Consider the following 144179-nt stretch of genomic DNA (forward strand, 5'->3'; position numbering starts at 1 on the left):
CCCGCTCGGACAAGACGCTAGCGGCAGGGCAGGCAAGAACCTCCAAGGCGTAGAGCGCCAGTTCGTGCCACATGTCCAGCTTTGAAACCCAGTAGTTGTAGGGAGCTGTGTGATCATTTAGGACGATGGTATGGTCAGCTACGTACTCCCTCACCATCTTTCTGTAAAGATCAGCCCTACTCTGCCGAGACTGGGGACAGGTGACAGTGTCTTGCTGGGGTGACATAAAGCTGGCAAAAGCCTTGTAAAGCGTACCCTTGCCAGTGCTGGACAAGCTGCCTGCTCGCCTACTCTCCCTCGCTACTTGTCCCGCAGAACTACGCACTCTGCCGCTAGCGCTGTCAGAAGGGAAATACTGTTTCAGCTTGTGCACCAGGGCCTGCTGGTATTCATGCATTCTCACACTCCTTTCCTCTCCAGGGATGAGAGTGGGAAGATTTTGCTTGTACCGTGGGTCCAGGAGAGTGAACACCCAGTAATCGGTGCTGGAATAAATTCTTTGAACGCGAGGGTCACGGGATAGGCAGCCTAGCATGAAATCTGCCATATGCGCCAGAGTACCAACGCGTAAGAATTCACTCCCCTCACTGGCCTGACTGTCCATTTCCTCCTCCTCCAACTCCTCCAACTCCTCTTCTTCTGCCCATACACGCTGAACAGTGAAGGACTCAACAATGGTCCCCTCTTGTGTCTCGCCAACATTCTCCTCCTCTTCCTCCTCATCCTCCTCCACCTCCACCTCCTCCGATATGCGCTGAGAAACAGACCTCAGGGTGCTTTGGCTATCAACAAGGGAATATTCTTCCCCCGTCTCTTGTGACGAGCGCAAAGCTTCCGACTTCATGCTGACCAGAGAGTTTTTCAACAGGCCAAGCAGCGGGATGGTGAGGCTGATGATGGCGGCATCGCCACTGACCATCTGTGTTGACTCCTCAAAGTTACTCAGCACCTGACAGATATCAGACATCCACGTCCACTCCTCATTGTAGACTTGAGGAAGCTGACTGACCTGACTACCAGTTCTGGTGGAAGTTGACATCTGGCAGTCTACAATCGCTCTGCGCTGCTGGTAAACTCTGGATAACATGGTCAGTGTTGAATTCCACCTCGTGGGCACGTCGCACAACAGTCGGTGAGCGGGCAGTTGGAGGCGGCGCTGCGCTGCCCTGAGAGTGACAGCATCTGGGCTGGACTTCCTGAAATGCGCACAGATGCGGCGCACCTTCGTGAGCAAATCAGACAGATTGGGGTATGTCTTGAGGAAACGCTGCACTATCAGATTTAACACATGGGCCAGGCATGGCACATGTGTCAGTCTGCCGAGTTGCAGAGCCGCCACCAGGTTACGGCCGTTGTCACACACAACCATTCCCGGCTTGAGGTTCAGCGGTGCCAGCCACAGATCAGTCTGCGCCGTGATGCCCTGTAATAGCTCTTGGGCGGTGTGCCTTTTGTCGCCTAGGCTCAGCAGTTTGAGCACCGCCTGCTGTCGCTTAGCGACGGCACTGCTGCTGTGCCTAGAGCTACCGACTGATGGCGCCGTGCCCACGGATGGTAGTTCGGAGGAGGAGGTGGAGGAGGGGTGGGAGGAGGAGGAGGCATAGTAGGCCTGAAACACCTGGACCGAGGTAGGCCCCGCAATCCTCGGCGTCGGCAGTATATGAGCAGCCCCAGGGTCAGACTCGGTCCCAGCCTCCACCAAGTTAACCCAATGTGCCGTCAGCGATATATAGTGGCCCTGCCCGGCAGCACTCGTCCACGTGTCCGTGGTCAGGTGGACCTTGTCAGAAACGGCGTTGGTCAGGGCACGGATGATGTTGTCTGACACGTGCTGGTGCAGGGCTGGGACGGCACATCGGGAAAAGTAGTGGCGGCTGGGGACCGAATACCGAGGGGCGGCCGCCGCCATGAGGTTGCGAAAGGCCTCGGTCTCTACTAGCCTATAGGGCAGCATCTCCAGGCTAAGCAATCTGGAGATGTGCACATTAAGGGCTTGGGCGTGCGGGTGGGTTGCACTATATTTGCGTTTCCGCTCCAGCGTCTGGGGTATGGAGAGCTGAACGCTGGTGGATGCTGTGGGGGATCGTGGAGGCGACGATGGGGTTTTTGTGGCAGGGTCCTGGGCAGGGGGCTGACTAGCAGCTGACACAGGGGAAGGAGCAGTGGTGTGCACGGCCGGAGGTGAACGGGCTTGTTGCCACTGAGTGGGATGCTTAGCATTCATATGCCTGCGCATACTGGTGGTAGTTAAGCTAGTAGTGGTGGAACCCCTGCTGAGCCTGGTTTGGCAAATGTTGCACACCACAGTCCGTCGGTCATCCGGTGTTTCCTTAAAGAACCTCCACACTTCTGAAGATCTAGCCCTCGCCGCAAGAGCCCTCACCACGGGAGCTTCACTAGTTGACAGTGGCGCTGATGCACCAGCTCTGGCCCTGCCTCTCCGTCTGGCCCCACCACTGCCTCTTCCAACCTGTTCAGGTCGAGGACTCTCCTCCGTCTCAGAAGCACTGTGTTCACCCGGCCTCTCAACCCAGCTTGGGTCTGTCACCTCATCATCCTCCGATCCCTCAGTCTGCTCCCCCCTCGGACTTCCTGCCCTGACAACAACTTCCCCACTGTCTGACAACCGTGTCTCCTCATCGTCGGACACCTCTTTACACACTTCCACTACGTCAAGAAGGTCATCATCACCCACAGACTGTGACTGGTGGAAAACCTGGGCATCGGAAAATTGCTCAGCAGCAACCGGACAAGTGGTTTGTGACTGTGGGAAGGGTCCAGAAAACAGTTCCTCAGAGTATGCCGGTTCAAATGCCAAATTTTCCTGGGAGGGGGCAGACTGGGGGGGAGGAGGCTGAGGTGCAGGAGCTGGAGGAGTGGCGATTTCGGTGACATGGGTGGACTGCGTGGAAGACTGACTGGTGGTGGACAAATTGCTCGAAGCATTGTCAGCAATCCACGACATCACCTGTTTGCACTGTTCTGGCCTCAACAGTGCTCTACCACGAGTCCCAGTAACTTCAGACATGAACCTAGGGAGTGTAGCTCTGCGGCGTTCCCCTGCTCCCTCATCAGCAGGTGGTGTCTCACCCCGCCCAGGACCACGGCCTCTGACCCCTGCAGTAGTTGGACGCCCACGTCCCCGCCCTCGTCCTCTACCCCTAGCCCTCGGGTTAAACATTTTTAAAATGAGAGTTATAACTTTATTTTTTTTTTTACTTTTTTTTGTTTTTTTTTGTGTTTTTTTTTTTTTTTTGTGTTTTTTGTTTTTTTTTGAGTTTTTAAAACCAAACAATGCTATCCTATTGCTATGGCTATTTTCTAGCCAAGTATCAAAGGAAGCACAGTACTATGCCAGATGAGATGACACTGAGTTATTGCCTAATAGAAATCCAACCCCTACTGAATTTTGCCACTTCGGCCTTTGCTATGGATATGTGCGCCACTAAGCGCAGAACACAGCGGTCGCAAGTCCCACTACAAATTGCTCAGAATTGGCAAGTACATGCACTGCAGAAACTACAGCCACCAGCAGATCAACCAGAAATCAAATATATAGAACGCTACTGTAGGCTTCAAGATCAAGAAGCTGTTTGTATTCTCCTATGGCTATTTTCTAGCCAAGTATCAAAGGAAGCACAGTACTATGCCGGATGAGATGACACTGAGTTATTGCCTAATAGAAATCCAACCCCTACTGAATTTTGCCACTTCAGCCTTTGCTATGGATATGTGCGCCACTAAGCGCAGAACACAGCGGTCGCAAGTCTCACTACAAATTGCTCAGAATTGGCAAGTACATGCACTGCAGAAACTACAGCCACCAGCAGATCAACCAGAAATCAAATATATAGAACGCTACTGTAGGCTTCAAGAAGCTGTTTGTATTCTCCTATGGCTATTTTCTAGCCAAGTATCAAAGGAAGCACAGTACTATGCCGGATGAGATGACACTGAGTTATTGCCTAATAGAAATCCAACCCCTACTGAATTTTGCCACTTCGGCCTTTGCTATGGATATGTGCGCCACTAAGCGCAGAACACAGCGGTCGCAAGTCCCACTACAAATTGCTCAGAATTGGCAAGTACATGCACTGCAGAAACTACAGCCACCAGCAGATCAACCAGAAATCAAATATATAGAACGCTACTGTAGGCTTCAAGAAGCTGTTTGTATTCTCCTATGGCTATTTTCTAGCCAAGTATCAAAGGAAGCACAGTACTATGCCAGATGAGATGACACTGAGTTATTGCCTAATAGAAATCCAACCCCTACTGAATTTTGCCACTTCGGCCTTTGCTATGGATATGTGCGCCACTAAGCGCAGAACACAGCGGTCGCAAGTCTCACTACAAATTGCTCAGAATTGGCAAGTACATGCACTGCAGAAACTACAGCCACCAGCAGATCAACCAGAAATCAAATATATAGAACGCTACTGTAGGCTTCAAGAAGCTGTTTGTATTCTCCTATGGCTATTTTCTAGCCAAGTATCAAAGGAAGCACAGTACTATGCCAGATGAGATGACACTGAGTTATTGCCTAATAGAAATCCAACCCCTACTGAATTTTGCCACTTCAGCCTTTGCTATGGATATGTGCGCCACTAAGCGCAGAACACAGCGGTCGCAAGTCTCACTACAAATTGCTCAGAATTGGCAAGTACATGCACTGCAGAAACTACAGCCACCAGCAGATCAACCAGAAATCAAATATATAGAACGCTACTGTAGGCTTCAAGAAGCTGTTTGTATTCTCCTATGGCTATTTTCTAGCCAAGTATCAAAGGAAGCACAGTACTATGCCAGATGAGATGACACTGAGTTATTGCCTAATAGAAATCCAACCCCTACTGAATTTTGCCACTTCAGCCTTTGCTATGGATATGTGCGCCACTAAGCGCAGAACACAGCGGTCGCAAGTCTCACTACAAATTGCTCAGAATTGGCAAGTACATGCACTGCAGAAACTACAGCCACCAGCAGATCAACCAGAAATCAAATATATAGAACGCTACTGTAGGCTTCAAGAAGCTGTTTGTATTCTCCTATGGCTATTTTCTAGCCAAGTATCAAAGGAAGCACAGTACTATGCCAGATGAGATGACACTGAGTTATTGCCTAATAGAAATCCAACCCCTACTGAATTTTGCCACTTCAGCCTTTGCTATGGATATGTGCGCCACTAAGCGCAGAACACAGCGGTCGCAAGTCTCACTACAAATTGCTCAGAATTGGCAAGTACATGCACTGCAGAAACTACAGCCACCAGCAGATCAACCAGAAATCAAATATATAGAACGCTACTGTAGGCTTCAAGAAGCTGTTTGTATTCTCCTATGGCTATTTTCTAGCCAAGTATCAAAGGAAGCACAGTACTATGCCAGATGAGATGACACTGAGTTATTGCCTAATAGAAATCCAACCCCTACTGAATTTTGCCACTTCAGCCTTTGCTATGGATATGTGCGCCACTAAGCGCAGAACACAGCGGTCGCAAGTCTCACTACAAATTGCTCAGAATTGGCAAGTACATGCACTGCAGAAACTACAGCCACCAGCAGATCAACCAGAAATCAAATATATAGAACGCTACTGTAGGCTTCAAGAAGCTGTTTGTATTCTCCTATGGCTATTTTCTAGCCAAGTATCAAAGGAAGCACAGTACTATGCCGGATGAGATGACACTGAGTTATTGCCTAATAGAAATCCAACCCCTACTGAATTTTCCCACTTCGGTCTTTGCTATGGATATGTGTGCCACTAAGAGCTAAACACAACGGTAGCAAGTCCCCCTGCTAATTCCTCACAAAATGGTAAAAGATGCAAATTAAAATAAAAAAAGTAGAACGTTATTGTAGCCCTAAGAAGGGCTGTTGGGTTCTTTGAGAATCACTCCTGCCTAACAGTAAGCTAATAGAACACCCTAACGCTTTCCCTGAGCAGCAGCAGCTCTCTCCCTAGCGGCATCCAGAGACAGAATGATCCGAGCAGCGCGGCCAGCGGCTAGTCTATCCCAGGGTCACCTGATCTGGCCAGCCAACCACTGCTATCGACGTGTAAGGGTACCACGTCATGCTGGGTGGAGTGCAGAGTCTCCTGGCTTGTGATTGGCTCTGTTTCTGGCCGCCAAAAAGCAAAACGGCGGGAGCTGCCATTTTCTCGAGCGGGCGAAGTATTCGTCCGAGTAACGAGCAGTTTCGAGTACCCTAATGCTCGACCGAGCATCAAGCTCGGACGAGCATGTTCGCTCATCTCTAGTTTTTAACCCTGCGAATCAATGTTAAGCCCACTACTCACCAAATTCTACATTTCAGCCACATTTCTTTTCACACTGGTTTAATGTAGGGGAGGCAGTGGCACGTAGACAATGCAAGCTACAAACTTAATGATATATCCAGGAAATATTTTAACCTCTTCCCGACCACACCACTTAAATATACAGCAGCTTTTACTGTGAAAGGATACCAAAAGAATTTTTCTTTATGTCGTTACAGTAGCCTAGCTCTCTTTAACCCTGGCATCTAGAAACACAATTGTGTCCAATTAAACAGGAGTATCACCACTCTAATATGACATATGGATTGTGTATGGATGCTTTACTGAACCGGAGATATTCCCTCTTAAATTTGTACTAAAAAAGTAGATTTTATGTACAGCTTTCTATTGCCGAACTTTAAGAGTGGATATCTCCGGTTCTGTTGAGCATCCGTACACAATCTATATATCATATTAAAGAAGAGACTTTTTTTGAAGTTTGAACTGTGCCCCCCCCCCCCCCCCCCCCTCCAGCGGGTAAGCTGAAGGCAGAATCTAGAAGGAGGTGCAGGAAACACTTTCACTTTTACTTTTCATTACATGCGCCATCTGCATCTGTAGCTGAACCTGGGGAAAGGTGATGAAATAATGCTGTACATATTTATAACATAGTTTGTTAAAAGTTACTACTTATTAAAAAACACTTTAATTGGAAAAATGACAAAAATGCTTATTTTTTCACATTTGTAGTCAATTATTGGCAAATTTTAAGTATGGAATTATTAAAAATATAGTATCAAGATAAAGTCTCACATGAAAATCTTTAAAAAAAGTAAAAAAGGAAAAATTTGTTATGATGTGTAATTTTTTTTACAAAGATATCGCCATTTAAAGTGCATATCAGAAAGTCAAAAATGTAGGATTTTGTAGGCCCAAAGCAACTGTTTAGGATGCTTGATTAAATTATCCCTTAACATGGGCAATGGGTATGACAACTTTCTATTCTAGGGATGCATTAGCTTATATGGTCTGGATGCCACATTGCCACACTATTGATCTTGAAGGGGTGGCACGTGTAACACAGTGCAATACTAAATATAACCCTCAAAGTTCCAAAGAAATAAAACTGATAACTGATACAGATCATATTACCAATTACATGTATCTTGCCCATTTTGTATTGAAAAAGGCACAAACCACAAACCATTTGCAGAAAAAGTTTTGCTGTGTGAAATGGACATAACAAACATATGTAAAGATACTGTATACAATGAAATTAATAAAATTTTGTACTCGTTACTGAAATCAAATAAACCAATGTGTCACGGCCGTACCCGTGATCCTCGGTATGGATCGCGGGACTAAATGTGGCGCATTGTCCCCGTCCCTCTGCCGGGACTCACCTCTTCTGGCTGCTGATGCTGCCTCAGTCCCGTCCAGGCCGCACGCCGGCTTCCCCGACTTGGCCATCCGCTCCCGCTCCTAGGGCACACGCGTGCCGGCTCGTCCTGCCTTAAAGGGCCAGCGTCCTCCGAATTGGTGCTGGTTTATCCAGCCTCGCCCTTATAATCTATTATCTCCCTTCACTCCCCGCCAGATCTTCAGCATTCTACAAGGAACTCCCAAGGTTTCTACACCTCGCTTCCCACAGCAGTTCCTGCTGAAGAAGAAAGCCCATAAGTGGTAGCTCCCGTGTTGGTGGAAATTCCCAGTCCCCTCCAAGCACTTGTCCGTTCCTGCCCGCCTGGGTCCTGTGCCAGCTGATGGCTTCTTGCCTGCTGTGAGTTCCAGCTCATCCTTCCAAGCCGCACTCCTGCTGTCATCCCAGGTTTGCACTGTGTCCTGCTACCCCCGTTCCCCTGACTGCCACCACGGGCCTAGTTGCACCTGTGGAACTACTTGATGGCACCCCACTGCAGCAAGACCATCCCGCTTTGCGGCGGGCTCTGGTGAAGACCAGGTGCCACTTAGACTCTGGTCCCGGGTGTTGGCTAGTACCCTCTGCCGGTGTTCCAGAGGGTCAACTGGTCCACGGACTCCTCCTTCCGGACTCTTCCCATAGAGACTTTAAGTTCCATTGTCTGTGGACCGTGACAGTAAGATCCGGCCATGGACCTTGCCAGGATCAGGGACTCAGGCAAGGATTCTAGTCAGTTGCTGGCTGATCTTTCTAGAGTGGTTGCCCAGCAGTCCAGGCAGCTCTTTTTTTGGGAAGAACAACTTGGCAAAGTTGCTTCCATGCTTCAATGTCTGCTTGACTCCCAGCAACTTCAAGGTGGGATTCCACATCTGCCTCACTTGGCTCCGGCTTTCCAGAAGCCGCTCAGGTCTCCGGCTTTCCCAGAAGCCACTTCAGAGTCTCTGGATTTCCCAGAAGCCACTCCAGAGTCTCTGGCTTTCCCAGAAGCCACTCCAGAGTCTCTGGCTTTCCCAGAAGCCACTCCAGAGTCTCCGGCTTTTACAGCAGCCACTCCAGAGTCTCTGGCTTTCCCAGTAGCCACTCCAGAGTCTCCAGCTTTCCCAGCAGCCACTCCAGAGTCTGCAGCTTTCCCAGCAGCCACTCCAGAGTCTCTGGCTTTCCCAGAAGCCACTCCAGAGTCTCTGGCTTTCCCAGAAGCCACTCCAGAGTCTCCGGCTTTCCCAGAAGCCACTCCAGAGTCTTCGGCTTTCCCAGGAGCCACTCCAGAGTCTCTGGCTTTCCCAGAAGCCACTTCAGAGTCTCCGGCTTTCCCAGAAGCCACTCCAGCCTATGGCTTTTCAGAGCTGCTCCAGCCTCCGTTCCAGAAGCCATTCCAGAACTTCTGACTTTCCCAGAAGCCACTCGAGTCTCCGGCTTTCCCAGAAGCCACTCCAGAGTCTCCGGCTTTCCCAGAAGCCACTCCAGAGTCTTCAGCTTTCCCAGAAGCCACTCCAGAGTCTCTGGCTTACCCAGAAGCCACTCCAGAATCTATGGCTTTCTCAGAAGCCACTCCAGATCCTCCGCAGCTTCCCAGTGCTGTTCCACTTATCCAAGAGCCACTCTAGCCTCCGCAGCTTCTCAAAGCTGTTCCAGCTTTCCTAGAGCCGCTCCTGCCTCCGCAGCTTCCCAGTGCTGCTCCGGCTTTCCAAGAGCCACTTCAGCCTCCGGCCGTACTGCTTGCAGTGGAGTCTAAGCAAGTTAGCAGAGTACGTCTCTCGGCCAAAGGACACTACAGACATCTTGAGGATATCCTCAGCTTGTTCCCCGCCAGGTCCAAGCACCTCATTGGGGTTTGTCCTGTTTCTGCTTTCCTCCTCAGGTGTCCTGTCACCAAGATGAATTGGATGAGGCAAAAGAAGAGGTTGAAGAAGAAGAGAGGCCCTAAATGGGGGGTACTGTCACGGGCTCACCCGCGATCCGCAGTACAGATCACGGGTACACCCGTGCTCTCCTATGTGACGCGGTGTCCCCGTCCCTCTGCTTGGACTCACCTTTCCTGGCTCCTGATGCTGCCTTGGTCTCGTCCAGGTCACACGCCAGCTTCCCCGATTTGTCCGTGCGCTCCCGCTCCTAGGAGGCAGGATGGCTCATTGTGCCTTAAAAGGCCAGTGTCCTCCGGATTGGTGCTGGCTAATCCAGCCTCGCCCTTATAATCCGGCACCTCCCTTCACTCCCCATCAGATCTTCAGCATTCTACAAGGAACTCCCAAGGTTTCCACACCTCGCTTCCCACAGCCCGTCAGCGTTTCCATACACTCCTGTTCCTTCAGCGTTTCCAGACCCCTCCATGTTCCCTGTGTTCCTCCAGCATTTCTAAACACCTCTGTGTTGCTTGTCTTCAGTGTTCCCATATGCTCCTGGTGGCTCCTGTGTTCCAGGGTTCCCAGTCACCTCCAAGTCACAAGCTCTCCTCCAAGGACTTGTCCGTTCCTGCCCGCCTGGGTCCTGTGCCAGCTACTGCCTGTTTGCCTCTGTGAGTTCCAGCTCATCCTTCCAAGCCGCACTCCTGCTGTCATCCCAGGTCCACACTGTGTCCTGCTTCCCTTTTTTTCCTTGGCTGCCACCGTGGGCCTAGTTGCACCCGTGAAACAACCTGGTGGTACCCTGCTGCAGCAAGGCCATCTCTGGTGAAGGCCAGGTGCCACTTAGACTCTGGTCCCGGGTGTCGGCTAGTACCCTCCACATCTCCGCCGGTGGTCCAGAAGGTCCACTGGTCCACAGACCCCTCCATCTGGACTCTTCCCATAGAGACTTTTGTTCCGTTGTCTGTGGACCATGACAAAATGGGGCCCGCTGCTGCATTTCTGTTGGGTTTTCCAACGTTTTTGGGGAGTGCGCAGGGGATTGCATTGCACATGATTGGATTGGGTCGCAATCACGCCGGCTTTCACGCTACACAAAATGAGGGCGGGCCGACGGACCATCCGACGGATTCAGACAATGCGTGGGATTTAAGAAATCAATTTGTCTTGCATCCAATGCACTCACATACACTGGGAGGAAGATGGTGAACTCTGGTGGACCTGATCGTGGGGAAGCGACACATGCAGGAAATTGGGCGCACGATCTTCATGAATCGCAGTAGATGGGCATTCCAGCTGACAACCCACCTCGGAGATCGCGCAGGAACCAGGTAAGTAAATGTGCCCCAATGTATCCAGCGCTTGTGCCCCTATGTATGATAATGTTTGCATCAGTCCGCCACAGGCGATACATCAAGAGGCTCCTGCTGCTTGATGTATCTGCTGGCCAGGCTGAGCAGCATTTATTTCTACGCCGGGTTATACCTCACATATAACACCTACCTATATACCTACAGCCCGCTCACTGCAGCTTGTGCAAAGGCGCGGTCCACTCTGCCGCCGGCCTCGTCCCCCCTTCTTGCCCCCTTAGGGTACAGCTGGTGTACAGCTGGTTTGCCAGTTTTCTGGCATAGGAGCCCTGTTCAATAATCCCCAAAATGTTGACTTTATATGTTACAGATTTGGGCCTTCCTATTTTCCTATCCTACCTCCTTGTCTGGTAAAGACAGAAGATACAGAAATAGTGTGTTGAAAAAAATACAATCCTGTAAGTGTATAATTGCTGTCTTTTTTTCCCCATAAAGCATGCAGTTTATGAAACTGCTATATACTAAGTGCATGTCTGCTAGACTGATAGAGAACATTCCTAGAAAAACAAAGCACTGCATAATTAAGCACAAATACCATCTCCATAATGCTGTACTAATGTTACAGTAAGGTGGTTTCAGAACGTCTTCTGCACATCTGTTTCAGAGAGGTTACCAGAACAGCCATAACAGAAGTACAAAGAAAAAATTGTGGCTAAAGTATTTCTTATTCAGAAAGACAAAAGCAAATACATGTTGCGTGCAACAAAGAAGTAACTGTATAAATGTCTTGGATTCAATGAAAACATTATGTGTGGTTTATATGTTGTCAATGGATTAGTTAAGATTGTGTGCTTTAGTTACAATGAACAGTACATACATGATACATGGATTATGAAAATATATTAAAAAAAAATCAAAGGAGCAGTTGCTTTTCCATATAAAGCTATTTTACTGAATAGGTGGGTTTAAATTGTTTTTGCTCTTGGGCCCAAAGAGATAGCGTTCGGAAGTTAGTGTGTTCCTAGCTAGTTCTCCTAGTTAGTGTTCAGAACCCTGATTCCTGATTGCTTCCCACACTGCAGGAAATCATACTGCTACAACTGGACCAGATTTATCCTGGTTTCAGGATAAAGTTCTATACAGCGCTTTAGAATATATTGACACTATAAAAGTAACTGGAAATGAATAGTAAAAGCAAAGGAGGTGACACAAGACCTAATATAATCGATGCAACAATATACAATTGTCTGCAGTATCTATAAGCATTCTGGTCTGAATCCAGCTATAAACGCTAAGAAATGTAAAATAGCTGAAAAAATAAGTGTGAACATTTTTGAATATCCCTATAGGTAGAGTGAAAGAGAGAACAATTTAAAAACAGCCATCCTTATGTGAGTAAAAGTGACTATAAGCCAAACCAAAACCATAGAATTACCTTCATAGTGACCGCCGGCATTACCAAACAAGATCAGAATCTCTTGTCAAAACAATTGGCAGAAAACAAAAATAAAGGATCCTGACCACTCAAGCTCCTCACATTCTTATAGGGGATGACTAAGTTAAAAAGTCATGGCTTTTTTTTAGAGAGAAACACCTGGCCATGTAGCTCAGACCCTTTAAGGTAAATTGAACTGAAATGCAATATAAATGTGAACTGTGGACAGGTGCAGTGCTGTTTTTGATCCCAAATTTTCCTTACTCGGACAACCCTTTCTACTTTTCTAGCCAACCACCCTATATCTGTTTACTTGCAGGTCACAATTCTACTTGTTCTATATGTGCTACTATGGAGATTTTTGTATTTAAACACCAAAACAGGTCAAACACCAAGCCCCGGAAGAAGCCTGAAGAGGCGAAACCTGGGTTGGGCAAGGTGTTTGGCATCTTTGATTTTAAGGATTTGATATACGCACTTTTTAAATGGGCTTTTTGTGAGTATATACAATAAATTGTTTGTATCCTTTATCCTGGCATTCTACACTATTTGTCCGTAATCTCTGATACAGGGACGATAGTGAACCTCGGACACGAGAGTGAGAAGGGGTGCACGCTTCGGTCTAGTAAGTGGAGACGGGGAGAAGACGCTGAACCCAGGAGACCTTTATTCCTAACCTGAAGAAAAAGGGTGGTGAGATTCCTCATGACCGAATGTGAATAGGAGCCTATTGTGGAGTAGAGCACTGACACTTTCTTGCTTGTTCTGACTTTTGGCTTTTGGGAGTGTGCCTAGTCAGTAGCTCCTCTGGATACACAAACTCTGTCTCAGGAACCAAAACGTTTCTTTTGAATAACTCTCCTGCGACTGCTCCTGCACACAGCACAAAAGTAGGTGATGAGATTCAATGTAAAAAGCCCTCTTGGGATTAAAGTGCATTACTGCAATGGATAAAAAGTACCAAAATAAAAATCCAAATTTAAGTGTTTTAATTTTTTTAGGTAGCTGATGAGCTTAATTTTGTAGCCTTATTATTATCTTTAGAATTGTGAAATGAAGTGCAATTTTTTGGCTACCAGATGAGTATGAGTATGTGCTTTTCACAGGTGCAAATAACGGATCAGTTGTCTGATTTTGTGACCTCTATGTCGTCAGTGTGTAATTAGTGTGTATGACAAGCTGCATGTGCCATTGATATGTCACCAGCTTGGAAAGTTGGAAATTGATGTCACTAGCTTGTTTCAACCCCTTAAAGGGTCACATAATAGTGTTAAAAATCAACTGATCTGAAAATACAGACTTAATTCAGATGACACCTTCATGTGATCAGTATTATTCACATTTCCACAGACTTCTATAGGAATAGGAGCTACTTCATATTTTATGTATCAGCAAAACAGAAGGCCTTGAGTATGAAACTATAGAATATAATACGTATGTCAGTTAGCTGTAGAAGAAACAACTGGAACTTCCGTACAACAACAGCCCTCTACATATAATCTTAATCTTAAGGCCAGGGCTATGAGTTTTTGTAGTTCTACCAACTGATATTATACATTTCACAAGCTTTATAGCCCCTAAAGTGCAAGCATGGATCGTTGTTGTCCTTCCATTTTTTATGTAATAATTTTTAATTTGACAAACACTCCTGGGCACGTGCATTTGGGCACTTCACAGTACATGTGCAATAAAGGATGGTGTAGTCCATGCAAGACACAGTTTTTTTCTAAATAAAAAAGTCCTATCTTGGTTTTTAAAATTGTAATGAATTTTTAATTTTCATTTCTTACTTAAAAAATAATAATGGAAGATATTATGAACCATCAAAAGTTAAAATCAATAGATATTTTAACTGATCTGTTACTCTACTGTTATTATAGTATATACAGGATTTCTACTGAGTGAATCAGAAAACATTCAGATTCGACTAGTTGCCTGAAGATCACCAGATCCATAGCAAGTTGACAAATCGAGGAAAAGAAGGACCTTAATACTCACAGTCCTTAAGGGAGGCCATAATCAAATGTACCTGAGGCAATATCCCAGATTGCTGCGGATGGACAGCTGAAGCAAGCAGAATGAAGGGAAGCAGGGTGGACCAGTAGCGTGGTATACAGGTGGAGTACTGCTGTGGACACAAATGTTGGCTAGCATGACAGATAAGACTTATGGTGGTTTCCAACAATACTCCTTTAGATTCACGTATGGTCAAATAATGACTAATATATTTTACTTATTTTCTAGATTCTAATCTGCTAAACTCCTATGGGATAGAAATGGTAGGAATACCAGGTATACCAACAATGAAGAAAGAGTCAATGGTGATATTACCTTGCATACATGCTTTATAAGTTTATGAATTTAAAGTGTCGTCTTACCAAGTCCTTTCTATTTCCTGGAGCTGTCATTAAGGTAATGCATCTTAAAGCACTGGTAGAGCAAAAAAAATTCACAGAGGTTTTAATTTCTTTTATCTCAGGTGATGCTGAAATGAATTCACTTTCTCAGTCATCTGTGCACCCAAGCATGTCGTCTGAGCTAGAGACAAGATGAGTTCCGGAGATATTCTATCTTAATCCACAGACTGATTCAGCTCAATAGTGTTCAGCTGTCACATTGTGCATTCAAGTGCTAGGTATCAATTAAACTGATCTAAGTTTTCTTGTAGGCACCTTTTTCTTTTTGCTAACCATGGAAAGAAAGAATGTTAAAAATATCCCCGAATTTTCTAAATCTTTTACTTGAATGTTTCCAAAGATGACAACATAATGGCAAAACATTATTTGTGTTTTGTTAGTACTAACTTTAATGGGTTATTCCAAACTTCATAGGGTATGTAATAAATACCTTATAGATGGATCCGACCTCTTGCACCTGCACCTACTTATGCTTATGTGACACCTAGGGTAAGAGTTATCCTTACAGAGAGTTTGCCTGTTAATTCCCCCTTGCAGGTGTGTGGAGATTAATAGCCATTGATGCTCCACTAGGGGATTCTGGAAAATACGTAAATAGGTTTTTCCAGATAGGAAAAGGAAAACTATACCTTTTTTGCTGCCTTGTAAGGAAGCCTCTTACCATCCAGCATGACTTTCCGGAAGCCTTATGACATGATGTGTTATTAAAGTCAAACCAGTATTTTCATTCCAGAATAGATTACAAACTGTAGACAGCACTGTTTTGATGTGGTTGTGTCTCTTCAGTACAGTGTAAGGAACTAGTTTAGTTGGTTGAGATGCTTTTGACTGGGGTCAGGGGGTAAGAATTCTCCTTATGTAGAGTGTGCCAATTTAGGCCATCTGGCATGTGGTGACATATAGCCATTTATGCTCCGCTAAGGGATTCTGGCAAATATGCAAATAAGGTTTCCTTGATGGAACAAGGAAAACCACGCCTCTTTTGCTACCTTGTAAGGTAGCCCCTTTACCATCAAGCATGACTTCTGAGAGGTTCCTGTCAGGTATCCATAACCCCCTTTAACCTGCAGGTGCCACAATGATGGACGCCCCTTGATGGTGGGCGAGCTGCTCTCTGTCGCTAAATCCTTTAGACCCAGCAGGTGGTGGAGGGCAGGATGCCGCCATCATTGATGGAAGACATGATAACGATCCTGTACAAATGGAAGGGAAACAGGTGTAACCATGCGGAAAGAAAAGATTCCCAATTGTATTCAGCACTGTTTTGATATTGGTTACATCTCTTCAGTATAGTGTAGGGTTTAGCTGAGTGAAAGGCTTTTGACTAGTTCTCCTTACGGAGAGTTTACCAATTAAGGTCACCTTGCAGGTGTGTAGAAACTTATTGTCTCCCATCTAGGAAAACTTATTTGTATTTGTGATACCTAAAAATTCCATGTTGATGAAAATACTGCTTTAGAAATTCACAAATCAATATGTAAATCTTTCTAGAAACCTTTTTAGAACCCAACTTTTGATGCTGCTTAGGCAATGGCACCTTTTGTCATATTCTTACCCTCATAAATGTGGTGCACTGTGTTTTAGACTGTTTATTGCACAAATTATAAACAGAATTATATAGTCAGATTGAGCTGGCAGGTATCTCACCTAGCTTAATTTACCCTTGCAAGCAGATTAACAGTTGGCACAGTCGAGCATAAATATATTTTGAATAAGGAGGGGGAAAGACACTACCAAACATCTCTAGTGGCAGACTAGAACACATAAGATCAGGCATGATAAAATCCAGCTGCTAGATCTTTCTATCTCTGACATCAACCCAGGTTGGAAAAGCAGGAGATCCTACTACATATTTGTTGATCGGGTGATCTACCCAAATTCAACAGTTTAGCCAACAATTAGTAATATAAAGAGTATAGGTGGACATGGGTTTAAAGGACACCTGTCACTTGTTTATTCCACCTGATTCTGAGCACAACACCTGTTACCCCTTAATAATCTTTCTAACCCATTTGTTGTATCAGGCAGCCATCTGCATTCAAAAAGAATCCAAAAGAAAAGCATTTGTCCCCTATCGTGGTGATTTGGGACACTAATTGTTTGTTGCCATTTAGCAAGTCCCTCTGTGCCCACTATTAAAATAAAAACCTTTATACTTACCTTGTTCTGTTGCTGTCAGTCACACAGTGAAGCTGGCGTACTACACCCTGGGTTTCACTTTGCATGCACCAGCTTCATTGAATTACTGTACTGCTCCTTCTTCATTGAATTACTGTGCAAGCGCTGGAAGCAGCAGATATAGTGGGCACAGAAGTACTTGCTATCGGGGCATTTGGGACACCAAACCACTGGTCCATAAAGATCTGTAGGTGGTTTGGTGTCCAAAATCTCCCTGACAGGTTCTTTTTAAGTAATATTTTGACAATGTCTGTTAATATTAGCACTCTATGGGGCAATAATTTATGTGCAGTACAGCAGTATTATTTGGATTTTTGGAAATCTATGGATTTTGTTTGAGTGAATAAAGTCATGCTTGTGCCAATAATGAAAGAAATCTTTATTCTCTGCCTGTTTAATAACTTTATATTTTTGCAGAAATTACAATACAAAAAACACGGCACATCTCTAGGGTTGAGTGAGCAAACTAATTTCTAGGAAAATAGAAAAGCTTCATTTGAAAATGATTCCTGAGATATGTGTAAACAAAGATAAACTTTTGCACCAGATCTCACTTACCTGCAGATGATTAATGTGCTTTGTTCGTGAGCTCCTCGACAATAACCTGCGTGTCACTGGAGAAGTTCAACTTCTTTCTAAATGTCATGCACAGGAAGAGAACTGATACCCCCAATAAAGTACCAAGAGGTCTCATCAAGTATTTACTCTACATAGCAAACACTAGTTTTGTTTACTCATGGCTGGAATACCATTGACTTCTAGCAGGTGTCCTCTTATAGTGTTGACACCTCTGTTTTCCAAAGCAAAACTCCATGCATTGGCTTTTCCTTCAATTTTTAAAGTTCACAATAGTCATTTAATATCAAACTAAACAAAACAGTTATTATTGTATATTTTATAATGAAGCTAATTGTAGTTATTAGACCTGTAGTTAAGAAGGGATTTTGGGCTGTTATAGTTCTTTATGTTATCCATATGATAACTGAGCTAGCCCTAAATCTTCTGAAACTAGCCCCCGCTTATATGTGATTTGCAAATCCCATTACATGAAAGGTTCCATTGAGTTATACCACTGCCCACTGCATTTTGTTGAGTTGTCTGTCACTTTTACAGGAAAAAACCTTTATGCATTTGACACTAGCAATTAAATAGTATTAAAATTGAAGATGGAATTGTGAGTTGAACCTAAGCTGAGAGCTATATGAACTTTCATCATTCAAAATTCTAGGGTTAATTTTTTATTGGTGAATAACCAATTATTATTTTTCTTATACAATTTTAGTTTGTTGATTTCATTTAGCTTCATTCTGTTTAGGATCTTTTCACATATTCAGCATGTTGTATCTTCCATCCATAAGGTTAGCCACAACACCATGCAGGATTCATAATGATGGGCTACATATGCCAATAGTATTCAGCAGACCCAAATTTTTGGCATTTGCTGGGGTTCCAATATGTCTCTGGTAATTGAAGAACATGTTATGTAAATGGAAGCCTTAAAATACATGGAACCTAAGAACAGTAATAGCTATGACTATTTTTTTGCAACAATATCTTCAGAATAAGCCTAAAATATGTGGTTGTTTTCCCTACTCCAGCATTGAAGAACGCTAGGAATCTCTTAGCTGCTTTAGTGCTACCATGTAGGTCAATACACACAACCAATACTTGGAGTAAATTAGATTGACACATTTAGATCCCCCCAAGAGATATGTAACATGGTGATGACGTTGGGCATTGTTAGGAAGTATACTGAACATATCTGGGCTGCCGCTTAGCAAATAACAGGGCAGAAAATCATTCAGTACATTGTGTGAAGGGTGCAAACAGATTTCACTGTGAATGTCATTCATTCTTCAAGACCCAAGAAATAAATTCTCCTAAATTATAAGATCTCTTCCCCATGCCTTAGCTTGTCATGTATCTGAGATCAGCCGATAGAAAAATGTATTCTGCATAGTACAGTCTGACACCACTTGTCATTGGAGATGTGGTAAATGGCAGTGGTGCGGAAACCACCAATCCCTTTCCACCCATTAAATACGATTTCTTGGCTGATATGTTCATGCATGATTATAGCTAGTTATGAACATAGCTTTCTGCACATTTCCAAGTGTGTGTTGTATGTTTAAGCATTGGATGCGCAAGTATTTTACACATAAAATGGCATTTTTTTTAGCATACTGCAACCGGATGCTACTAGATGAAGTACAGCTTTGTATTACAAAGTGCCATTAAAGTGTCCCAAATAGAATCCTCCAATGCCGACTGCTGAGATTGGTACAAGCAAAGATGACTTTACTCAACTGAATACAAAAGAAGTTCTGGATCATGGAGTAAAATTCTGAATTAATAAGACATTGATTGCAAAAGTTATGAGCAAACCCCACTATTCGGGTTAATGCTGAATAACTCGGTTTAGGGTCCCTTAACCCAAACTTCAGAAACTGAACAGCCTATTGACCAGTTTTTCCTATTGTGCGGTATCAGTTGCCTTCTGGCAGGGCCCGGCTGTGACAAACTGAGCATACAGTGTATTACACTGCATTAGGTAAAGAAGAGCATGAACAAGCGATCAGAGGATCGCTTGTTCAAGCCAATCTGTAAAAGTAAAAAAAAAAGTTAAAACACTTAACATAAACATTTATTAATAAAAATGATTAATTAAATAAAGTTAAAGTCCCCTAAACACAAACATTCCCTATACATATTTAATAAAGTAAAAAAAACACAAAATCATCAGAAAAAAACCTACATATTTGGTATTGCCGCGTCCGTAACATTCTGTACAATAAAGCAGTATCATTATTGGACCGTTTGGTGAGTGCCGTAAAAACAAACCATTTTTCATTAAGTCCGTTCACAAAGATTTTCTAAAAAGTGATCAAAAAAAGTTATGTATGCCAAAATGGTATCACTGAAAAGGACAACTCAATACGTAAAAAATAAGCCCCAAACCAGCTCTGTCAACCCAAAAATATTAGCGTTATATCTAAGTAAAGATGGCGATACGAAAATAAATGAGATTTTCTCTGTATTAGTTTTTCTTCAGTAAAATTGTAAAAATATATAAAAAACTATATAAATGAGGTATCACCGTAATCGTAGTGATCCATAGAATAAAGGTAATATGTTATTTTTATGGTACGGTGAATGGCCCCCAAAAAAATACAAGAAGAAAGGAAACCAAAATTTATGGCTTTGGCCTTGTGTGATGTTTGCATTTGTATCACAGCTCCACTGATGTAGAGTAAATGAGCTGTAGTACCAATGAAAATCAGTACAGGAGGTGTGGCACTGTTATTGACAGAGAGCAGCTAAATTTTTTTGATCTTCTACAATCTTCTATCTTTTGAAAAAAAAATATTATACAAAATATACGGTACAAAAATATTCATAGATACATAAATACATATACAATTTTTCACGAGATACCAATACAGCATGGATTGCAACAGATAATACCTTTAACCCCTTAACGCTCTGCGCCGTAGCTCTACGGCGCAGAGGTATAAGGGATGTATGAAGAGGGCTCACGGGCTGAGTCCTCTTCATACAGAGGTGGGGGTTTTTGCATATTGCACAAAACCCCCACCGCCAATAACCGCGGTCGGTGCTTGCACCGATCGCGGCTATTAACCCCTTCAACGCCGCCGGCAAAGTCGCCGTTTTCCGATCGCCACGCCCCCGAACGTCATCGGGGGGCGGCGATCGGTTGCCATGGTAGCCTCGTGTCTTCTTTTGATACGAGGCTATCTGGCAGCTGCAGATTCGTTACAATGAGCCAGTGGCTCATTGTAATGAATGTGCTGCAAAAATGCCATATATTGCAATACAGAAGTATTGCAGTATATGGTAGCAGCGATCTGACCATCTAGGGTTAATGTACCCTAGATGGTCTAAAAGATAGTGAAAAAAAAAATAAAAAAAAAAGTTTAAAAAATAAAAAAAATTAATAAAATATTAAAAGTTCAAATCACCCCCCTTTCCCTAGAACGGATATAAAACATAATAAACAGTAAAAATCACAGACATATTAGGTATCGCCGCGTCCCAAAATGCCCGATCTATCAAAATATAAAAACGGTTACAGACGGCGGTGACCTCCGAGGCGGGAAATGGCGCCCAAATGTCCGAAATGCGACTTTTACACCTTTTTACATAACATAAAAAATGAAATAAAAAATGATCAAAATGTCGCACAGACCTCAAAATGGTAGCAATGAAAACGTCGCCTCATTTCGCAAAAAATGACCCCTCACACATCTCTGTGCGCCAAAGTATGAAAAAGTTATTAGCGTCAGAAGATGGCAAAAAATTTTTTTTCTTTTTTGTACACATTCGTTTAATTTTTGAAAATGTATTAAAACACAATAAAACCTATATAAATTTGGTATCACCGCGATCGCACCGAACCAAAGAATAAAGTAGGTATATTATTTGGAGCGAAGAGTGAAAGTAGTAAAAACTGAGCCCACAAGAACGTGACGCACGTGCGGTTTTTTTCAATTTTTCCACATTTGGAATTTTTTTTTCAGCTTCGCAGTACACGGCATGTTAAAATAAATAACATTACGGGAAAGTAAAATTTGTTACGCACAAAATAAGTCCTCACACAGGTCTTTACACGGAAAAATGGAAAAGTTATGGATTTTTGAAGTTGGAGAGCGAGAAATGAGCCGGAAAACCCTCCGTCCTTAAGGGGTTAAACTCACTACCACCCACCCTCAACAAATAATTTCACAATTGCACTTGATAAACCTTAATAAATTAACGACCTTACCCAAAAAAAACAAACAAACAAACAAACAGAACCCTCTCCCTCCCCATGCCTCACCTACACCGATTCAGCTGGGTACCCCAACACCCTTTTCTCTTCTGGTGAGAAAAACAGCTCCAGCCATTTACACCATAGCTTGAAAAAGCCTACTTTTGATTTTAAGCCCATTCCACTATTTCCACAACCCTCAGCCAGAATTGTCTATTAGTTATTCGCTTCCAAAGAGCAGGTGAGGGCGGGTCCGATGAGGACCATTTTTTTATAATACAGAATCTAGCGAGAAACAATAATTTTTTTGCTACTTCCCCTTGTCCGGAGAATCAACTCCTTGCCAGATGCCCAACACACAAGCTTTAAAGTTCAAAGGTATTTGGATATCACAACATCACTTAATAACCCTAATAACTTCTTTCCAATAACTTTCAATAGATGGACAGAACCAGAGAGTATGCACATCATCAGCTTTCTCCCTACCGCATCTTTTACAACAAACCGTTTTTCCAGAAAATCTTGAGATGTTTTTTGGTGTATAATATGTTCTTTGGAGAATGGATAATTGGACCAGTCGATGTAAAGGAATTTTAAATATTTTACGAATATCTCTACAAGATTTTAACCACGCCTGGTCCTTCAATATCCCCACTTCCTCCGCCCATTTTTCTGCCACTCTATTAGTGTACCTGTGATGTCTTTGTATTACCAACATGTTATAAAGTTTTTTGTTGTTAATTTTGTCATTGATTGAGGCCCAGATTACATTTATCACAGGGGGTAATCTATCCCAATCCATTAATGCCTTATTAGAGGTGGACCACCAGTGAGCCAATTGTAAATACGAAAAATAACAGACCAATTCTTCTTGAATTGTAAGAAAGGACTTCATCCTACCACTCCTAATTATTTGGTGGAAATATATTACCCCCTTTGCAATCCATGGAGAAGCCAAACCCCCAGGAATCCCCAAGTTCTGGTTCCTCCATATAGGGGTAAATGAAAGTAGATCAATTTCCAGAGAGATTTTATCACTCTCCACACCTGAGACATAAGGGATAGAGTTGGAGGAGATTTCTTTCTATTTTGCCCATCCCATATGCCAGTCTCCAAAATTTCCAGTATATTGAGCTTCGTTGTACCTTCATCAGTCCGTAATGTCCTAGCACGTAAGTCCGCCAAAGGCAGAGATTCCCATACCAGAACATATTTTATTTGTGCGGTTAAAAAATAAACTTTCATATCTGGCAGACCATAACCTCCCTTTTCTAAGGGGAGCATCAGGATCTCCAGCTTAATACGGGGTTGTCTTCCCCTCCATACTAACTCCCTAAAAAGACTTTCAATTATCTTAAAAGTCCTCTGAGGGATCCATACAGGGGATGCAGCAAATATATACAGAATTTTTGGGATTAGCTGCATTTTAATCAGAGAGATTCTACCCAGCATATTAATAGGTAATTTTTTCCACCTTTTAATTTTCTTTCTGATGTGTCCTAATAATGGTGTAATGTTGAACTCGGTAAATCTAAGTATGTCCGCTGAGATTTTTATCCCCAGGTATTCTACAGAGCCGTCCAATCCCAAAATTTCTATATCCCTGGGCATGAAACCACATAATGGATCTACTAGAAGACAGGCAGATTTCTGCCAGTTTATCATTAGTCCAGACCGCTTCCCAAACTCGGAAAACACTGAAAAAACCCTTGAAATTATTTGAACCGCAAAAAAGCAGGATGTCATCTGCGTATAATGATATTTTTTCGTGAGTCTCACTATACCTAAAACCCAGTATATCCCTTGACTGATGAATCCTGCAAGCCAGTGGTTCTAAGGCAATAACGAACAACAGGGGAGATAATGGACAGCACTGTCTAGAGCAGTGATGGCGAACCTTTTAGGGACCGAGTGCCGAAACTACAAGCAAAAGCCACATATTTTTCACAACGGGCCAAATGCAACAGGTTTCAAATATATTGGCACCCAGAGGACACCAATACAGGAGAAAGAAGGTGAAATTTGTATTATTATTGTAGTTTTCCTCTAAAGTCCTCTTAACAGGATGAATCACAGGTCCAGAGAAGGGGCTACAATGATAATCAAGCTCAGTCCACACGTCCTTGATTTAGGTCTTGAGTCCTGAATGGAGACCTTTGTGCTGGGGTGATGGCCTGGGTGCCCAAAGAGAGGGCTCCGAGTGCCACCTCTGGCACCCGTGCCATAGGTTCGCCACCACTGGTCTAGAGCCTCTGCTCAATTTCACCTCCCTTGAGATCTCACCATTAACTAAAATCCTTCCAGAGGCTTCATTATATAATATTTTTACTAGCGCTATAAATTTATCGCTGAAACCCATAGCTTCTAGGGTTAGCCATACATAATCCCATTCTAGCGTATCAAATGCTTTGGATGCATCTAACATTAAAATGGTATGCTCCCCTGGGTTGGACGGGACCAACTGAAGATTCAAAAACAACCTCCTGAGATTGTCCATTGTTGAGCAGCTGGGCATAAATCCCATTTGATCCACATGGACCACACTCCTAATACATTTTTTAAGTCGCTCAGCCAAAATTTGCCAATACGAATATACTCCATTTATGACAAAATTTTAGAATAAAAAAAATGCTAATCCTAAATTAAATCGATTGTTGTACAAAACCAGAAAATCTACAATTAATAAAACCAGACTTTTCTGGATCTTCCATAACACTAAATTGTGAGCAGACAATTGTTTTCCTTGTGTCTCCATTTGGCTGCGGCACATACACCACATCCTGTTATATGTGTAGCAAAATTTACAATAAATTGTTGCTGTTCACTCTTGTGTAAAATCCTGGGGATTTACATTCCACGTTTTAATTCCTTATTAATGTATGTTTTTTCAGACATTATTTTCCTTGTCATTTGCAAACCTCAACATAAATCAACCAAGACATTTTTTAAATTCACTATGTATTCCCTTGTGATTGTAGAACTACTACATCCTTACATAAGTACAACTGTACTGCAATATATAAGGAAATTAAAAAAAAAAAAAAAAAAATATATATATATATATATATATATACATACACCGTATATACTCGAGTATAAGCCAACCCGAGTATAAGCCGAGACCCCTAATTTTACCACCAAAAACTCGGAAAAACTATTGACTCGAGTATAAGCTAAGGGTGGGAAATGCATTGGTCACAGCCCCCCCCCCAGTATATAGGCAGGAAGCCCCCAGTAGTATATAGTCAGCCAGCTCCCAGTAGTATAAAGCCTGCCAGCGCCTAGTAGCATACAGCCACCAGCCCCCTGTAATATACAGCTAGGCAGCCCCTAGCAGCATACAGCCAGCCAGCCCCCAGTAGTATACAGCCAGCCTGCCCCCATGTAGTATACAGCCAGCCTGCCCCCATGTAGTATACAGCCAACCTGCCCCCAGTAGTATACAGTCTGCCAGCCCCTAGTAGTATACAGCCTGCCAGCCCCCATGTAGTATACAGCCTGCCAGACCCCATGTAGTATGCAGCCAGCCAGCTCACAGTAGTATACAGCCTGCCAGCCCCCAGAAGTATACAGCCTGCAAGCCCTCAGAAGTATACAGCCTGCCAGCCCCCAGTAGTATACAGCCTGCCAGCCCCCCAGTAGTATACAGCCTGCAAGCCCCCAGTAGTATACAGCCTGCCAGCCCCCAGTAGTATACAGCCAGCCTACCCCCATGTAGTATACAGCCAGCCTGCCCCATGTAGTATACAGCCAACCTGCCCCCATGTAGTATACAGTCTTCCAGCCCCTAGTAGTATACAGCCTGCCAGCCCCCATTGTATACAGCCTGCCAGCCCCCATGTAGTATGCAGCCAGCAAGCTCCCAGTAGTATACAGCCTGCCAGCCCCCAGAAGTATACAGCCTGCAAGCCCCCAGTAGTATACAGCCTGCCAGCCCCCAGTAGTATACAGCCTGCCAGCTCCCAGTAGTATACAGCCTGCCAGCCCCCAGTAGTATACAGCCTGCAAGCCCCCAGTAGTATACAGCCAGCCAATCCCAAGTAGTATACAGCCAGCCTGCCCCCATGTAGTATACAGCCAGCCTGCCCCCATGTAGTATACAGCCAACCTGCCCCCAGTAGTTTACAGTCTGCCAGCCCCTAGTAGTATACAGCCTGCCAGCCCCCATGTAGTATACAGCCTGCAAGCCCTCAGTAGTGTACAGCCTGCCAGTCCCCAGTAGTATACAGCCTTCCAGCCCCTGGTAGTATACAGCCTGCCAGCCCCTAGTAGTATACAGCCAGCCCCTAGTAGTATACAGCCTGCCCCTAGTAGTATACAGCCGGCCCCCACAGCACTTAAAAAAATAAACTTGTATACTCACCCTCCGATGTCAGCGTGGCTCCCCGATGTCTGCGCGGCTCCCCAATGTCAGCGCGTCCTGTCTTCTTTCTTCTCCGCGGCTCCTCTTCTTTCTTCTTGCTTCTCTCATGAACGCGGCCATGTTTTCTTCTAACAGGCGCATTTATGACGCGGTCGCTGCTGATGTCATAGTCTGCACAGCCAGGAAGAAAACATGGCCACGTCCATGAGAGAAGCGAGAAGAAAGAAGAGGAGCCACGGGGAAGAAAGAAGACAGGACGCGCTGACATCAGGGACATCGGTGAGCTGCGCTGACATCGGGGAGCCACGCTGACATCGGAGGGTGAGTATATAAGTTTTTTTTTTTTTTAAGTGGGTACATTTTTTTTGTAATAGACTCGTGTATAAGCCGATGGCACGTTTCTCAGCACATGTTTTGTGCTGAAAAACTCGGCTTATACACGAGTATATACAGTAAACTGGTGAAACTGCTTAAAATGAAGGTTATTCTACTTCCTCAATAAGGTATGACAGAGAGAGAAGCTTAACTCTGTAATAAATATGTTTTATGGTTTGGAGCAGAATTTTGAAAAATTGGGAAAAATCTGTGTAAATCTTGTTAGGACAACTAAAGAAGACAATGAGAGTCGTGTTTACCCCTCTTACACACAGAGATTGATCTTCTCTGTAGAAACACTTATATAGAAAAACTGTCAAGCATTGTTGGAATAGATTGCCAAAAATTTAGAAAAATGTCCAAAAATAGGTAAATGCACCAATTTTAAGAAATTTTGAAGATAGAAAACATATGCGATTGCAATAATGCCCTATCCCCCCATTGTTTGACCTCATCAACCAATTTTAAGAGCATGGAGCTGTGCCCCTATTTTTGCCACAAGTCAATTTATCAAAAACAATATTCAGATTGGAGGAAATGATCACATTATGCCAGACTTAGATGTTATCCCTGCCCTGGGCTCAAAGTACACCTAATGTTTGGCCGTCAGCCAGATAATTCCACATCAAGCCCTGCCAGAATTGCAAAGTAAGTTATAGACTAGAACTGCTATGTAGGTTCTAGGCAAGAACTGCCTACAACAGGAGGAAGCTATAGCAAATGAGCCACCACAGCCCATTCTGCTGCCCTGCTCCTACTCCAAGGAGGAATGATAGTCACAAATCCTGACCATGTGCCAATTTCAACTTTATCTAAGGCTTGTATCCAGTGCAAGGCTTGATAAATCCCCCCCCCCCATGTGTAGAAATTGTGATCTTCATTTTATCCTTGTAAAGCAAGACAAAAGTCAAAAAGGTCAATTTTTGTTTCTTATTTTTCAATTTTAACAATTTAAAAAGAAGAGATGGAAAACCTAGAGTTGGGGATATGATATGACTACGCCTAAGCAGATTTTCCTCTGCTAAGCAGATTAGCCATCTCTCTTCCGAAAGTCTTACTAATAGTCCTAATTGGAGGCTGCAATAAAGTTAATATAATAATATAGATATTTAAAGAGTACATGCAAATTAACCCACTCAATATAAATACTTTATTGAAAACTAGGGTTACAAACGGTTACCTAAATGGTTCCTTTTCATAGCTGTCATGTTAAAAAATCAGTTTAGAAACTTATATGTAACTCACCTGTTGTGAGTCCAATGAGCCCTGCATATGCATGAGTTACTTGCATTGCCCTGCCTTCTTATTCCTGATTGACAGGTCCTACTGCTACAGAACATGCTGGTGTATGGAGCATTGAGAGAGAGCTCTGTTATATCTTTGGCCACTTCATGTCATGTGACCAGGGTGACATCATTTAAGGTTCTGCTAAATTTGCAGTCTACTCCATGTGTGTATCTGATCACATGAAATCACAGCAGCCTCCATGGAGACATGGGGAGGAGTAGATGTCCAAGGAGGCATGCTGTGATCATGCCATGAAACTGCCATGTGATTCTTATACATACATGGGGTAGACGTTGCAAACATAACTGGTTAGATAACCTTAGATGACATCCCCCTAGTCACTTGACATGTTGAGGAGAGGCATGGGACATGGGGTGATGTGTTGCTTAATATGAGCACCGCCACTTCAGATGGAAGTTTTTGTCACCACACTAGCAACCCGGTTACACTGATATATTTTCATATGGGCCAACTATAACGCTTCCTGAAGATTCAGAGTGCCTTTGGGATTTTTTTGCAGAAAAGACAGGTTTGTTATAATAATTTGCTTAAATTGTGGGAATTACGTTCCTGGAGTAGAGTATAGTACACAGGATTTTTTTTCCTATTGCACAATACACAGGCACAAATTAGTGTCCACTAACTTCCTCTGGATAAACACTTTAGAATTATAATTTAGCAGTTATAGAACAGTGCTATATGTAACCATGTAATATATGTTAAAGTATAAAAATATACTATGGGGGAGATTTATCAGAAGTCTCTGAGGCAAAACTGTTCGAGTTGCCCATGGAAATAAATCAGAACTTAGCTTTCAATTTAAAAACAGCTGTAAGAAAATGAAAGCTGAGCTCTTATTGGATGCCCACAGTTTCCCACACAGTGTTGATTGCTAAATACAACATGTAGTGAGAGGGACAGCATTCTGGTAAGGACGGAGGGGGGGGGGTAGACAAGGAGAGGACTTCCTGTCTTCTCAGGCTAATATTAGAAGAGTCACAGAGCTGTTAATCAAAAGAAGGAGGTGTAGTTCACTGGCATCCTGGAGAAAACATAACTCTTCTATTCAGAATATTACTCTTCTATACTCATTTGCATATCAAAACCAGCTGTAATAAACAGCTGTAACAGCTGTGCCTTACTGGCAGATACTTTTATGTGGGAGATGTTTAACCCTTTAGCAGCAGGTATTATCAGTGTTAGGGGTAAAATTCTGGTGACAGGTCTTCTTTAAAACTTTTACGTTTTTAGTGTAACAATTTTGTTGAAATCCACTGTCAACCGAGTAAAAATGATATCATGCATCTGCTTTATGTCAATCTTCTGAAGCTACCTTGTGATGATGGGAAAGGGCCCTTCCATGTAATATGTGATGAGTAATATACAGCTGTACTTATGTACAAGAGAGTTATTACTTTGTATTGGTAGGAGGACAGGAAAGTGTTAAAGAGGACCTGTCACCTCTAAAAAATGCACTAGTAGCTGCTTACGAAAGTAAGTAGCTCCTAGTGCTAGAACAGACGCCGCAGTATTACACTGCTTATCCTCCAATCGGAAACCTCCGATAATGCTAGCAGTGCCGCTCTGTACAATAGAAAATGCTAGACATTGCTGTAAGATGTCGGGCGTATTCATGAGGAGATTGGGCAGTCACCGCCAGCCTATTGAGTAGGAGGGCGGTCCGGCGGGGGGGGGGGAGCAGCGCCTTGGAACGCCCCCTTATTAATACGCCCGGCTGCTTAAAGCGTGGTCCACTGTTTTCTATTGTATAGTGCGGCAGTGTCTGCTAGCGTTATCGGAAACCTGCGGCTTCTGTTCTACCACTAGGAGCTGCTTATTTTAGTAAGCAGCTCCTAGTGTAGTTTTTAGAGGTTACAGGTCCACTTTAAGGACATTAAGGAACTTTAAGGAGTCCGGCAGAAGCAGAGATTGTAGCGGAGGGTTTTTTTTTTTGTTCTTGTTTTTATGTCAAATGTTCTTATAGAACTGAACACATTATTGTAGAGTTTATATAGAAGATTACACATTAACATTTTAGGGAAATTGTTATGTAAATGTACAATGTCTCTGTTATGTAATCAGTCCGTAACCAATCTGAAATCATTTATAAAGAACTTTAGGAATTTAGAATATTTGATTGTAAATTGTAGCCTTCTATGTTCTTAACACCCCCAGTCTATCATTGTCCAGGTTATAAATACAATACAGACATAAAGTCATAGAGCAGTAGACACAGTGGCACAAGCAGATAATTTTAAGACACAGTAGACTGTAAAATGTGACAAGTGACCTACATCTTTACTACAGTATAAATGTCAAAATTTCAATTCTCAACATGATCCTTCAACTAATAAACCACCACTGACCCTGGCTGTTAGTATCAAATATTTTACTCAGCCTGACACTACAGATTGTGCAAGAGTTTAAAAAAAGCTTAATTCTTCATTTTTTAAAAAATCTATTAGATTTTAGTCCAATATAGATGGAAAAATAAAACAAATTTCCCCTTAAACATAGCCTTTACATGGCCTATTGCAATATGATATGATAGATGGTGACAGGCTGAGCTCAATTATATTTAAAAGGGACCTCTTAGTAAAACTAACTCATACTAACTAGACATATCGATGAAATCTACTATTATAGAGTAGTTTAAGTATGCCTACATTGTTCCTCCCCATGCCGATAAAGTTTCACAGCCCATTCAAATTTGATTCACCATCTATGCAAATGACCCCATTTGATTCCCATCATTGTCTTTCCTCTGAACTGAGTACAGCATATTCATATCTTTTCTGCCCAACTGCACCTCCACCTCACCTCCCTCAGGAGTGAGTCAGATGGTGGCTGTGTGACTTGCTGTAGAGAATTTCTTAGGGAGGGGTGAGTCACGCACAGCCATCATCTCTGTGTTCTTGAGGGCGGACTAAATGATGTAGCAGAGCCAAGTCAACTTGGCAAAAGATAAAACAAACTTTTTCAATCAGAGAGCTGGAACATCAATATGCATAGATGGTGAGGCAACTTAACAGATGGACATTGGAAATGTATAAGCATGGGGAGGAACAATATGGGGATAGTTGTAGTGCTGTATAATAGCAGTTTTCAAAATAAATGTTTAGTTGATGTGGGCTAGTTTATCTGATAGGTTCCTTTAAGATCATGAGTTGTGCTGTATTCTTAATAAATATCTGAGTACATCCTACCAGGACTCCTTGGAGAGAGGAGAATACTGATTATCTGACACCCACACAGATATTTACATATAAAATTGTGTGGGAGAGAACTTGAGGACTCCAATTGTCTCCCATTTCTGTCCTGTTAAGTTTTCTTTGCATTTTACACAGAAAATCCCTTATTAAACCAATTAGCATACATACTTAGAGCTCAGCCTTACTTGAGTAATTCACTTTCATATTCATCCTTATGAAATGACCAGGAATTAAAGTATAGGCAAAAATGTTACTTTTTGGATTCATTTTATTTAAAAACATTGTTGTAAACATTAAGACATAGTTTGTTGTATCAACTACGGTATTTTTTGGACTATAAGGCGCACAAAAAATCCTTTGTTTTTCTCAGAAATAACTAAATATATAACTATAATATATAAATATATATATTTCCCCTGCAGCCTTACTATCCCAATGCCTAATAATGTTGATTTTCTTACTTTATTCCTGTCTGAAAAAATAAGTCTCCATACACCGGATTGTCTCTTCAAAGAGTAACAGCACCCAAACCCAAAAATTTTATCTACTGTGTTATCCAGCTATCCATAACCCAGCTCTATACTGATAAAGAGCCCAACTCTGACACCGTGGTCTACAAATGGGTCTCTGGTTTTGCATGTATGAGTTGACAGTACAGATGCTATACATGCTGATATTTCTTTACTTGGGAGAGGGATTACAGCACACAGTGCCGATAATTCTGAGCTGAAGGGAGTCCTTGTGCTGCCATGCAGATTCCATACATTCTCACCACCTTATAATGTGCATCATCTCTTGGAATAAACAAACAGTTTCGATGTTTATATAATTTTGCCTACAGATAAATGCATTGGGGACATTTATCATGGCAGAAAAATGCCTGGAAATTGAGAATTTTTCTCCTTTTCAACACTTTTTGGAAAAGTGGATGTGACAGGGAAGGGCACAGGTCGGGGAATGAACCAGCCTGCTATCTGCGCCAGGATACTTTCCGGACCTGGCATAGATTTCATACTTTATTAGGTAATGAATCAATAGACATCTATTAAAAGTTCTTGATATGTAAAGTAAATCCTTCTGTATTTTACATAATAAAATGGCTGTAGATGGAGGGTCCTATGATCTCTAACTGTCCATGAACAATCGCCCTGCCAGGATCTTAATCTTATATTCATAAATACTACCATAAGGTCCTGGCAGGGTGATTGATCAAACAACCCTCCATCTGTGGCCATTTTATGGACAGGAATGTCTGGTTGATGAGGTAAAAGACAGGAGGCTTCACTTTATATATCAAGAAAGCATGGGGTAAAGTAGCCAACCCTTTTAAGACTGGTACATTGGTATAATACCTTCCCCCCCATGAGTTCAGCTCTGATTGGAATCCTCCCATATCCTGCAAATCTGTATGATCGCAAATGTGTTTTATCTGTGTTTTTATTTAATTTTTGAACCGGCCTGTATTATGTTAAGTTCACATCACAACTGGCATTGTGTCTTTGGGAGGCTAATGCTTCTGTTTCCTAAGCTATGCACATTTCTAAGACTTCACATCTCACAGCTGCTCAAATAATCTTTACTAACAGCTGATGTGGCTATGCTTGCTTCTAATATTAGTCTATATGTTTACTGGCTACCACAGAGCTCATAAAACATGGCACCTTTTTGAAGTCCCAAGTGGATTCCAGACACTCAAGTATGTGAGTGCACTCCGCTATACAATCGTAGATTTTGTCTTAAACAACCGCAGTAAAAGACAGAAATCTGAATAGTTGCATGCTGCCTCATGAAATAGCCATTTTATTGCCTGCACAGTTCAGGGGAAGAAGGTCAGATGAGACGATAATTGTACTGTGGAGAATGAGGCAGATTTACACTAAGGATGAGTTCTTCTTTCTCAGCTGGAAGGAATGTTTGGCAAGTAACAACATGGCAGTCATTCCCTCAGGTGGCCTGTTCCCCTCTCGCTGCTGTTGACAGAGCAAAGCTGTTATCATTCTTTTGTGGTGTACAACATCAGGAAATCTTCCATTACTTTGAACTTCTTCACGAGGAGACATACAGATGGCTGCAGTAAGGTAGTACAGGTTACAGATGGGAAATAATTAGACTGATATGAAGACTTGTCATTTAGTTCCTACAACCGTGTTTTACCTATCTATGGTAAATTCTATAATATTCCTGAAAAGTGCAATGTAATATTGTGGGAAACAGCCAGACTGAATAAAACAAACATCAGTAGACCACTCCTTCTCGTACCCCAATGAGAACAGGCGGGAGAGGCAAACAATGGGATGTATATGTTTCACATTTTGGGATCATGATACAGCACTAAAATAATGGGGCAGCTTTACTAACCCAGTCCAGTCGCGATCCAGCGGCGGGTTCTCCGACGCTGATTCGGGTCCGGCCAGAATTCACTATTGCGCCGATATCCACTAGGTGTCGCTGCTGCGCCGAGGTCCACTGGAGTTCACCGGAGTCCACCTTCTATTTCTTGGTGCAGGTAAGCGCGTGTCAAGTGACTTTTTTTTTTTAAATACCACAATTTTTCCGAATCCATCGGGTTTTCCGACGGCCACGCCCCCGATTTCCGTCGCAAGCATGCCAGGGCCGAATCTTTAAAAAAATGGAAAGAAACTATTGTGTAGCAATTTGTGTAGACATTTCAAAACTGTATATATGTAAATTGCTGTTGAAAGATAAAATTTTACGACCATATCAGCAATTTGTTTTCTTTTACGTTTTTTCTAAATAAACAAACTTGAACATCTCTTGAAAGGCTGAGAATTACAACCTCACTTTCATGTTTTACAAAAAATGTCAGAAAGATATACAGTATATACCTTAGTTCCTTTGCTGGAAGCTATTCACCGCCCAGACTGTAATATGTCACATTTTAGTATTTAGACAAGTAAGGGTCAAAACATGCAATAAATAATCAACTGTTAGCAGCAAGTGCTTCAGATGGCATCAGTACGTAGTTTTTAACTTGTATAAAACAATATTTTTTATACGTATGCAAGTAAATAAAATAACCCCATGGGAGAACCCTAATACGCCTGACCATAATAGCCTCCTCCCAATGACATAAGTTGGGCTGAGGGGTGAGGGGGCTGTATAGTGCACAAGTTTTTTGTCAGACTTTGAACCTTTATTTTAGGTACAAACTGTTTCCACTGGTATTTAAGAAGTGAATGCGCAACATTTGTGCAACCGTTTTGTGGCATGGCGGAACTATGCTTCATGTAACACAAATTTCTGCACTGAAGGGGGCGTTTCTGTGCTCAGTCTGACCGTGCGCCAGATTTTACATGCAAAGTCTGACAAAAATGTGTTGCATACCCTATATTAAAAGTGCACCAAAAAAACTTGGTGCACTCTGTCGGAGCAAGGCAGGGGTTCCAGATTCCTGAAGAATGTGTGCCAGAAATCCTGAATCTGGTGCACCCTGCACTATACACAGGCTAACTGCACATAGCACAGACTGCACTGTTCTTAGTAAATGTGCCCCAATAAATCTATGGTGGGTGTGGAGTCTGCATATAATGAATCCATGCCGCCAAGTGAGTTTACTGCAAAGGGGCCCACTGAGGCTCTGTCGCTCAAGATCCTCCTGAAACGTGGAACCGGCCAACGGGCAGAGCTGTACAAGATCTGATTAGACCCAGCATCTCTGCCTAAACATCGCAGACCCACTGAACCAGATCTGGAGATCATGTGATCTGTTCTATATAGCTACCTCAGAGCTATACAGTGAAGAAAGGAGAATGCAGACCCATCAATAAACCGCTCTTGCCTTCTCCCGAGGGTCTCTGACTGTCTCTGACAACGGAAGACCCAGTTCTGTTTGTGTAATCAGCGCTGGAGAAACTGCAGCGACATCCAAAGAATTGCTGCATCACCCGCCATCAAAAGACAGTGGGGCTCATTTACTAAGGGTCCAAACGCCGCACTTTTGTCGGGTTTCCCGAATATTTCCGATTTGCGGCGAATTCCCCAGGGATTTTGGCGCACGTGATCTGATTGTGGCGCATCGGCTGGCTTTCACGCGACAGAAATCGAGGGGTGTGGCCGTCGGACAACCCAACGGATTCGGAAAAACCACAAAATTTAAAAAAGAATTTGTGTTGTAAAATCAGTACTTACATGCACCAGGAAGAAGGTGAACTCCGGCGGACCTTGGCGCAGCAGCGACACCTGATGGATATCTGGCGCACGGACCTTAGTGAATCCCGGCAGACCCGAATCAGCGTCGGACAATGCGCCGCAGGATCGCGACTGGGCTGGGTAGGTAAATATGCCCCAGTAAGCAATCAGGCGAGAGTTAAAATAATTTTTTGATCTTAGTATTCTATACTGATCCTGCATTGTAATATAGGGAGTTTGCCAGAAGATTAGACAATACAGGGCTGCAATTCTGCAAAGTGTTGTATTTCTATTATGTGTGCTTTTTTGTATTTTTAACATGAATCATCATTAAATGGATTCAATAACTATTATTACATTTAAGCTGGGTCCTATGGATTTTTCTCTTTTTGTTTTTTTTTACACTTGGGACCAGACCAAGTTTTTTCCCCATGAGCACAGCCACTTTTTCGAGCAGAGAACCCAACCCATGGGTGAGCTTTTTGTATTTTTGTGTTATTCGATATACTGGCGGTCCCCTACTTAAGAACACTCGACTTACATACGACCCCTAGTTACAAACGGACCTTTGGATATTGGTAATTTATTGTACTTTAGTCCTAGGCTACAATAAACAGCTATAACAGTTATCAAAGGTGTCTGTAATGAAGATTTAGTGTTAATATTGATTCTTATGACAATCCAACATTTTTAAAATCCAATTGTCACAGAGATCAAAAAAAGTTCTGGCTGGGATTACAATGATAAAATATACAGTTCCGACTTACATACAAACTCAACTTAAGAACAAACCTACAGACCCTACCTTGTATGTAACCCGGGGACTGCCTGTAAAGTGTCTGTGTATCATATTTATATCATTTCTAGAGCCAGAGAGACTCTTTGTATCAACTCTCTAAGTGGCAGAGAAAAAATAAGGGCAATATTACCTATTAGACTGTATGGTAACTTCTTATCCTGATGGAGCAGCTCTTAGTCACCTAATCTCTTGTGACATAAGTTGGTAGGTAGGGTGTCAGTGTTCTATGATATCAAGGGGTTTTTTTTAGATTACATTTTGTCCATTTATTCATTATGAACTAGAAATATGATGGTCTAGGAAGAAAATGATGACTGTTTTGTAATCGAGTTCTCCATATGCAGACTTTCAGTACATTTTCTATTACATTAGAGGCAAGATGGGATTGGTAATTGTACCTTGATAGGAGAATGTTAGGGGTGATATTCTTGTTGGTTTAGAGGGCTTAGTGAACAGAAAGTGGTTATCTAAGAGGAGGGGTTTAAGGAGGTTTTAGATGGTGGGGTCAAGATTACCTGATGACCGGAAGGAGGGGCATGTGTCCTGCGTTCAAAATGAGGGGTCAAAATATCAAAATTAATTTTCTTGTTACCTGTTCACTGTTCCTATTTTATGGGTACCTGCTTTAACACAGCCATGAAATGACTGATCTCAAAAGAATGCATCACCAATAGATTGTTTAATTCCAATGTATTGCTATTGGTATGGCATTTCTTATTACCAAAGATACCGTTCACAAATAAATAACAGCTGTTTCCTCACATTCTTTATGGAATAGGACTCCTGATGGAATATATTTACAATTGACAGATTGATGTTTTGTGGTCATATCTGTACATCAGCAGTTTGCTTACTTGATTTTCAGAGTCCTTGACCCATGTACCTGCATGTGGGCATGCCCATAACTCATGTAGAACAGATTATAAATGTGTATATACTTGTGTCAGACCACTGAGCATGTCAGTTTGCTTAGTTATCTCTGTAAAAATCCAACTGCTTTATAACCTGTAGTAAAACACCGACAACAGATACTGTCAATAGCTTTTTTTATCGTATATGCCTCCAACAGGCCTAGGCTTTCTACAACTCTTCAGGACTTACTTTTTGTAAGTTTCTTATGATCCAGGGAATTATTCTGACCGCCATATTAGGGTTCGGGAAGGAATTTTCCCCTGCTTTGGGCCAAATGGCATCCACCTTGTAGGGTTTTTGCCTTCTTTTGGATCAACACTGTATAATTTAATAAGTTGGATTTGATGGACTGATATCTTCTTCTAACCTTATTTACTATAAAAATGCTCATTGCTCAATGGGGTAAGTATTCGTAGCTCCAAATGTGAACTAACTTTAGCAATAAAAACTCCCTTTCTCAAGCTAGGATTGCCTTAGGGCTGTGGACCTGGCCCCCTACTTTAAAGTTAAAATTGACTGTGTTCTATAGAAAATAATTTAAAAAATCACTAGCTCCATGGAATCCTTCCCACTGGTGCCTTGCCTTGTTTACATTCTTCCATTGAGCCAGTCACAGAAGTAGAAGTGTCTAAGCACCTTTCCTCAGCTCACCCCACTCCACAGCTCACTGTACTGGTTACCCATCTCCTGAAATAATCACCCTCCTGCGCCTCTCTACCTCTCCTCTTTTGCACTACAATCTGCCAGCAATCTAGGATTAGTATCCTCTTTAATTTGAACCTCAAACTAATGTCTCAAGGACTTCTTCCAAGCCACACCCAATCCGTTCAACTAGTATGGGTACCTTACTATTAGTACACAGCACCGGTATGGGTGTATGGATGACACCGATCGTGGGTGATAACTGCTACCAGCAAAGCTGCCGGAGGTAATTTACATTGTGGCACCGCATTGGGTGCCATCATCTTGAATTTGGTTCCATGACATTAGTAGGGATAGGGATAGGGCTATGACAGCTTACACGACTCTAGGGCCTGTCATTCAGCCTTATCTGTAAGCAGCTTCCTGAGGCAGAAGATGCAGATCAGTAGCAAAACTGCCGTACAGGATTTACCCGAACATCACAAATAGGAAACCAGGAACATTTTAAATTTCTCACAGTCACTGGAGAAATGATCTGGGAGAAACATTTTTATCTTATGTTCACGAGGAGGAGGTTGGGCTGGAAGAGGTGCTGTAGCAGCTTCAGCTTGAAGTTGAAACAGAGCATGGACCTTAATTGTCTTTCTCAGAAACCAGGTTATTTAGACCCTCCATCCAGTTCACAGGATCTGGAATGGAGGCCACATTTATAGAACCAGAACCACATGTTATAGAACCAGAAAGGCTGGTGTGACGCATAATCAAAACTGTAAGAGCTGGAAGAAGAAGACCAATGTTTATTGGTGCATCCTCAGACATCACCTGATACCGGCACAGAATTTACAATATCTTAAAGTAAATCAAGTAAACATAATTTTTATCTTTGCCTGAATAGTAATGTATGATGATGACCACTTTAAGGTTCCTCTTGTACTTTGTATTTTAAAAAAAAAAGACAATCACAGGTAACGATAGAATGTACAAAATCCCATTGATGTCCCTTCCTAGCCCTTAATAAAGCGGCTTAAGGACTTCATCCCATCTTATGTGATCTGTGCAGCCACGCCATATGCATGAGCCATTGGCCTTTCAACACATTCAATCTGAAATGAAGTTTGTGACCCACTGTGCTGCCCTGACAGCAGAATAAAGCAATAAGCCCATCTTTTAAGTAGACTTATGCAGTGAGAGATCATGTATGAATTGGACTTTCTGAAATCTGACTGTCGTCTCATTCATCCTTTCATCCATATTCCCAGTAATTGCTCCATATTTCATCACTTCTAAACTTCCTAGTAATTTCTTTCTTTTTCCCACTGTCTCTGCTATTTTTTGGACAAGTTCTCCTCTCATTTTTCTTTCAGCAGACACTAACATTCATTAATATGAGTCTCACATTTACAGAGACTCATCTGGGAAGAATCTGAACATGGAACCAGGGAGTTTTATTAACACCCAGAAAAATATAGAATTTTATTACACATTTACAATCCTGTAATAAAAATTATATATTTTTGTCTAAACTAAAATACAAGTACTCTGACCGTGAAGTAATAAATATCCTGTTTCACTGAAAATAAGACAGTGTGGCACATTTACTTAGGCTTCCATGCGACACAAATTGGGGGGCATTCCATCGGATGATCCAACTGATTCGGACTGAGCGGAGAAACGTCACATTCATGATATTGGGCGCACGATCTTAGTGAAATGCGGCACAGTGCATTATAGTCGGACAATGCACTTTATTTGAACTTAATGGGACAGTGGTATTTCCTTATTATTTCTTTAACCCCTTAGTGCTCCACGCAGTAGCTGTACTGCGCTGGGTCCTGCGAATAGCGCTACCACTGATATCCCCGGGTAACATGCACAGTCGGAGTGGGCTCCGATCACGTGTGTTTAACCCGTTAAATGCCGTGCTCAGCGCATTTAACTTGCCTGTGGGGGGTCTGCTATGGCATCTGAAGGCAGTGCCATTAAGATTGTGTCTCTGATGTCATCTTAAAGGAACAGTGTCAGCCTATACATGTGCATAGGCTGACATTGCTAATACCATGCAATACATCAGTATTGCAGAGTATTATCATGAACAAGCAATCAGATGATTGCTTGTTCATGTCCCATGATGAAGCAAGTAAAATAGTAAAAAAAGAATGTTATTCAATAAAAAATAAGTTTATAATTCAATAAAAATGCCTATAAACCCCAAAACATCTAAAGAGACATATAACGCTCATAAAAGTCTAAATCATAATACAAACCCCACATATATAGTATCACCGCATCCGTAACAATCCGTAGAATTAAATTAAATAATTATTGAACTTGTAAGATGAACACTGTAAAAAAAACTTTAAAAACCCGCCAAAAATTATGATTTTTACCTAAACATATGTACTCCAGAATGATACTGTTGCAAAGTACAACTTGTCTCACAAAAAATCAAACCATCAACCAGCTCTGTAACCAAAAAAGTAAAAATGTTATGCCACTTGGAAGACGGCGATGCAAAAATGATAGATTTTCCCCCACATTAGGGTTTTATTTGGAAAATTTAGCAAAACATAAGAAAAAATATTCAAGTCTGGTATCCCTGTAATCGTATCGCCCCATAGAATAAAGATAACATGATTATTAGACTTTACGGTGAACACAAAAAAAAATCCAGTACAGAATTGATGCTTTTCTACTCGTGACCTCAAAAAAAGTTCCTAAATTTTGAACAATAGGGGATACCAACCCCAAAATGGTAACACTGGAAAAAGCATCTCCTCCCGCAAAAAAAATGCTGTCACATGGCCCAAATAACAAAAAAGCAAAAAATGTATAGCCTAGAAAATGGGCCAATGAGGAAACTAAAATCCTGGCAGCTGCAGCGCCCTCCTTCCCTTCTGCGCCTCGTCGTGCGCCATAAAACAAGTAATGGCCACATGTGGGGGGTCTTTGTACTCAGGAGAAATTATATAACAAATTGTATGGTGGGTTTTCTCTTTTTATCTTTTGGAAATATGTAAATTTTAGGGCTAAATGAACGTATAACCGACAAAATTTGTTTCTGATTTGAAAATGAGTTGATTATATAGGTGGTTTTAATGCTAAATATGTAAAATTTCATTCAAAACAGTATTTATCCCCAAAATAGTAAATTCTGAAAATACGGAAAATCTAAATCTATTTGTAAGCCACATGACATCAAAATAAATTATCCAGACATTTCAAAAATGATGAAGATGTAAAGTAGACATATGGGAAATGTTATTCAGCAATTTATTTAGGTGGTAAATCTATCTGATTCTGAATTTCGAAAATGGCATATTTTTTAAAAAATTCATCATTATTTCTTTTTTTTGAAACGCAAAACTTATCAGCCGACATTTACCACTAAAATGACGTACAACATGTGGGGAAAAAAGTCTCAGAATCGTTGAGATAAGTAACAGAGTTCAAAAGTTATAACCATATAAAGTGACGCATGTCAGAATCCAAAAAAGGGGACTGAGCCTTAAAGGGATATTCTCGTCTGGGCATTCACATTCAGTTTCACTAATTTTCCATCTATAAACATTTCTTCAATTGGATGTGATTAAAAAAAATGTTCCTGTGTGAAGATAATTTCTCATAAATGTAGTCATTCTGTCCCTTAGAAACCAGATAGCTTCCTTGGATACGACCACATCACACTCTGGCAGCGGTGGCCAGACATGCGCTATAGAGTCCTGCCTGACCTCCTGGATTCAGCAATCACTACCACAGGACGGCTGTGCGACATGTAGTAACTCCCAGACATTTCATGTACCAAAACCTTTTGTTTCTTTGTGCAATCCCTCCAGCAGAGGTGGCCGTATCCGAGGAAGCTATCTCGTTTCTAAGGGACAGAATGACTACATTTATGAGAAATTATCTTCACACAGGAACATTTTTTTTTAATAACATCCAATTGAAGAAATGTTTACATATATCAGATTTATCAAACTGAATGTGAGTGCCCAGACGAGAAAACCCCTTTAAGCAACAAAATGGCTGCGTCCTTAAGGGGTTAAGATTTTGCCTAGAAATGATCTAAAAACAAACACTAATTAATACCTGGACTAAGCATTTTCACTATGCCATAACTCCAAGACAAAAACATGTATTCCTGTATCCTCTAACAACCGTTACTGGGGTAATGAAAAGTAGTTCCTCAACTGTTATACACATGAAAGTGCACCCCGTAGGTCACAGAACCTAAACCTCTTGTTAAAAGTTAATTAGTAAGTTGTAACCCTTTGACATCTGTTTTAATGTTTATTATGTATAATGTCTCAACCTTTACATAAAAATGCCATTCAAGATATATGGAGGACAAAGAAAGTAATAAAGTAGCACAAAACAAAACTCAAAAACAATAGACTGAAAAGATCTAATATTAAATACACATACAGCATTAGGTGACTATAATAAATATAATCAATTAACTTACCTGAATAAGCCCCTCACACGAGATGGCTGTTGGCCAAATGTCCGCTAGGCTATGAGCTATAGCTACTGAATATCTTATACACATACAGAATTGTTTTCGCCAACATTGCTTGTGTAACTAATAGAAAGAACAGATACCTTTGGTCACATTTTATCTCCATAAAATTAAAAAAAAGGGAAGTTGAATTTCAACATCTAATTGTCCAACTTGTTCCCAGTGCAGGGAATCAGGAGGGCCCATGAACATTAACAGGTTGTCCAAACCCGACAAAATCAGAAAATTTGGCAAATTTTCATCATGTTTGATATTTAATAAAGAGTAAGTGTCATTGGAGTCATTGGCAGGCAAACTGCGTATTGAGGAGGAGACACAGCACTCAATGCAATGCACTTATTTGAAGAATAAAATTTAGAAAACTTTTAATACAGTGCTGGGTGACCCTTATTTTTTGAAAAGTATTGTGGATACCCTGGAGTCCATCCATAATGGCAGCATCTCTTCCTAAGGATGGGAGTAAGCTATAATTGTGTCTATTCTTTGGATCTACAACTCACTGATTGTGTATCCAGGTTTCATTAAGTGATCACGAGTAGACAAATGGGCGAAGAAAGCGAACCAAAACATAAAGTGGCCCATCACCCAGCCGCAAGCTGGCCTTCTATTGTCTGCTACGGGGCCCTGCATCTTCTAGTTATGCCCCTGTACTAAACAAAACCTGCATTCTCCATACTCAACCTGTTTTCCTTTAGAGCACCATCTCATTGGACAAGCATACCCCCTGCATCATAAGTGGTCCGTACATTATACATTTTCATGAAATGTATCAAATTGTTCCAATTACTTACTTAAATGTATTCAGTATAAATATATAATCCTGGGGGGGGGGGGGTCTGCTTACTCTATGGATTCCATATTACAGAGGAATTCTCCCAGTACATTTATATATGGGAAATAACTCGATAGTAAGGAGTATGAAGGAGCCATTTGTTGCCCATAACTCCATGTAGCAGAGCGGCTGTTTGTGCCTCTGTGCATACACCACACTACTCTGCTGTATCTATGATGCCTTAGGGGACTTCTTTATGTGGGTGTTATGAGCCGTATAACTAGTAGAGTAGATTTTGGATGTAAATTATTTAGTGGCAGTCAGATCAGTAATAATCTACATCCTACTGTAAATCATCATCATAGGTCATTGAGCAGTTCTGGAACAATACATGTAGATAGGAAATGCTTCACAGATTGTTGCACACCAAGGTATCCTGATTGTTGGGTACATTATTCCTTGTTATACACACTTTAGCTGCTGCAGAGCCAGAATTTTTTTGTTCTCTGTTGAGGGAAAATAGGTGTTTTATTTTTGTAAGCCATCAGTTTATTTTTTCAGGCGTGAAAACAAATGTGATAAAAAACAAATGCGGATACAATACTCAAAATGACAATGGATACACTATTTATTATTATTACTATTGTCATAAATACAACAAATATTGACATACATCATTTATACACTCAAACATGAAATACATCTTCCTAGTAATAATAATTCTAGTCTAAGAAAAATCATTTATACTAACAATACACACTCTTTTCAAACCTCACATACGGTGTCTAATGTGTGGCCAAAGTTAAAAAGGGCTAAATGTGCAAAATGGGCCATCTAACCTGATGATCAAAGTTTTTCTATCTTATATGTAAAAGTGCCAATACCGGATCACTTTCCCACCTTAAAAGGAAACCTGTCACCACTGTTTGCAAAAATTTAGTCGTGGACAGGTTCCCATAGAACCCTTATAGCATAAGGGCACCCTCTTTTCACCTAAAAAAATCTCTGATCAGAAAGGGATAAAATGAACATTGATTCTCTATCTGGTATCCAGAGAATCTAGCGAGTCGAAGTGGGCGTCTACATATGTGCGAGTCTGGCGGCTTGCTCTCACCTCCGTAGGTAATCCACAGCACCTTTCCCTACATCATCCGTCATGCCATGCGCATTGAGCGTCAGAACATTGTTATCAGAACATTTATAGTGAACAATACTTTAGATATATTTCATTTATAAAACAACACTTTAGCGAATTGTTGTATTATGCCCATCAGAGCTGCAATTGAATCTTCTGGGGCAGTACACATAAAAATTACAAATGATATGTAATTTTTTGTATTATTGCAGCAAACACTTAATGGTAACACCTGCGATCGGTGCTAGCTCTGATCGTGGGTGTTAACCTGATTATCGCTGCCAGTAAAGCTGCCGGTGGCTTCAAAAAGATGAAGGTCTTGAAGATCGTCGCTTGGTGAAGATCATAGGGGAGCGGCGATCGGTTGCCATGACAGTCTCGGGTCTTCTGAAGACCAGAGGTTGTCTGGATTTAACCCATTCATTACATGTGCGATTTGCACATTGTAATGAATGAGGAGAAAAATCCCCATATACTGCCATACAGTAGTATGGCAGTATCTGGTAGGATCAATCAGACAACCTAGGGTTAAAATACCCTAGGGGGTCTGAAAAATAGTAAAAAAAAGTTACAAAAAAATGATGTAAAAAAACCAATAAAAATTCAAATCACCCCCCTTCCCTAGAAGTCATATAAATGTAAATAAACAGTAAAAATCATAAACACATTTGATATTGACACGTCTGAAAATGCCATTATCAATAAATGATAATGGTTTTTCACGGCCTTTAACCCCGTAACAGAAAATAGCTCCCAAAGTCAAAATTGCTCTTTTTGCCATTTTGAAAAATATACAAAATTCTATAAAAAGTGATCAAAAGGTTGCACAGTAGCGTTGAAAACGTTATTAGCGGCATAAGATGGCTAAATAAAAAAATAAATTCTTGTAAATGTATGAAAACATTACAAAACCTATACACATTTAGTATCCCTGTGATCATACCAACCCGAAGAATAAAGTAGAAATGTCATTTGGGGTGCAGAGGGAAAGCCGTAATATCCAAGCCCACAGGAAAACGGCGCAAATGCGTTTTTTCACCAATTTCACTGCATTTGGAATTTTTTTCCCGCTTTCCAGTACACGGTATGGAATATTCAATATTATCACTATGAAGTGCAATTTGTTATGCAGAAAACAAGCCCTCACTCAGCTCTGAAAATGGAAAATTTAAAAAGTCATAGATTTTTGTGGGGAGTGAAAAATGAAAATGCAAAAACGAAAAACGGCCTCGGCCTTAAGGGGTAAATCTGTGCTAGATTTAGAATTTAGCATTAGATACTTATAACTCTGTTGCAGTATAAGACTGCCTTCACTTTGGTAAATCTAAACAACCTGGTGATTGTGGGACTGAGGCCTCCTGTACATAACCGTATGTATTTTTCAGTCCCGTTATTATGGCCATAAAAATGGGACCTTCAAAATGGAGAGTTGGAAAATGATGTCACAAAAAATATTGTCTCTTGACCGGGGCAGAATCCATCTTCTCTTTACACTCCATTGCTGTTTTACTTGCTCTTGCAATGGCGTACAATCCTGTTGATGATCTGCTCCTGGACTGACATTTGCAAAAACTTCTGCAAATCCCTGCCAGAAAATTCCTTCCACAAGTGTGAGTCTCCTGGGCACCCCACTGAAAAATGGCACGTGTACGATGGACAACAAAATACCAGTATCATATTTTTTATGTTCCTATAGACTCCTATGGAGACAACGGGGAAGATTTACTTACCTGGTCCATTCGCAATCCAGCGGCGCGTTCTCTGCGGAGAATTCGGGTTCTGCCGGGATTCACTAAGGCAGTTCCTCCGACGTTCATTGGAATGCACTGAAGTTCATCGTCCTATCGTGGGTGCAGGTAAGCGTGTGTCAAGCGACACTTTTTTTTTTTTTAAATGCAGCGTTTTTTCCGAATCCGTTGGGTTTTTGTACGGCCACGCCCCCCCATTTCTGTTGCTTGCATGCCGGCGCTGATGCGCCACAATCCAATCGTGTGCGCCAAAATCCCTGGGAAATTCAGGGAAAATCAACGAAAATCGGAAATTTTCAGATAACCCGGCGGAAAAATGCGATTCGGGTCCTTAGTAAATGACACCCAACGTGTAGTAAAAATGTCACAAAATAGGAAACATTGGCACAGGCTGATTTACTAAGGGTCATGCTGCTCACTTTCGTCGGACTGTGCGCCTTTTTCGGGAATTACACGGTTTGGACAGATATTTAACAAGTGTCTGCCCTGGGATTTTGGCGCACGCGATCCTTTTTGTGGTGCTGCTGCACTGGCTTCCATGCAACACAATTTAGGGGGTGTGCCGTTGGACGATCCGGCTGATTCTGCCTAGGCGCAGGATTTAACAGTCAAATTGTGTTGCTAGCCCAAGCACTTACATGCACCAGGAAGAAGACGGTGAACTCAGACCTGAGCGGTGAAGCGACACATGCAGGATATCGGGCGCACAATCTTAGTGAATCGCAGCACAGGGCATTATCATCGGACAATGCACTTTCTGTGAACTCCAGGGGCCGGGTATGTTAATGTGCCCCATTCTATTTTTTACCATGCAGTCTCACATCACATTCATGGTACTGTGAGAAATATGGCAATCATATAGGTCACCATATTTCTCATTAAAGTCAATGGGGACCTATTTAGGATTTTTAAAAAATGTTACTTGCCCATTTTTACATGGAATAAACGGGTGCCTAAAGCTAAATATAAGTGTGACACAATATCTAGTGTATAATCACTAGAAATGCCTTAGTATAGGCATCCGGCCTCTCCAACTATAATAGCCAAACCAACAAAGAAAAGAAAAGAAAGAAATGTCATAATATAGTTAACTGAAATATCAGAATGAAACCACAGATGGCAGCGTCGGCTCCAGGTTTCAGTAGGCCCATGGGCGACAGAGCCTCAGTGGGCCTCTTTGCAATGAACCAAGGTTGTGGCATTAAAAATTCAGAAACTAAAACGGTCTTCTGTTCCCTAATTTATCTCACCAAACAGCCCCCCCTCATGGTTATTTTATATAAGCCCCTCTCACACCCATGAATTCCTTATGTACACAGCCTTATGTGGGCCTCCAGCAGTTCTGGGCCCAGGCACTTGCCCAGGTATGTCCAGTGCTGACGCCGGCCCTGACAGATGGGACACAATGGCAGCGCTGCCCGTATCTGTGGGTTCATTCTGAAACATTTGACATGTTTTTGATTAGATTGCTTTAATAACCATCCAATAAAGTTTATTTATTTTCTGTTCTTTGTTGACTTTCGATTAATCACAACATATATATTAGTGAAATACACATTGCCCTTCCCACCTTTGTCAGCCATAGCATCCCACCAGCAAACAAAGTAGCAAGTGTTAACATTTATTTGGTAACATGCCGATTTGACAAAAAAAAATGATATTGTTCTGCTACATTTCACCAGACAAAAATATGCAACATGATGATAATAGAAAGCTACAATATTTTATTATTTCACTTCTGCACTTCTGGACTGGAACAGGAGCTCAACTGGGACCTCTAGTGTTCTATACTGCAGCTGCAGCCACAGGATTCCTGGCGGCCGGTGTCTTATTTCCACTACTAAAGTATTCTGGTTATTTATAATTAAAAGAGAGGTTAAAGCAAAATCTACTTATCCATAACAACATCTATGGATTCCAAACCCTTGTTTTTCCTGCACTGTCCCTCCTGAATGGAGTTGCTGAATGTACTTTGTATTCCTAGATTGTGAAGTGGTGGAGGAGAAACAGTGAGTATAAAGGAAAAAAAATATATCTATATTTATTTATAAATAAATAGAAAAAAAGCAGCACTCCAGACGTCCAAGTCATGTGAAAAAAGTGGTCTTTTTATTCCATGTCAGGTAGCTACCTGACATGGAATAAAAAGACCACTTTTTTCACATGACTTGGACGTCTGGAGTGCTGCTTTTTTTCTATTTATTTATATACTTGGAGTCATAGTCCCGACTCAGTGAAGCGAGCACCCACCATTGTTTCCGTATAAAGTGTGCTGCCTGGACTTTCCTTTTTATATTTATTTATATATATATATATATATATATATATATATATATATATATATATATACACTCACCGGCCACTTTATTAGGTACACCTGTCCAACTGCTCGTTAACACTTAATTTCTAATCAGCCAATCACATGGCGGCAACTCAGTTCATTTAGGCATGTAGACATGGTCAAGACAATCTCCTGCAGTTCAAACCGAGCATCAGTATGGGGAAGAAAGGTGATTTGAGTGTCTTTGAACGTGGCATGGTTGTTGGTGCCAGAAGGGCTGGTGTGAGTATTTCTGAAACTGCTGATCTACTGGGATTTTCACGCACAACCATCACTAGGGTTTACAGAGAATGGTCCGAAAAAGAAAAAACATCCAGTGAGCGGCAGTTCTGTGGGCAGAAATGCCTTGTTGATGCCAGAGGTCAGAGGAGAATGGGCAGACTGGTTCGAGCTGATAGAAATGCAACAGTGACTCAAATCGCCACCTGTTACAACCAAGATAGGCAGAAGAGCATCTCTGAACGCACAGTACGTCGAACTTTGAGGCAGATGGGCTACAGCAGCAGAAGACCACACCGGGTGCCACTCCTTTCAGCTAAGAACAGGAAACTGAGGCTACAATTTGCACAAGCTCATCGAAATTGGACAGTAGAAGATTGGAAAAACGTTGTCTGGTCTGATGAGTCTCGATTTTTGCTGCGACATTCGGATGGTAGGGTCAGGATTTGGCGTCAACAACATCAAAGCATGGATCCATCCTGCCTTGTATCAACGGTTCAGGCTGGTGGTGGTGGTGTCATGGTGTGGGGAATATTTTCTTGGCACTCTTTGGGCCCCAATGTACCCAACATCTGATGGCTACTTTCAGCAGGATAATGCACCATGTCATAAAGCTGGAATCATCTCAGACTGGTTTCTTGAACATGACAATGAGGTCACTGTACTCAAATGGCCTCCACAGTCACCAGATCTCAATCCAATAGAGCATCTTTGGGATGTGGTGGAACGGGAGATTCGCATCATGGATGTGCAGCCGACAAATCTGCGGCAACTGTGTGATGCCATCATGTCAATATGGACCAAAATCTCTGAGAAATGCTTCCAGCACCTTGTTGAATCTATGCCACGAAGAATTGAGGCAGTTCTGAAGGCAAAAGGGGGTCCAACCCGTTACTAGCATGGTGTACCTAATAAAGTGGCCGGTGAGTATATATATACATACATACATATTAAAGCGATCACAGCAACCGCAGGTATTCTGAAATTTCTTTGCAATCTTACTAGTGGGTAGCTTTTCTTGTCCACTGGGGTATATTCATGTCAGGTATTTATGACATATCCGTAACATATATTATAGATGCATGATAGATGCACGTCCCGCATGCGCTGACACTCTCCATTCAGCTCGTCTGCAGGAAAGGGAAACTATTCTGGTAAAGAATTAGCATCGGGGTCCAACAACTTCAAGTTAGGCCTCTGCCCCTTTAAATAAATTCTAACATATAACAACATGCATAGCTATACTATTATATTAAATGTCTAACCACTGTGTCTCCTACTGACTGCCAAAATGGGATATCCTGTTCCCATTTCACTTCCTAGCTTACTTAGGAAATTTTTAATTATAATAACGGTCAAGAATGTACCCTGCTGCTCCACTGCAGTTCTAGAATCTGAGCCCTATTTAAAGGAGCAAAAAATTTATATGGTTTGTGTAATGAAAAGTTATACAATTTTCCTATATCTTTTCTGTATCACAGTTTTCTAGGCCTCTGATTGCTGTCATTCTATAAGAAGCTTCACTGTTTACTTCCTGTGGATAAAACCTGGTCAACGGTCATGTGATGTCGCACAGGTGCACGGCTTGCTATACCACAGAGAGTCATCAGAGCTATGTGTTATAACGAACTGTGCACCTGTGTGACATCACATGACTATGGACTGGAGTTTATCCACAGGAAGTAAACACTGAAGCTTCCTGTAAGTAAACAGCAAGCAGAGATCTAGAAAACCATGAGGAAATGATACAGAAAGTATATTGGATAAATGTACAACTTTTCATTACACAAACAACATCAACTATTAGCTGAAAGTGACCAACCCCTTCCAGCTCTCCCTTCACTCATGTGATATGTGTAGAATAGGAGTACAGGCGGTCCCCTACTTAAGAACACTCGACTTACATACGACCCCTAGTTACATACAGACCTCTGGATATTGGTAATTTACTGTACTTTAGTCCTGGGCTACAATCATCAGCTGTAACAGTTATCAGAGGTGTCTGTAATGAAGCTTTAGTGTTAATATTGATTCTTATGACAACCCAACATTTTTAAAATCCAATTGTCACAGAGACCAAAAGAGTTCTGGCTGGGATTACAATGATAAAATATACAGTTCCGACTTACATACAAATTCAACTTAAGAACAAACCTACAGACCCTATCTTGTATGTAACCCGGGGACTGCCTGTACTGATTTCCCTTTCTGGGGAGTGATGGTGGTCTTATTTGTCACATCCCCACCCTTAATATTTATCATCTTATTTATGCCGTAGATCTACAAATTTTTTGCTTGAAACGCCCCATGTGACGTTTAGTTCTTAGAGCGCTGATTTATTCTACATCGAATTAAAAGACATCAAGGAAAGAACATGTAAGAAGCAGCTGAACAGTAGGGGACATTTCAATGACTTGTATTTATCACTCCTTCATTTTGGGAGAGGAGGGGGAATTGAACATTCATAGATAAAGGGTAACTGTGGCACTTCAGCAGCACATCCTCTCCTGGCCACTGTGCACACACACAGACCAGGCCGAACACAATAAAAGCTTTCAGCTAGAATCTTTTAAAGTCCAAAGTATATTTAATGGCTACGTAGCTGTGTGAAGATGCTGTTTGATCTGGAGGGCTATTATACCTTCATAACAAGGCTCCTGTTCTAATCTATCAGACAATCAAAGGAGCTTTTTCATATGTCAGCTCCTTGGGACTTTAAGGTAGTCATTTCTTATTAACTGAATGTGTATCATTTGCTGTGCCTGTTACTTGTAATAATATCCAGCAGAGGACTTTCTATATGGTCATCCCTATTACTTTTTTCATATCAAAAATCAATTTAGTTTAGAAAAACTGAAATCTACATCTTTAATTCCTAAATTCAAAACTGTATTGCCAAATTACATTTAATTTTTAGTAAAGTTTTAGCAAAAGACTTAATCACAGGAATGGGTGTCCTTTTTCCCAAATGAGAGACTTCCAGTCCAATCTCTTCTTTATGGCAATGCCAGTAATAGCTGAGCGATACAGATTGCTATATCCAGCAGTCCCGTAGACACGGAATGGAGTCCTGTCAGCACAATGAGATTCCCATACTCCATTGATAAGATTACAATAACCTAATAGGATTACAAACCATTATAGCCTGATATTTCAACCATTCTCACTTCCACCTATTCCATACTTGTTAAAGATAGATAGATAGATAGATAGATAGATAGATAGATAGATAAACAACATTTGAAAAGTCCAGCAGCACCAAGATTGCCAAGTAACTTTGTGGGTGCAAACCTTAATATCCTGGTCTTGACACACCAGATGAATATATAGAAGAAAAAAATGAGACTGCACTCCAAGGTAAAATGTGAAAAAACGGGTGGGAGCTTTATTAGCCCAAGTGCAACGTTTCAGACCCTGTTCAGGATCCTTTTTCAGGCTTGAAAGAGGATCCTGAACAGGGTCTGAAACGTTGCCTTGAAAAAGGATTTTACCTTGGAGTGCAGTCTCATTTTTTTCTTGGATATATTCGTCTGGTGTGTCAAGACCAGGATATTGGGGTTGGCACCCACAAAGTTACTTGGCAATCTTGGTGCTGCTGGACTTTTCACATTTTACCTTAGAGTGCAGTCTCATTTTTTTCTTGGATAGATAGCTAGATAGAGAGATAGATAACCAGTCAGAGTCCAGTAAATATCAATTCAAAGAAAATGGCACACCAAAGTTTTTTTCACTATTTTGGAGTGCTGCCATTTTCTTTGAATAGATAGATAGATAGATAGATACAGAGATAGATAGATACAGAGATAGAAAGATACAGAGATAGATAGATAGATAGATAGATAGATAGATAGATAGATAGATAGATAGATAGATACAGAGATAGATAGATACAGAGATAGAAAGATACAGAGATAGATAGATAGATAGATAGATAGATAGATAGATAGATAGATAGATAGATAGATAGATAGATAGATAGATAGATAGATAGATACAGAGATAGATACAGAGATAGATAGATAGATAGATAGATAGATAGATAGATAGATAGATAGATAGATAGATAGATAGATAGATAGATAGATAGATACAGAGATAGATAGATAGATAGATAGATAGATAGATAGATAGATAGATAGATAGATAGATAGATACATAGATAGATAGATAGATAGATAGATAGATAGATACAGAGATAGATAGATAGATAGATAGATAGATAGATAGATAGATAGATAGATAGATAGATAGATAGATAGATAGATAGATAGATAGATACAGAGATAGATAGATAGATAGATAGATAGATAGATAGATAGATAGACAGGTAGATAGATAGATAGATAGATAGATAGATAGACAGGTAGATAGATAGGTAGATAGATAGATAGATACAGAGATAGATAGATAGATAGATAGATAGATAGATAGATAGATAGATAGATAGATAGATACAGAGATAGATAGATAGATAGATAGATAGATAGATAGATAGATAGATAGATAGATAGATACAGAGATAGATACAGAGATAGATACAGAGATAGATAGATAGATAGATAGATAGATACAGAGATAGATAGATAGATAGATAGATAGATAGATAGATAGATAGATAGATAGATAGGTAGATAGATAGATAGATAGATAGATAGATAGATAGATAGATAGATAGATAGATAGATAGATAGATACAGAGATAGATACAGAGATAGATAGATAGATAGATAGATAGATAGATAGATAGATAGATAGATAGATAGATAGATAGCTGAACAACAGCCGAAAGTTGCGGGAGGTGGAATAAACACCAAAGTTTTTTTCACTATTTTGGAGTGCTGCCATTTTCTTTGAATAGATAGATAGATAGATAGATAGATAGATAGATAGATAGATAGATATAGAGATACATAGGTAGATAGATACAGAGATAGAGATAGGTAGAAAGATAGATAAATAGATAGATAGATAGATAGATAGATAGATAGATAGATACAGAGATAGATAGATACAGAGATAGATAGATAGATAGATAGATAGATAGATAGATAGATAGATAGATAGATAGATAGATAGATAGATAGATAGATAGATACAGAGATAGATACAGAGATAGATACAGAGATAGATAGATAGATAGATAGATAGATAGATACAGAGATAGATAGATATTTCATACATTTCTATGATACAAATATTAGATATATTACTAAAATGCAGAGAATAGCTACATGTGTGTGCAATACAGATGTTTTACTGGGCCATAAAGATGTGTGTAGTACAGAGATACATGCTCAATACATTTGAATTTAAGATGTGTTTGATACAGATACTGCATTAGATATATTGGTGTGTAGTACGGCTAGAAGTTGCAAGGATGTCAAATGCATATTAGATTTATTGCCCACTGTCACCTCTGGTGAAGCTCTCTGGATTCTGGAAATTTACTGAACTTTAATCCCAGGCTGCAATGATCAGCTGTTAGGTGCCTGTAATAAAGTGATATTGTTAAGACTTGTTCCCAATACAACCCAAAATGTTTAAAATCTTATTGTCACAGGGAACAAAAAATTTGACCAGAGTTAAAATTACTCAATATATCTATTCTGACTCACATACAAATTCAAGTTAAGAACAAACCCAAAGACCCTATCTTGTAACCCGGGGACTATATATTATCTTTGTAACCCAGATATTATATACATTGATGTGGAATACAGATATTCGATACATCTGTTATACGTGTATCATTAGATGAATCTGATACTGATAGTAGATACAGCAATTAGATACATGTATCTGACACAGATATTATATACATTGATGTGGCATACAGATATTTGATCCATCTGTTATACGTGTATCATTAGATGAATCTGATACTGAGATTAGATACAGCTATTAGTTACATGTATCTGACCAGATATTATATACATTGCTGTGTCATTCAGATATAAGATACATTAGTGTTTTATAAACATATTACATACATTTTTTATTATGTGTGATATAGATATCAGCTATATTTACATAGTACAGATTATTATTATTCAGACTGCATTTTATTACATGGTGCTCAGGCTTGCTTTCAGGCTCATATATGGCATGTTGCTGTACAGGGGGCTGCATGGTCAGAGAGGGGGCTGCACCATGCACATTAGGGGAGGATCATGCATCCCCTCCCAGCTGTAATACTACCTGCACACCTTACACTTGTAGTCATCTTCCAGCAGAGAGATCCTGTGTCCTGACATCACCTGCAGCTCCATCCTGGACTGTCTATCTGCACGCCCTGCACAGGGCAGGATCATGGCTTGCTGGCTGCAGACCCCTGAGCCTCACAGAAGACCCCCGCTCCTCCTCTACTTCTTCCTGGTGACTCTCCTCTCCTGGGCACAAGCTCAGCCTGAACCTCGATCTCTGCACTCAGGAGATGTCCTAGCGAGCAGCCGAGCAGTCCGGGTCCCCTTTGGCAGATCCGTATTTGTGGACCCAGTAGAAGACCTTGTCCTGCACGTGCAGCCTGGAGACAAGTGCGTTGTGAATGTGCTGGACAATGACCCCCTGTCTCAGAGACCCGGAGCCCTGACACCTAAGAAGTTCCCCTGTGACTTTGGACAAGGAGAGGTGCGATACACTCACCTGGGTTCCCGTAGCCCCCAAAGGGACAGGGTCAGACTGCAGCTTAGATACGACTCTCCCACTGAGACCCTCATTGTGCCCTTTGTCCTGGAGGTGGAGGTGATATTCCAGCAACTGGACATCGTGACTCGCAATTTACCCCTAGTGGTGGAGAAGATCCATGGACTCAGTGTCCCCATCGATAAGAAAGTTCTTGGTTTCTCCTTTGATCCTGCTAAGGAGTCCTGCAGAATTCTTCCACTTCTTGGCACAGGTGGACTACCAAGGTATGGTCACTTAGTCAACATAAACTCTAGCCACCAGCAAGGCATTGACTGTCATACTTTCACCAGTTCTGGATTCCAATATCTTCACACAGCCCCTCATAACTCCCCAAACAGAGATTATCTACCGATGAGGGTGGATCTTACTAGTTCAAACGGGGTAACAAGGCAAGAACACTTCCACTTGACTGTCAGAATTAAAGAAGGGGTTGAGAACACCCCTCCTAGACCCAGCTTTGTGTCTATGCTTATGATGGAAGTTGACCAATTTGTATTGACTGCTCTGACTCCAGAAATGTTGGCAGCAGAGGATTTAGAATCTGATCCTGGGGATCTTATCTTTAACGTGACAAGCTCTTTAGACTCAGAATCCTCTGGGTACCTGGTAAGCACAGATGACCAGAACTTACCCATAACTTCTTTTTATCAAAAAGATTTAACTGATTTTAGGATTGCCTATCAGCCACCATCAAGTGAATCCTGGCTGGAAAGGATTCTGCAGTTGGAGATGCAGGTGATTGACACAGAAGGAGCCTCTTCTGAAACCTTTGCTTTCATGATTGTGGTGAAGCCAATGAACACACTTGCTCCCCTTGCTACCCGCAATGCTGGACTGTGGCTTCTAGAGGGTCAGTCAAGACCTTTGTCTGGTCCCGGGTCTGGAATGAACAATCTGGTGCTCAGTGATGAAGATAACCTAGAAGAGGTAAAAGTGAGTGTGGTGGGGGGACTCAAACATGGTCATTTAGTCCTGGCACATGGGACTGATATTGCTCACAGTGATGGAAATGGCTTCACCTTTACTCCACAAGAGCTGCATTCTGGACTTGTCATTTACCAGCATGACGGTAGTGACACTTACAGTGATAATCTGATTCTGAGACTGGATGATGGAAAACACCAGGTAGAACTACTGTACCCTATCACAGTGTCTCCTACAGATGATGAACCACCAGTTCTCAATGCCAACACTGGACTCAGCCTAGCAGAGAAAAGCATAGCTCTCATCTCCCCATTCATGCTCAGTGCTACAGATATTGATTCAGAAGATGCCACCATTCTGTTTGTGTTACAAGAACCTCTTAGTCATTTAGGAGAACTATTACTCAGACAAAGTGAAATCCCTCCTGAAGGTGAGGATTGGAAATACCTTCCCCAGGAACAACTCTATGAAAAGGTGGTAAGTGAATGGTACCAAAAAGACATTGTAGATGGAAAGCTTTACTATAGACATGTGGGGCCACACAGCGCTGAGACCGTGCTAGACCGTGTGCTGTTCATGGTGCTGGATGATAATGATCCACCCAACCAGTCTGGACTGCAGGTCTTCACTGTGCGAATAGAGCCTGTAGATGACATTCCCCCTGAATTATTCCAAGGGACAACTTTACATATGACTGTCAAAGAATATGAGATAACCCCTTTCAAAAGAAAGCACCTTCGCTACACAGATATGGACACAGATGATAGAAATCTCAAGTACACCATACACAGTCATCCAAGAGACACTGACCCTAACCACCCAGTCCTGATTGGTCATTTAGTGTTAACTGACCTGCCAGATGTTAAGGTGACATCCTTTACTCAAGCCCAAATTAATCATCACAAGATTTCATATAGACCTCCAGAAAAGGAACTGGGAATTGTTGCAAAAGTTTTACAGTTTAACTTTACTGTAGAAGATGCTTCAGGCAATTCTGTAGAAGGTACTTTTACTATATTTTTGCAACCTGTGGATAACAAACCACCAGAAATCATTAATACGGGCTTTACTGTCCAAGAGAGAGGTTCATTCATATTTACCAAAACTGAACTCGATGCAACAGATGTGGACACTGACATTAATAACATTATGTTCAGCCTCTCCCAAGCCCCAGGTCATGGTCAATTGCAATACCAAGGTGGGACAATGTCATTGGGAGAATCATTTGGACTTCTTAATATAGAACAAGGTCACCTGACTTATGCCCATAATGGGGATGAATCTGATAGTGATTCCTTTTCTTTGGTAGTTAGTGATGGTATTCATGAAGTCCCTGTTACCGTAAAGATACATGTTAAGCCAGTAGATGATGAGGCCCCAACATTAATGCTTCCTGGTGGCCTTTTAGGATCTTCCTTAGAAGTACTTGAGAGGGGAAAAACTGAGATCACTACTAATGTTATTCAAGGCACTGATCCTGACACGGATGACCTAATGCTCACTTTTATTGTTGAAGACCCTCCTAGAAGAGGGGAAATATTGGTAAATGGTGTCCCTGCTGAGAGATTCACTCAACAAGATCTCCTTAATGGAGATGTCATGTATGCACATACATTTGGAGAGATAGGTCTTCAGAAACAGCAGGATTTCTTTAACTTAACTATGTCAGACCTTTCAGATGAATGGGTGATAGGAGGAAACAAAGTCCAGGGTGTAACAGTACATGTCACCATTCTACCAGTTGACAGTGAACCCCCTGTAGTAAAATTGGGAGAACAATTTTCGGTATTAGAAGGTGGTAAAAATGTGGTAATGCCTGAAAACCTTGATGCAGAAGACGCTGATACACCAAAAGATGAATTATTGTGTACAATTATTGTCCAACCCACATCTGGATATGTAGAGAACATCTCCCCTGCCCCTGGCTCTGAGAAGTCCAGATCTGGGATTCCTATTAGTGCATTCACTATAAGAGATATCCGTCTTAGTCATATATATTATGTTCAGAGTATTCATCAGGAAGTAGAGCCCATAGAAGATAGGTTTACTTTCCGCTGCTCTGATGGTATCAGCTCTTCTAAGCCTCTCTTTTTTTCTATTGTCATAATCCCAACCAATGATGAGAAACCAGAACTTTTCACTCGGGAGTTCATTGTTATGGAAGGGATGAGTCTTGTGATTGACACTCCCATTCTCAATGCTGCTGATGCTGATCAACCTGCAGATGAGCTTCTCTTCATTATTACTAACCCCCCATTACATGGTAGAGTAGTTATGCAGCAAAGCAACTCTCTTGTCACTAACTTTACCCTGGAAGACATAAAGGAGAGCTCTAGTGTTGTTTATGAACATGATGACTCTGAGACCAAGGAGGACACTTTTACTATTCTTCTAACCGATGGAGAACACAGCGTAGAAAAGAAAATTCTTGTAATGATCATTCCTGTGGATGATGAGACACCAAGAATGACAATCAATGATGGACTAGAAATTGAAATAGGAGAAACCAAGTTAATTACAAACAAAGAGCTAAAAGCCACGGATTTAGATTCAGATGATAAGTCTCTAACTTATGTCATCCAGTTTGGGCCAAACCAAGGGCTGCTGCAACGCCTTGCCCTTGATGGGACAATCCTGGGGAACATCACAATAGGAATGAATTTCACACAGGATGAAATTGACAAACAACTTATCCAGTATACTCACACAGGCCAAGAAGGTATAAGGGACCTTATAAAGTTTGATATTACGGATGGCATTAACCCCTTCATTGACAGGTACTTTTACATTAGTATTGGTAGCATTGATATTGTATTCCCAGATGTAATTAACAAAGGTGTCACGCTAAAAGAAGGAGGAAAGGTAACACTGACTACGGATCTGCTAAGCACAAGTGATATCAACAGTCCAGATGAGAACTTAAGGTTCAGCATCACTAGAGCACCAAGTCGTGGGCATTTAGAGTGTACAGATCAGCCTGGGGTTCCTATCACAACCTTTACCCAACTCCAGCTGGCAGGGAACAAGGTCTATTATATTCATACCTCCGAGGATGAGGTCAAGATGGACAGCTTTGAGTTTGAAGTTACAGATGGCTACAATCCTGTGTTTCGTACATTCAGGGTTTCAATAACTGATGTGGACAATAAGAAACCATTTCTTTCAATCCATGACTTGGCTGTAAATGAAGGAGAAAATAAACTTATCACTCCCTTTGAACTAAATGCAGAGGATATAGACACTCCTGATCACTTATTGAGATTTACTATCACTCAGGTACCAGTACATGGTAACATTCTGTTTAACAATAGTCGTCCGGTAACTACTTTTACCAAGCAAGACCTGAACGAGAATCTGATCAGTTATAGACATGATGGTAGTGAATCTAATGAAGATAGTTTCTCTTTCACTATAACTGATGGGACGCACACTGAATTTTATGTATTCCCTGATATAACACTTGAGACACGAAAACCCCAAATGCTAAAAATCAGAATAAATTCACTAGATAATGGTATTCCTCAAATTGCTGTCAATAAAGGAGCTGCCACATTAAGAATGCTTCCTTCCGGACATCTTGGATTTCTTATTACTAGTAAATCTCTGAAAGCAGAAGACAGAGACAGCCCAAATAAATTGCTGAAATACAGAGTCATCGAAGGTCCAAAGCATGGAGTTATCGTTAACATGGTACATGGCGATGGCACAGCAAGAACATTTACACAAGGTAAGTACCAAAAAAGTCATTATTTTAATGTAACAGATTTTTTTTAAAGGAAATCTACCATGAGAATCAAGCATCGATAAACCAGGGGCTGGTTATCTGGTAATATGTGTTATCCATGGCCTCCTTCCTTTTAAAATCAACTTTTAAAACTATGCTAATGAGCCTGAGGGGCTCTGGTGGGTGAACATGTCTGCCCCCTCCCACTGCTCTCTTCCTCCTCCCTCTGCCTTTGTAATCTAGCAGCAGAGGGAGGGGAGACCTGTTCTGCTCATTGTAACAGCAAGTGAAAAGACATCACTGATGGGCTCTGGAAACACCCACCTGAGCCCCTCAGACTCATTAGCACAATTTTAAACATTTATTTTAGAAGGAAGGAGGCCATGGACAACAAATATGAGATTACCACAGTCACAATGCCTGGATTAATGAGTGTTTATCATGATGGATTTTGATGGTAGAATTTCTTTAAATAGCCATTCATACCATACTGACAAGACTTACAATATCCTTAAGGATAAGTCAATAATAGTTCCAAAACCTAGGCACTAAGCTGAAAATTTGTTTTTAGGAGGGTGTAAAAGTTGGAAGTGACAGCTCCATACACTAAGCACTACACTACACAGATAAGCTCTATTCCATGTGAATGGGAGCTGAGCTGCAAACCTCAACCAGGCCACTGCACAGTGTATGGAGCTGTCTGCTTCTGAATTGATATACTCTCTAAGAATCCCATTGATCTTGAATTACTGACCTATCCAAAGCATGGATTATTACTTGTCAGTCTTGGACATTCCCTTTCATCAATTGATACAATTGTTGAGTGGAGAATGAGTGGATGTTGAGAGGAAGTGAAAGATTGAGTGGTTGTTGCCCTGTAAGTAAAAGACCATTGGGGCCTAGTAAGTATTGAAACAGGAGCAGTGAGGAGTAGTAAGGTGTGTATTACTTGTTTTATGTTTTGAGTTTAAAGGGGTTGTCCAAGGTCTCTGAAAAACACATATGTGGCTGGTGGGGCTGCCTAAAAAATAAAGCTCTGCTGTCCCTCCTCATGTCCCTCACCACCGTCTCTTGGGGTTTGTTTACAGGGGCATGAAAGCTGCACTCAAGACCAGATTCTGGCCGGCCAGACACACCCACCAGGCACCATTTCCAGTGCTGTATCATGCGCTGAGATATGTAATCGGGTAGGCGTTGCCAGCAACCTCATCCGGAAGCTGGTCTGTGCCCCTTTAAACAAACAGGCACAGCCTGAAGAGAAGGTGCCACGGGACACCAGGAGTTTATTATTTAGGCAGCCCCCTGACCACAAATTTGTTTTTTATAGGTCTCGGACAGCCCCTTTAAAAAAAACCTTCCACGCCTCATGTCCCAAAGCCAAGATTATTGGGCCACTAGAAGTCCCCTCTGTAGCTTTAGTGCTTATGCATTGGAGCCACCCACTGTCCATTGGCAGGTCACTTCAGGCCCTAGTAGTGACTTCTGCATAAAAACACCTCATTTCTTAAGTCAGTCAGTCATGTTCCAGTTGGGCAGAGATCACAGATGAGGTTTTTGGTTCAGTAGTGACCTGTCATTGAAGTACATGTGGCTTCACAACAGAAGCAAGGAGATTACCAGCATTAATCCTGCGGGGGAATGGATAGGTAAAATGGCTTTTTAAAAATCAAGCAGCAAAGTGTTTAAGTTGAACAACCCCTTTAAACTAAGTCACTGATGTGTATTTATGGACTACTGCAGCATTTTATATATTATTCCCCTTCTACTTTAACAGCTGACATTGATGATGTCAAAGTCTGCTATGTCCTGAAGGAGGGTGAAAATGCTACAAGTGACTCCTTTCGCTTCTCAGTAGAAGATAACGGTAAGTCACTTTAATTCAGTGTGAGAGTTGCGGTGCTATTGAAGATGCACAGATTTTTTATGCTCATGACTTTGCACTCCCCAAACTCACAGCATATGTATGTTTGGCCTGGCATTTATTGGTTTTCAGTAGATCAACCTTTCGGAAGGGTGCCAACTTGACTGAGCACCAATGAAATTGATATTATGCATATTACAAACAGGCACTTTTATTGTTCAGGTATCTACGCCATATATACACAGTATTCACCAATGCCAACTATTATATGTGTATCTCCACTGTCACTTTCTGCTCGTGCCCAGGATGATCCTTTTTAGTGCCCCATATGCTTATTTGGCTCTTTAATGTCAGGTGGGTGGTCCAGGGGTGAAGCACACAGCCTACCCCATTTCCCTGACAGTAGAGATATTGACTCTTTTAACCATATCATATTAAAAACTAATAATTTTGACAGATTTTTTGGGAACGGTGGGGACTAGAGAGAATTCCTAATACACTAGAATCAGTGGATTGGTACCTATTAAATGAAGCAAAAAGTTGTGGTGAAAAGTCTACGTAATTTTTGAGAGTAGAGGCCTAAGCCAGTGGTGGTGAACCTATGGCACGGGTGCCAGAGGTGGCACTCAGAGCCCTTTCTGTGGGCACCCTGGCCATTGCCCCAGCACACCAGACAGGGCTCAAAGAATCTTCCTGCAGTTCTTAGCAACTTAAAAGAAGCTGCTTTCAGTCATATTTTGATACTTATTTCGCTACTTGGGACCGTCAGAAGTGGGAAAATGAGTGGACTGGGCCAAATTATCTTTGGAGGACCTCCTGCTGGCCCCACAATTTTCTCTGTACAGAGGGACACTGGAAAGAAGCTAGAATGATGAAAATGTTCCATCTTTCTACTGTGTTGCTGTCCACAGGAGGCCAATATGATTGAAAGTTGTTGAACAGGGAGCAATAAGTTACTGCTTTAATTTTTGGTTGGCGCCTCGCGATAAATGAGGGGGGTTTTGGGTTGCAGTTTGGGCACTCGGCCGCTAAAAGGTTCGCCATTACTGCCCTAAGCAGTTTGAACATAGGGGTTTAAAATGCCAGACTTAAAACTCCCCCCAGTGGCGATCCAGGGCTCATACACAATAAGTGAATAGTGATTTAGTGAATATGGGTGCAAACTCCGCCAGTTTAAAAGTCTCGACCAGATCAGAACTGGCAAAGTTTGTTGCTATAGTCCCCACTGGAGATTATAGTAAATCTGAACGCCCGGTCCATCCTCCTCCTGCCCTGCTCCCCGCCTGGTCCCTTCCCCAATACGCCCATAGTGATGTGCGGGTCAGAAAAACTCTGAAACTGGGGAGGATATTCATATGGTTTATCTGCCAGAAAACTGGTGGATAAGCTATAATGAATACTCCCATTGTTTCCTATCTGCAGGCAACATGTTATACAGCAGGAGGAGCTGAGTAGATTGTACAAAGTGTCCTATCTGCAGGCACAATGCTATAGAACAGGAGGAGCTGAGGTAAAGATTTATCACGGCTTGTAGGTTTGAAAACAAGGGTACAAGCTGTGATGTAGTCACAATTGCCGGCACAGACACAGGAATTGCAACTAATCCCCCCTCTTCGCTGCTTTGGTGGGAAGTGGGTGGCAGCGGGCTGTGGAATGGGCCCCACACTTGTGCACCAGCTATAGGTTCAGGCACAGACTATAGCACAGCTCTACATCTGGCTGGACCTGACCTCAGTGTAGAACTGATACAAGAGGAGCAAGAAGAGCTGAGCAGATTTTACATTGTGTCCAATTTGCAGGCAGAGTGTTATAGAGCAGTAACAAGTTGAGCAGAACAGATTGTACATAGTGTCCTATTTGCAGGCAGAGTGTTATAGAGCAGTAAAAATCTGAGCAGAACAGATTGTACAGTGTCCTATTTGCAGGCAGAGTGTTATAGAGCAGTAAAGAGTTGAGTAGATTTCCAGTGGCTACTTGCATGCACTAACTTCTCACATTTAACTTTGCAGTTCAGGGACAATTTACTGGCCACCATTTACTGGCCTCAGTGGTAACATCTACACACATGTCATGTTATTAATTGTCCTAAGAAGAACCTTTCAACACATCCACCTATTTGCTAAACAGTGCAAAAATGACTTGTTTAGATATCATGGGAGACTAAGGAGCAGATTTATCAGACAGAATTTTGTCTTAATTAAAGTTAAACAGCTTTCGAAAGCTGACCATGGGACCAAGGACTAATGCTCTTTTACAGTATCATACATCATGATACTTAGTAGTATTGCAGCTTTGTCTTTGTCCTTGAAAATGTAACATGCTGCAACCCCCTATACATCCACATCTTCCAACTAGACAGACTAATGAAAAAGTTAAAGAGGTTTGATCGGAATGCCAAAGACCCCATGACCGCTTTTAACAGTTAAACATTAAAGATGCTAGAAGTTGGACCGTCTACATGAGGATCTATTGTATAACTATTATAAAGGTGGGAGCATCAATATTCTGATTCCTTTAAACAAAATGGGTTTTGAATGAGTTACTTATTAAATAACCTATTTGCTTTAGACAATGGCTTCCTGATAGTAGTGTCCCCCGGTGATAAGATGGATCATCGTAGAATGTTCTGCTGATAAGAGCTCCAATGGTCAGCTATAACCCATGAGAGAATCTGACCTTTACTAGACATTGGAGTATTTAGACATTTTAATTAATGCAATTTATGACATATGAAAAGTATGTGCCACAATATCTGATAGTCGCAGGTTCCACTTTCATTTATCAGGAGAATAACCCCACAGAAGAGACCATGCCTGTGGTTCTCTCCCTTGGAGATTGAGGGTGTTCAAAATTCACACAAGCCACAATGTACCTAGTACAATGTACATATATACTTAGACACCACCTTCCTAAATCATTTATTACTATCTGTAGTAGCAAGCAAAGGTCTAGTACACCATACTTTATAAAAAAATATGGGACATAAAAATAACAGTAGAGCTTCAGTACTTAAATGTCCCTCAAAGCAACACTGGAGGTTTGGCTTGTGATCTGCTAATTGTTCTTCACATCCGACAGTTAATAGTAGCAAGAATTATCAAGGGAATAGTACAATATCCCCTAGGGGCTCTATCCTGTAGACAGGTTTACACAAGTGTGAGGTCACCAATTTACAACACTCTGAATTGATATCTTTGTGACGATGTCAAGTCCACAGATGACAAATAAATCTGAAAGTGTAGGAAACCTCTACTTTTCATGTGGCAGTAGATCATCCTATTACAAGAATAGGATACTTACATTTTAACATTATTTAGGGTACACGTCTTGTAGCCTTGTGATTGATACTTCAGAGGGCTATAAAATGTTGTACGACAATAAAGTCACACAGATTTCATACTGTAAATGTTCTCTTAAAAAAAAGAGATTTAGGGCAATTTTATGTCAGGCTGGGTTCACCTATAAAAGTCGTGTTCAGTCATTGTTTTATGCTTTACAAGGGGCCTATGGCTTCCAAGGGGCCCATAACCAGGCCTTATATTAAGAGCCGCCATGAGTCTTTAAAAAAATTCTATATTCACCTCTGGTTTCTTATTCTGGACCGGTCACAGTGTGTGCACTGCATAGGCAGTAAGAGGAGAAGACAGAGCCGCTGAGCCAGGAAGAACAAGCCAAAGGTGAGTATAGAGGTTCTTTTTTTTTAAAGAGGTCTCTGCTATGGGGATTTCATTAATAGGGGGGTTCTCTGTTGTGGACATCTGTAAAGGAGGGTATTTGTTGTGGACATTTTAATAAAGGGGAGCTCTGCTGTGGACATTTCATTAAAGTGGGCATCCACTTTGGACATTTCTTAAAGGGGACATCTTCTGTGGACAGGTTTTTTTGTGGTAAAATTAGGGGCTTTGGCTTATATGTGAGTATTTCCAGCATAAGGGGGGGTTTAGCTGCAGTGCGCACAGAGGCTTGGCCAGGGGCAGCAGTACAGATCTCCTACACTGTCTGGGAGACCTGGTCTGGACGGTAGTGGGGTGAAGGGTTTATGCCGTTAGGGAATATGATTGGAATCTTAGATAGAGCATGTTTGAAGTTCATCATTAAATTACGTTTATGAACAGTACCATATTAAGTATAAAGAGGATACAGAGTAGTACTTAAGTCCTAACAACCGGGCACTTGTTGGTTTGGACGGTGGGCGAGCCCTAGTCATGTGAACAGGCCAGGGCCCATGGAACACTGTTTCTGGCACACAGACCAAATTTTCTTTTGTACAGGCTATTTCCCCTTTCCAAAATACACGCCCATTTTTAGATGCAGTTTTCTGCCATAAACAGCCTAATACATCTCCCCAGTGAGTGGAGAAAGTGGAGAAAAGAACACTTTTCTCTGGTGACATATATTACTACTATTGTTGTATTCATTTGTATTACTGATTTCTCTAGTTTCCTAAAATGTTTGTGACCATTTAAACAGTGCAATGTAGCACAGAGGGTTAGTCAAGAGAGGAGCATGGTCAGTGGAAAAAGCATGCTTGAAAATAGCTCAATTGAGCACCTTCCACATTGGGTGAATAAACACCTAACTTTTTCCAGGAGTGCTTCCTCATCTCTTTTATTTCTTTTGGCAATCGTTTGCTAACCTTGAGATCTGTCAGTGGAGGCTTGCACTCACACTGGGACCCTAGTCCCCTTCTTCACACTTCTGCTCTACCTTCATAGTTGTGCTCCTCTGAAAGCATATATTACATAGATTGTTTTATTATTTCCTAAATTGATTTATGGAAAAAAATAAATTACAGACCTTCTATATATGGTCCGAGCAAATAGAATACTTCCAATTATCACAGTTTTTAAACTATGCTCATTACCTTGAGCCGCTCTGTACATCTAGGTGAAAGCAACATAGATAATGGTATAGCCTTTGGCTGTATTCAGATCTCTGACGTGTACAATATTTAGTCTATAGTAGTACAGTATATATATTTCATATTTCATATATTTCAATCTAGAAATAACAGCCGGTTATATATATAGTTTGAAATTTATGGAATATGAAATATATCTACTGTACTACTATAGACTAAATATTGTACACAACAGAGATCAGAAATAACCAGCTGTTATTTCTAGAATGAAGCATCATAGGGACAGGGTGGTCTAGATGTAAGAACATCCTTAAAAAAGCATTTATGATTCACAACGTTTAACTTAATATATGGGTAGATTATCATACAAAATCTATGAACCCGTATATTAAAGTATTGTTAGTCGGAAATGCCTCTATGAGTTCCCTCTGTTCACATGGAGCCTGCAAAATGTAGAAAAAGAATATATAACAAAGAATCAAAAATGAATGCATTTCACAGTCAAAAGATTTTCTTTATTTCTATAGTAAATGCCAGGGTCTGCTCCTACCGGTGGTAATCTGTATTTCCTGATGTGTAGATTTTTCAGTACAGGAATTTCATTCACCAGAGAGGAGGTGGGACAGATCTGACATGACATGTGAGCCGAGGAATGTCCTACACATACCTGCATGAGGGTGCGGGTGTCCCGGGCTACAGGACAGCTGGGCAGATATCCCCTCATAGAGCCAGTCATCAATCCACAACCTTTGTCAGAAGGTTTTATGGTAGCGATTAGAAAGTAGAATAAGTTAACAAGTAAAGAGTTGATATAGTTGGCCGGTATTAGACATTTACACTTTACTGATTACAATTACTTTTCCTAAGCTAAGTCACTTAAGATTTGACCATGAAGTTGCATTCAACCTCTCTACAGTATTCGTTGACCTCCATATAATTCCTTAACTAGACTAATGGCTGTAGATCAGGAAAGATGATTGTCTGGAGCAGATACAATAGTAGCAAACCCTGATTTATTAGAATTATTACATTTAATATTCTAAAACAGACTGCAGAAATGAAGGGAGGACCAAAGAAATTGCTTCAAAGTTTCCCATCATTAATATATGACGTTCTGGTACATTGCTGGTATATACCATAGCACTATGATGAATTTGGTTTAGGACTGACAAGACTTTAGAGTTCCTCCTGCATAGTGGTTCCCTTAGCGCTGTTGAAGAGGTGCCAGTTTCAGTTTCAGGCCCATTGGCAGGGGGTACCAAGGATATTTTGGGGTCCCTTAACGTACAGCTCCACTCCAAAAGTCTATTGCTCACTGTTCTGCAATAAATTTAAACAGTATCTGTGTCGCTATCTGTGTTGCTGGGTCACCAACTCAGCTTTTTTTAACAATTGGTTCTGGAGATCCGAGAATTACCTGATCTGTTGCTTAAACTACATGTGCCTACCCCCTCATCCAAATAACCTGTAGATCCACCACTTATGGCGAGGGTCCTTTAAGGCACTGATCTACAAGCATTTTTGCGATAGATCATCAAAGTCTGGTTTCGGAATGATTATGCATGTTCTTAGTTTATCAGTAAGTAAAATGTTTCTATTACTATTAGCCATTCTCAGAGTAATATCATGACTTTGGTGAAACGTATCTCCGAGATGTAATTGGTTAAATAATAGGCTGCAGTTTAGACATCACAGCATTCCTCATGCTTCCCTTTCCTCTGGGATATGTATCAGTAAACACTCTCACAACACCTGGGGCCTTACCTATTATGTGCACTTTAGAGAACTTTTGCCCCTTGACCTTTGCAGAGGCCCTGCCCTGGAGAGATTTTCTTCATTTCAGATGCTTCAAGGGTGATCCATCTACTTCATCCTTTCGGAAATAGTATTTGTTACAAAATGAAAAGATCATCCATACTAATTTCTGCTGTGAAATCAGCATAGGGAGTCGATCTCTCGTTTCCCAAGAATGAATAGAAAAAGACACTTCCTTACGTTTTACAAAACTTGTTCATGCAGATTACGAGCATTGTAATTATATAAAAAAACAGGAGTCATTCAATTATTATGAGTAATAATTAAGAATAAATCATCAACTGTGATAAACCAGAGAATGAAGTCATTTGCTTAAGATGTAGCAGTCAATTCCTGGATCTATAGGGTGAGTCAAGAGTCCCAGGATACAGTTTTATTTCAGAGACAAAAGGGAAATTTGCATTTCTGAATACTCCGGCTAATAATGGATAAAAGGACCTTTAATTTTGGACCTACATCCATATTATGGCAGCCATCCTGGTAACCGACATTTTGGACCAAGGCCAAGTTTATAATGGGATATTCTGCAATAAGATGTCAAAAGGTATGGAGCTGGTAAATGATGAAGCAACATTATGGCCTCTTCATAGTTTACCATGCACAGCTCCATTCAGTTTGATTGGCTGTTTCTATTATTGCAGATTATCGAAAGTCAATTCTATTCAAGTAAATTGGACTGAGCCTTAATACAGAGTATTGCCACTACAAAGTATATACAACAACACCTTGTAAACGATGAAAAAAGATGGCACTTGCTGGACAGCATTTTAGCTAAATGATAAAATCCTCATAGATCTGATTGTTTTGGATTGCACACTAAAACCTGTGTGCCACTCTGAATGTATTGATCTCTGCTCTAACTTGGGTATTAATTAGAGATGAGCGAACACTAAAATGCTCGGGTACTCGTTATTCGAGACGAACTTTTCCCGATGCTCGAGTGCTCGTCTCGAATAACGAACCCCATTGAAGTCAATGGGAGACTCGAGCATTTTTCAAGGGGACCAAGGCTCTGCACAGGGAAGCTTGGCCAAACACCTGGGAACCTCAGAAAAGGATGGAAACACCACGGAAATGGACAGGAAACAGCAGGGGCAGCATGCATGGATGCCTCTGAGGCTGCTTAATCGCACCATTATGCCGAAATTATGGGCAACAGCATGGCCATGACAGAGTGACAGAATGAAGCTAGATAGCATGTAAAACATCCAATAATTGACCCTGACACTATAGGGGACGGCATGCAGAGGCAGAGGCAGCGGCAGCAGGCTAGAGAGTGGCATGGCGACATACCCTAATTGGACTCAGGCTTCAAACCAATGGGTGTCAGAGAGGAACCAAAGGAGGTGAGCAAGAAGCGCTCAAATAATATCGGTACATGATAAAAGTTTGCCAGTATATTTTGTGGATTACACAGCAGGGTGGCGACAAAGTTAACATGGAAGCCATGAAAACAACCCAAAATTCTGCCTGACACAGCTCGTTTGATAAGGGGACCATGTATGCTTACAGTTCATGCCAGTCGCTGCACTGGCTGCCAGTCTCCTTTCGAATACAGTTTAAAATAATAATAACCCTCATCCATAAAGCTCTGTATAATGCTGCACCCCCCTACCTCTCCTCTCTTATCTCAGTCTATCGCCCAACCCGTGCTCTTAGATCCGCCAGTGATCTTAGATTAACCTCTACCCTAGTGCGGACCTCCCACTCGCGTCTCCAAGACTTCTCTAGAGCTGCACCAATTCTATGGAATGCTCTGCCCTGGACTATCAGACTAATACCTAACCTCCAAAGTTTCAAACGTGCTCTTAAAACCCATTTCTTTAGGCAAGCCTATAACACTCATTAACTGCATGAAGTTTTAACTCTTCTACTAACCCGTCCTGTGTCGTCCTCCCATCTGTTATCCAGCAACCAACAGGCACCAGACTTCTCTGCAGTCCCATTCACCCTGGACCTGGTATATAAGATGACGGCTGAGTGGTTCAAGCGACAGCAATTCCATTTATTATATTTTTTTCTATTCCCTAAGAAGAATGGCTTGACCATTAAATATTCTTTTACCTCGTGTTACCCCATCATCTTCATAAACCGTAAGCTCTGGCGAGCAGGGACCTCACTCCTGTTGTTCCATACAAATGTTGTGCTCTGTTACATTACATTTGTATTTGTTTCCTATGATTTGTAAAGCGCTACAGAATATGATGACGCTATATAAATAAAGATTATTATTATTATTATTATGGAGGCAGTGAACTAGTAGTAGATTAAAGGTGCTGCAACTATGTTAGTTGGATCTTGGGATGGAGCTGGCGCTCTGCAGCCAGGCGAGCTTTTGCCAATCCAAGCCCCTGTCTCTAGGCTACTCCCCAAACAGCACTTCTAAGAACCTTTTGTATAAGATCAAGTGTAGTAGCGTTCTTATAAGTTTAGGATATGGCGGGTGAGGGGAATGTAAACAGATGCGCAAGAAGCGCTGAAATAATATCCCTAAATGGTAAAAGTTTGCAAGTATATTTTGTGGATTACACAGCAGGGTGGCGACAAAGTTAACAACTTTGATGTGGAATGCCCTGTAATAGCTCTTGGGCGGTGTGCCTTTTATCGCCTAGGCTCAGCAGTTTCAGCACCGCCTGCTGTCGCTTAGCGACGGCACTGCTGCTGTGCCTAGAGCTACCGACTGATGGCGCCATGCCCACGGATGGTAATTCGGAGGAGGAGGAGGTGGAGGAGGGGTGGGAGGAGGTATAGTAGGCCTTTGAGACCTGGACCGAGGTAGGCCCCGCAATTCTCTGCGTCGGCAGTATATGACCAGCCCCAGGGTCAGACTCGGTCCCAGCCTGCACCAAGTTAAGTGTAGTAGCGTTCTTATAAGTTTGGGATATGGCGGGTGAGGGGAATGTAAACAGATGCGCAAGAAGCGCATGATGCGCATGGAGCTGGCGCTCCGCTGCCAGGCGAGCTTTCGCCAATTCAAGCCCCTGTCTCTAGGCTACTCCCCAAACAGCACTTCTAAGAACCTTTTGTATAAGATCAAGTGTAGTAGCGTTCTTATAAGTTTAGGATATGCCGGGTGAGGGGAATGTAAACAGATGCGCAAGAAGCGCATGATGCGCATGGAGCTGGCGCTCCGCTGCCAGGCGAGCTTTCGCCAATTCAAGCCCCTGTCTCTAGGCTACTCCCCAAACAGCACTTCTAAGAACCTTTTGTATAAGATCAAGTGTAGTAGCGTTCTTATAAGTTTAGGATATGCCGGGTGAGGGGAATGTAAACAGATGCGCAAGAAGCGCATGATGCGCATGGAGCTGGCGCTCCGCTGCCAGGCGAGCTTTCGCCAATTCAAGCCCCTGTCTCTAGGCTACTCCCCAAACAGCACTTCTAAGAACCTTTTGTATAAGATCAAGTGTAGTAGCGTTCTTATAAGTTTAGGATATGCCGGGTGAGGGGAATGTAAACAGATGCGCAAGAAGCGCTGAAATAATATCCCTAAATGGTAAAAGTTTGCCAGTATATTTTGTGGATAACACAGCAGGGTGGCGACAAAGTTAACAACTTTGATGTGGAATCCATGAAAACAACCCAAATTTCTGCCTGACACACCTCGTTTGATAAAGGGACGATGTATGGAGGCAGCTATATGGACGACTTTTGGAGGTAGCAATGGAGACAACGTGTGGAGGCTGCTATGGAGACAATTTAATTTGGATAGTGCCTGTATGTGGCAGTCCCAAACATTTTTCAAACCAGAGGAGCAGGTAGGTGGCCCTCCAGTAAAATGGAATAGATTGAGTGCCTGTATGTGGCAGTCCCAAAAATGTTTCAAACCAGAGGAGCAGGTAGGTGGCCCTGCAGTAAAATGGAATAGATTGAGTGCCTGTATGTGGCAGTCCCAAAAATTTTTCAAACCAGAGGAGCAGGTAGGTGGCCCTCCAGTAAAGTGGAATAGATTGAGTGCCTGTATGTGGCAGTCCCAAAAATGTTTCAAACCAGAGGAGCAGGTAGGTGGCCCTGCAGTAAAATGGAATAGATTGAGTGCCTGTATGTGGCACTCACAAAAATTGTTTCAAACAGAGGACCGGGTAGGTGGCCCTCCAGAAAAATTAAATGCATGAAGTACTATAGCAAGAGCCAGTGGGCCCTGTCAAAAAATAGCCATTTTCCTCTGCTTTACTGTACAAAGAGGAGGAGAAGGAGGAAAATGAGGAGGAGGAGGAGGAGTGGATCAATTATTCAGGTTGAGCTTCCTTCACCTGGTGGAGATTGGAAATTCTGAGAAATCCAGCCTTTATTCATTTTAATAAGCGTCAGCCTGTCAGCGCTGTCAGTCGACAGGCGTGTACGCTTATCGGTGATGATGCCACCAGCTGCACTAAAAACCCGCTCGGACAAGACGCTAGCGGCAGGGCAGGCAAGAACCTCCAAGGCGTACAGCGCCAGTTCGTGCCACATGTCCAGCTTTGAAACCCAGTAGTTGTAGGGAGCTGTGTGATCATTTAGGACGATGGTATGGTCAGCTACGTACTCCCTCACCATCTTTCTGTAAAGATCAGCCCTACTCTGCCGAGACTGGGGACAGGTGACAGTGTCTTGCTGGGGTGACATAAAGCTGGCAAAAGCCTTGTAAAGCGTACCCTTGCCAGTGCTGGACAAGCTGCCTGCTCGCCTACTCTCCCTCGCTACTTGTCCCGCAGAACTACGCACTCTGCCGCTAGCGCTGTCAGAAGGGAAATACTGTTTCAGCTTGTGCACCAGGGCCTGCTGGTATTCATGCATTCTCACACTCCTTTCCTCTGCAGGGATGAGAGTGGAAAGATTTTGCTTGTACCGTGGGTCCAGGAGAGTGAACACCCAGTAATCGGTGCTGGAATAAATTCTTTGAACGCGAGGGTCACGGGATAGGCAGCCTAGCATGAAATCTGCCATATGCGCCAGAGTACCAACGCGTAAGAATTCACTCCCCTCACTGGCCTGACTGTCCATTTCCTCCTCCTCCAACTCCTCCAACTCCTCTTCTTCTGCCCATACACGCTGAACAGTAAAGGACTCAACAATGGTCCCCTCTTGTGTCTCACCAACATTCTCCTCCTCTTCCTCCTCATCCTCCTCCACCTCCACCTCCTCCGATATGCGCTGAGAAACAGACCTGAGGGTGCTTTGGCTATCAACAAGGGAATATTCTTCCCCTGTCTCTTGTGACGAGCGCAAAGCTTCCGACTTCATGCTGACCAGAGAGTTTTTCAACAGGCCAAGCAGCGGGATGGTGAGGCTGATGATGGCGGCATCACCACTGACCATCTGTGTTGACTCCTCAAAGTTACTCAGCACCTGACAGATATCAGACATCCACGTCCACTCCTCATTGTAGACTTGAGGAAGCTGACTGACCTGACTACCAGTTCTGGTGGAAGTTGACATCTGGCAGTCTACAATCGCTCTGCGCTGCTGGTAAACTCTGGATAACATGGTCAGTGTTGAATTCCACCTCGTGGGCACGTCGCACAACAGTCGGTGAGCGGGCAGTTGGAGGCGGCGCTGCGCTGCCCTGAGAGTGGCAGCATCTGGGCTGGACTTCCTGAAATGCGCACAGATGCGGCGCACCTTCGTGAGCAAATCAGACAGATTGGGGTATGTCTTGAGGAAACGCTGAACTATCAGATTTAACACATGGGCCAGGCATGGCACATGTGTCAGTCTGCCGAGTTGCAGAGCCGCCACCAGGTTACGGCCGTTGTCACACACAACCATTCCCGGCTTGAGGTTCAGCGGTGCCAGCCACAGATCAGTCTGCGCCGTGATGCCCTGTAATAGCTCTTGGGCGGTGTGCCTTTTGTCGCCTAGGCTCAGCAGTTTGAGCACCGCCTGCTGTCGCTTAGCGACGGCACTGCTGCTGTGCCTAGAGCTACCGACTGATGGCGCCGTGCCCACGGATGGTAGTTCGGAGGAGGAGGTGGAGGAGGGGTGGGAGGAGGAGGAGGCATAGTAGGCCTGAAACACCTGGACCGAGGTAGGCCCCGCAATCCTCGGCGTCGGCAGTATATGAGCAGCCCCAGTGTCAGACTCGGTCCCAGCCTCCACCAAGTTAACCCAATGTGCCGTCAGCGATATATAGTGGCCCTGCCCGGCAGCACTCGTCCACGTGTCCGTGGTCAGGTGGACCTTGTCAGAAACGGCGTTGGTCAGGGCACGGATGATGTTGTCTGACACGTGCTGGTGCAGGGCTGGGACGGCACATCGGGAAAAGTAGTGGCGGCTGGGGACCGAATACCGAGGGGCGGCCGCCGCCATGAGGTTGCGAAAGGCCTCGGTCTCTACTAGCCTATAGGGCAGCATCTCCAGGCTAAGCAATCTGGAGATGTGCACATTAAGGGCTTGGGCGTGCGGGTGGGTTGCACTATATTTGCGTTTCCGCTCCAGCGTCTGGGGTATGGAGAGCTGAACGCTGGTGGATGCTGTGGAGGATCGTGGAGGCGACGATGGGGTTTTTGTGGCAGGGTCCTGGGCAGGGGGCTGACTAGCAGCTGACACAGGGGAAGGAGCAGTGGTGTGCACGGCCGGAGGTGAACGGGCTTGTTGCCACTGAGTGGGGTGTTTAGCATTCATATGCCTGCGCATACTGGTGGTAGTTAAGCTAGTAGTGGTGGAACCCCTGCTGAGCCTGGTTTGGCAAATGTTGCACACCACAGTCCGTCGGTCATCCGGTGTTTCCTTAAAGAACCTCCAGACTTCTGAAGATCTAGCCCTCGCCGCAGGAGCCCTCGCCACGGGAGCTTCACTAGTTGACACATTTGGCGCTGATGCACCAGCTCTGGCCCTGCCTCTCCGTCTGGCCCCACCACTGCCTCTTCCAACCTGTTCTGGTCGAGGACTCTCCTCCGTCTCAGAAGCACTGTGTTCACCCGGCCTCTCAACCCAGCTTGGGTCTGTCACCTCATCATCCTCCGATCCCTCAGTCTGCTCCCCCCTCGGACTTCCTGCCCTGACAACAACTTCCCCACTGTCTGACAACCGTGTCTCCTCATCGTCGGACACCTCTTTACACACTTCCACTACGTCAAGAAGGTCATCATCACCCACAGACTGTGACTGTTGGAAAACCTGGGCATCGGAAAATTGCTCAGCAGCAACCGGACAAGTGGTTTGTGACTGTGGGAAGGGTCCAGAAAACAGTTCCTCAGAGTATGCCGGTTCAAATGCCAAATTTTCCTGGGAGGGGGCAGACTGGGGGGGAGGAGGCTGAGGTGCAGGAGCTGGAGGAGTGGCGATTTCGGTGACATGGGTGGACTGCGTGGAAGACTGACTGGTGGTGGACAAATTGCTCGAAGCATTGTCAGCAATCCACGACATCACCTGTTCGCACTGTTCTGGCCTCAACAGTGCTCTACCACGAGTCCCAGTAACTTCAGACATGAACCTAGGGAGTGTAGCTCTGCGGCGTTCCCCTGCTCCCTCATCAGCAGGTGGTGTCTCACCCCGCCCAGGACCACGGCCTCTGACCCCTGCAGTAGTTGGACGCCCACGTCCCCGCCCTCGTCCTCTACCCCTAGCCCTCGGGTTAAACATTTTTAAAATGAGAGTTATAACTTTATTTTTTTTTTTACTTTTTTTTGTTTTTTTTTGTGTTTTTTTTTTTTTTTGTGTTTTTTGTTTTTTTTTGAGTTTTTAAAACTAAACAATGCTATCCTATTGCTATGGCTATTTTCTAGCCAAGTATCAAAGCACACTACTATGCCAGATGAGATGACACTGAGTTAGTGCCTAATTGAAATCCAACCCCTACTAAATTTTCCCACTTCGGTCTTTGCTATGGATATGTGCGTCACTAAGCGCAGAACACAGCGGTCGCAAGTCTCACTACAAATTGCTCAGAATTGGCTAGTACATGCACTGCAGAAAGTACAGCCACCAGCAGATCAACCAGAAATCAAATATATAGAACGCTACTGTATGCGTAAGTAAGCTCTTTGTATTCTCCTATGGCTATTTTCTAGCCAAGTATCAAAGCACACTACTATGCCAGATGAGATGACACTGAGTTAGTGCCTAATTGAAATCCAACCCCTACTAAATTTTCCCACTTCGGTCTTTGCTATGGATATGTGTGCCACTAAGAGCTAAACACAACGGTAGCAAGTCCCCCTGCTAATTCCTCACAAAATGGTACTAGATGCAAATTAAAATAAAAAAAGTAGAACGTTATTGTAGCCCTAAGAAGGGCTGTTGGGTTCTTTGAGAATCACTCCTGCCTAACAGTAAGCTAATAGAACACCCTAACGCTTTCCCTGACCAGCAGCAGCTCTCTCCCTAGCGGCATCCAGACACAGAATGATCCGAGCAGCGCGGGCAGCGGCTAGTTTATCCCAGGGTCACCTGATCTGGCCAGCCAACCACTGCTATCGACGTGTAAGGGTACCACGTCATGCTGGGTGGAGTGCAGAGTCTCCTGGCTTGTGATTGGCTCTGTTTCTGGCCGCCAAAAAGCAAAACGGCGGGAGCTGCCATTTTCTCGAGCGGGCGAAGTATTCGTCCGAGCAACGAGCAGTTTCGAGTACCCTAATGCTCGACCGAGCATCAAGCTCGGACGAGCATGTTCGCTCATCTCTAGTATTAATATATAAACATATATTATATTATGCATATGCAATGAATCACATAGACATCTTCATGGTATCTAAGATCATCTCTCTCCTTTGTTATTGAACTACAGTGTATTTATCTATCATAAGAGGGAGGAGCCCTCTTTGGTACTGTGCTTGGCTGTGATTGGCTTGTCCTAATTTGGTCATGTTTCTGTATACGCGCAGATACAGAGGTAAAATGAACAACGTATCATGTGATATTGCCAAACATAAGGCACCGGTCTTCCTCACTGTGTATGGAGAAGGAGATGTATGGGGAGGGGTGTTTACTGCATTATGACACACTAAAAGTTTCTCTAGAACAAAAAGAAAATAAAACACATAAACATGTTAGGATTCATCACATTTCAAAATGTCTGATCTATCAAAAAAATTTTTTGACATTTTCCAGCACACAAAAATTTTTATAAAAAGTGATGAAAAGGTTGTACAATCCGCACAATGGAAGCAATGAAAATGCCACATGGTTGTGAAAAAAAATGACATCTTATACATACCATATGATAGTACTTTATAGTCCATTATAGAAGTATGAATTGATGTCTGAATATGGCAAACTGGGAAAAAATACACTGTGGGCGATTTACAATGTGCCTGAGGTTAAGCCAGTCTCTAGCTGGAAAACACGTGTCTTTTGTTTGACCCGATTTATCACTGTCATTATGAATTCTGGTGCAGTATAAGACTGCCGGTTCCTACTTTAGCCCTACTTTTAGATTATCTAAATTGTGCACCAAAATTTAGGGCGCACTGAAGATTTCCCGCGAGCCAAGCTCCTTTCTCGAAAAACCATGCCCATTTTCCCAAAGACCATGCCCCTTAGTCAGACAAGTCAGATAAGTGCCAAAAAAGTTCTAAGTCCTTAATAAATATGGTACTTTTTAGACCGTGTTGCAAGTGTGTTAATAAATTCCCCCCCACTGTCTCAAAAGATTTAAAAGATTTCTGAAGCTATTTAAACATATTTTTTTTTAAATTTGTCTATGTGTACTGACCCATAGAATAAAGGAGAGGTGTCATTTGGACAATACATTGAAGCCTGCAGGAAAATGGCACAACTTTTTTGTTCATTTTACTGCAATTGCAATTTTCTTTCCAGCTTCTTGGTACACTGCATGGAATATTTAATGGTGCCACTAGGATGCACAATTTGTCCTATAGAAAACAGTCCCTCATACGGCTCTGTATTTAAAAGTTATGGCTTTTGAATTGTGGGGGAATTGAAAAACAGAAATGCAAAAATGAAAACGGGCCAATTCATTAAGGGGGTCAAAGTCCAAGAAAAAACCATTACAGTCCAGACAATTTATAGCAAAGCCTTTAGAACCAGTCTCTGTCATTTGTGTTTTGGGATGTCAGACATACCTAAAGAAAAGGTTACCTACCGTATTTTCCGGACTATAAGGCGCACATAAAAGCCTTGGATTTCCTTGGAAATCCAAAGTGCGCCTTATAGTCCGGTGCGCCCTATATGAGGGCAGCGGACCCTACTTACATAGGTCCCCGCTACCGGAGACAGCAGATCTCCAGCGGGAACTGCAGACCACACGGCACGAACAACTTCTGCCGCGTCGGTCTGCAGTTCCCGCTGGAGATCTGCTGTCTCCGGTAGCGGGGACCTATGTAAGTATGGTCCGCTGCCATCCTCCACCTTCCCCGCTCACCTTCCCCACGTTCCGCGTCTCGGCGTCACGTCTCGTCCCGTCGGGTCTCCGCTCCGCCAAAGGACCTCCGCCCCCAGACTAATGCGCCTTATATTCCGGTGCGCCTAATGGCCCGGAAAATACGGTATATATTTTGAAATTTAAGCTTCACATGCATGTAAATGGTAAATGGTAGAAGGAGGTGAGTAATGTACCCATGCACTTCTATGGTGCACTATTTTATATCCTTGTACATTTTGGAAGCTATAAAATTTCCATATGGCCATATGGATAAAGTCGCAACCACTGAAACCAAGCAAGAAATGGTTGATTCTGATTCTATATGTATGATAAATTAGACTTGACATAGTTTACAGTATAATTCCTCTATACATTTTATTTCATTTGTATAAATAAATGTTGGAAGGTTTACTTTTCTAGTCACCTCTTTATTTTTGTATCAGTGTGACTAAGTATGTGGAGTATAGAAAGGGCTAATCGCTGCTGTGTGTGTACTCCTCTGTCTCATATGTAATCCCAATGTCAGTCAGGATTTGTAATCTTGTCAGGAGCAACAAAAATGTGATTTTAGAACTATCTGTGCCCATAATCTGCTAGAAAGGAATGACAAGTAAATTGTAGGGGGGCAAGTCACTTTATATGTTAAAGCTTTATTATGTCAGGAGGAAAATATGGTATATCTTGTTTGGAAGAACCTATAAATGTTTTATTAGTTAAGACATTATTAGATAATGAAGTTTGCTCAGATTGGGTATTGATGACATATCAATAGGATATGTCATTAATAGATTATAGAATTTCATATTGGGTCATAAACTATAGATAGAGCTCCTACATATCATCTCTAGGTTGGGGGTTTCCTGATCCCCTTCCTACGCCAGGATGTACATAGAGTTTTCTGTGTATGATTGGCCACCCTGAATTTATGTGTATGGTAGTCTTTACCATGTGTAACTTTATATTTGGCCTGGCCTCAGGAAGGGGGTAGCCAGATTCCATTCTTGGGGTAGGTCGGAGAGGTGGGACATGTATTTACACCATGGATTTGTCATAAATACAGGCAGTCCCCGGGTTACATTCAAGATAGGGTCTGTAGGTTTGTTCTTAAGTTGAATTTGTATGTAAGTCAGAACTGTATATTTTATCATTGTAATCCCAGCCAGAACTTTTTTGGTCTCTGTGACAATTGGATTTTAAAAATGTTGGGTTGTCATAAGAATCAATATTAACAGCAAAGCTTCATTACATACACATTTGATAACTGTTACAGCTAATCATTGTAGCCTAGGACTAAAGTACAATAAATTACCAATATCCAAAGGTCCGTTTGTAACTAGGGGTCGTATGTAAGTCGAGTGTTCTTAAGTAGAGGACCGCCTGTATCCAATCTTGGAAAACCCATTTAGCACAGATAATATTTTATTGTAAAGACTGACACAATTATTATGTATGGTAGGTAGAAGGCTCAGCAATCGATTTGCTTAAACAGGAGCTGTATATCTTACCTCTTATCTGCTCTGAGACACCAATGTAGTTGAGACTTCACTTACCAACCCCAAATGTGATGCATCATGGCTCAGAATTTTTTAAACATTTAATTGTTGATTAATTTTCTTCTTTTCTTTACCCCCTGATATCTTCTCACATTCCATATACATGCTAAGATGGCTAATGTGAAATAGATCTATAAAAAGTATAAGACACATGATAACAAAAAATGTAGCTTTGCTACAATCTAGTATTTAGTAAATTATTTCCGGACATTGTGCATAGTTGATATTTGTATATCCTGGCAATGCTCAACTAGAATCACAAATCATGGCCCTGTGAAAACTCCCAGCATGGCGTTCTTAACTCTGTTAAAGCGACCTGACGAACTGGAGAACTTGAGACTTAAGAGACCTTTGTTTTCTGTGGGTTTGATGACATTCCTATAAGTGAGATACAAAGATCATGGCTTTGTGTCAGCAGGCAGACTGGCTGTCTGGAGGTAAAAATTTTTTGGTGTTAAATTATTTCGATCATCCATTTTCTTTTGAAAATAAATCCTCTGTGAGGATATGTTTAAGTCTCTTCCATGTAACACCCAGAGAAAATCAGTCAATGAATATATCAGATATCAAAAACATATGAGCAGCGATGGTTGACATTTTCTAATAAAGGATGACAATCTAATGATGCGTTACACTTGAAATATTCAGTATTGTGGTGAATGGTATAACAATTATGACCGCATTGAGAGGAATATTCTGGTATGTCAAATATCTTAAACATGTTGTTTCGTATAAAAAAAAATCTCAAAGCCATAATGGAATCAGCATTAAAAAGTTTACAGAACAGGTTTTTCTTTTGGGAACCAAACTTAGCTTTGGCTAAAGTAAAATATGAAAGTACTGGAGCTGAGCGATCATGGGGAGAATTTCAGAATAGATGTGCAGCAGGTTTGTGCACTTGTTGAAGGGTGGTATCTGGTAGCTGTTCTATACACACAAGAAATAAGTTTGTTATAACCAAGGAAATATTTTAAATGTCGTGACAAGCAGACACATTGAAACCTGACTGAACTCAAATTAGAAAAAGCTGTCTGGGTCCAGGTTGGACCCCAAGCAGTAACAGCTGTGTTCTGTGCTAGCATTGGCTGTGGGTTTTAACAGTAGACAAAGTCGGCAGTGGCATTTAGCTTGCCCGTGAGCGAACGTGTGCTGGCACTAATCTGCCAGCGCCACCATTTTAGGGAGCAGTCGTTACTCCCGATGTTGTCAGGTAAGTGCCAGGGTGCTCGACCACAGGTAATTTAAATGCTGCTGGTGAATATGCCAGAACGCCCACAATGGGGCCAGATTATGAAGTTCTTTGTGACTCGGCTCAACAATAGTTGCAACAAAAATTCATGGCTACCTCTGCCATAAGATGCCAACTGCTTCTCAGTACCATCTCATACAAAATGTATGCAAAATGTTGACATGTTTTTTGTACATTTAACTTAAAAACATTGTACAAGATGGGTTAATATTCTATTTTTTCTATAAAGAGGAAACCAAATCACAGAATTAGCAACACATCCAATAAGAAACCCATGTTTAGTCAATTCCCATATATCAATTATTCCCTTATTCATTTCTAAACATGTTAACATGAATTATATTGATGGTCAAAAGTTTCCACAGTGAAAACTTTACTTTGTATTGTAAACTCATGTCATTATATAGTCACGTCATTACACAATCACACACAGTGATATTATCAAACAGTCCTGTCAATTCCCAATACACAATCATCACACAACCATGCCATTACACATTACACAGTACAAAGTGGCTGCATGTTTAATATAGCTAATGGGTAAACAGCCAGGAACTGCACACGGCCACTCGCTCCACCTTCACACCACCTCCGCACTACCACCAGCTGGCATTGAGGGGGATAGAGTGGGCCATGACGGGACGTCAAACGCTGGCGCACTAGTTACAGCCACCACCCGTTCCTGCAGCAGTTTATAGTACAATTCTCACATATAATTGTCCAGCTACATGGTCAAGCTCCAGATATACAAAGAGACCAGAGCCTTATGGCATATCCAGTGGGGCCAAAGGTGAAAGGGGAACATTAAGCGCATCATGTGTTTCTAATGTCAGTAATACATTTTAAAATAAAAAAATAAATATATACTGACACATGATAGATTTTGCTATACAGTATACTGTACACAGTAATGTGTAAAGAAAAAAGCACATGTTATGAGTATACTGAGAATAAAACTTTATTGACTTCAACATAAGTAAACAAATGACAGATTATAACAGCATATAAAGCTTGTAATAAGTAGATATATGACAATATATGTAAAGTAATTCACCACTGGTGAAATTGTTTTCCCTAGAACTAATATGTCACATATCGAAGTAATTATTTGGAAAAGGAATTACGTTCCCGTCACTCCCATCAATCCATTACACTTGGCTGAAAACTCATTAGTATTTCAAAACGATTCCGTGCCCCCATCCAACTGAAGTGAAGTTTAAGAAGATTATTCTACTGCCGGCCACCCAGTGTATCTACACAGACGTAATTAGGCAAACACACAATTAGTAGTAAAGAGTCATTGTGATTCTTCGGTTCCAAGGTGAAGGAATAAGCTTCTGCACATTGTTAAAAAAAAAAGAAAATAATAATTCCCATGTGAATTCTCCCCCAGTTTTTCTCACAGACTCTTTCATATTGAAATACAATGATGGTGTCACGGCAGTGACAATTCCAATTTTATAGCATAACTAGGCACATTTGCCATTGATCATTCTTGCACTGGCAATTATTGAAGAGAGTAAAAGTAGTCATAGAAACCATGTTTACGAATAAAGCAATTAACTTTTTTTTTTTTATAAAATCTTGAAAACGAAGTCCTAAGAAGTATATAATCACACCCATGTCATCCGGCATAAAAAAATGGAAAATTTCAGTTATTTTACAAAATCGGTGTTCTTGCTTTTTCCACATGCAAAGCTACTGAAATGTGGGCATCCTTCTGTGAAAATGTATGACTACCACTCCATTCTTCTATAGACCCCAAGATTTACATAGAACCATCTTGAGGGTCAGATGCTTATTACAGCTCCTATTACAAAGTAGACTGAGGAATCAATCTTTTGATCGATAGAACATCTAGTAGAGGTATCTAGGCAATCATACCTCTATCCCCTTTATCAGTGATGGCAAACCTTTTGGAGACCGAGTGCCCAAACTACAACAAAGACCCGCTTATTTATCGCAAAGTGCCAACACAGAAATGTAATTAGTGATTTATACTCCCTTCTCTGTCACAGTTTTCATTGATACCAGCACCTGAGGACACCAATAAAGCAGAAAATAGTCCCAGGTAGAACTGTCACTTTAAAGTAGTTCTGTGCACAGCAAGTCCTGGGCTGTCTGGGACTGCAGGAAGATACCTGGAGTCATCTCTGGTGATGGCCCGGGTGCCCACAGAAAGGACTCTGAGTGCCACCTCTGGCACCAGTGCCATAGGTTAGCCATCACTGCCCTATATCAACCACAGTGTTTGAGTTCTGTGCATGATAAATGCATACTGTATCTAATCATGTTCCCAATTTCTAATACATATTGCTCCGGAAAGACCATGAGGATTGAGTCCCTCGGACCTAAAGAGCTTTCAGCACCCCTATTAACTGTAACATCTTGGTGGAGTATCCTTCATTAATCTTTCCTTGTATACCTGTCAACTACCCTAAGACATCCTCCAAACCTACAAGACCATGCTTGCTGCTTGTTTAATTTAGAATTGTGCTGAAATTTGGTTGAACTACAAGAGGTGAAAAGCATATTGGGTTGTGACATAGCCTCTAATACTAAGAACACTTCCAAAGATCCTGTTTTCAGTGTCATTAATACAATACAATACATCACTCAAGAGGTAAGCTATCATCAGTCAGCTCTAGCATGGGTGGCCTCTGGTGAAGTGCTCTGTAGACATGCTATAGACTCAGGGAGCTGGCTGTAAGAAAATAAGTCTTTCTATTAGGTTGGTTGACTTATAAATAGGTTTGTTTTACTGCAGGAGGAATCCCAAATATGTTTGCTGACACTATGCATGTACATGATATAGTCATCTATAAATGTTTACAGCTGACAGACATAACTTGATAGGATTATTTGGCTGGGTGGTATTTTTACAGGATTTTCCCTCAAAAATACCATCTCATACCAAAGCATGAAAATCTAAACAGTGGAAATCTTGAAACTTGGCCCCCAGAAATGAGCTGGTCTTCAAAAACCAGTACAGTTCTGTAACCTCACATTCTCTGATTATGTCATAATAGGCTTTGTAAATTATAATATATGAGTTTTATAAGCTGCTACTCCATACATATACTCCATACTCCATATACTCCATACTCCATATATAATAACAGCACTGTGCTGGTGCTTTATACGTTTTTCAGACATATCTCTCATGTTTCCCAGTGATCTGGCATCTAGTACAAAATTCTGTTTTTGGATTTATGCAAATGAGCTTTCTTCTTTCTATGCAACTCAGTGGCACCAAGCGTTAACTCTTACACAATGATTAACATCTACTGTTGAGTGGAACCATTCAAATTCTGGCTCCACAAGTTCGGCCGAAGCTACTGGCAGAATTTAAAAGAATGGATCCACTCATCTTCAGTTAAAACCCGCAATCACGTGTGTGTACCCTTTAAATACCATTGTTATTGTAATGTCATCCTGCAGGTGACGTGCATTTGATGGGTTAACACCTTTGATTGGTTCCAGCACCAAACCAGTACCTGAACTTGTGGCTGAAATCCAGGTTCAGTGACCCAAATCCACAATGTTTGGCATGGAACTGAAGAATGCTGTTTGGGTACTAGAAACTCTAGTAACAAATTATTAAGAAATAATTTTTGGGAGTGGCAACAATCCCGATGTGCCAAGTGTCTCATATGTAGTAAAATAAAAATAGAATATGTCAGATCTCTGGGTAACAGAAATGGTAAGCATGGAAAATGTATAAGTTGCTCTTAAAGTAGAAATCACCAACACTGCTGTTTCCAGTACATCTTAGACCTTATTCATAGAGGCATATTCCTCTTAATGAATTGCATGCATCACCAGTAATACATCAGACAGTTATCTGGACTTCTGTCCGGGAGACGGTTCCTACGTGGACTATGGGCTATACACTGCTGGTGCTCAGCTCTCAATACAAGTGGTACAATCAAATGAAAAGTGAACGATGGAGCGGCACTCACCAAATGCATTTTCACAAGCTCTATTTGCAGAACAGCAATAGGGACATGTAGCAGACCGCGACAGGCAACGGGCCATTTCACGCCAAACAGGCTCTTTCTCTAGTCTACCGGCTGGGCTACAGTAAGCGCCTGTTTGGCGGTCTGCTACATTTCCGTATTGCTGTTCTGCAAATAAAGCTTGTGAAAATGCATTTGGTGAGTGTCGCTCCATCATTCACCTTTTGTTTGATGGCATTCATGATATTAATATGAAATACATTTCAAAAGATAACTAGCAGCCTTCAAGACTTAAATCTGCCAAAATGGAAGATTTATCATTGTATGTCCATCAGTTTTGTAACAAAAAATTTTGGGAAGCATGCTTCAAGTTTAAATTTTTGGATTTATAATAAAGTAGATGCTCCGTCTCGCCGCCCTTGCACCAATCTATGCCAGCAGGGGGCTGGAGTCATCTTATTACAGTCTTTCACACCTTTTATCCCCTCTTTTGAGAAGTGCTGAGTGTGTGAAAACTCTTCATTTGAGCAAAGAGAGGAGAAAATTACACAAACCATTGGTTTCCAGTTTTTTTTTACTCTAAAGGGAGATATGGCTCATTTGTGAAACAATTACAAAGTCGGACATGACGATGCCAGAAACTGGTTGTGAACCGTACTAATAAATCTGTCACACACTGTCTAGGGTTTTGCACTGTTCTGGAGATTAATACTATAAATTACATATCCATTATGATTTTCTGCAAATAGTTTACTACAGGAAAATTAGTTACTTCACTGAAGTGTACATTTCTTTCCCAACTATTAAGGTCGAGTTAATCAATTTTTACCTTATTTTCTTTCATTTTAGGTGGCAATAAATTAAGTAGTCAGCTATTTCGTCTGAACTGGGCCTGGATTTCCTTGGAGAGAAATGAATATACTATAGATGAAGATGCCAAGTTCTTAGAAGTGACCCTAAAGCGTAGGGGATATCTTGGTGAAACTTCATTTGTCAGTAAGTATCTGCATTACATTAGAACATCATTTTCCATATACTATTCTCAAAGGACATCTACCACCAGGGTTAAAGAGGTTGTCTCGGACTTTCAAAAAAATAAAGGTGGCTGGGAGGGGGCTGCTTAAAAAATAAACATGTGCTTACCTCCCGGTGCCATCCAGGTGTCCCATGCTTCTATCGTTTCAGTCCGTGCCCCATGCAAACAAACATGGCCGCGGAAGCAGATCTGCATTCAGCTTCCAGACGGCCCATCCCTATTGACAACATTGTATTTGTGGGACGGATGGGTGTCCAGTTCAGCCAGAAGCTGAATGCTGTGCTGCTTCCACGGGCATGTTTATTTACATGAGGCAGAGACTTGAGCGATAGCAGTGCGGGACACCCCGAGGGCGCCGGGAGGTAAGTACATGTTTACTTTTTTTAAGCAGCCAACTCCCAGCTTAGTTTTTTTGGAAAATCTTGGAAACCCCTACAAAGGATTGTAAACCAAGCACACTGACATACTGGTGTGTGCCCCCTCTAGCCTGATCTGCTCTTCTTCTAGCTTCTTATGCCCTGTTTTTACAAAAACGGCTTTTCAAAGTTATGCAAATGAGCCTGAGGGTCTCCAGGATCTATAGGTGTTAATGGAGCCTGAAACTCATTTGCACAATTTTTAAAGCCTTTTTTTTCTGAAAAACCAGGGCATAAGAAGCTAAATGAATTCCGGATCCTACCAGAGGGGGCACACACCAGTATGTTAGAGTATTTGGTTTACAATCGTTCATCCTGGTGGTAGATGTGCTTTAAAGTCTCCAGTAAAAAATATCCAGTAAAACCCAGAGGAACTAATTTGATTTCTACTGGAAACTTTTTCTCAGATTTTTTTTATTACAGGATGATGTCCTTTCTTTGGGTAGAACCTATTATAATTGATACTACTTTAGGCCAAGAGCACAGGACTGAATCACTGCAAAATGTCAGCCATTCAGGAAAATTGCTGAAAAAATGGGTTGCGAAGGCTGATTTCAGCACAATTTGAAGTAACAATTAACATGTTGACCATCCCAAGCCTATTGCATAAATCATTTTGTGCTGCATATTTGTAGGCAGCATGTGGATGGGATTTGTATAAATTCTTCCACTATGCTGTGACTTTGAATCAAGGCAGGTTGGTCGCTGGGGATACTGCTGCATCTAACCATAAACGATTAGGTGTCCTAGGTCTTGTAATAAATTTTTCCTAAAAGTCAAAATTGATTTTTACAACTGGATGAAAACCACAACTTAAATTATTTGTGCCAAACTTTAACTTTTTACAAGATTTCCATAACTTGTAAAAACCAACTAAAAGATACATAATCTGCAGTGTTGAATTCTTTGATTCTTTCCAGAACATTCAAAGTAACTGATAAGACAAGACAAGAAAATGATCTGTCCTTTGTGTATTTATGTCTATCAAATCTCCAATATCATTAAAAATCTGTCACCTGAATATGATCCTCTACATTAGTGAAATATACCACAGGAAACACGGTCCTGTTAGCTCTAAGGCCACAGAAAGTTTACAAAGTGACTACAAGTGGGCCCCTACTTAAAGGGAACCTGTCACCAGGAGACCCATTTTTAGCACTCCCCCAGTCCGCACAAAGCATAGTACATACTCTGCCAAAGTGTTTTTGTATTAAAAATTGGTTTTACAGAAAAAAAGATATGTTATATTGTACCTTTCATTAGCATGTGCTGTGTGACTAGGCACTTGTCCACTGGGAGTGGCTGGAAAGGAGCAGTTTCCCCCAACCCTTGGGAAACAGCTTCTCCATGTGACCTTTTCAAATATATGAAACCACCCATCACTTGGCCTAGCGACGCCCCCTGCTCCTCTACAGCCAATCCCGAGTGTGGGGAGTTTTTCATATATTTAAAAAGGTCACATGGAGAAGCTGTTTCCCAAGGTGGGGAAACTGCTCCTTTCCAACCACTCCTAGTGGAGTGATCATATTAAGAAAACCCAACTTACAGTTACCTAGTTAAAGAAGGTCCTCTCTGACCCCTGTAACCTCTGGTGAATCTCTCTGAATGCTTTACTATAGTCCCAGACTGCAATGATCAGCTGTAAGGTGTCTGTAATGAAGTTTTATTGATAATCCTTGGCCGCATTACAGCTAAAAATTTTGAAAATACAAATGTCACTGGAGAAATTTGGTCTGGAGCTATAATAATAAAATATACAGTTCCGACTCACATACATATTAATATTAGAAGTAAAAGTGCAAGAATATGAAAATATCTGCAAAGTATTATACTGTTTTGTAGATATAATTTTCAGTTCCATAGAATTTTCATTGAGAGCTGACCAAGATACTCCCAAGTCCATGTCGTCACATGGTGGGTGCAGGAAGGCTTGTTACTAACTTCTGTGGACCCTTTTATAATGTGCACATTACATACCCATATTGGTTACTTTTGTAAGGTTAGAGCTCTTGCTAATGAATGTGATTTTGGGATGTGTGCTCACCTGTTCTTTTAGCAGATAGCACAAGTCCCCATTTACTTCTATGGGCACATGTGCATTACCATGGTTTCCATGACTCAGTGCATAAGCCAACTGCCCGAGGGGCAAAACTCAGAGCAGGTCCTATTCTGGCGCACAAGTTTGCGGCTCGTTGGCTCAACCGTTATCAACCAAGGGGCCATTGTTTATGGCCTGAGTAATGCAGATGTCATGTGTACGTAGGAGTACCCTTAAGGTGGCAGCATTTTTTTTTATAGAAAAAATCATATACTTACCTGCCTTAAGTTTTCTTTAATATATGTTTTTTATGTTAACCTACTGTTGGCCAAGGGTTTACACTGAGTTGTATACAATCTTGTGGACAGCTGCTGTAGACCAATAGTCAAAATCAATAAGTAGTGCTACAAAATATCTCATCAGCACAATGCTAATAAACTGGAATATAAGGATCTTGTATAACCCCCCTTAAGCTTGTTTTACGAATCCTCTGGTCAGGCCACACAGACGGTTCTTACTTGTTTTTCATCCATTGTTTCTTTGAAGGGACAACTCTTTACTGTGTGTGCCTTTATCTCATTAAGGTATTAGTACCAAGGATGGAGCAGCAATCACAGATAAAGACTTTAAAGGAAAGACACAGAAGCAAGTCCAGTTCAATCCAGGTCAAACAACAGCTACATGGAAAGTCAGGATTATGGCTGATGATGAATATGAGGAATCAGAGACTTTCCAGATCATTCTATCGGAGCCTGTTATGGCAGCACTGGAATTCCCCAATGAGGCAGTTGTTGAGATTGTGGATCCTGGTGATGGTATGTATGCCAATAAGATGAATATGAAGGATTGAGTAACATTCCAATATAGAACTTAATTGATAGCAATCAGCCTAATGTTATGACCCCAAATAATGTAGATGCAATAAGTTAGCTGCAGGTTTAGTATAAATATTACAGAAAGACTTGAATATGGTAGTGCTATAAAAACAATTTGACCAACTTAATGTATTGCTTTTCCTTAGAACCTACGGTATACATCTCACAGCCAGAGTATAAAATTGAAGAAGACATTGGAGAACTACTGATCCCTGTAAGACGTTCAGGAGATGCAAGTCAAGAACTTATGGTGGTCTGTTCAACAAATCAAGGTATGTAAATTAAAAAAGAATTCTGGAACCTTCTTCCATGTAACTACTATAATGCTCACAGTAAAATGTAAATTATATCTACATCATATGTACATTATATTGTTCATACCATACAAGCATACTATATATACCACAAAGAGGTATATATATTGACAACCTCTTTACCAAGTTATCTTTCTCACACATAGGCACAGCTACAGGCACTGTCCCATCATCAGTTTTATCGTATTCTGATTACATCACACGTCCAGAAGACCACACCAGTATTATTCGATTTGACAAAGATGAAACAGAAAAAACTTGTCGCATCATCATAATTGACGACTCTCTATACGAAGAAGATGAGGTTTTCAATGTCACCCTTAGTATGCCAATGGGTGGACGAATAGGCAATGAATTTTCCAGTTCTAAAGTGGTTATCCTGGCAGATACAGATGACGGTAAGCAAAATCTGGCAGATTGACATTATATATATATATATATATATATATATATATATATATATATATATATATCTTGTGTGTATGGATTAGAAACACATACAATATGTGTGAGATCAGGGAGGTAAGTACAGTATAAGCTGTTTTTATCCCATTTGCAACTCATTGTCAGTAATTTTATATGGGATGAAAAAAAAAATTTATTTCTAACATTATTCTGCACTTTTGTAATAGGAAACTCCAATGAAATCTTTGGAGATCTTTTTTGTATTGTATTTATGGTTTAAAGTGTTATAGGTCAAAGTACAAAATGTCCCACCCATATTGCATTCAGTCCATATGGATGTAATGACTGAATAGTTTTCTTCAAACTGCCAATTATATGGTGGAAGAAGCAGACTAGTGTCATTGTTCAACTATTGTATATTTTGGCTATCTAGAACCTAGTGTTTTACATATCCTTTAAGGCAGCTCAAGGAGCACCTGGGCATGGGAACATGATCTCATGAATTGTTTCTCTAATCATAAATTTCCTGCTCATGCTGTATCCTATGCACACAATCAATGTACAAAGACTTGAAGGGCAGGAAAAAAAGAAAAGGTTTACTTCCCTTGTAGACACACAACAAAGGTAAGCTTTCTTAGGCCGCTTTCACAGGCTCCTTTGAGGATTAGTGTAAATGGCCCTTTTTCAGAAACAACAAGGTAAAATGAGAACATGGGTAGATGGCTGATATCACTAAGGCAGACAGATTAATAAATTGGAAAGGGGTAACGGCATCTTCCCTATACTAGAAGTATTTGTTATTTAGTTATTTAGTTAGAAAATCAGTAAAATAAGTAAATTAATAAGACAAGAACAACTTGCCTAATACATTTACAAGTATAAAAAAATATTCAAAATTGTAATTTATTGGGGCTAAATAATGAAAACTAGCAAAAGGTAAAATAAAATAGTTGCCCATAACCCATTAACAGTTCTCGATTATTAAGACTTTATTGAGAAAAAAAAGCAGCAACATGATTGGCTGCTGCTTTATTAATATTTTAGACTCAATTTTATTTTAATGACATAATAATCTTTACTAATGTAAGAAGTACTTGAAAACATCAAAATGTTTTAGTTCAATTGCTCCCCTTATAGGTAACTACTAACTAAAAAGCTTGAAGTCAAAATTACTTAGGAAGCATCACCTTATTAACTGTATAAACTAATCCTTACACCGTGAAGCGATCCTTTTATCCTTTGGAGGTGTTTAGATAAGTAAGAGTTTGAGTGCTGAGAGGAAGACTTGGGCAAAAGAGAACATAGTGCAAATAGATAAGTGTTCTCCCGGAATGAATAGAGACTGGGGGCACTAGTTGGTGGTCTGCAATTTCCTTATCTTTGTGCCAAAAAATTATGAACAATTTTAGTCTTACTGGATAGGGCCGTAACATCCAACTCTCTTTCAGTTACTCCAAGGTTTTTTTTTTTATTTCAAATAATGTAAATAAGATTAAAATGACTCAACTTAAGTACAAAGATGTGTGTATGGTAAACCAGAGAAAATGATGCATGTTTTATCATTCTGTGTGCTGCTCTATGCTTTGGCATCCAAAGTCAAGCACAAGATTAACTCATTTGGAAGTGTCTGGAACTATTGCTTGACATTAGGGCCAATTGCATATCTGATGACTCAATAATATATGAGCCCTACATGAGTATCCTTTGTGTTGTCATCAACTCAGTTAGTGTCAAGGAAGCCAAGTCTAACACATTGTAAACTTTTCTGATTTTGGCTGGACAGTACCAACACAATGGGAATTTCTTACTCCAAAAAGGGTCATGACTTGAAAAAATTGAAAGGCATCATTGGATTTAGACAGGGATGGTCTAAACAGTATTCATTAAGTATAAAATTTTCTAGAAGATTCAGACAGATTTATGAAACTAAGAGAGAATCTCTTTGTACCGCATTGCAAACAATTACAACACTGGTTGCTGTAGCAATATAATTAATACATTATTCTTGACCTTAGAGCCGGCCTTCTATTTTGCTGACATGGATTACATTGTTGATGAAAGTGCTGGGTATGTTGAGGTCCGAGTATGGAGAACAGGAACAGATCTCTCCAAAGCGGCAACAGTCACTGTACGCTCCCGGAAAACAGAGCCATTGTCTGCAGATGGTAAGATGTATAAAAAATTTTCTTGTTAGAAGTTTACAAAGTTAGGTTGCATGTTTGAGAAGGCTTGCGGGTAAAAGATAATGTGTAACTAGAACTGCATTTCCTAAAACAAATTTATTAATAGCCCCTTGCGTGCAGAGACATTTGCTTTTATGACATGGTAGTCAAAGATGAAGACTGTCAGAAATATAGTGTAATCCTGTACAATGGGCTACAAAGAATTGTAGAAAATAAGTTTAATTTACGGTATATTCCAATGATTAAGATGGTGTTATATGGACTGGACTTGTGTTTTTAATGAGCTATGTTTCTTTTATCATACAGCTGGAACAGATTATGTTGGCATTAGTAGAAATCTTGACTTTGCCCCTGGTGTAAACATGCAAAGCTTCCGAGTGACCATCCTCGACGACTTAGGACAACCTTCTTTAGAAGGTCTTGAGAAGTTTGAACTAGTTCTTCGTATGCCTGTGAATGCTGTACTTGGTGAGCCGAGCAAAACCACCGTCACAATCAATGACACCATCTCTGATTGTAAGTTTTATGCCATTAAATACTCTATTCTGTAAAGCTGTCCATACCAATTAAATGTGTACTGACTAAACCCACTAATTGCATAGAGCTAATCAGACAATGCCATATGCATGAAGTCCTACAGAAAATCTTCCACTGGTACATTGTAGGGAGATAAAGACCAGACAGTTGGATGGCAAGTACCCAATTATTTTACTTTGAGAAGAAATTCTTCTTGCAGTCATTGTTCAGACATTGATATTCTTCTGCAGCTATTCAGCAGTCATGTGAACCTCATGTGTATGGGGAGTTGAATGAGATGACATTGCATACATAACAGTAAATGTAATATATTGTACATTATTGTTGAATTTCTTACATTGTATCGCAATTTTTGTAGACTTTAGAAGGCAGTAATTTTCTAACAATGTACAACTTGCAGTGCCCAAGGTGCAGTTTAAGGAGCCAATATACATTGTGAATGAGAAGGATAAACAAGTCTCAGCTACCATATACCGGAGTGGTGATGTCAGCCATAAATCTTCAGTACGATGCTATACCCGCCAAGGCTCAGCACAGGTTACCCTGGACTATGAAGAAAGGCCGAATACTGATGAGGCACTGGTAGTTTTTCTCCCAGGTACTTTACAGAACATTTCCATTGTTGTTTTATTAAATTGCACTAAAATTATGTTAAAGCAGCTTCAATTAAACTGCAATCCTAATGGAATCCCTCTTTAGGTGAGATTGAGAAGCCATGTATGGTAACACTAGTCGATGATACAATCTATGAAGAGGAAGAAGAATTCAGGCTGGTTCTTGGGACGCCAAAAAGTGACTCCAAATTTGGAGCTGCCATAGGAGATCTAAAGGAAACACTGATGAAAATAAAGGATGTGGAAGACAGTGAGTTACTCATGTTGGGGGTAATTTATTGAGGGGTAATTATGGGGTCACAACATTTGTGTGTGTCTATTTTTGCTTTTTTTCTGGGTTTTGACCTTGTTTCATTTATCTTAGAATGTGATCTATCAGGCATGTTTGTTTGTTGCAAATTTTCTTTAATCACCTTCAACTTTTGCCTACGCCTGCACGGGACTGGAGTTTATTTGTGCCAAAATTGCACCATTTTACAGTAATTTACTGAACTATTTGCTAGGCAAGTGGAAAAGTGGCAAATTTTGGCACAAATTTGCAAAAATATGGCTAAATACAAGAGAAGTTTGTAAGACAAATGACCTCATTGTATATTCAATTTTCTTAGTACTGCAATTGAAGCACCAAAACAAGAAAAATGTCTACATAGATTTCTAGGAATGCCCCACCCTTTATCGTCATAGGATCAAATAAAATTCAGAGATGTATGCAATGCTAGAGCTGTGGGAGCATTTATTTCTCTGAATCATAGGGATATTTTAACTGAGCTGTTTTTGTTTCAATTTATCAGCATAAAAAATTTCAAAATTTTGTTATCCTTCCAATGGAGACAATGGGGCACATTTACTAAGGGTCCGCACGGCACATTTTCATTGGGTTTCCCGACTATTTCCAATTTGTGCCGCATTTAAGTGGGGTTTTTGGCGCAATCGCGACGACTTGCATGCGACACAAATCGGGGGGCGTGGCTGACAGACAACCCGACTGATTCGGACTAAGCGCGGGATTTACAATTCAAATTGTGTTGCAAGACATGCCCTCACATACACCGGGAAGAAGAAGGTGAACTCTGGCGGACCTCAGCGGGGAAGCGACACATGCAGGAAAATGGACGCACGATCTTGAAGAATCGCGCCGGACTTCATTCTTGTCGAAGAGCGCACCTCAGGGATCGCAACAGAACTGGGTAAGTAAATCTTCCCCATTGTTCTGGTTAGCACATTCTTACTTTTTGATTGTACCAGGATTTTACTTTTTCCCAGTAGTAGAAATATTTTTTTAGTCCACATTCATGAGAAAAAAATAATTCTTCTCCCTGTCCGTCTGTGCAGAGGCATATTGTTAGATATATAATGTGCCTTTTGTTGAGATTTTCATCTGACGACATCTCCAGACCTCATTATATTAGATGAAAATGTGAATAATCAGAAAGGTGCCATTTTATTTCTATAACTTGTAAACATATGAAGCATAATCATGAAGCAAATATGGATTTATCCCCTACAAGACGGGATAAAGTAAAGAATGTTATCTTCATCTGCCTGTGTCAGCATTCACATGCTTTATTTTTGTCTGGTGATTTGATGCATTGATTGATATTCCCTTTTCTGTCATATTTATTTTCACAGAGCCCATTATTAGATTTTCTGAAGTGAAATATAGCGTTAAAGAACCTCAGGTTGTAGGAGAAATTGCTGTTGTCAGGATCCCCATATTACGTGTTGGTGACAGTTCCAAAGTGTCCATTGTCAGAGTTCACACAAAGGATGGCTCAGCCACTTCTGGTGAAGACTACAATCCCTTATCTGAAGGTAAGGCCATATGTAGTAGTCATTATAATAACCAGGCATATGTGTATCATTGATATCTCACCTTGCTATGCATATGTAAATCAATCTGAAGTACTTTGGGGGGTGTTAACATAGCCCCTCCAGGCTCAGGCACCAGGCATTATCTATGCCCCTCCTCCACGCCATTCCAAATACTCTACATGTCTGTTTTTGCAGACATCAATTGTCTTCTTCAGACGCTGTGCCTGCGCAATTCACCGACAGTTGAAGCAACCGGAGCCTTAATGGGACCAAGTTGCAATACCAGACCCAGTCAATACCAAAATTATGAATTTGAGGCTGAAAAATACAGAAAGGCTTAGCTCTTTAGCTCACATGCTTCTTGTGGAGTGTTTATTCATTTACTAAATGAAATAGTTACATTTGAGATTTTTTCAAGCTTACATTTCTTTTTTACAATGAATGAACATCACCTCGTTATCATTGACATCATTTTATTTCCACAGACATTGAGTTTAAAGAAGGGGACACAGAGCATTTTGTTGAATTAGAAATCCTATATGATGGCCAAAGAGAAATGCGTGAAGCATTTACTGTTCATTTAAGACCAGATGATAATATGGTGGCTGAAACCCAGGTAGGAATTGTTTAGGTTTTCTTCTAGAAAAGTAGTTTTTTTGAGAAACATTGCCTAAAGTGAAAATTCTCATGGAATTTATAATGGAAGTTAATTTAACTTAATAATGGCTTAGTTTATTACCTGTCTATTCTTAGGCTATATTCACACTGCCGTTGCCCGCCCGTACCGTACCGTAGCGGGCAACGGCAGTGCACAGGGAGAGGAGGAGGAGATGAGCACAGCTCACCTCCGCCCCTCTCCATAGGAAGTAATGGCGCACGGCGCCGTACTATGGGTAAAGATAGGACAGGTCCTATCTTTTTCCCGGGTACAGAGCGCATCGGCGCCGGCATGCGCGCGATGGAAATCGGGGGACGTGGCCGAGCGAAAACCCGATGGATTCAGAAAAACCGCTGTATTTAAAAAAAAAATTGTGTCGCAAAAATTTCGCTCACCTTCATCCAGGATAGGCCGGTGTATTTCGAGGCATTCCAGTGGACTTCAGCGCAGCAGCGCCACCTGGTGGACGGCGGAGGAACTATCATCATAAATCTCGGCCGGACCCGAATCCCGGCTGGATTCGGGTCTGGAGAACGCGCCGCTGGATCGCGAATGGGCCGGGTAAGTAAATCTGCCCCATTGAGTTTAAATACCCTGTTCCTGCTCCGGGTATCTGCTTTGTGCTGGTACTCTCAGTTTCTGGTGACTTTTTACTACTGGAAATGCTGATGGGTCACTGGACGTGCTTCAGCCAATCCATGGTCTCCTTGGGCTGCGAACTGGAAATGGGAAAAACCCATTTAAACTGGTGCACTTTTTTGTCATTTGTCATTAGACAATCCCTTATTATCCATTAGACCCCTTGAGGCATCTTCACAACATTTAATTATATCTCCACACTCTCCTCATTTCCAAAAGTCTGTTGCCTTGAAGTAACACATGTTTATGCCCTATCCTTTAATCCCCACATCCAGACCTTCAGTACATTCTGACTCCTCCACTTTAACATATCTCGCAACTGATATTTTCTGACTGCAACATTTGGCTCTCTGGTCTTCTAGCTCCAATCAATATGTAACTCTATGGCTAGGCTAATTGATAATTCATTTATCTTATTTGCTTGTCCTCTCTACTCGTTACTCCACTGGTTACCCAACAAGTCGCACAACCAATTTAGTTTAAAATATTACCCATGACTTAAAAAAAAATTTGCTATAACCTCATAGCTGTGCTGATTCACTAAGTGCTTCCCTCCACTATTTCTAGCTATTGTTTTTGCCATTTGTACTTCTTGCTTTTTGTTTTTATGTCACGTATTTATGCACCCTTTTCAAATGTACAGCACAATGGAATTAATAGTGCTCTTCCAATAATAATATTAAACAGTACTGTGCTGATACTAGATGGCCATTTGTATTCATGTATCATACAAGCATGTAGGGGGGCGGGGTAGTGAATACATATAATACATCATATGACACATATCTTATCTCTTCAGATGAACAAAGCTATTGTCTACATTGAAGAAATGGATAGTGTCGCAGACGTGACTTTCCCAGCTGTACCCCAGGTTGTATCCCTATTGATATACGATGATACCTCTAAAGTGAAAGAAAATCCTAGGCCTCTGACTGGTTACCCTGTAGTTTGTGTAACGGTAAGTAATCAATTATTTAAATGGTAATTTAATTTAATTTAATTTTTTCACAAAAATTAGTAAAATGTCAAAAATTCATCTTTCAATGTAATGGATTGTTATTTTATATTACTCGCACATAGCTTTGTTGTCTGATATAATTTAGATCTAAAATTTCAGGGGCTTGCTTGGGTTTCCTGGGCCCCTGTATATAAAAACTGATCTTACTAAATTACAGACCAATGACATTTATGCCACTGTTTTTAAAACTATAATTTTTACATATATGTAGTGATTCATATCCATCACATTACATTAAATAGTCCCTGCAACAGCTATGTACCCCAAAGTACCCAATTAAACTACACCCACATATCGATTTATCTCGATAGATGTATTAGCAAAATGAGGATCTTTTCTAACAATGTCACTTATACCATTTCAACAGGATAGGGAATACGGGTCTCATTGCTATTGGTCCAACTACTGGACTTCCAGCTAGAATGGGTGTCCCTGAGTTTTCGGTATGAAAGTACGGGTCATGTAAATGTGGGATCACAACTGATGAAAGTCTGCACTTGGTTTTCTCCATCAGTACCACAGATTGGAGCAGAGTCTGCAGATCCTTTCTTGTAATCACTGGGGGTCCCAGTGGTTGGGGGCTTGTGATCAAACACTTGTGCCTTTCCAATGTGGATAGTGTTTATGAAAAACCTACTATTTATGTACCTACTACATAAAATATGAATCTGGCAGATTTTATTCACATTCTCTTTTGAACCTCATTCTTTATATAAGATTATTCTTCCTATAAAAGTTGAGTATCTTAGTAGATTCTGTACACTGTTTGACTAAAATGTGAACATAGCCTGTAGTGTAATGCTTATAAATCTCTAAACATTTTCATACATTATATCTTTTTTTATACTAGGCATGCAATCCAAAATATTCTGAATATGACAAGACGGGCTCCATCTGCAGTGCGGAGAATATTAATGACACACTAACTCAGTATCGTTGGCTGGTCAGTGCCCCTAGTGGCAGCGATGGAGTTACTAGTCCCATGCGTGAAGTGGATTCCAATACATTTTTTACTGACACCAAGTCAATCACTTTAGACTCCATCTACTTCCATGCAGGGTCCAGAGTTCAGTGTGCTGCTAGGGCTGTTAATGCCAATGGAGATCCGGGTCTAGAACTGATGAGCCCTATAGTCACTGTCAGCAAAGAAGAAGGTTAGTTTATATAATATACATTAATCATATAAAGGAAACCTACCATGAGAAATCTACTAACAGAAGTAGACCTGATGGCAGATTCATCCTAACTGACTGTGCCCTAGTCTGCAATTTAATAATCTTGGAACTTAACCTGACTTGTTAAAAACTTTTTAGTAATATGTAAATTGACTGCAGAGGTCGAGCACTGGGAGCCAAGTCTACTCCATGCCCCAGGAGCCTGCAGATAATTTACATATTACTAAAATAAAGTTTATAACAAGTTAGGTTAGGTTTTATGATTATTAAATTACAGATTAGGGCATAAGCAAATATACTTCTGATACTTCTGTTAAGTATCATATAAATTATGTAGTTAAATTTGTGAAGAACCTCAAATATTATTTGTAATATAATTTGTAATATTTGTTTTTGTTCTCTTTAGGTCTCTGCCAGCCGCGAGTTCCAGGAACAGTAGGTGCTGAACCCTTTTCTGCAAAAATTCGCTACACTGGTCCTGAGGATCCCGATCACCCTAACCTGATAAAGCTGACTGTCACAATGCCCCATATGGATGGTAGGATTTCCATGTTTTGTGACAAATTTATAATCACTTTGTTCCTACTGTAATGTTTCTGCACTGCTCATTTTCTGCATAAACATGATACAGACTATATTTCTGTACTGAAATTGATAGTATAACCCAGGATTGTTGAATTAAATAAAAACTTTACCGAAACTCTCTATAATTACTATTTTGTTAATTCCAGGTATGCTTCCTGTTGTGTCAACTAGACACATGTCCAACTTTGAACTTACCCTTAGTCCTGATGGCACCCGTGTTGGCAACCATAAATGTTCTAACCTACTTGACTACAATGAAGTTCCTACCAAGTATGGCTTCATTACAGAAAAGATGAAAAATGATGAACTGATTGGTGAAACATCTCCTTACCAGTACAGCTCTGCTCTAAGATCAGCTAAGACTTTGCGCTTCTATCGTAACCTCAACCTGGAAGCCTGTCTCTGGGAGTTCAACAGCTACTATGATATGTCTGAGCTCCTGACAGATTGCAGTGGCACCATAGGGACTGATGGCCAGGTGAGTTTGTTTATGTGTATACCAGCCTGGTGGCTCAGTGGTTAGCATTTCCAGACTCTCACTCAATATTGTGCTCATGAAATCATCTTGGTATACATTATATACAGTAACCATTATTTGTGGATATTTTTAACAAATTCTGTCTTTATGCCCTTATCACATACATAGAGGGGGGATGATCACCTTCAGTAAGTGGTCACATAATATAATTTCATGACTTGATGGACACCTATGATCAGATCTATGTAACTAATTTTGTCACTACTACCTGTTGGAGCAACTCACAAGGATTTCATTTTGGCCTTTATCTAGTTAATTCAAACATCAATCATACTACATTCATGTTCATGTACTATGCAAATGAGCCTGGGCACATAGAGAGAGAAAGTGATGTCATCCCCTTTACCCTTTCCCTCTCCTTCCCCTCCTCTTGTATATGTGTAATGTATAGTAAAGCATTACTAGTGTTGGTGTTTTATCTTCTGCTTGTGAGACACAGACATCAACTGCACATGTACCTGACATAATCTCTCCTCCCACACACATTTGCGAGAAACAGACATCAGCTACACAAGTACCTGACATGTTCTGCTATACACATATGTGAGACACAGACATCAGCTACAGAAGTCCCAGACATCTCTCTTCTTCTATACACATGTGTGAGACACAGACATCAGCAACACAAGTACCTAACATGTTCTCCTATACAGATGTGTGAGACACAGACATCAGCTACACAAGTACCTGACATGCTATCTACTCCCATACACATCTGAGAGACACAGAAATCAGCTACACATTTACCTGACATGCTCTCTCCTCCTATACACATGTGAAAGACACAGACATCAGCTACACAAGTACCTGACATGTTATGTTCCTCCTATTCACATGTGAGAGACACATACATCATCTACACAAGCACCTGCCATGCTCTCTACTCCCATACACATTTTAGAGACACAGAGGCAGCCAGCACCAGAAGTGTCTTATCATTATACAGGCTGTCATTCAAGCACTGGGAGGTGTGGCCTCACACTCATGAATAATCTGTACTGCTGAATAAGAAAAGGCACCTTGGACCCATCTAAGGTCATTTGCATACAGCTTCTGGACTTGATTAAGTTTACAGGCATAATAGGACATATAGGGACAGTTTTGGGATAGGGGCACTGCTCTCTTATGGCAGTTAATGAAAATATAGTTAGTTTTGGGGGGGGGGGTTAATTTGCCTAACAGGTTCTCTTTATGTGTCCATGTTTTTGGTTCTGCACACATCTCCTCAAATGATATTAGAGAATTCATGGTACTCATGCACCAAGAGTCATTTAAGAGCAAAGCACTTGCTTCATACAATTTCTTAAAAATTGGAAAAATTGTGGCACACTTGTGTGGTTTCCTTTGTATGACCCAATACTCTCTATATATAATCTATGTACTGTGCTCCTCTGTAGTTGATGTTTTTTCAGATTTTAAAAATGCCTTTGTCAGCATTCTGAATAATTTCAGTAGTTTATAATAGTTTCTTTTTCATTACCTGGCCCCCTGTCAGCACTGTGTGTTGATGCCAGAGGGTGCAGCTGCAGCCTGTGTGTGCCTGTGTTTCCTCATGCATTCTTCCTCTCATCCACACCCTCCCCCTTCACTCCCCTGCCTGCTCAATGCACATGAAAAGAAGTGAGGAGGAGTGAGGAAGTTGGATGAGTGTCGAGGAGACTGACACAGGCACACATTGGCTGCAGCTGCCCCCCTCTGGGACTCACCACAGGCTGCTGGCAGGGAACCAGGTAATATAAAATAAACTATTATAAACTACTGAAATGATTCAGAATGCTGACAAAGGTATTTTTAAAATCACCATAGCCTACAATATTGGAACCTGTCATCAGCTTACAATCACATTTCTGGTGAAAGGTTTGCTTAAAGGGCGAGATTATAGATGTGTGTTTTTTCTTCTCTGTATACAGACCATGCAGGAAATTGTATACAGTATTGTCTGTCACTTATTATGTGTATATTAACTGCAATGTTGTTTTCACAGGTATTGAACCTGGTACAATCATATGTCACCCTGCGGGTGCCTCTCTATGTCTCCTATGTGTTCCATTCACCAGCAGCAGTTGGTGGCTGGCAGCACTTTGACCTGCAGTCGGAGTTGAGGCTGACATTTGTTTATGACACTGCAATCTTATGGAATGATGGAATCGGCAGCCCACCGGAATCAGAACTACAAGGTATGAAGCATAATTACCATTACAGAGAATCTGTCATCTCTCATGTTTTCAACATTCATGAAATAACAATTCTTCATCTTTTTCATTATTCTCAGTATTCATGCTAAATATTTTGACTAATTTGAAACTTGTCAGAGGAGGTCATTGCACTACTACCTGTTTGAACAGTATCATAATGTGTAAGGACACCCCCTACTGGTAACACCCAGTTGTCAATGTATTAATTTATACATTGATGGCATAGCAGGGTAATAAGTTCAGAGTAATAATAACTTATCAGTAAAAGTTAAAGGTCCCCACTGGTTAATATTTCCATAGAATAGGTAAAAACGTGCGGATCCAGAGAATGAGACCCATGTGGACTTGTGCACTGCTGGTGTATTCATTCTCTATGGAACTAACAGAGACTGCAGAGTACATCTATCTCAGGTCATCTCATTGAGAATGGATAGAATAGCGATGTTCATGCACAACATTCTGCTCCTTTACCATGGAGAGAGGAGACCCGGAGAAACTCTTAAAAAGAGAAATCTTAGAAAGATTTACAGCCCCCACACCACTGTTCAGTACAAAATCCCAGACTAATACTATATTTACTTGTTTATTTCAGGTTCTCTCTTTCCCACCAGCATGCGTATTAACGAAGAAGGTCGCCTAGTGGTAAACTTTAAGACTGAAATCCGCTTCCGAGGGCAGTTTGTTATGTCTCATCCAGGTACAGTCCAAATCTCTTGCTGAGAAAGGTCAGCACTCCATGATCCGTAAAACCGAAGCTCCATCTTTATTTAACCCATAGTGTGTAAAATCAGAGTAAGATACAGAAAGCAAATATCATTTTACGCGTTTCAGACCATTTCAGTCGTTAGTAATTTATCGCTAAGGACCAAAATGCTTTGAAACGCATAAGAAAAAGTAAAAAAAAATGGTCAGCTAAGCACCAACTTTATTTAACACATAGTCGGTAAAATCAGAGTAAGATACAGTAAGGAAATAGAATCTTACGTGTTTCACAATATTTCGGTCTTTAGTCATCAGTGACTATGGACCGAAATGATCTGAAACATATACGACACATAAAATATTTGCTTACTGTACTTTTACCGACTATGGGTTAAATAAAGCTTTTATGGACGGTAGAGTGCTGACCATCTTGTTTTCTCACTTTGTATTACTCATAAGAAGTTTAAAGACTCCCTTGTTGTTGTGCACCCAGTAGGTGAGATTATCAGTTACCTGTGTAGCTGTTTGCTGTCTTTACAGTTTTGTAATATAAGATACCCATAAAACTACATATATAACTATAAAAAGTTATATATATATATTAAACATGTGCTCTGCATTGTGGATGCAACGGATGCAACCCGCACTCTTCTTCCTTGACTATGAAACTTAAATGTAGCGCAAGGCCACCAAACTGAGGTGATGAAAAGCAACATTCATGAATCTGCATTCCGTTATTGTCAAAGAATTAATTTTTTCTACATGATAACCCAGGGACACTTACTCATAGATGCAGGCACTGTGACTGTGGTAATTATATTCGACATCCATGGCCTCCTTCATGGCCTCAGAGGGAGGGCAAGACAGTGTAACAGTCGGTAAAGCCATATTACAGAGGGGCAAGGGTAGCCCTTCAGGCTCTCATTAGCAACATTTTAAAAGTTGATTTTAGAAGGAAGGAGAACATGGATAACAAATATAAGAAGATTACCACAGTCACACTGCCTGGATCTATGAGTAAGTGTCCCTTGTATGATTTTGATGGTAGATTTAAAATGTATAACCTGTACAATTGTTCTACTCCAATTGTTAATGATTCTTCCTCTTTATCAGGCTCACCTCTGACGTCTATGGTCATGTCTGCCGATCACCCAGAGCTCACCTTCAGTTTAAACCTTCTTCGCAGTGAGCCCAGCTTCCGACAGCCGGTGCAACAGTGGAATTTTGTCTCAGATTTTGCTGTAGGTATCAGGACAACGTGCGGTCAATGCTTGTTTTTAGTGTGATGATCAGTATGGTCAGATAATAACTACAAGACTGTGGAGCAGTTTAGGTCCTAGGAAAGTAGCTGTACTCAGGGCAGGTCCCTAAGGTAGATACCTGTATATATGTATATGTATCATCAGGAGGCTTTCCCGGGAAAAGAAGAGAAATAATAATAAACTTTTTATTTATAGGGAATTCCATTGCATGTGTCCAACTTTACCTTCTTTTCCATGAAAGATTCATAGAGAAGTAGTGATTTAATTAGTGTTCTATTTAGATAATAGATACTTTTTATCAAAATAATAGATTTTTCCATTTACAAAGCTATAAGACGGACTTTTATTCGCTAGACAAATTGTACTTTATTGAGGCATAATCTAATATTCTGTGCAATGCACTGGGAAGTTGAAGAAATTTTCCAAATGTTGTGGAATTGGCAAAAAAACAAAAAAACAAAACCATGCAGGTCTTTCTTTTTAGGGATTTTACTGTGTGATCCAGATGACATATCCTCTTTATTCTTTGGGGAACTATGATTGCAATGAAACCAAATGTATAAGATGTTTTCATGTGTTGATACCATGTTAAATTCACTGACATGTATGGAGGTGGCTCAGTCTGTGAACCTTCTCCATACACCCCGACACGATCGGGAATTTTATGTTGATTGGTCGTTATAGGGTTAATTTTGTAATATTCTGTGACGTGATTTCTATTCTATCTTAGGTAATGATGAATTCTCAGCACATTCATCTAGGAAAGATGCATTATCATTATGTCATTAGCTAATCCATGTCCTAATATGCACTACAAGTTATTAAAATACAGATACTAAAGTAACTGCGGCCATAAAATATGATATTTAGTGCAGTGTAAGTGATTAAGTGTGAACAGAGCTGCAGAATATTTTCGGTACAAATTCCAGGAAAATAACACATCAACTGAATAGAAGTAGTGTATAAATAGCCCCTCCCCAAAGACTCACGTACGGTAACTCACAATTCTGGTGTATACCCTGAAAACATTTTTCATGCACATATTTTTTCTTCATTTCAACGTGTTTCCAATCTGAAAAAGACTCACGGCAGTGGTCTATCTTTCTATGGCAATTGATCAGTGAAAAACGCATTGTACGTGTATGCATCTCAGAGTGCAAGGCGTTTTTGATGGATCTCTATAGACTTGTATGGGAAGTTTTTCATGTGTCAAGTAGAACATGCTGAGATTTTCACTTGCGTTAAAATAAACATGTTCATGTGTGTGGAAAAAAGCAAAACGCATTGACCCACATTAACTAACCCTTTTACGTTGCTGCGCTTTTTTCAATCATTTTTTGCTCCTCACCTTCAAAAATCTAAAACATTTTCCATGTACATAGCTGTGGGAGGGTTTATTTTCTGCCACCAGTTTTTAGTCAGACTTCACGTTCTTTTAGGTGCAAACTGCTTGCACAGGTATTTAACCCCTTACTACATTTGGACATTGCTGTATATCCAGTAGCGGTGGGGGAAGTATGAAGCGAGCACATGGACTTAGCCCTCTTTATACTCAGCGGCTGTTTGCTCTAAAATTGAGCAAACAACCGTCGCTAACACCCGTGATAGGTGCTAGCGCTAATCGCGGGTGTTAACCCTTTGATCACCGCCGGCAAAGCTGCCAATGGCATCAGCAAGCCACACACTGCCATCTTACCTCGGATCCTTCTCCCCTTTTTTGCAAGATGAGCTGATGTTTTCATTGCTACCATTTTGAGGACTATGTGAACTTTTGATCACTTTTTATAAAAAATTTTTATGTCATGTAAAATGATGAAAAAGTGGCGTTTTGGACATTTAGTTACTATTTTCCATTATGGGGTTTTCTGCTGGGAGCAAGCATCTTTTTGTTATGATAGATTGGGCATTTTGTGATGTTTGGGATTTTTACAATTTTTTATTTTATTTTATTTTTTTTTACTTTTTTAAATAATTTTTTTCACTAGTTTTTAGACCCTCTGGCACATTAAGAACCCCTGGCGCATTGTAATGAAACTGCAGATGCCATACAGCCTCAGGTTTTACAAAGATCTGAGACCTGTCATGGCAACTGATCGCTGCTCCCCGATGACGTTACAGGGAAAGACGATCAAAACAAAGATGGGGCGCCCACGTCGACGGCTCTGTCAGCAGCAATCAAAGGGTTGATACTCGCTATTGGTGCTAGCATCGATCCAAGGTATTAGCTCACCTCGAGAGCCCTCTTCATGCCGTGTTAGCAGCTCTGTGCGGTTCATGTACAGCGCAGAGCGCTAAGAGGTTAATATACACTCTGCACTGCAAAAAAAAATTTAGATATTTTATTATATTATTAGACAAGAAAAACTGAAATATCATGTGGTCGTAATTATTCAGACACGGTGCATGTTAGAGCAGATGAGAATCATGAGGAACTGCCCAAAGAGATCAGAGACAGAATGTGGCAAGGCACAGATCTGGCCAAGGTTACAAACAAATTTCTGCAGCACTCAAGGTTCCTAAGGACACAGTGGCCTCCATAATACTTCAATGGAAGAAGTTTGGAATGACCACAACTCTTCCTCAACCTGGTCAACCAGTGAAACTATGTGAGAAGTTCACTATACCATTAAAATTTTACAGTAAGTCAGCTCAGGAATCAAGGAGCATAAACTTGAAGACAAATGAAATTCAAATTGTGCCAATAGTCCAGCTTCACACGATTCCCATGAAATCTAAAACTCTTCTATATCATATCATTAAAAGTATTGCAAATACAACATGGAAAAATGTATGAACAAACGCTAAAGTGTATGCATTTCGGAACATATGCTTAGTCATGGCTTTATGGAATGAAAACAGACCTTGTGCCATAGATGAATAAATGTTTACATTAATTGTGGTCTTTGTGGAGTCATTTATTTATTTTTGTAAATAAATAGGGGATATGTTATTTGGCCAATCTATAGGGAAGTTACTTATAGTTTTTGACTGTATTTTAGGTACTGTCTGGTAGAGGCATCTGCAATTTTATGAATTAAGTCTGAATTTTTTTTTCTAGGTACGCGATTACTCAGGAACATATACTGTAAAGCTGATACCTTGTAGTGCATCTCCTAACCAAGAATATACAGTACCTCCAATATGTAACCCACGCGAACCGATCACATTCGATATTGATATTAGGTTTCAACAGGTAAGATATATTGCTGAACCCTAAATCTGTGTTGTTGTATACATGAATATACTAAGACCATTACATGTAACCGCTGTATTTCAGGTCAGTGATCCAGTATCCACAGAGTTCAGTCTCAATACTCAGATGTTTTTACTGTCTAAAAGGGAATTGTGGCTATCGGATGGCTCAATGGGATTTGGTGAAGGAACAGATGTGGCATTTTCTGAAGGTGAGAAAATGTAGCAAATTGGAAGCTGCTTATGTAGAAATGTAGTACGGTCATGAGTGTCACTTTATCAACCATAGCAGCTGCTATGCTTTGTAGTGTTAGAGGGCCCAGCCACCCGACCTGCCGCACTAAAGAATAGAGGATGTGCGTGTTTATGAGTGTATAAATCTATGGATATGTATATGGGATTTGTATATGCTGTATATGCATTTATATGGTGTGTATATAATGCATTTGTTTGTATACATACTGTTTGTCTGTATATATGATGTGTATATACTGGATGTTTAATAATATGATGTATATATACTATATTAGTGTGTATTTGATATGTATATACCGTATGTGTGTAAGAATGTAGATGTATCAGTGTAGAACTGTATGTGTGTATGTGGAAATAGTAGTTTTAGCTTGAAATCAACTGCTAAATCAAAAAAAGATATCTTAGCCACTTTGATTCACTGCATTGCATTTTCCACTCCCCTGATCACATCACTACACATGGACTTGGACTTACAAACAAATTCAGACACATTTTATAAAATGATAACAAGTTGCCTGTTTATTGGAAAATCTATTTATATCATATTTTTTCTATTTCAATGAAGGTTCTGCAATTTATGGTCGTGTTATGGTGGATCCTGTTCAAAACCTTGGAGACTCCTTCATTTGCAACATTGAGAAAGTATTTTTATGTACTGGAGCAGATGGTTATGTACCTAAATACAATCCAGACAACAAGGAGTATGGATGCCTTGCAGATTCCCCTACCTTACTTTATAGGTTCAAGATATTGGTATGATATTCCTCTAAATTAGTATATTTACTCATTAAAATCAAAGCATTATATTAATGGGCCACCGAACACTCTGAAGATTGTAAAAAAAATGGCCCATTTTTACTAAAGAGATGGTCTTATACAGTATAAATTATAATAGAGGGACAGCACAACAACTTAAAATAATATGCACTCTTGATGTACACCATGATGGACCAGTTTTAAAGGACCATGACATAATGTAATGTAAGAGAAGGAACACAGAAACTTGTAACACGTGAAGATTAGCTGCCGATTTGATTGTGGAAGACTACATTCTGAAAAATACAAGCTGTAATTTATAGCACAAATATATTTCTGTATCTTGTACTATCCAAATCCAAATAACATTTAATAAACCCTCTGTTTTGCTCCCACCACAGGACAAGGCTCAGCCAGAAACCCAAGAGAAGGTATTTGGAGATGTTCCCTTTGATGCTAAACTAGCAGCTGATAGCCCAGAAGCTTTACCCCTGGTGAAACAACCAGGATCAGATGGCTTTAGTATGGCATCCGATCCCCTTTTTCAGGTAAATTGTGGTTTGAATTTTAAAATAATTCCTGCTTTATTTTATGCAACTCTCATCGACGCAATGTCTTTCCATTATTAGTGACTATGTAAACATTACATTTTGCCTTTTCCAATCCATTACATGTAGGTTGCTGCTGGTCGTGAATGGTTCATTCATACCATCTATACTGTCCGATCCAGAGAAAATGCCAACAGAGGCATTGGAAAACGTAGTGTGGACTACCATCACACCCTGAGTGGCACAGTCTTTGAAGATGATCCTTTGCTTTTGAAGAGAAGCAGAAGAGCTAATAAGGATGATGTGATACTTACTCAAGATATTGGAGCAGATAAGAATAGAGGGACTAACATTCAGCACATTACTCTAAGACACTCGAAAAGAGTCTCCGACAAAGGTGCTTTACCAGGCAGTGGACTGTATGACAAGCCAGCCTTAGAAGTAACTGGGCAGGATCAACAGGGCACTTTGATGCCAACCATCGGAGGTGTAGCTGCTTTGTTTTTACTCATTTGCACTACAGTTATCATCGCAGTGCTTCTAAAACGTAGACAGCAACCACATCCGGATAGAAAGACTGCCTCCAAAAGTCACTGCAATAGTCGTGAAACTGTATCTACCAGACACAGCGGCAGTGACAGCTCTGAGGTATAGAAGATGGGACATGGAGTTACATACCTCTCATTTCTTGGTGCCTTCGCCTTTTTGGTACTATTATATCTTTATACATACGAGTATATCTTCCTTCTGCAAATCTCAAATCTCCAAAGTTATTGAAATATGAGGACCTTGCTTTTCTGAAATGAAGTGAAGCTAAATATTGGTCAAAATGTTGGTTCTCCAGAATGGATTTCACCTGGATATTCTATGCAGCTAGAACCTTGCAGATTGGTTGAACAATCTTTAGTTTAATGTCTCTTTTAGTAGATCTTAATGGAAGCACTTTGGACCCAGTCTCAAAAATAGCTGGAATTCTGAAAGATTCATCAAATTATTATACCACATTTACCGAATGTTGATGCTGGAGCTAATTTTTAAGGTGCCCAGTAACACTTTCCACATAAAGTTTCCAGCTCATAAAAAAGTGTTTTTTCAACACCTAACAGAACAGTAATGCCATCAGGTTGCTCACAGTATGCAATGTGTACAATGGCTTTATCTTCAATTACCAGTTAACTTTAAAGCCAATCTTTAATACATAAACCTTTACTCATTCTAGGCTTAGGAGTCCAGTGGGTAGTCCTACAGTCTTCATTACTTAGTTGTGCATACAGAGAGTAAATAAGTAGAACCACCCACATGACTACAAAGCCAAAAATGATCAGAATGTCCTGTCCATAGATAAATATCAAGTTATATCCACAAAGCTATATTTCAATCTTCGCAAGAAATATTGTTAGTATTTTCTCATGAAGATTTTGATGTAGAAACATGGTAAAAGCCATGTGCAAATAAATCACTTTACTGAACCAGCAAGGGATGCAGAGAAGTGTGAGCTTAGCAGAAACCTGATAGCTGCTGAGCAGATTCTGTGATATTTCTCTGTATTTTTTTTTCATATATGTCCTGAAACTCTATAAATCAACTATTACATGATATGACCAGGAAAATGTACACAAAAAAGCAATGCAATTGGACAAGAAGACACAAGGAAAAATTCTTCCCTTTGTTTTTGGTGCTAAAAACGGATGCACTCGTGAATTTATATGTTTTTCTTACTCGCTTAGTAAAATTGTTTATTTATGATATAGTCCGACCTACATTTCAAGGGATTACAGTACAATGTGTTTTATACAGCCTTTTGTTTGTATCATTGGATTTTCTTCTGTGGGATTTACACACAGTGAGATTCAGGAATATTTATACCAATGATAGAATTTTTATATGACATTCGAATATTACATTTCTTGTATGTAGTGTCTATCCATTTACAAGTATCATATTATTGTACACTGTATATACACTCGTACCTTCTTTTATCAGTCATATTCCTTCTGTATGCAACAAATCTGTTCATTTGAATATATGACAAAAAACTAATTGTTAAAGGCTATATACACACTGTAACACATAGTGTAGTTACTGTATATATAAATCTTCCTTGAAGTAACTTGAATACGTTTTGAAGATTAATGCTTTTTACACTGACACTAGAGCACATTTTGCTTGAAGCATTAAGATACAGATTTAGATATAACCAAATTATGATGTGGCCATGTCTTAAAGGAGATATAAGGAATGCTTTTGACATATGAAATTTTCATATTTGACTGATAAATCAATTTTCATAAAAATAACCATTCTGTTTGTAATGGTTTATAAAACATATATTTGTACGAACATAAAACTCAGTTCCAAAAAATATATATTTATGTAAATAAATTATGTCTTAAAAAATTTAATTTCTTGTTTATAATCTTTGACTAAAATATGGTATGTTCCATAAAAAGCAAAGTATTGATACCTGGCCACAAGGAATCAAAAGCTAAGTCACATGACCCATATTCAGTCTTGGAAACTCAAAACAGATTTTTGCACCAAACTGACATTGGAGCATATTGGAGCATGGGGGTGGTGTCAAGGTAGAGGAGTGGTGCAGGCCCTAAACTCACCCTCAACTGCTATCACCTTCCTATCAAGCCTCACAAATCCTAGTAGTTAGGGAATTCTAGTCAATGTTCCCAGCACTAACTGGGTGCACAGAAAAGATGACGAACACAGAGGGAAAAATAGCAAAGTCTTACAGAACTGGGTCAAATCGAAAGTGGTGGTGAGGCACAAAAGCGAATTTCAATGTAATTGTCAAATAAAGGTAGCAGAGGTTGGATACACAAAATAATTATCCTCTGAAAGCTTTAAAAATCTGAGCTATACAGGATCAAGATGGCTCACTGTTAAAGACTATGTATTATGTCTACATTCTTCCTGCGGCTGCCTGCATCTATATATATACGTCTAAATCTTTCCCTGCATTTGTTAAATATTTATACTTTGTTTATAAAGACTGTCAGCTCTGTTAGCCAACATCCAACTCTCTTCAGACACTTGTGATCTGGTGTGAAAATAGGGGTGCTGGACAGTCAGACATCGGAGGGAAACTTCAGATTTACTACAAAATGTCATGGCCAGATTCCTGCTCCGACCCTCTGACCTGAAGAGTCTTACTCTAGCATGCACAACCAAAATTGTATTTTTAGTCATATTAATGTGAACCCAGCATACACAGCATTTCCCACCGGAAGGTGCCTGAGCATTAATGGTTCCTAACTAGCTAGTTTCTACAAGGGAATACTGCTCCACATCATCAGGAAATGCAGGTAAAGGCAACATTTGGCTTTGTGGACCAATTTTAACGTGTTCGAAAAAGAACTGTTTCAAAAACTCATTTGTGATTAATAAAACCATTTTCTTATAGTTATATCCTCTCTGTGATCTGTACTATATACTGATCCAATCCCATGTAGAAACCTGACTGGAAACACCAGAGGATGGGTGAAAGTGTTGAGGTCCCCATGCATAGAAGTAAGTGAATTTACTTTAGGAGATAATTGCATATTGGCCCAGATGTATTGTTCTGGCTGCGCCAGTTTTCTGATGTACTTTCCACTGAAAAGAACATCTTTGGAGCTTGCACATATATTTAAGAAGTGTTTGCACCAGTTTTGTGTCACAGCTTTACTGTGCCAACAAGACAGAAAAATGTGCACCTAAAGGGGCGTGGAAGTGCTTAGTTGGAGATTGCAAGACATTCAGTACAGCAACTCATTAGAATTGTGTTGCAGACTGTATGTTAAGGGTACACCTAAAAAGATACACTTTCCATGAAGTACAGGGAGAATATCGAAGATCAAGGCACCAGTATTCAATAATTTGGTGCACCCTGCACAGTTGCAAGGCAAACTGGAGCTTGCATTACTTTTGAGCAATCTGCCCCATAGTGCTGGTTAGTAAAGAATTGATTTGCATTACCCACTGCATGGAGTAGTGAGATCAAACTAAACATACTGCAGCCTGTGTAAAGTAGAATGTTAGATGTAGAGCCTGTACCAATTTATCATTTTAACTTCAACCGCAGAATGCTGATTTTTCCCATGTGCATTGGCTCAGTCATTTACTTTGCATCTGTAACTCTTCCCTAACTAATTGATCTCCCATGTGGACCACTACTCTCTCTCTGCTGTTGGAGAGACCAACTTGAACCTACTGTGGCCTGTGTGAAGTAGGCTGACAGTTTCCCATGTTTCTGGCATTGGCTCATTAGTTGGCTTTTAAACTATAACTCGTCAGTAATGCTTAATGGTAACCCTGCCCCTTTGGACCCCCCAGATATGACAAGAGGCTCCAGCCTCTTAGTATTTCCAGCCCCTAACTGTACAGCAGGGTAATTCTATTTCAGGCCCTGCCCACTTGGCACTGAAGTGCTGTTAAAAAGTCTTATCACCAGTAATAGTCTTAATAACACCTACATAGATTCTTTACTACAAAAAATATACTGGGGGTCATTTACTAAGGGCGTTTTCCATACGTGTTACCCGAATATTCCCATTGACACCTGGAGGACGTCGGAGGAACTGCCTTAGTGAATCGGCGGAAGACCCGAATCCATCACAGAGAACGCGCCACTGGATCGCGAATGGGCCGGGTAAATAAATCTGCCCCACTGTCTTTGAATGCTTTGGCTTTACAGCTTAGTACAGTCATTAATTAATAGCTTCTAAAACCATATAGATGATTGAAGGAAACAGGTCATAGTGGATTATAGTATAGGCGGTTTGGGCAGCAACCTGGGGCCGATGCCTTCTAGGAGTCCCATGACCAACCAAACCAACCACCAAATTTTATATTCAGTATTCCTCTTTTTTTCAATGAAATCCTCATACATCTGTTCCTGCTCTCAATATAGATGTACAAAAGGACATTTTAGGACCTTCCCAAAGATGCTTTATTCTAGTACCATATGTAGGAAGTGATTCCAATATTTCCAAGGCAGTCTTAATGGATACAAATATTCATTGTCTCTTCTATTGTCTTTGAGCGACCCAGACTTTCAATTGGTAAAAACATTGTGGTGCAAAGTGTGGATTCTATGCTTAACACATTTACCAAATTTACTGTCAATGGCATTTACTCCTGCTGTTACATTTTTAATAGATTAATGTCATATTGTACTACAGGGATAAAATCGAGCTTTCATTTTATTTGAGGTATGTAAAGCCACACCAATACTAGTCATTACAAAAAAAGTGCTAGAAGCAAAAGTATTAAGTAGTAACGTATAAAATCCATTGAATGCATTCAGCTACAGAATTTTCATGTGAGCTTGATGTATTATTCAGATTATAATTCTTGTTCTTGAAATGTATCTATGATTTGTTACTCCTTATATACAATAAGGAATAGTATTATCAATCAATAGAAATGAAATTCCTAGCTCTGGTTCTAGGGTATTTAGAATAAAACTGCTGTCACTTCAGAAGTATGTAACAATTGAGTGAATAAGGCACATTTACTTACCTGGTCCATTCGCGTTACAGCGGTGGCTTCTTTCACGAGCGTTCGGGTCTTCCGGCGATTCATGAAGGTCCTGCGCCCGATGTCCACCAGGTGGCGCTGCTGCGAAGAAGTCCGCCAAGGTGCCCCGTAGTTCATCGTCTTCATCGTGGTGCATGTGAGTTTTTTTTTAAATGCGGCGTTTTTTTTTCTGAATCTGTCGGGTTACTGTTCGGCCACGCCCCCGATTTCCGCCGCATGCATGCCAGCGCCGATGGGCCACAAACCGATCGCGTGCGCCAAAATCACGTTCAGGGAAAATCGGCGCAAATCGGAAAAATTCAGGTAACACGTCGGGAAAACGCGAATCAGGCCCTTAGTAAATGACCCCCAATGTGTGTATAGATGATGGAGGGGCCTGGAGTTTAAATGATAGGAGATGTTCTATAGCCAGTTTCATAATGCGGAAATTTCAGATTGACTAAGAAGTGAAGACATTATTTGTCTTGAGCCAGGATATTAGTTCTTTTTAAGGATGAAACCTGTATGTTATGTGCCAATAGACAAATCTTCTGTCCTGACCGCACTCTGTCCTTGACTTGATTATACACAGCAATGGAGAGACATGTGATACAACCTGTGTAACAGCAAGAAGCTAACCTGAAAATGGACAACGTTGTGCAGGAGAAAAAGCAGAGTGAAGTACTTAGTGTGCAGCTACAATAGAAAAGCATATATTCTTTATTGTTAATACAACAGCTTTTGCTTCATCACGGACAATAAAAACTTATAAATCTGTGTGACTTTCTTGTATACAAGCAAAGGATACACCTACTTGGTGACCCAGAGAAATGGGCATTACAATGGCGGGTCCATTGGAGAAGTGAGTGGATAAAAGGGAGGGATCCTTTAAAAAGCCAAAATTATATTAATAGTGTAGATTTGTACTGTGTTACCCTTTTGAGGCTAACTGAGTATATTTGATGGTGAGCTTTCGTAAGTACAAGTTTTTTGTCAGACATAATGTTATGAAGGAGACAGAAATTCACAGCATTTTATACACACAGATTGATAAATATAGAGACATAATGGGGGTCATTTACTAAGGGCCCGATTCGCGTTTTCCCGACGTGTTACCCGAATATTTCCGATTTGCAACGATTTCCATTGTATTGCCCTGGGATTTTGGCGCACGCGATCAGATTGTGGCGCATCGGCGCCGGCATGCACGCGACGGAAATCGAGGGTCGTGGCCGAGCAAAAACCCGACGTATTCGGAAAAACCGCCGCATTTAAAAAAATAAAAGTGTCGCTTGGGACGCGCTTACCTTCACTCAGCCGGCCTCGGTGTATTCAAGTGCGTTCAGATGCTTTGCAGCGCAGCAGCGCCACCTGGTGGACGGCGGAGGAACTACCTTGATGAATCCCGGCCGGACCCGAATCCAGCGCAGAGAACGCTGGATCGCGAACGGACCAGGTAAGTAAATCTGCCCCATTATTTCTGACAGGATGGCAATAAACACACTAAAAATCTGTGAGACGAAACACGAGAGCCCTGGCTCTTATCTGCTTATGGCCTCTAGGTCAGAGGTAGGAGGTCATGAAGCTGCCATGAATGTTAAGACTACTTTGTAAGGTTTTGAATCTCTGCATTAATTTACACTCCCATTCTTTATTTTCCCTCTGTGTCTTAAAACAGTAATCTTCCATAGTGTGGTCCTCTCTGGAGAAATGTACAGCTACTGGGAGATCTTTTCTTTAATTTTTTTATCAGATCGGTGCGAGTTCATGTGTAAGTCTCTAGCATGTTTCCCCAACATAAAGGCCTGTGGTTGGACACCGTTGACACATAATAAGGTAGACCACATTAGAAGACCTGCAGGAAAAGATCTCCTTGATCTTATGTACCTGCTGTGATTGAGGTACAGGTACCAGGTCACCCATGCGAATGTGTTGCCACGTTTGCAGGCAGGGTGGGGTACCATTTTCTGATGGGGGACTCAGGGCACTCCGGACAAGCAGTTGTTTCAGGTTTGGTGGTTGCCGGAATGACAGGAGAGGAGGGACTGGGGATATTTCTTTTAGATTTGTATCTTTATGCAGAATTGGTTGGAGTACCTTGGCAATATGATGTAGGATCTCCAGTTGTGGCTCCAGCTATGACTACTAGGGACACAATGTCCTCATGTTGGGTCTCCTTATTTGTGAGTAAACTGTCTCTGTTGATGGCTGCTACTTTTCTTATTTGGTTCTCAGTCACTTTTGGTCTGTAGTCGAGATGAGCGAACATACTCGTCCGAGCTTGATGCTCGTTCGAGCATTAGCGTACTCGAAACTGCTCGTTGCTCGGACGAATACTTCGTCCGCTCGAGAAAATGGCAGCTCCCGCCGTTTTGCTTTTTGGCGGCCAGAAACAGAGCCAATCACAAGCCAGGAGACTCTGCACTCCACCCAGCATGACGTGGTACCCTTACACGTCGATAGCAGTGGTTTGCTGGCCAGATCAGGTGACCCTGGGATAGACTAGCCGCTGCCGCGCTGCTCGGATCATTCTGTGTCTGGATGCCGCTAGGGAGAGAGCTGCTGCTGGTCAGGGAAAGCGTTAGGGTGTTCTATTAGAATAGTGTTAGGCAGGAGTGATTCAACAAGAACCCAACAGCCCTTCTTAGGGCTACAATAACGTTATACTTTTTTTTTTTTGTTTGCTTGTGGCTGGGCTTGCTGGCACTAGTAGTGCAGCTAGTACAATATTGTGAGGAATTTGCAGGGGGACTTGCTACCGTTGTGTTTAGCTCTTAGTGACACACATATCCACCTCAAAGTGGGAAAATTTATTAGGGGTTGGATTTCAATTAGGCACAGTCTGCCATTTCCTTTTTTATTTTACGTTTATTTTTTTAATAACTCAGCGTCATCTCATCTGGCATAGCAGTGTGCTTTCATACTTGGCTAGAAAATAGCCATAGGAGAATCCAAACGGCTTACTTACGCCTACAGTAGCGTTATATATATTTGATTTCTGGTTGATCTGCTGGTGGCTGTCCTTGCTGCAGTGCATCTACTAGCAAATTGTGAGCAATTTGTAGTGAGACTTGCGACCGCTGTGTTTTGCGCTTAGTGACGCACATATCCATCGCAAAGACCGAAGTGGGAAAATTTATTAGGGGTTGGATTTCAATTAGGCACAGTCTGCTATTTCCTTTTTTATTTTACGTTTATTTTTTTAATAACTCAGCGTCATCTCATCTGGCATAGCAGTGTGCTTTCATACTTGGCTAGAAAATAGCCATAGCAATAGGATAGCATCGTTTGGTTTTAAAAACTAAAAAACACAAAAAAAACCTAAAAAACACAAAAAAAAACAAAAAACACAAAAAAAAGTTAAAAAAAAATTAAAGTTATAACTCTCATTTTCAAAATGTTTAACCCGAGGGCTAGGGGTAGAGGACGAGGGCGGGGACGTGGGCGTCCAACTACTGCAGGGGTCAGAGGCCGTGGTCCTGGGCGGGGTGAGACACCACCTGCTTATGAGGGAGCAGGGGAACGCCGCAGAGCTACACTCCCTAGGTTCATGTCTGAAGTTACTGGGACTCGTGGTAGAGCACTGTTGAGGCCAGAACAGTGCGAACAGGTGATGTCGTGGATTGCCGACAATGCTTCGAGCAATTTGTCCACCAGTCAGTCTTCCACGCAGTCCACCCATGTCACCGAAATCGGCACTCCTCCAGCTCCTGCACCTCAGCCTCCTCCCCCCCAGTCTGCCCCCTCCCAGGAAAATTTGGCATTTGAACCGGCATACTCTGAGGAACTGTTTTCTGGACCCTTCCCACAGTCACAAACCACTTGTCCGGTTGCTGCTGAGCAATTTTCCGATGCCTAGGTTTTCCACCAGTCGCAGTCTGTGGGTGATGATGACCTTCTTGACGTAGTGGAAGAAGTGTGTAAAGAGGTGTCCGACGATGAGGAGACACGGTTGTCAGACAGTGGGGAAGTTGTTGCCAGGGCAGGAAGTCCGAGGGGGGAGCAGACTGAGGGATCGGAGGATGATGAGGTGACAGATCCAAGCTGGGTTGATAGGCCGGGTGAACACAGTGCTTCTGAGACGGAGGAGAGTCCTCGACCAGAACAGGTTGGAAGAGGCAGTGGTGGGGCCAGACGGAGAGGCAGGGCCAGACCTGGTGCATCAGCGCCAAATGTGTCAACTAGTGAAGCTCCCGTGGCGAGGGCTCCTGCGGCAAGGGCTAGATTTTCAGAAGTCTGGAGGTTCTTTAAGGAAACACCGGATGACCGACGGACTGTGGTGTGCAACATTTGCCAAACCAGGATCAGCAGGGGTTCCATCACTAATAGCTTAACTACCACCAGTATGCGCAGGCATATGAATGCTAAACACCCCACTCAGTGGCAACAAGCCCGTTCACCTCCGGCCGTGCACACCACTGCTCCTTCCCCTGTGTCAGCTGATAGTCAGCCCCCTGCCCAGGACCCTGCCACAAAAACCCCATCGTCGCCTCCACGATCCTCCACAGCATCCACCAGCGTTCAGCTCTCCATACCCCAGACGCTGGAGCGGAAACGCAAATATAGTGCAACCCACCCGCACGCCCAAGCCCTTAATGTCCACATCTCCAGATTGCTTAGCCTGGAGATGCTGCCCTATAGGCTAGTAGAGACCGAGGCCTTTCGCAACCTCATGGCGGCGGCCGCCCCTCGGTATTCGGTCCCCAGCCGCCACTACTTTTCCCGATGTGCCGTCCCAGCCCAGCACCAGCACGTGTCAGACAACATCATCCGTGCCCTGACCAACGCCGTTTCTGACAAGGTCCACCTGATCACGGACACGTGGACAAGTGCTGCCGGGCAGGGCCACTATATGTCGCTGATGGCACATTGAGTTAACTTGGTGGAGGCTGGGACTGAGTCTGACCCTGCGGCTGGTCATATACTGCCGACGCCGAGGATTGCGGGGCCTACCTCGGTCCAGGTGTTTCAGGCCTACTATGCCTCCTCCTCCCACCCCTCCTCCACCTCCTCCTCCGAACTACCATCCGTGGGCATGGCGCCATCAGTCGGTAGCTCTAGGCACAGCAGCAGTGCCGTCGCTAAGCGACAGCAGGCGGTGCTCAAACTGCTGAGCCTAGGCGATAAAAGGCACACCGCCCAAGAACTATTACAGGGCATCACGGCGCAGACTGATCTGTGGCTGGCACCGCTGAACCTGAAGCCAGGCATGGTTGTGTGTGACAACGGCCGTAACCTGGTGGCGGCTCTGCAACTCGGCAGACTGACACATGTGCTATGCCTGGCCCATGTGTTAAATCTGATAGTTCAGCGTTTCCTCAAGACATACCCCAATCTGTCTGATTTGCTCACGAAGGTGCGCCGCATCTGTGCGCATTTCAGGAAATCCAGCACAGATGCTGCCACTCTCAGGGCAGCGCAGCGCCGCCTCCAACTGCCCGCTCACCGACTGTTGTGCGACGTGCCCACGAGATGGAATTCAACACTGACCATGTTATCCAGAGTTTACCAGCAGCGCCGAGCGATTGTAGACTGCCAGTTGTCAACTTCCACCAGAACTGGTAGTCAGGTCAGTCAGCTTCCTCAAGTCTACAATGAGGAGTGGACGTGGATGTCTGATATCTGTCAGGTGCTGAGTAACTTTGAGGAGTCAACACAGATGGTCAGTGGCGATGCCGCCATCATCAGCCTCACCATCCCGCTGCTTGGCCTGTTGAAAAACTCTCTGATCAGCATGAAGTCGGAAGCTTTGCGCTCGTCACAAGAGACGGGGGAAGAAGATTCCCTTGTTGATAGCCAAAGCACCCTTAGGTCTGTTTCTCAGCGCATATCGGAGGAGGTGGAGGTGGAGGAGGATGAGGAGGAAGAGGAGGAGAATGTTGGCGAGACACAAGAGGGGACCATTGTTCAGTCCTTCACTGTTCAGCGTGTATGGGTAGAAGGAGAGGAGTTGGAGGAGTTGGAGGAGGAGGAAATGGACAGTCAGGCCAGTGAGGGGAGTGAATTCTTACGCGTTGGTACTCTGGCGCATATGGCAGATTTCATGCTAGGCTGCCTATCCCGTGACCCTCGCGTTCAAAGAATTTATTCCAGCACTGATTACTGGGTATTCACTCTCCTGGACCCACGGTACAAGCAAAATCTTTCCACTCTCATCCCTGGAGAGGAAAGGAGTATGAGAATGCATGAATACCAGCAGGCCCTGGTGCACAAGCTGAAACAGTATTTCCCTTCTGACAGCGCTAGCGGCAGAGTGCGTAGTTCTGCGGGACAAGTTGCGAGGGAGAGTAGGCGAGCAGGCAGCTTGTCCAGCACTGGCAAGGGTACGCTTTACAAGGCTTTTGCCAGCTTTATGTCACCCCAGCAAGACACTGTCACCTGTCCCCAGTCTCGGCAGAGTAGGGCTGATCTTTACAGAAAGATGGTGAGGGAGTACGTAGCTGACCATACCATCATCCTAAATGATCACACAGCTCCCTACAACTACTGGGTTTCAAAGCTGGACATGTGGCACGAACTGGCGCTGTACGCCTTGGAGGTTCTTGCCTGCCCTGCCGCTAGCGTCTTGTCCGAGCGGGTTTTCAGTGCAGCTGGTGGCATCATCACCGATAAGCGTACACGCCTGTCGACTGACAGCGCTGACAGGCTGACGCTTATTAAGATGAATAAAGCCTGGATTTCTCATAATTTCCAATCTCCACCAGGTGAAGGAAGCTCAACCTGAATAATTTATCCACTCCTCCTCCTCCTCATTTTCCTCCTTCTCCTCCTCTTTGTACAGTAAAGCAGAGGAAACTGGCTATTTTTTGACAGGGCCCACTGGCTCTAGCTATAGTACTTTATGCATTTAATTTTTCTGGAGGGCCACCGACCCGGTCCTCTGTTTTAAACAATTTTTGGGAGTGCCACATACAGGCACTCAATCTATTCAATTTTTCTGGAGGGCCACCTACCTGCTCCTCTGGTTTGAAAACTTTTTTGGACTGCCACATACAGGCACTCAATCTATTCCATTTTTCTGGAGGGCCACCTACCTGCTCCTCTGGTTTGAAAACTTTTTTGGACTGCCACATACAGGCACTCAATCTATTCCATTTTACTGGAGGGCCACCTACCTGCTCCTCTGGTTTGAAAAGTTTTTTGGACTGCCACATACAGGCACTCAATCTATTCCATTTTACTAGAGGGCCACCTACCTGCTCCTCTGGTTTGAAAAGTTTTTTGGACTGCCACATACAGGCACTCAATCTATTCAATTTTTCTGGAGGGCCACCTACCTGCTCCTCTGGTTTGAAAACTTTTTTGGACTGCCACATACAGGCACTCAATCTATTTCATTTTTCTGGAGGGCCACCTACCTGCTCCTCTGGTTTGAAAACTTTTTTGGACTGCCACATACAGGCACTCAATCTATTTCATTTTTCTGGAGGGCCTCCTACCTGCTCCTCTGGTTTGAAAACTTTTTTGGACTGCCACATACAGGCACTATCCAAATTAAATTGTCTCCATAGCAGCCTCCACACGTTGTCTCCATTGCTACCTCCAAAAGTCGTCCATAAAGCTGCCTCCATACATCGTCCCCTTATCAAACGAGGTGTGTCAGGCAGAAATTTGGGTTGTTTTCATGGATTCCACATCAAAGTTGTTAACTTTGTCGCCACCCTGCTGTGTTATCCACAAAATATACTGGTAAACTTTTATCATTTACCAATATTATTTCAGCGCTTCTTGCGCATCTGTTTACATTCCCCTCACCCGCCATATCCTAAACTTATAAGAACGCTACTACACTTGATCTTATACAAAAGGTTCTTAGAAGTGCTGTTTGGGGAGTAGCCTAGAGACAGGGGCTTGGATTGGCGAAAGCTCGCCTGGCAGCGGAGCGCCAGCTCCATGCGCATCATGCGCTTCTTGCGCATCTGTTTACATTCCCCTCACCCGCCATATCCCAAACTTATAAGAACGCTACTACACTTAACTTGGTGCAGGCTGGGACCGAGTCTGACCCTGGGGCTGGTCATATACTGCCGACGCAGAGAATTGCGGGGCCTACCTCGGTCCAGGTCTCAAAGGTCTAGTATACCTCCTCCTCCTCCCACCCCTCCTCCACCTCCTCCTCCTCCGAATTACCATCCGTGGCCATGGCGCCATCAGTCGGTAGCTCTAGGCACAGCAGCAGTGCCGTCGCTAAGCGACAGCAGGCGGTGCTCAAACTGCTGAGCCTAGGCGATAAAAGGCACACCGCCCAAGATCTATTACAGGGCATTCCACATTAAACTTGTTAACTTTGTCGCCATCCTGCTGTGTAATCCACAAAATATACTGGCAAACTTTTATCATTTACCAATATTATTTCAGCGCTTCTTGCGCATCTGTTTACATTCCCCTCACCCGCCATATCCCAAACTTATAAGAACGCTACTACACTTGATCTTATACAAAAGGTTCTTAGAAGTGCTGTTTGGGGAGTAGCCTAGAGACAGGGGCTTGGATTGGCGAAAGCTTGCCTGGCAGCGGAGCGCCAGCTCCATGCCAAGATCCAACTAACATAGTTTTAACTGCAGCACCTTTAATCTACTACTAGTTCACTGCCTCCATACATGGTCCCCTTATCAAACGAGCTGTGTCAGGCAGAATTTTGGATTGTTTTCATGGCTTCCATGTTAACTTTGTCGCCACCCTGCTGTGTAATCCACAAAATATACTGGCAAACTTTTATCATGTACCGATATTATTTGAGCGCTTCTTGCTCACCTCCTTTGGTTCCTCTCTGCCACCCATTGGTTTGAAGCCTGAGTCCATTTAGGGTATGTCGCCATGCCACTCTCTAGCCTGCCGCTGCTGCCGCTGCCTCTGCATGCCGTCCCCTATAGTGTCAGGGTCAATTATTGGATGTTTTACATGCTATCTAGCTTCATTCTGTCACTCTGTCATGGCCATGCTGTTGCCCATAATTTTGGCATAATGGTGCGATTAAGCAGCCTCAGAGGCATCCATGCATGCTGCCCCTGCTGTTTCCTGTCCATTTCCGTGGTGTTTCCATCCTTTTCTGAGGTTCCCAGGTGTTTGGCCAAGCTTCCCTGTGCAGAGCCTTGGTCCCCTTGAAAAATGCTCGAGTCTCCCATTGACTTCAATGGGGCTCGTTATTCGAGACGAGCACTCGAGCATCGGGAAAAGTTCATCTCGAATAACGAGTACCCGAGCATTTTAGTGCTCGCTCATCTCTAGTCTGTAGCCCAACTGGAGAAATTCAGACCTGAGCTCCAGGAGGTGTTTTTCCAGGTCTGTCTTGTGTGAGCAGATACTGTTGTAGCTTATGGCCTGGCTGTATATGATAGACTGTCTGGTATGTTTGGGGTGGAAGCTGTTATTTCTCAGGTAGGTCGTTCTATCTGGTTAAGCAGCTGTCTTTAATTTGTATTGTGGTATCCAGAAAGTGTATCTCCTTATCTGAGTAGCTTAGTTTCACATTGATGGTAGGGGGAAAGTTGTTGTAGCCCCCATGGGATTGAATTAGGGCCTCCTCACCTGCAGTCCAGATGATCAGAATGTCATCTATACAATGGAGATAGATCATGAGTTTTGTGGTGCACGTAGATAAGTAAGCAACTTCCAGTTCAGCAATAAAAAGATTGGCATACTGTGGTGCACACCTTGAACCCATTGATGTTCCCATACACTGTAGGTACAGATCCTCTCCAGATGAAAAATAGTTGTGGGTGAGTGCAAATTGTATGAGATCTGAGTCCAGTTCTGTTGGTAGGTTGTGCTTCTCCATGTGTGCCCGGCATGCTGCTATTCCATCTTGTGGGGAATGTTAGTGTATAGAGATTCCACATCTATGGTGGCCTTTCATAATTGTATTAACCCCTTCACGCTCCGTGACGGATATATCCGCCATGGAGCTGTGAAGGTTGTATGAAGAAGGCTCACGGGCTGAGCCTTCTTCATACAGAGATGGGTTTTGCTGCATATCGCAGCAAAGACCCATCGCTATCACCCGCGGTCGGTGCTTGCACCGATCGTGGGTGTTAACCTTTTCTTTGCACTTTAAATTTGGCGGCGCATGGGCGCTGCCATCTTACCTCTGATCGCCGCTCCCCTGGACGTCATCGGGGGGCGGCGATCTGTTGCCATGGTAGCCTCGGGTCTTCGTTTGACCCGAGGATACATGGCTTCTGCATATCCATTACAATGAGCCTGTGGCTCATTGTAATGTATAGTGAGCAGAAATGCCATATACTGCGATACAGTATTATTGCAGTATATGGCAGGAGCGATCAGACCCTCTAGGGTTAATGTACCCTAGAGGGTCTAAGAAATAGTGGGAAAAAAAAGAAAAAAAAAAGTTTAAAAAATGTAAAAAAATAATAAAATATTAAAAGTTCAAATCACCCCCCTTTCCCTAGAACTGATATAAAATAAAATAAATAGTAAAAATCACAGACACATTAGGTATCGCAGCGTCCCAAAATGCCGATCTATCATAATATAAAAACGGTTATTGACGGCGGTGACCTCCGGAACGGCAAATGGCGCCCAAATATCCAAAACGCGACTTTTACACCTTTTTACATGACATAAAAAATGTAATAAAAAATGATCAAAATGTCACACAGTCCTCAAAATGGTAGCAATGAGAACGTCGGCTCATTTCGCAAAAAAAGTGACACCTCACACAGCTCCATGCGCCAAAGTATGAAAAAGTTATTTGCGTCAGAAGATAGCAAAATTTTTTTTTTCTTTTTTGTACACATTCGTTTAATTTTTGAAAATGTATTAAAACGCAATAAAACCTGTATAAATTTGGTATCACCATGATCGTACTGAACCAAAGAATAAAGTAGAGGTGTTATTTGGAGCGCAGAGTGAAAGCCGTAAAAACTGAGCCCACAAGAACATGACGCACATGCAGTTTTGTTCAATTTTTCCACATTTGGAATTTTTTTTCGGCTTCCCACTACATGGTATGGAATAATAAATAACATCATGGGAAAGTAACATTTGTTACGCACAAAATAAGCCCTCACACAGGTCTGTACACGGAAAAATGAAAAAGTTATGGATTTTTAAAGATGGAGAGCGAGAAATTACCGAAAATACCCTGTGTCCTTAAGGGGTTAAAACATTTTTTTACATTAGCTTGAAGCTATAAATATATAATAAGAATAAAATAATTGGAATAGTAAATGAATTGAAAAAATTGTACCTGGGAAACATTAGTTGGGATGTGAAAAAATCCAGTTGAATGAAAATAATAAACAGAGCTCTCTATGAAGAAGCAGGTTGGGTCGCCTGTAGAGATGAGCGAACATACTCGTCCGAGCTTGATGCTCGTTCGAGCATTACCGTACTCGAAACTGCTCGTTGCTCGGACGAATACTTCGCCCGCTCGAGAAAATGGCAGCTCCCGCCGTTTTGCTTTTTGGCGGCCAGAAACAGAGCCAATCACAAGCCAGGAGACTCTGCACTCCACCCAGCATGACGTGGTACCCTTACACGTCGATAGCAGTGGTTGGCTGGCCAGATCAGGTGACCCTGGAATAGACTAGCCCCTGCCCGTGCTGCTCGGATCATTCTGTGTCTGGATGCCGCTAGGGAGAGAGCTGCTGCTGGTCAGGGAAAGCGTTAGGCTGTTCTATTAGAATAGTGTTAGGCAGGAGTGATTCTACAAGAACCCAACAGCCCTTCTTAGGGCTACAATAACGTTATACTTTTTTTTTTATTATTTGCAGCTAGTACCATATTGTGAGGAATTTGCAGGGGTACTTGCTACCGTTGTGTTTAGCTCTTAGTGACACACATATCCAACTCAAACACCAAAGTGGGAAAATTTATTAGGGGTTTGATTTCAATTAGGCACAGTCTGCCATTTACTTTTTATTTTACGTTTATTTTTTCATAACTCAGCGTCATCTCATCTGGCATAGCAGTGTGCTTTCATACTTGGCTAGAAAATAGCCAAAGGAGAATCCAAACGGCTTACTTACGCCTACAGTAGCGTTATATATATTTTATTTCTGGTTGATCTGCTGGTGGCTGTCCTTGCTGCAGTGCATCTACTACCAAATTGTGAGGAATTTGTAGTGAGACTTGCGACCATTGTGTTTAGCGCTTAGTGACGCACATATCCATTGCAAAGACCGAAGTGGGAAAATTTATTAGGGGTTGAATTTCAATTAGGCACAGTCTGCCATTTCCTTTTTATTTTACGTTTATTTTTTCATAACTCAGCGTCATCTCATCTGGCATAGCAGTGTGCTTTCATACTTGGCTAGAAAATAGCCATAGCAATAGGATAGCATCGTTTGGTTTTAAAAACTAAAAAACACAAAAAAAAAGACAAAAAAACACAAAAAAAGTTAAAAAAAAATTAAAGTTATAACTCTCATTTTCAAAATGTTTACCCCGAGGGCTAGGGGTAGAGGACGAGGGCGGGGATGTGGGCGTCCAACTACTGCAGGGGTCAGAGGCTGTGGTCCTGGGCGGGGTGAGACACCACCTGCTGATGAGGGAGCAGGGGAACGCCGCAGAGCTACACTCCCTAGGTTCATGTCTGAAGTTACTGGGACTCGTGGTAGAGCACTGTTGAGGCCAGAACAGTGCGAACAGGTGATATCGTGGATTGCCGACAATGCTTCGAGCAATTTGTCCACCAGTCAGTCTTCCACGCAGTCCACCCATGTCACCGAAATCGGCACTCCTCCAGCTCCTGCACCTCAGCCTCCTCCCCCCTAGTCTGACCTCTCCCAGGAAAATTTGGCATTTGAACCGGCATACTCTGAGTAACTGTTTTCTGGACCCTTCCCACAGTCACAAACCACTTGTCCGGTTGCTGCTGAGCAATTTTCCGATGCCCAGGTTTTCCACCAGTCGCAGTCTGTGGGTGATGATGACCTTCTTGACGTAGTGGAAGAAGTGTGTAAAGAGGTGTCCGACGATGAGGAGACACGGTTGTCAGACAGTGGTGAAGTTGTTGTCAGGGCAGGAAGTCCGAGGGGGGAGCAGACCGAGGGATCGGAGGATGATGAGGTGACAGACCCAAGCTGGGTTGAGAGGCCGGGTGAACACAGTGCTTCTGAGACGGAGGAGAGTCCTCGACCAGAACAGGTTGGAAGAGGCAGTGGTGGGGCCAGACGGAGAGGCAGGGCCAGAGCAGGTGCATCAGCGCCAAATGTTGCCCGTAGTCAAGCTCCCGTGGCGAGGGCTAGATTTTCAGAAGTCTGGAGGTTCTTTAAAGAAACACCGGATGACCGACGGACTGTGGTGTGCAACCTTTGCCAAACCAGGATCAGCAGGGGTTCCACCACTACTAGCTTAACTACCACCAGTATGCGCAGGCATATGAATGCTAAACACCCCACTCAGTGGCACCAAGCCCGTTCACCTCCGGCCGTGCACACCACTGCTCCTTCCCCTGTGTCAGCTGATAGTCAGCCCCTTGCCCAGGACCCTGGAACAAAAACCCCATCGTCGCCTCCACGATCCTCCACCAGCGTTCAGCTCTCCATACCCCACGTGTCAGACAACATCATCCGTGCCCTGACCAACGCCGTTTCGGACAAGGTCCACCTGACCACGGACACGTGGACGAGTGCTGCCGGGCAGGGCCACTATGTATCGCTGACGGCACATTGGGTTAACTTGGTGGAGGCTGGGACCGAGTCTGACCCTGCGGCTGGTCATATACTGCCGACGCCGAGGATTGCGGGGCCTACCTCGGTCCAGGTCTTTCAGGCCTACTATGCCTCCTCCTCCTCCCACCCCTCCTCCACCTCCTCCTCCGAACTACCATCCGTGGGCATGGCGCCATCAGTCGCTAGCTCTAGGCACAGCAGCAGTGCCGTCGCTAAGCGACAGCAGGCGGTGCTCAAACTATTACAGGGCATCACGGCGCAGACTGATCTGTGGCTGGCACCGCTGAACCTGAAGCCAGGCATGGTTGTGTGTGACAACGGCCGTAACCTGGTGGCGGCTCTGCAACTCGGCAGACTGACACATGTGCCATGCCTGGCCCATGTGTTAAATCTGATAGTTCAGCGTTTCCTCAAGACATACCCCAATCTGTCTGATTTGCTCACGAAGGTGCGCCGCATCTGTGCGCATTTCAGGAAGTCCAGCACAGATGCTGCCACTCTCAGGGCAGCGCAGCGCCGCCTCCAACTGCCCGCTCACCGACTGTTGTGCGACGTGCCCACGAGGTGGAATTCAACATTAACCATGTTATCCAGAGTTTACCAGCAGCGCAGAGCGATTGTAGACTGCCTGGTAGTCAGGTCAGTCAGCTTCCTCAAGTCTACAATGAGGAGTGGACGTGGATGTCTGATATCTGTCAGGTGCTGAGTAACTTTGAGGAGTCAACACAGATGGTCAGTGGCGATGCCGCCATCATCAGCCTCACCATCCCGCTGCTTGGCCTGTTGAAAAACTCTCTGATCAGCATGAAGTTGGAAGCTTTGCGCTCGTCACAAGAGACGGGGGAAGAAGATTCCCTTGTTGATAGCCAAAGCACCCTTAGGTCTGTTTCTCAGCGCATATCGGAGGAGGTGGAGGTGGAGGAGGATGAGGAGGAAGAGGAGGAGAATGTTGGCGAGACACAAGAGGGGACCATTGTTCAGTCCTTCACTGTTCAGCGTGTATGGGCAGAAGAAGAGGAGTTGGAGGAGTTGGAGGAGGAGGAAATGGACAGTCAGGCCAGTGAGGGGAGTGAATTCTTACGCGTTGGTACTCTGGCGCATATGGCAGATTTCATGCTAGGCTGCCTTTCCCGTGACCCTCGCATTCAAAGAATTTATTCCAGCACCGATTACTGGGTATTCACTCTCCTGGACCCACGGTACAAGCAAAATCTTTCCACTCTCATCCCTGGAGAGGAAAGGAGTGTGAGAATGCATGAATACCAGCAGGCCCTGGTGCACAAGCTGAAACACTATTTCCCTTCTGACAGCGCTAGCGGCAGAGTGCGTAGTTCTGCGGGACAAGTAGCGAGGGAGAGTAGGCGAGCAGGCAGCTTGTCCAGCACTGGCAAGGGTACGCTTTACAAGGCTTTTGCCAGCTTTATGTCACCCCAGCAAGACACTGTCACCTGTCCCCAGTCTCGGCAGAGTAGGGCTGATCTTTACAGAAAGATGGTGAGGGAGTACGTAGCTGACCATACCATCGTCCTAAATGATCACACAGCTCCCTACAACTACTGGGTTTCAAAGCTGGACATGTGGCACGAACTGGCGCTGTACGCCTTGGAGGTTCTTGCCTGCCCTGCCGCTAGCGTCTTGTCGGAGCGGGTTTTCAGTGCAGCTGGTGGCATCATCACCGATAAGCGTACACGCCTGTCGACTGACAGCGCTGACAGGCTGACGCTTATTAAGATGAATAAAGCCTGGATTTCTCATAATTTCCAATCTCCACCAGGTGAAGGAAGCTCAACCTGAATAATTTATGCACTCCTCCTCCTCCTCATTTTCCTCCTTCTCCTCCTCTTTGTACACTAAAGCAGAGGAAACTGGCTATTTTTTGACAGGGCCCACTGGCTCTAGCTATAGTACTTTATGCATTTAATTTTTCTGGAGGGCCACCTACCCGGTCCTCTGTTTTAAACAATTTTTGGGAGTGCCACATACAGGCACTCAATCTATTCAATTTTTCTGGAGGGCCACCTACCTGCTCCTCTGGTTTGAAAACTTTTTTGGACTGCCACATACAGGCACTCAATCTATTCAATTTTTCTGGAGGGCCACCTACCTGCTCCTCTGGTTTGAAAACTTTTTTGGACTGCCACATACAGGCACTCAATCTATTCCATTTTTCTGGAGGGCCACCTACCTGCTCCTCTGGTTTGAAAACTTTTTTGGACTGCCACATACAGGCACTCAATCTATTTCATTTTTCTGGAGGGCCACCTACCTGCTCCTCTGGTTTGAAAACTTTTTTTGACTGCCACATACAGGCACTCAATCTATTTCATTTTTCTGGAGGGCCACCTACCTGCTCCTCTGGTTTGAAAACTTTTTTGGACTGCCACATACAGGCACTCAATCTATTTCATTTTTCTGGAGGGCCGCCTACCTGCTCCTCTGGTTTGAAAACTTTTTTGGACTGCCACATACAGGCACTCAATCTATTTCATTTTTCTGGAGGGCCACCTACCTGCTCCTCTGGTTTGAAAACTTTTTTGGACTGCCACATACAGGCACTATCCAAATTAAATTGTCTCCATAGCAGCCTCCACACGTTGTCTCCATTGCTACCTCCAAAAGTCGTCCATATAGCTGCCTCCATACATCGTCCCCTTATCAAACGAGGTGTGTCAGGCAGAAATTTGGGTTGTTTTCATGGATTCCACATCAAAGTTGTTAACTTTGTCGCCACCCTGCTGTGTTATCCACAAAATATACTGGCAAACTTTTATCATTTACAGATATTATTTCAGCGCTTCTTGCGCATCTGTTTACATTCCCCTCACCCGCCATATCCCAAACTTATAAGAACGCTACTACACTTAACTTGGTGCAGGCTGGGACCGAGTCTGACCCTGGGGCTGGTCATATACTGCCGACGCAGAGGATTGCGGGGCCTACCTCGGTCCAGGTCTCAAAGGCCTACTATACCTCCTCCTCCTCCCACCCCTCCTCCACCTCCTCCTCCTCCGAATTACCATCCGTGGGCATGGCGCCATCAGTCGGTAGCTCTAGGCACAGCAGCAGTGCCGTCGCTAAGCGACAGCAGGCGGTGCTCAAACTGCTGAGCCTAGGCGATAAAAGGCACACCGCCCAAGAGCTATTACAGGGCATTCCACATCAAACTTGTTAACTTTGTCGCCACCCTGCTGTGTAATCCACAAAATATACTGGCAAACTTTAATCATTTACCGATATTATTTCAGCGCTTCTTGCGCATCTGTTTACATTCCCCTCACCCGCCATATCCCAAACTTATAAGAACGCTACTACACTTGATCTTATACAAAAGGTTCTTAGAAGTGCTGTTTGGGGAGTAGCCTAGAGACAGGGGCTTGGATTGGAGAAAGCTCGCCTGGAAGCGGAGCGCCAGCTCTATCCCAAGATCCAACTAACATAGTTTTAACTGCAGCACCTTTAATCTACTACTAGTTCACTGCCTCCATAATAATAATAATCTTTATTTATATAGCGCCATCATATTCCGTAGCGCTTTACAAATCATAGGAAACAAATACAAATGTAATGTAACAGAGCACAACATTTGTATGGAACAACAGGAGTGAGGTCCCTGCTTGCCAGAGCTTACGGTTTATGAAGATGATGGGGTAACACGAGGTAAAAGAATATTTAATGGTCAAGCCATTCTTCTTAGGGAATAGAACAAAATATAATAAATGGAATTGCTGTCGCTTGAACCACTCAGCCGTCATCTTATATACCAGGTCCAGGGTTAATGGGACTGCAGAGAAGTCTGGTGCCTGTTGGTTGCTGGATAACAGATGGGAGGACGACACAGGACGGGTTAGTAGAAGAGTTAAAACTTCATGCAGTTAATGAGTGTTATAGGCTTGCCTAAAGAAATGGGTTTTAAGAGCACGTTTGAAACTTTGGAGGTTAGGTATTAGTCTGATAGTCCGGGGCAGAGCATTCCATAGAATTGGTGCAGCTCTAGAGAAGTCTTGGAGACGCGAGTGGGAGGTCCGCACTAGGGTAGAGGTTAATCTTAGATCACTGGCGGATCTAAGAGCACGGGTTGGGCGATAGACTGAGATAAGAGAGGAGAGGTAGGGGGGTGCAGCATTATACAGAGCTTTATGGATGAGGGTTATTATTTTAAACTGTATTCGAAAGGAGACTGGCAGCCAGTGCAGCGACTGGCATGAACTGTAGGCATACATGGTCCCCTTATCAAACGAGCTGTGTCAGGCAGAATTTTGGGTTGTTTTCATGGCTTCCACAACAAACTTGTTAACTTTGTCACCACCCTGCTGTGTAATCCACAAAATATACTGGCAAACTTTTACCATTTACGGATATTATTTCAGCGCTTCTTGCGCATCTGTTTACATTCCCCTCACCCGCCATATCCTAAACTTATAAGAACGCTACTACACTTGATCTTATACAAAAGGTTCTTAGAAGTGCTGTTTGGGGAGTAGCCTAGAGACAGGGGCTTGGATTGGCGAAAGCTTGCCTGGCAGCGGAGCGCCAGCTCCATGCCAAGATCCAACTAACATAGTTTTAACTGCAGCACCTTTAATCTACTACTAGTTCACTGCCTCCATACATGGTCCCCTTATCAAACGAGCTGTGTCTGGCAGAATTTTGGGTTGTTTTCATGGCTTCCATGTCAACTTTGTCGCCACCCTGCTGTGTAATCCACAAAATATACTGGCAAACTTTTATCATGTACCGATATTATTTGAGCGCTCCCTGCTCACCTCCTTTGGTTCCTCTCTGCCACCCATTGGTTTGAAGCCTGAGTCCATTTAGGGTATGTCGCCATGCCACTCTCTAGCCTGCCGCTGCTGCCGCTGCCTCTGCATGCCGTCCCCTATAGTGTCAGGGTCAATTATTGGATGTTTTACATGCTATCTAGCTTCATTCTGTCACTCTGTCATGGCCATGCTGTTGCCCATAATTTTGGCATAATGGTGCGTTTAAGCAGCCTCAGAGGCATCCATGCATGCTGCCCCTGCTGTTTCCTGTCCATTTCCGTGGTGTTTCCATCCTTTTCTGAGGTTCCCAGGTGTTTGGCCAAGCTTCCCTGTGCAGAGCCTTGGTCCCCTTGAAAAATGCTCGAGTCTCCCATTGACTTCAATGGGGCTCGTTATTCAAGACGAGCACTCGAGCATCGGGAAAAGTTCGTCTCGAATAACGAGTACCCGAGCATTTTAGTGCTCGCTCATCTCTAGTCGCCTGTAATTGAAGCCTAGTCATCTGCTGGGAATGATTGAATTGTTTCCTTACAGTCAATATAAAACAGTTAAGCATAATACCAGTAATCCTGAGAAAACACAAAAAACATGGATTACATGGCCACCAAATTTTTACAACGAAACTACACTAGGATGGTGGTCTCATCAAATAAGGCAAAGGCTTATGCCAGTGACGCCAAACCTTTTAGACACCAGGTGCCCAAACTACAACCAAAACCCACATATTTTTCGCAAAGTGCCAATGCAATAATTTAAGCAGTAACTTATTACTCCCTGCTCTGTCACAGGTTTAAATTGTATAGGAACCTGAGGACACTAATACAGTAGAAAGTAGAAGTTTGGATCATCATTGTAGCTTTCTTCTAGTGCCCTAGGCTGCCTGTGATTACAAAAGGCCTTGAGTCCTGTTTGGCGAACCCTGCCCTGGGGTGATGGCGAGGGAGCCCATATAGAGGGCTCTGAGTGCCACCTCTGGCACCCGTGCCATAGGTTCGCCACCACTGGCTTATGCTATTGATAGAAGATATTTACTTAAGACTAGGACAGACACTAAACCCTTTACCATTTGTACCCACCTATAATGATAAGAGTGATGCCATTGCCTTGGTAATTAAATACATTGGGGCACTTTTACCAAGAGCAGTGCAGTCTGTACTATGTGCAGTTTGTCTGCGTAGTGTGCAGACTGTGCCAGATTCATGATTTCTGGCACCCGTTCTTCACGAATCTGGGGCTCCCCTTTTTTTGGTGAACCTTTAACCCCTTCAGGCCTAATTTGGCCTCTAGGACACGGCCCCAATATTTCAAATCTGCCCTGTATCACTATAAGTGGTTGTAGCTTTGGAACGCTATAAGATATCCAACAGATTTTGAGATTGTTTCTTGTGACACATTGGGGAAGATTTATCAAGCTGTCTGAAAGTCAGAATATTCTTAGTTGCCCATGGCAACCAATTACAGCTCCCTTTTAAAATATTCATGAGCACTTGTAAAATGAAAGCTGAGCTGTGATAGGTTGCCATGGGCAACTAAGAATATTATGACTTTCAGACGGCTTGATAAATCTGCTCCATTGTACTTCAAAGTAGTTAAAAAATTTGGATGATAACTTTTGTGTTTAGATATTAAAAAACAGCAATTTGGCAAAAATTTGGCAAAAGTTCTAAATTCTCTAATTTTGAAGCGGATATTCATGACATCCACATTAATTCATTATTTTTGATTGAATAAAGTTTTATTGGGCCTCTTGAATGTTGCAAATTCTGACTATATACTTACTGAATTTGTGCCACGGATCTTTTGGATTAGCACTCACCCTGAAGAGGGTATACACTGTCCTGCTCTGCACTTTTCTTATCTTTCAATCATCAGGTGCAAATTAAGACTGCCATGGGCTGTATGAATATTATAGCCCCTACAAGTCTGGAATTTTACTTCCTACATATGGTACTAGAACCATGCTTTTTGAGGAATAGAGGCTGTGTCCCTTCTGCCTGCTTTTAATCTGCAGTTTCAGGAACCTTGCAGGACCTGCAAAGGTCCTGAAATGGCTCTTGTGTACATGTGTTTTGAGAGCAAAACAGATATTTCATGAGAGAAGGTTCTTCTCAGTATAAAATTCCGTCAGTGGTTTGGGTGACCACAGACCCCCTAGAAGGTCTGGGCCCCAGGCTACTTCCTAACTGTGTGTATTAGAATCTACTACTACTTATCAATCTGTAACGCTCATCCTGTAGGTAAGGAAGCTAGAACAGCTTTAGTAAGATGTTAACTAGCAGTGAAACATCGACATCTAGTGGTGGATATATAGTACTGACAAAATAAATACCACACCATTAACTCAGAATAAAGTTGAAAAGCTACTAAATAAAGGAACTAAGAAATGATACCAGACCACAAGTGGTAATAGCTACCACAACTGACCATTCTGTACCCTCTTCATGTATCATATAAACCCCTAATGACACAATTGACTGTACAGTTCCTCTCAGAAATCTCAAGCAAATAATGTGATCCCACAATACACATTGGGGCAGATTTATCAAGCAGTCTGAAAGTCAGAATATTTCCAGTTGCCCATGGCAACCAATCACAGCTCAGCTTTCATTTCACCAGTGCTCATGAATATTTTAAAGGGGAGCTGTGATTGGTTGCCATGGGCAACTGGAAATATTCTGACTTTCAGACTGCTTAATAAATCTGCCCCTATGACTTTAACCCCTTAGCTTTTTTTGTAATTAAGTGTACTTTTTTCTTTTGAAATGAACTCAAAATGAGCATTATTAATGAATTCCCTATTTTGTTTCGATCGTTGTGATATATAATATGTATAGTCTTGGGCAAAATCCTTTTTGTATTGTAGTGGGGGATTTTTTTTATTATATGGGGAAATCTCATTGTATTTTTATTAATATTCATGAATATTTTTTGTGTGTGTGTGTTTTTACTTTATATGTCCCACATGAGGTCATAAAAGACCCCTAGGGGACATTTTCCCCGATTGGTTTGGTTTGTGCATATTCAAGTGACTGCCCTGAGCTGATGTCACAACCAGAAAGTCCCGCCCACTTCAGGAAATGCTGAGAGGATATTACAGATAGCCTCATATATCTATTAGCCCTATATCTCTATAGTCTAGGCCACGGCATTTATTATGGGTTACATAAATAACTTAAAGGGAACCTGTCACCAGTATACCCCGATTTTAGCCCTCCACACTTCCCCATAGAGCATTGCATGTACACTACTAAACATCTTTTGTTGCAAAAATCGGCTTTACAGAGAAAAAGATAACTTATATTTTACCTTTGAAAGACCTGTGCAGTGTGACTACTCCAGTCGCCAAATGGGCGGGGTTGAAGAGGAGTATATTCCCCCCCACCCTCTGGAAACGTCTCCTCACTGCCGCATTTTCAAATCAATATTACCGCCCCTCGTCCGCCCTTTGGCTTCTCGCTCGGCCCTACTGTTGACGTCACCTACTCACGTCCCACCTGCTGCCCGCAACTCTCGCTGACCGCGTCTGGCATTCTCGCGCCTGCGCGGTCAGCATCGCTTGTGCTCTGCGCACGGACATGCGCAGATGAAGCGGTGCTGGCCGCAAGGTTCCCTGCATTCATCTGCGCATGCGCCACACTACCCTGACAACTCGCACTAGTTACGTTGTTTGCGTAACCCACGGCGCCTCTCTGTCTATTCTCCCAGTTCCCACTCAGTCAGGGATTGCTCCTGACAGGGTGAGGCTGCAGATACAAACCTGTGAGGGGGCTGACTGTATTAGTATAGTGAGATCCAGACTGGCAGGAGCAATCAGTGACTGAGTGGGAACTGGGAGAATAGACAGAGAGGCGCCGTGGGTTACGCAAACAACGTAACTAGTCCAAGTTGTCAGCGTAGTGTGGCGCATGCGCAGATGAATGCGGGGACCTTGCGGCCGGCACTGCTTCATCTGTGCATGTCCTTGCGCAGAGCACAAGCGATGCTGACCGCGCAGGCGCGAGAATGCCAGACGCGGTCAGCGAGAGTTGCGGGCAACAGGTGGGACGTGAGTAGGTGACGTCAACAGTAGGGCCGAGCAAGGGGGCGTTGAAATGAAGACGAAGGGCGGATGAGGGGCGGTAATATTGATTTGAAAATGCGGCAGTAAGGAGACGTTTCCAGAGGGTGGGGGGGAATATACTCCTCTTCAACCCCGCCCATTTGGCGACTGGAGTAGTCACACTGCACAGGTTTTTCAAAGGTAAAATATAAGTTATCTTTTTCTCTGTAAAGCCAATTTTGCAACAAAAGATGTTTAGTAGTGTACATGCAATGCTCTTTGGGGAAGTGTGGAGGGCTAAAATCGGGGTATACTGGTGACAGGTTCCCTTTAATAAATTATCAATTCATAAATAAAACTCAATTAAATAAATAATCAATTAAATAAATACTTGTTAAAAACTACATAACAATTCCAACTCATGTAATAACTCTCAAGTTAAAATGAACAAACCAGTCCAGCCCAGCAATGACTGGGGGACTAAATCCCACTAGTAAACGCCAGCGACAAATGACAAAATACATAAAAGAGAGGGGGGCGGGACAATAACGGTTTCTTCTTTTACAGCTCGACTTGAAGAACTTCTCCACTAGCTTCACCAGATGAACTGCTTGACCACGAAGAATTCACTTCATTTATTTCCTCCTACACTTCCCGCCTAAAAACAGCTGCCAATCAGCTGTTCAATTCCTGATGTTTGCCCAGCAACTGGAAGCTTCCAGAGAAGACTATACCAACTACTGTACTAGGTAAGTGTAAATAAAACTTCACATTTAGCCCAGCAACAGCACATACCATTCTTAAACTATCTCAATTAACCCTATACATACCTAACTCCTACAAACCACTAAAGCTATTACTCACATATACTAACTAATGACAGAAGGGGGGGGGGGTGTCTGTGATATCATGTGTCCCCCAGCTTACAACTGGGGGGCCCCTATCATGATATTAGTATCATTGGCATTGTTGTCAAAGGCTCTCTCCAGCTGTGATAACACTTTTTTCTTGTCAAGTAACTTTATAGTTATGCTTTAATGCAAATTTCTGTCAGGTGCACACCCAGAATTGAGTCAGTAATTCAATTTAAAAACTCATATATTATATAGAGTCATTACAAATGGAGGGAACTTTTTTGTATCTAAGCATGTTAATGGAAATGCATAAAACCCCTCCTCATACAGTATCTCTCATCCTCCCTACCATGTATTACATTGCTTTTCCTTATCTGTGAGAAAGCTCATTCTCACTGAAGGACTGATTTCTATTGATGGCCTCTATGTAGTCAGATCAGAGCTTTATAAAAGGCTAAAATACCCTTTAAAAGACCTACATTCATATTGAATGCAAGACATACACTATTACCGTATACTGTATACCTCAAGCTATTGGACAAAAAACTGCCAAAAAATCTTTTGTTGCCGTCTTATTTCTAGGAGCATAGATGTTGTTTAAGGATAACAAATAGTAATTAATTGGGAGATAAACTCCTCTATGAGAGTGCAGATTTCTTACATGAAATGATGGGGGCATTGGTACTTTCTTTATTGAATGTGACATTTTGATGAGTTTAAGGTTTTCTATTACTTTGGAGAAATTGTCTCTAGAATAGAAGAGCTTTGTCGAAGTGAAATGTACTAAATAACTGGAGGATCTTCCCATTACAAACACAGGGTAGAGACAAACTCTGACAACTTAAATCAGCCATGGAAATAAGAGACAATCTTGGCTCCTTCTATTTCTCAGTGTTTTGTCATTGAACAATTGTGTGCCTAAAATTCTTACCACAACATAGGTTCTTATCTTCTTCCACATATCTACACCATGTTGGGCCCAAAACTGGAGTTGACTGTGGAGGTATGACCTGATAGAATGCTTATAGAAGAATTGAATACTGTTATCTTTATAAGGCTCATATCAAATCCCATTTGTTTCACAATATAGAAATAGATTCCAAGACGCCATCCCCCATTTCATTGGGTACATGCTGACTATCAGAACCAGACTATGATGTCTACTTGTTTCTAAAGAGCTCAAAATATGGAGTAAAACCCAAATGTGATGTCATCAAAATGTTGATGACTAAGCCCCATTGCTCACAAGTGAGTTTTCACCCAAATCTTGTATTTCATGGATCCACTGGATGGAGACCATAACTACTGAACTCATATGCTGAGCATAGTGAGTATATCAGAACAAAATCATTTGTCTGTAATTGACCTGAAAATAACCTTTTGTCTCAGCTCCACATATCCTATAGGTGGTATGGGACTTCACGCCTCCATGGACCTCTACTCCTCATGCCTACATGGAGGCATGCTGTGATGTCATGTGATCAGATACATACATGGGGTAGACATGGCAAATGTAACAGGATAAAAGGACCTCAGATTACATTACCGTGGTCACAAGACATTAAGTTCTCAATGATGTAACAGAGCTTTCAATGTTCCACACAGCAGCCTGTCCTAGCAGTGAGACCTGTCAATCAGTAACAAGGGGGCAGGGCAAAGCAAGTAAAATTTTCTATGCAGGACTCACTGGACGAGATATACCAAAGTATTGGTCTTTATACCAGTGCACATTAGAACTAGACAGTTCTCTTCTGTGCCAGAATAATCATTGTGTCTTATGCTGGATGATTAGTCTGGTGCAGTATAAAACTAAGAGTCATACTTTGCTGCACCACAATAGAAAGGAACCATTTAGGGATAAGGACAATGCTTTTTAGTTATAGTTTTTATTATAGTATTCATATTGGGCGGGTTAATTTAAAGGACATCTAGCATCAGTTTTGTTGATGGTAGACATCTCCTCCTAAGATGTTCCTGTGGAATGATATTTCTCAGGACCTCTTTTATTATAACTGTATACAGCGCAATTGCAGCAGTATTGAGTTATAAAAGTATGCTGATCAGTCAGGGGGGCTCCGGTTACATCACATGCTCTATGGATATTTCGTTAGTGAGTTGAGGCCCTGCTTTGAACATTTCATTAGCAAGAAAGAGCTGTGGACATTGCATTAAAGGGAGGGCTCTACTGTGGACATTGAATTCGTAAGGGGAGGGTCTGTTGTGGGCATTTCATTAAAGGGGATCTCTGCTGTGGATATTTTATAAGTTAAGGGGCGATCTGCTGTAGAAATGTCATTAAAGTAGGGCCCTGCTGTGGATATTTCATTAAAGGGGCTATGCTGTGGATTTTTCATAAGCAAGGGGGTCTCTGCTGTGGACATTTTACTAAAGGGAGGATTTGCTGTGGACATTTCATTTAAGGGGAGCTACGTTGGGGACATTTTATTAATGAGGTGAGGCTGCTGCTGGACATTTTAATAGTAAGGGGAGGCTGCTGGATATTTTACTAGTGTGGAGGAGCTGCTGTTGGACCTTTTACTAGTGAAGGGGTGTTGCTGGACATTTTATTAGTGAGGAGAGGCTGCTGGACATTTTATTAGTTAGGGGTGGCTGCTGGACATTTTATTAAAATGTAGCAGTTGTATTTACCACCCTAGGCTTATACTCAAGTCAATAAGGTTTCTCGGTTTTTTGTGGTAAAATAAGGTGCCTTAGCTTATACTTAAGTATGTACAGTATGTATATTTTTTTCCCTCATAGTGAAAAGGCCAAAGGTAAGGTGACATTGTAAGTGTTTGGGAGGCTATAGATAAAGGGATATTAAAGTATCCCCTTTTCTGTCAGGAGGGGGCTATAGAAAATGGGGCAGCTGCACATTAGATGGGTTGGGGTTACATATGGATAGATAGGAATTATGGATAGTGGGAAAAGTCATGGAACGGAATTGAAAAAATAATTGAATAAATAAACAAATATTACACAGATTTTCTTGTATAGATATACAGCGTAGAGTACACATAAGCATTATCCTCAGGTATGTATATACTTTTATTCTTGATTTTTGAGGAAAGTTCTACTTCATTTTGATGCAAAGAACAGAAATTTTATCTTACTCCCCTGCAGACATTTCTGTGTTAGTACGATGTCAGCTTAAGATGTTGCCACCACAGATTTTGCCGTTGTAGCCTTCTACCAGAATATTTGATGTAATCTTAAAATTGCATTTTTCTCCTTTTTAAGATATTAGAGTTTTCCCACTTCATCCCACTTAGTTACTCAGGTTCTCTGTGTTTCTCTCACTTGTTTTTCTCATTCTCTCTCTTCAGCTCTATTTGTGACTTACTTACTTACCTTTTTATCTATTTATTGTACATCTCTGTCTGCTCCATATAAGGTGTCCTCCATTTCTATACATTGTATTATATTATATATGTATACATATACAATTTTTTAGACTGGTATTTTAGATGCCAGTCTTAAACCCCCCACCTTGCTGGTGCACGGCCTCCTTGATCTATGAAGAGGCTAAAACCTCAATAATAGTCTCTGCCAGTTTTATGGTGCAGATTATAAGACTATTGTTAATATGGCGGTCCAGAGCTTTCATGCCCTCACCCACCTCACTAACACCCCCTGCCCAAAGAGCCATGCACGGAAATCCATAAAATTGCCAGGGCTTAAAAACTGTCTAAAATGGTTTGAACCACACTTATCAAACGCTTTTAGACCCTTTTTTAGCACCTTTCTGACTTGTCCTACTAAAGGGGTGTGATGTTTTGAAAAGGGACATGGCTCCCTGGGAAAGGGGTGAGTCCAAAAACAGTCTGTGTGCCAAAAATTGTTCTGCACAGTTTGGATCAACTAAAAATACATCTAAAGTAGGAAGCGGCAGTCTTATACTGCACCAGAATTTATCATCATAATGATAAATCTGGAACAGCCAAAGACTTGTACTTTTTAGTTAGCAACTAGCAGAACCTGAGGCACATTGTTACATTCCTCCTATTGTGTTAGACTACTGAAGACTGGCCAGATGACTACTCAATTTAAATTGATGTGTAGGTCCCTTATAAATAATGGCTGGATCATTATACGAGCTTTTATACCTCCTTCATCCTCATATTACCCTCCTGGCTCCAGTGGATCCTGTGGTCATTACTATATGCACACCCCCTCCATGATAACCACTCCCATACCAGCGCTTTGAGTTGCTAGCATGCATCTTCTTTCTCTCAAACCTGAACAGCCCCCATAGGTCCAAGTTTCCAATTCCCTCTTTTGTAACTAGGAATCTGTGAGCTGAATTTCTGATGCTATGTTTTTGTCTGGGATGTTCGCTATCTCTTTCTCTCTCCTGTTGTTGCACTACACAATGGTTGAAACACACTCTACTACTGCTAGTAATCACTAGGTCTTCTACAACTCTCCGCTCCAAGATTCACAGTAAGTAAAGACAAAGCAATAGGATCCAAAAAAAGTTAATATTTATGTAAAACAAAACAAAAATATATAAAAACAATATTATTATTAATACAGGCAGTCCCCAGGTTACGTATAGGATAGGTTCTGTAGGTCTGTTCTTAAGTTGAATTTGTATGTAAGTCGGAACCATATACTTTATAATTGTAACCCCAGCCAAATTTTTTTTGGTTTCTGTGACAATCGGATTTTAAAAATTTGGGTTGTCATAAGAACCAGGATTAGCAATAAAGCTTCATTATGCCTGTGATATCTGTTATAGCTGTTTATTGTAGCCCAAGGCTAAAGTACAGTAAATTACCAAAGTCGTTTGTAACTAGGGGTCATCTGTAAGTCGAGTGTTCTTAAGTAGGGGCCTGTACTCGAAAAATGCATAAAAAATAAATCAACATAGACAGCTATTGAAAGAGGTTCCTGGCATGTAGGTTTGTGGAAACTAAATATTTTCATGTGTTCCCTAAAGATGATCATTGCCTGACGTAAACAAAGATTTTTGAGAATTTCACTGAATACTTCCACTACAAAAAAAATATATACCATAAACTAGCATCACATAAATAATACAGGGCCCAGACCATTGTTTACATATAACCACAAGAGGTCACCACAACTCCTTTCTTTCACATTTCATAAAAAGTTGCCAATGTGTGCAGTATGGTAGTTTTGTATGTGGTATGTACCTTAATATAAAAATATTCTGATGTATGTAATCTATAAAAACACTATTAATCATGTGAACAGAATTATTATTGAGGTTGTTTTTAGATAGAAGCAAATGAACAAAATTACTTAAAATAGATTATAACACAATAAACAAAGCTAAATGTGCATTAGGAAGGACCTGAATAATTCCTGTATAGTGCAGAGCAGAATACGGGGCGAGGTTGAGTTTCTAAAGAGAGTCAGTTTTTTCTATTGATTTTAGATAAAAATATCTACTACTTAGATCCTCTGTTCTGCTGAATCTCATCTACATCACAGTGAAATAAGCTAATGTCATGCTGCACCATTAAATGGACATTCTTTCCGTGGGTTGGATTTTTAAAATGCTTATTAAATTGTGAAACGTAGCAATTATATATAAAACACACATCTGCTTTGAAGGTAGTTGTCATTATTTACCTTGAAATGCAATTATTGTAATTACATTCCTTATGAGAACATTCTGATTTCATTCCACTAGCAGCTATGCTGAAAGCTATATTAACCGGTAATAGTGTGACATCACTAGAAGGACCTGCAGAATAATAACTAAAAGTTGTAATGGTTTTTCTGAAATATCTACATGTGGTACAGAATGTTCTGCATTTACAGCCACAACCAAACCCACATACCCACATTGTGGATTTTCATCCTGATTTTATGCGGATTTTGATGAATTCGCAAACTTAAAGAGGTATTCCCACCTGTTAATGTTTTTGTTTGAATGATGAAGAGTTATGCAATTTTCCAATATACTTTCTGTACCAATTCCTCAAAGTTCTCTAGATCTCTGCTTACTGTCCTGCTATGGAAAGCTTCTATGTGTTTTCCAGTGGACAGAAATCTGACCATGGTCACACAGCTGCATCACAGACAGTAATCAGAGCTGTGTGATATAACGAGATGTGCTCCTGTGTGACCATGGTCAGATTTCTGTCCACTGGAAATAAAGAATGAAGCTTTCTATGGAATGACAGCAAGCAGAGATCGAGAAAACCTTAAAAATTCATACAGAAAGTATATTAGAAATGTGTATAACTTTTCATTATTCAAACAATATCAATTACTTGTTGAAATGGGAATACTCCTTTAAATCTGGACCTAAAAGTGAAATGTCTTGGGTTTGAAAAATTGTTTCCAAGTGTGAATTTTTGCTGTAAAAAGCCATGGACAAAATCAGGTTTTCAAAATGGTATTAATATTACATGGTGGATTTACCATACAAAAATGTTTGCAAATAAATTGTAAATTTCATGTATATTGTTTGTTGATGAAGGGGACATCTTGGCACTGTGATGTCACTGGACTGAACATATTACATCAGACACTCCGTTGAAATAAATATCCCAAAAAGCATGCCATATCCCTTAATTCACTTTCCTCTTAGCTGGACATTTATTTGCTACATGTGTCATGT

The 144179-nt window shown here is 41.8% G+C and overlaps 1 protein-coding gene across 1 annotated transcript; it reads left to right on the forward strand.

The window, feature by feature from the left end:
* The first annotated feature begins 54352 nt into the window (after window positions 1-54352).
* Window positions 54353-111122, forward strand: FREM3 (FRAS1 related extracellular matrix 3). Its single transcript, XM_072122004.1, has 24 exons — window positions 54353-59432; window positions 61204-61293; window positions 85877-86023; window positions 89102-89332; window positions 89539-89664; window positions 89853-90104; window positions 92127-92276; window positions 92601-92810; window positions 93232-93429; window positions 93531-93695; window positions 95075-95257; window positions 95743-95873; window positions 97354-97512; window positions 98423-98726; window positions 99154-99285; window positions 99479-99810; window positions 101855-102047; window positions 102658-102762; window positions 103881-104008; window positions 107088-107222; window positions 107307-107433; window positions 108042-108229; window positions 108634-108780; window positions 108910-111122. Exons 1-24 carry the CDS (start codon window positions 54407-54409, stop codon window positions 109432-109434), a joined length of 9384 nt encoding a protein of 3127 aa, XP_071978105.1. The 5' UTR covers window positions 54353-54406; the 3' UTR covers window positions 109435-111122.
* Window positions 111123-144179: the final 33057 nt, after the last annotated feature.

The sequence above is a fragment of the Engystomops pustulosus genome, chromosome 1, assembly GCF_040894005.1.
Source record: "Engystomops pustulosus chromosome 1, aEngPut4.maternal, whole genome shotgun sequence".
Classification (NCBI taxonomy): Eukaryota; Metazoa; Chordata; class Amphibia; order Anura; family Leptodactylidae; genus Engystomops; species Engystomops pustulosus.

Excerpts from the sequence above, each read along its gene's own strand:
- FREM3 (XM_072122004.1), top strand. The coding sequence starts at position 54,407 with ATGGCTTGCTGGCTGCAGACCCCTGAGCCTCACAGAAGACCCCCGCTC. Across the intron at positions 89,333-89,538 it reads GATTGTGGATCCTGGTGATG|AACCTACGGTATACATCTCA; the intron begins GTATGTATGCCA and ends GCTTTTCCTTAG. Across the intron at positions 102,763-103,880 it reads GTTTGTTATGTCTCATCCAG|GCTCACCTCTGACGTCTATG; the intron begins GTACAGTCCAAA and ends CCTCTTTATCAG.